Source organism: Rattus norvegicus, chromosome 2, assembly GCF_036323735.1.
Source record: "Rattus norvegicus strain BN/NHsdMcwi chromosome 2, GRCr8, whole genome shotgun sequence".
NCBI classification, from domain to species: Eukaryota; Metazoa; Chordata; class Mammalia; order Rodentia; family Muridae; genus Rattus; species Rattus norvegicus.
In genome coordinates this window covers 148,882,524-149,004,419 of record NC_086020.1, presented here as the reverse complement: position 1 = coordinate 149,004,419, position 121,896 = coordinate 148,882,524, and the positions used below count along the sequence as shown (strand labels likewise).

General features: G+C 42.5%; 1 protein-coding gene and 1 long non-coding RNA gene across 3 annotated transcripts; both read right to left on the bottom strand.

Moving 5' to 3' along the window:
* Positions 1-3,881: 3,881 nt before the first annotated feature.
* On the bottom strand, positions 3,882-115,015 carry Arhgef26 (Rho guanine nucleotide exchange factor 26). Of its 2 annotated transcripts, NM_001427682.1 has the most exons (14): positions 113,385-114,997; positions 112,546-112,585; positions 108,539-108,684; positions 86,706-86,762; positions 83,512-83,672; positions 48,200-48,352; positions 45,875-46,004; positions 42,882-42,956; positions 40,598-40,687; positions 36,987-37,141; positions 18,859-19,068; positions 7,722-7,789; positions 6,457-6,561; positions 3,882-5,817 (listed from the first exon to the last, which is right to left on the bottom strand). In NM_001427682.1, the coding sequence occupies exons 1-14, from the start codon at positions 114,459-114,461 to the stop codon at positions 5,675-5,677; spliced, it is 2,610 nt and encodes an 869-aa protein (NP_001414611.1). In that variant the 5' UTR covers positions 114,462-114,997; the 3' UTR covers positions 3,882-5,674. The 2 variants fall into 2 exon arrangements, with proteins under 2 accessions (NP_001414611.1, XP_063137858.1); XM_063281788.1 differs by lacking the exons at positions 3,882-5,817; positions 6,457-6,561; positions 7,722-7,789; ... (4 more) ...; positions 45,875-46,004; positions 48,200-48,352 and adding an exon at positions 67,573-67,612 and having other exon boundaries at positions 113,385-115,015.
* Positions 26,210-36,980, bottom strand: LOC134485922 (uncharacterized). Its single transcript, XR_010064300.1, has 2 exons — positions 35,031-36,980; positions 26,210-26,637 (listed from the first exon to the last, which is right to left on the bottom strand). It is a non-coding gene; the product is annotated as an uncharacterized LOC134485922 (long non-coding RNA).
* Positions 115,016-121,896: the final 6,881 nt, after the last annotated feature.

Here is a 121,896-nt window from a genome sequence, read left to right as displayed (position 1 = left end):
CATACACTTTTCTCTTGTTTTATTTTCAGTTCATAGAAGCCAACTGTTTTCCTTGGATTTTAAGATAAAAATGGATGGATGCATACATAGCTTATTCATTCATTTACTGAAGGCCATCCTGGTTGCATCCGAGTTTAGATGACTGTGAAAACAGCTGCTGTAAACCTTTATGCACATTTTTATGTGTATGGACATGTTTTTGACTCACTTGGATAAACCCAAGGCCTGTGATTGTGGTAGGGATTATGTGGCAGTAACTGCCAGACTGCCTTCCCAAGGCTTTATTGCATTTCACCTAGCAGTAAAAGTTCCTGTTTCAGTTTCCTCATGAGTGTCTTGGGTTATTAGTGTCTTCTCTTACAGTATTTTGTTTAGTTCTTTTGTTAACGGGGTCTCATTATGTAGACCTGCTGGCTTGGGACTCAGAGGTCTGCCTCCTGCCTCCAATATTGAGATTGGGATCATAGATTTATACAGCTATGTAACCATGCAGGCCCCTTTTAGCTGTTTGAGTTGCCTGAGGATATTTGGTCTATAGCTCAACATCTAAGAGACATGTGTGCTCTGATGAGGTATCCAGATCTTTGCTCTTGTTTAAAATTGAAAGCATTCCTGCACTTGGAGTTAAAATTTAAGAGTTCCTGGTATATTTTGAGTGAATAACACACATTTTATTTAGTAGAACAATTTTTAAACTTTTAATATACTTTGATCATATTCTTTCCCTCCCTCAAAACCTTCCAGATCCTCTCCCCCTTCCTACCCACCTAACTTTAAATTCTTTCTCCAAAAAGGAAACAAAAACCCAGTACAACAACAAAGAACCCCCAAACCTAAGAAACCCTCAAAATAATTAAACACACACATACAAACTGTGGAGTGTGTTATATTATGTCAAGTATTCCTGAACATTAGGCCTGTCCTGGAGTGGTTGATATATCTGGTGTCATTCCATTGAAGAAAACTGATTTTTCCCCTTTCCCAGCAGGTATAAGAGACAGTTCAGTTTTAAAACTTTACCCTGGTGACTGGGTTTTCAGTCATTCATTCATTTAAAAAATATAACAAAGATAAAAACTATCACATGGAGGTTAGACAAGCAAACCAACAGAAGAAAAAGTGTAAGAATCTGAGACCCACTCATTCACACTCTCAGGAATTCCATCAAAACACTGAACACTTTATGCAAAGGACGTACCTAGTAAAGACCTGGAACTTGCTTCAGTCTTGCTTCAGTTTATGTGAGCTTTATGTTCATTCTGAGGGCCTTGTTTCTGTTATGCCAAAGTTGCAGGTACCCTGACCACCAAGGAGCCAATTCCGGTGTAAAGCACCAGCTAGGGCTCAGAGCTCACAAGCTCTAGAGCAAGGTCTCCCTGTTGCAGTGGGTCAGAGTGTACCCCGAATCTAGGGGTTCAAACTTTTTGTGCTTACAACGAACTTGGGGAATTTTGATACAGGTAAGTAAGTTCCTATTTTAAAAACTGCCATTTCTGGTGTAATCTACAGAAACCAAACTTGAGGGCAGAACTACCTGACAAACAGGATGTTCGGGTTTTCTGTTCTCTGCGGGATGTCTTAGGTTATCTCTGTGTACCTGGGTCCTGCTGTTGTAGCCTTGACTGGCTGTTGCTAAGGGGGAGTGTTAAGGGGGAGTGCCGTAGGATGCTCAGGTGAAGTTTGTGGTTATCTTCCTGGAATTGGAGTTTAGCCCTTGGCCTCTCATAAAATGGGGTTTCTTCCAAAACAAGAGTTGGTTGGGCTTCCTTGGTGTCCTCCCTCCCTCCTGGCTCTCCCACACTTTCTGCCTCTTCCATGGGGTTCGATGAGCTCAGAAGGGAAGGATTTAGGATTTAATGGAGACTTCTCATTTAGGACTGAGCATTCCAAAGTCTCTCAGTTTGCAGAATGTCTGGCTATGGGTTGCTCTCCTTGTTCCCATGTGCTGCAGGAGGAAGCCTCTCTGATGGATGGCCAAGGCACTGATCCATGACTACAGTAGAATAAATGCCTTGATAAAGGAGGCATTTCCTTTATCAGTGATGATAAACTTGCAAAACTTTCTCACTGAGGCTTTTTAGGGAAATTCTAAGTTTCCCAATTTTGTTCTGTTGAATATACCTTTGATGTTGTCTTCTATCACCAAAACCAAGGTCACCTAAAGTTTCTTTGATTTCTGAAGAAGTAAAAAGCTTTGCATTTTACATTTGGGTCTAAGTTAATGCAGATGTCTACCTGAATTTAACCTCCATTAGCATTCAGGTATTATTATCTTTAGTCAGACCTTTTATCTTAAGGGTCGTTTATCTAATGCTGATATACATGTAGATGCTGTGCATTTATCCCTTTCTATGTCTACAGGAAGTGGACTCAGTTGGAGGTCACCCTTTTGCCCAGGATCACTCTCCCTTCCTAGTACAGCTTACTTCTAGACTGGTTAGATCACCTTGTTCATCTCCTCTGGTAATACTCTCTGCCTGTCCTCTAGGACTCCATTTAAATCCTTATAATCTCCAGTTACTTCCTCTGGGATTTTTTTTTTTTTTTAGTATCCTCTAGTCTTTCTTCCAATTCCCTTGGGATATTGTTTAACTGTTTAAGCTCATAGTTAACTATGTAATTTCTAGGTGTTTTAGATTTGTTTAAATTTCTGTAGTTACCAGATCTCTATTCTATTTTTGTTGTTATCTCTACAAATAACATTTGCAAATATTCCTGATTATTTTAGGATCCAGTGTCTCTTGGCTAGTTATTTGTATCAGTCTTTGCTGGACCTATGGCCACTTGCTTATAGAAATAACTTGATTTCAGGGGATGTTTTGCTTGTACCAGTGAGGTTTTGGTTTCCTTTTGATAATATTGAGAGTCCATTGAGCAAAACGCTTGCAAAACGCTTGTCTGTCAGGCCTATATTCCCATTCCAGAGTAAGGTTCTGAGGGACCCAGATCACTATAGCATATACTATACTCTGAAGCATTCTTAAATTGCAAATCAAAGGGGCTCAGCTTTTCTGTGGCTTCCCAGTGCTTTGGACAAAGGGAGCACAGGATAATGCATTCTGCTTCTTACTAGAAGTGGTATACCCATCGCTCTTGATCCCGGGCAAGCTTGAGTAGGAGTATAACAAGGATGCGTTAGACTCCTGAGTTATGTGTGGTACAGAAGGGTATGAGGGGCATTTGCTGTCACATGGTGTTCTTTAGCTGTAATAAAGTTGGAAGTACCCAGCATCTTAAGGTTCTATGGTGGCTGATGGAAGCTGAGTTCTAAGACAGCTCTGCTAACTTCTACCTCCCTGTTGTTTTATTTTATGTTGCACAGCCAAGGAAATGTACAGATCTAACCAAGAACTAAACTTATTTCTGAAACATTCATTAGCCTGCTTAAAAAAATAAGTTAATCATCAAGCCTAATTTAATCATGAATCCTTTAAAGGATTGAAAACAGGGAGTTAAGTTCTAAGTACCAGTAATAAGCATTCTATTGCTGCCTTGATGACTGAAGGATAATATAACACTTGCAGCCATGTACCTGGGACTTCTGACTTTTCAAATGTAAGATATTCTACACAGACACGGAGTGAGTATTGCTTCAAGTCACTCATTTTGTGGCAGTCTTACATACAGTAATGGGAAACTGATACAGATGGGTTTGGGTTTTTTCTTCTATGATTTACTAGAAAAGCACAAAAACAGTAGGACCCAACTCCCAAAAGCATCCATTTCCCAGGGTAGCTGACGCCAACACATGCCCAAGAGATTACACTGCTAGAGGTTACTAGAGATTTACACCGCCAGAGGTTACACCGCCAGAGGTTACACCGCTAGAGGTTACACTGCTAGAGGTTAACACCGCTAGAGAGTACACCGCTAGCTGTAGGTAACTTCAGTATAGCTTTTATTTAACCACAGATCCCCAGGCCATAAACTTCACACCACAAGTAAATCAATCACACTGGCACAGAAAGACACGTATATATAAAGTCTTTATAAATTCACAGGCTTTGTTGAAAGTATACAAGCAGTTTCAATTTATTGGAACAAAAGTAACATTTCTGTTTTTGCAGGAGTGAAATCATTGTACATTTCAAAGAAGACATAAAAATGTTCAAAACAATCACAGTTGAAATGAAACGCTGTGACTGTTAAATACCTGCTCTACAGGAACACTTTTATAACAGTGTTCAGCTGCTTGACTGAAAGGATGCATATATTTCCACACTGTTTAACACTTATAAATTAATTCACAGGATTCATAGTATTACTTTATAGCTCCAAATGGGTATTAGCAAAAAATAATACAAAATGACTCCTCTTTCAAGCAACACCATCTGCCTCAAGTAAAACATATTAAACTACAACTTGTTAGTACACAAGATTTCCTGTTTTATTATCCTGGGACATCTCGTGCTGTGGGCTACTGCTGTTGCTTCATTCATGTACTTAACTCTTACCTCCAAGGACTGGAATGTCTTTTGCAAGGAATACATACACAGGCAAAAGGAAGGCAACCCAAAGGTAAGAAGTGCCTGGGAGCCCCACTCCTGTTTACTGCTGAGGTGGATGGGTTGCAGGATATGAGCCACGCACACCTACACACTGGGCTTCTGGAAACTTACTGTGTAGGTGCTGTTTAGACAGGAGTAGGGACGTGGGACAAAGATTTGAGCCTGCTAATGTCTGTATAGATTTTACTTGGTGAACAGAATAAAGGGATCATAGTTACCAATGAAAACATTTCCCATGTCTTCGAAACCTTCATTACCTTTTAATAAACTGCATTATACCACATTTTCTCTCTTTGTCCTAGTGGAAAAACAAACTCCAAACCCATCTACCAGGTATTGAATGCAATGAATTTCTGCTAGCTTCAACGTATTTCAAGCAAGTACCTTGTTGGCATCTTGATACTGCCTAGGCTTAATTTTCTCTTTCTGAAGATTGTTAATATATGTTCCAGCCATTTTCAATTGAAAACAAGCAGAATTGTCAGGAACCATGTGTCACTGGAGGCAGAGCAATCTTAGTCAGCTCTTTAGCAGTGGACCCGTAATATCCTGTCTTCAGGATGCTCTCACATCCATGAGCTGTAAATCCCATGTCACTTTAGTAGTTTAGGGTTGCGATGCTATAGTTACCTAAGACCAACATTGAATGAGATGGATTTTTAAAAATCCTCACCGGGTGGCTCCTCACCTTCCTTCTAATAAGGAAAATGGTGGCAGAGTTCAAGTGTCAATTTCCCTTTCGCAGAAAGAGGTTTACAAAACATGACAGCTCACCTACCTATTATTAGTTCCTTTTGGAATTAACAACATTAGGCTAAGACACAAAAAGTATTTACAAAATGGACACTCAAAGACAAACTTGCTGATGCTGTGGGACCATACCAAAGAGAAACTCATGGGGAAGAGCAACTTTCTGCGTGAACTGGGGGCAGAGAGGCCAAGATACAGCATCTTAGAAAACACACCAACACTTGTCATCGCTGAAGTAGTAGCCTGTTGAGTGGATGTTCATTATGCAAAAGCTGAGCTTTGAGGGCTAACTGCATCTGGGAGCCGTTCTTCCAAAGTGCAGGGTGGCTTGGCAAGCTTATAGGCAAGTGTTTCCACTTTTTAATTAAGCAGATTGTAATGTAAAAGTAGCCCTGTTCTATTGGCCGTCTGAGAGGTTACACGTTGGTTTCCAGTCCTAGCAAGCGTCCCATCCTTTCCACATTCTTATCAATAGTAGCTTGACATGTTATCTCCTTTGCACATTCCATTGGAAACCAGCCCCGCTCTCCATCTCGGAGTCGTTCCCCTTCATACCAGCCTGCAAGGCAAAACAGGCTGCATTAGACAGGGGACGCCTGGAGGTATCATTCTGTGCCAGCTTACTCTGAAAAGAGCTTTCTTCTGTAGGTTGGATACCGTGGAGAACAGTCAAGAAGAGACTTGAGTGCAGTAGATGCCTGTTAAGGTTAAAATGAAGTGAAGTCGGGCAAGGTTTCGATGAGCGATGATGCACCAGAGGCTGACCATGAGCAAAGCTCTGAGGGAGGAGGCTAAGAAAGACAGCTGGCTGAGCTCAGAGTGGGAATCCTTTGGGCAGGCACTGCAGGAACAGCTTCCTTTTTTAAATAAGGGGGCATGGCACAAAAGCTTCTGGAGGAAAGAATTAGGTGACTGCAGGGCTGGGAAAGAAAGGAACCATGATAGTGACTGCATGTGTGTAAACATAGGGAAGGAGCGGGGGCAGGGTAAGGCTTTTCAAATGCATCACCTCTCAATCAGTAGGGCTCTGAGAAGCTTCTGAGTTGGGACATGAATTGTCAGGAACCAGGTGAGAAACGAGAGGGGAAGTTGAGGCTGCCTCGGCTAGAGGAGCTGAAGCATCAGTGTCAGGATATGGAATATAGGTGTTGTAACGAAAGCACTAGTCCACCAGTGCCTATGAGGACATTCTACTCACCATCGCCAACACGCTGATAAATGAGGACCACATCTGCCACCTGCAGGGACAGTTCATCTGGCTGTTTGGCAGTAAAAGACCTAGTGATTTCCACCTGGGTCAGTGCTGTGGAGGAAGAGAGACATGCTGAGAAACAACGTGTACAAAGCAGCAGTATGCATTCACTCACTGGGCTCTGACTGCAGGGTTGGCGCTGGTGGTCTGAGTCGGACTCCCAAGGCAGGTTAAAGAAGCCTCGTGGTTTTAAGTGTTGGGTTTGGGAGGACTCTTACAATGCATGGAGATGCTCAACAGTAGCCTTGACCAGGAGTCATGCATTGTATTACATGGGGAAATGGAGTTGAAAGAGGAAGTGGAAGGCCATGATTGTATAACTCATACCATCTGCAATGCTGGGGCTCAATCCACAATGACCCTATCCTATCAGCAACCAGGCATAATGGCTGTGGCAAAGCTTAGAGAAAGTGAGGGCCCAAACCAAACAATGGTCAGACTCCTCAGTGCCCCAGATGCTGATTTGCAATAATACAACCTCAACAGAACCGAGTGACATGGCTTCAGTATTTGTTTTTAATATAAAATTGATATCAAGACAACCACTTGCTTTGACTCTAAAGGCTGTAATTATTAGGGAGTTCCAGAAAACCTCATTTGCAAGCCTCTTCCTTCAGTCCTCCAACAAGTCATCCAGAAATATAGCATGACAAAGAATGGGCATGCTACGACACCAGAAGAATAAAGTAATTTTCTTGACATTACCACCTACACAAAACGGATTATGAAAAATTAATTTTCTTTAGGCCAAAAACTTGTAACCAGATATGGCAGTCTATATCCTGTAACCCCACCCTTTGGGAAGCGGAGTTCGAAGTCAGTCTGGACTAGTGTGAAACTCAGGCCAAGCAGCTACATAGAAAGTCTTTTTCTCAAAGCAATAAAAATCAAACACATGCCGATACTTTTATATTCAAACCCATTAGTAACCGCTAGCTATAAGCACTTTATAGTCCAAGCAGGACTTTCACCCTGCATAATTAACAGTCCAACTGATAACCTACAGTGGACCCAGTGCCTCTGACTCACAGATGGAGAGAGAAACCAGAAAAGCTAAGCAGCCATTTCTCTTGTTTAGCAACTAACACAGGAGGACTAACAGTGGTCCTGGAAGAACCTTTTAAAGTAGGGAGAGATGAAGATACTGTAACCAGTCAGGAGCCATGATGGCCAGCAGAGGGCAGAGCGCCCTCGTGTTCCAGGAAACTTACTGGTTCTGTCTGGTGGCTGCTTCCCACTGCTGTGTCCCAGGGCTGTGATCCAACGGGCTCGCTCACTCCTAAACACAGACAGCAGGTGCAAATTAGGTTAGTCCCCTAGACACTGAAAGTAGTTTATTCTAGACAGCCAGTGCAAACCCATTCCTAACACAAGGAAACTAAAGGGCAGGGGACTGGTCTTGGAAACAGGCAGGAGTGATTTTTATAAAGGAAAAGCAGTCATCATTGTCAAACATATAAATGTGGCTAGTTATTGAGTAGAGGGGACTTCTCATTTAACTGCTGGACATTTAATGAAGAACTGAGTAGCAACTGAATCAGATACTTAGCACACTCCTCTGATGTTTAACAGTTCAGAGGACCAATTTCACTTGTAAGGCAAGCCCATGAAGCAGGAGCCTTTCCCTCCCACATACTCAACCATTTTGGTAAAGAAGGCAAGAAATCCTTTTTCTACGTGTTAGCTTTATTCAAATAAAAATTCTGACATAGTTAGACTATCCTCAAATGCTTTAAAATATTTTCATGAGCAAGAAAAGATAGCCAAATTATTTAAGTTAGCAATAATGCTAACTTACTACTGTGTGAAACAAAAACTTAACTGTTACTTCCACAAGTCCTGGGTAGGCACAGCACTGTTCTACCACATAATCATCCTTGTGTATTTTTGAAAGCAGTTAATTAAATTACACGGATATACTATTTTAGTTCTCTATAAAATCTTCCAAAATGCCATGTGTGGGATGAGTAGTATTTTGGAGGTAAACAATTTAAGCCATTTTACTATGCAATACACCTTCTGGGCAGGCATCTTTATCCCCAGATACTTGAAGAACATTCTCCTTACTCTCCTAATACCTTGCAATGTATTTTCGCTTCCGGGCGTGTGCTCCTCTTCCTTACGGAGCAGAGCAGCCCATGTAAGGACCTACAACAGGGCACACCAGCCCATGCTCTTCCTCTGTAATCTTCCTGCTTCCCTTTCTTTCCTGCAGGCTTTGTCTATTCCCTACTGCCTGTGAGAAACCTAGCCCTCTGGGGCTGCTGAGATGGCAGAGACGCACTTGATATTGTGGAGGACTCAAGTTCAGTTCCTAGCACCCGCATAGTGACTTACAGTTGCCTATTACTCCAGCTCCCAGGGATCCGATGTCTCTGGCCTCTTCTAACATCACCCACACTCACATCACACACACACACACACACACACACACACACACACGTAATTGAAAATAAATCTAAAAAAAATGCATCACAACATAAAGAAAAAACAAAACAAACCCAAGTGTTTTAAGAATGCTCAAGTCTGCAAGTGCTTGCTCATGCAAACCATGTCTATATGGCACCAGACCAAGAACCCATGTCTTCTGTCCAATGCAAGTGCCTGATTTGCACCCTATATTTTAAGCCAATCTGTTTTATATATTAGAGAATGAAGTGCTACAGAACATTTTTGCCTAGTGCTTCTTTGGCTTATAAACTGTCAGTATTGGCAACACAAACCTCACCTCTTCCAAGTAACTCCCCCCATATGCACACCTATTGCCTTCCCTATTCTTAACTGACAGTCTGTCCCCAGGGCACCCTCTGCTCAGCCTCACTATGTTGCTGGTCCAGAGTGGACTCCTGAAACCAGGCAGTGGGGCTGCCTGGCTAATTAGATTATCTCTAGGACACTGCTTAGTGTAACTGGGGCTCAGTTACCATCGTACGAGAGAATGCTATTACCAATCACATGCTGAGCCTTGATCGTTTATACGTTGTTTGCTGCTATTATCAGATCATATACTGACAGGCAGGAGACTGCCACAAGGGAAAGGCCACTCTGCAATATAATGAGATTGACTCAAAAAGCCAAAAATAAGTAAACTGATAAATGTTTTAAAAGTAAAATGAATAGGTACCACAATTCAAATGAAACGTGTGTACTCAAATAATTAAAAATTAGAAGAATGCAAAGAGGGGGCTGAGTCTGTTCAGAGGCTAAGCTCTTGCTAGGCATGAGCTTGGATCTCCAGAACCTATGTAGAAGCTAGATGCTATGGCATTTGAGTGCCTGCAATTCCACCTCTCCTACAGGGCCATGGGAGACATGGAGAATCTCAGGAATCTTTGGGGCCACCGAGCCTACTACAGAATGGCAATGAAGCTCAGTCACCTGGAAGAGTCCTCTGACCCACACACTCTGACATGTGCATGCCTACATCCACATACAGATACTGACAGAAAGGAAGCATCAGGTCATTAACACATACAACTACTAGAAGCTGACGTTACCATCCTGCTTCTAAAACTTGAATATAGAGCAAAGTGCTCTGTCTTGGTTTTGTAAGGAATAAGGAACATTTAACTTCCTTTTAATCAGTCCCCAAGTAAACACTTTAAATTCTGTTGTTTGATGGGGAAAGATCCTTATTATGCCACAGGCTGAACTGGAATTTCCAAAGTACAATGCCAACTGAAAACTAATATCTAGCAGGTGAGTGGTTCGCCAAGGGCAGTCTCCACAGTTCAGTATCTGTGTCTCTCTGTGCCAAACCAAAGCAGGGCAGGTCTTTACCCCATGCTTATCCTGCCCAAGCTGCTGCCTTCCCGTTGCACTTCGGAACGGAATCTTTTACACAGGACTTTGCAGACCAGGCCAATCTCAAGATCCTGCAGCTGCCCCCTGCCACTGAAGTTGAACAGTCCAGATGAAATCATTCACTCCTATGCCATGCTGTCTGGGTACTAATGGCATCCTGTAGACAGTGTGGCCCCTTGCTGGGACTCTAGAGGACAGAACAAGACACTTGTTGTTGCCCTTGCTGAATGGAGCTGTTTCTTGAAAACATTTCAATTGAGTCAGTACCACCCCCTCTTAGAAGCTGTCAAACCACACCAGTTCCCCTGGGGCTTCTACACGCCTTGCCAAGGAGCTGGCCCCACCAGGAAACTGGAAGGAGTGTGTCTCAAAGCAGGAGCTGAGGACTTGCTAAAGACAGGAAAGCCATTATCAGAGTCCATGGCTCGCTCCCCTCCACTCTCTCTTGTTACCATATGAAACAAGAGGAAGAAACAAGAGGAATTCGCAACCTAACCACACAAGCAGTTCAGACTTTTCCCTCTGCCCTGATACCTGTCGGGTATCAAATTCCAAGACAACTAACTAATCCTTCCTTCAACCAACCTTCACTGAATGCACGAGCTCTGCCCTAGGCTGTGGTTCTTTGTTGTTCATAGCCCTTAATATGATGGGGCAAACAAGCAGAATTAAACATGTTCAAGCCCCAAGCAGTGTGCAGAGTCCTGGGAAAGATGCTCCTTAAACTACACTTAACCACAGAGGAGAGAAGACCAAGTGGAAAAGAGCCTAACAGCCTTCCCAGAACCACCCAGCATCGTATGCATGGCACTAGAAGATGCTGTGGCAGTCTCCTCATGGGGAGTGAGCAGCTGAGCCCCTTGGTCTTATCCTTTGACTGAGTAGTAGGTGTGCCGGTTTTAAACTTGATGGCAAAAAGGTTGCAGTCACAGAAATTGAATTTTTCACTGCATCTGCTAAAGGCTAGATAAGTATTAAAAAGGAAAGCTTTAAAATGAGAGCACACACTACAGCCTCAGCACTGCTGGTGATCCCAGCACTTAGGAGACTGAGGATCACCTCAGCTAGCATGAGCGACACAGCAAACCACATCTCAAAAAATAAACTGTATTAAGGGCACTTTATTTTCCCAACATTTTTAGAATAGAAGTGGTTATTAAGAAAACAAGAGAGATTAATTCAGGCTTGTAAATCTGTCCTCTCCCACCCCTAGAAAGTCAGGACTGGTCCGGCTAATATGTAACACTGTTAAAAATAACTGGTGAAGTTAATATGCTTCCTGGGAAATATTAGTACTCACTGCCATATCACCTGTTCAGAGTATCAAATGAACACTTCTTTATTTTGGTCCCTTACCCAAGGAGGGCACGTGGCACTGTTGTGTGCTGTTTAAAATGCTGCCTACGGGGCCAAAGAGGGGGAGGGCTCAGTGGTTAAGAGCACTGGCTGCTCTTCCAGGATGCAGGTTCAATTCCCAGCACCCATATACCAGCTCACAACTGTAACTCCAGTACCAAGGGATCTGGCACCTCACGCAGACATACGTGTAGGCAAAACACCGATGCACATAAAATGAGAATGAATAAATCTTTAAAACAATGTACTGCCCATTTCTACTTAAAATATTGTTTGTTTATGAAAGGTGCCATTACGAAAGGTGGCTAGAATTTGACTCAGAAGAAAGGGAACAGCACCCCTCAAACGTGAAAGTCATGTTCGGACCTAGAAACTAGACTCAAAAAGGAAAGGAAAGAAACACTGCCACCTGAACTACCTGCCCCCATACAGACGGTTTACTTTATGTTGTGATGCTCCTAATGGAAAGCAGACTACCATGGACTCTGAGGTCCCATTTATAATTCCATCTCATGCTTGTACTTCCTGTTGTAATTAAATCATTAACTGAAGCAGGAAGAGGGCAAAGCTCCCTGCCAACAATGCCTCTTTGTCAGAGCCCAGCAACCAGTCTGGGTGGCTGACAGCACAGCCACATTCATTAGGCTCTCACTTCTGCAAAAGAAATGCAAGAATGGACCTCTGACTCTCGTTTATGATGGCTCTATCCTACAGCACATATATGAGTGAAGAGAGCTTGTCCCCTCACTGATCACATAGCAGATATCTCATCCCCGCATACTGTGGACCCAAAAGGGCATCCAAATTCTACTGCAAATGCAGGAAGCCAAGGATGTCACTTGCTATAGCCTGCTGCCTGTGGGAACTGCAGCTGTCTGTGCCTCATTTTAATGAAGGCGGACAAAGGGGACTCTCCATCTCTCACATTCTTCTTGAAAAGCCTAGAGGGAAAACAGACAACAGTAAAACAGTCTTCCCCTGTCTTCTTAAGGAGAGTAAGACTTGGTCTTTTTCAGACTATTGTCTGGTTAGCAGTACAGTGACTTAAGGTCCGTGACAGGCGAACATATAACACCATGTACACAACTAGATGTCCATCCTACAAAATGGTCAGCAGGGTTCTTAAGAATAAAAGTTGAAAACCAGGAGAAATTGGGGGAAGGGGTGTTCTAGCAACTTACTGATGCCAGAAAACTAGGAAGGGGCCAATGGGAAGTAGGACGTCCTAAGAGGTAGGGGAGGCGGGGATTTAGTTAGTAGGGCATGATATGAAAGTGGTGGGAAAAACAGGGTAGAGAGCTTAAGCACTGGTGGGATGGAAGATTGGGAACATGAGGGTGCAAGGGAGCCAACATGACTCCATATAGAAACCAATATTTTTATAAGTAAATTAGAACAAATAAGAGTTAGAAGGAAGCTATCCTTCCTAGCTAGAGACTGCTGCTCCTACAGTCACGGTTCTTAAACAGGAACCCCAGTATCACATGGAGGTCCCTACCCCTATCTACACAGGCTCTTGCCATTCTTCCTGGTTCCCTACCAGAAGTAGATGATAAGACACTTACTGAGGACACTACATATTCTGGGGCAAGTGGAGCCGTGCCACCAGAGAGAACGGGTAAGGTCGAAGCACATTCGACACCCACCTCCCCAGTAAATCTAATAATTGAGAAAGTACGAATGCTAGGCAATAGAATCAGCTCCCAGCCAGACTACCTGTCCTGGAATACATGAGCGCGACACCCCACTAAGAGGACCCTGACAGTCAGTCACTTAGCATAAAAATCTAGAGTTCTCCATTTAGTCAATGAGCTTCCTTTCCTGGGCATCCCATCCTGCAGAAGGTATTTAATCTCTGGTTCTCCCTGAGTTAAGACATTTGCATCCCCATCCACCACAAATAAAACAGTTGCAGCAGGGTGTGGGGATCCTTTGTCCTAAAGAGCAGAGCCTAGATCCTGGAGAAACCTCTCTTCTAGTCCCTCCATACTTTTGACACTCAGTTGGAACTAAGTCAAATTCCTCCCCAACCCAGGCTCGGCATAGGTAGTGGACCCATTCCCAACTCCTCGAGTTTCACAACAGCATCTGGGTACACAGGAGTTTAAGAACCACAGCATCCATCCCATATCTCTTGCCAGGAAGAAAATACTGGGACCCTTATCTTAGACTGCGTTCTACCTTCCCAAAGCTGCATATCTGACATCCCAGCATCAAGGCAAACACACACACACACACACACACACACACACACACACACACACACACACACACACAACAATGTACCATGACTGGAAAATATAGTGAAATACTGGCAGAACAAAGCTGAAAGCTTCTTCCCTGCCATCTAGCTCTCATAATGCTAAACAGTGCTCTATAGGCTGCTGGGAGAGAATGGGCACCAACTGTGAATCCTATGAACTAATAATACCAACTACCAGGCAAGAAGTGCTCACTGCTGTAATAATAGCAAAACCATCACAGGGGCAACCAATGTCGTTTGATTAGATTCGGGGCTTGTTCCAACAGAGAAAAATTCATATCTTATACTAATCAAAAACCCATAATTGGGGAAAACATAGGCCATAGAGACAACCTACTACTGTTGTTTAGCTAAATTGACATGGGGCAAACTGTTGTCTAGACATGTTTATGCCCATAGAAAATGCTACTTTCAGCCTTAATCAGAGAAGCTTCTCTTCACAGTACGTATATGTGAATTGAGAGATGGTTGGCTGCTATAGTAAGGGACAGTTGAGTAGACAGCCCTAAATGGGACATTTATACCACCCCGTTAGGGCTCAGGAAATACTGAAGGAGAAGTGATGGAAAGACAGAAGAGACAGATGACAGGGAAGTAGACAGCTACAGAATGCATCTTCTAGGCATGGCACGGCCATTGCAATCATGCACTCACAGTGGCTGAGCTGCCTTCGCTGGGCTGGCACAAGGCTAAATCTGTCAACAGTCATGGATGGAAAGGGGCTAACAGGGCACTGCCCATCTCAGCTGAACTATTGGCCCCTGAAAGGATCCACTGGATGTTCCCTGCCCATGGTCACTCATGATGCCCTAATACAGTGGGTTAGAAAACTGAACAAAAGCGCATGAATGTGGGAAAGCCATGTGCAGGGAGGAGAGGGTTATACAAGTTCAAGAGAGAGAAAGGGGCCTGAGAGGGCGAGAGTACTCAGAATGCAGTATGTACAAGTATGGACTGTCAAACAAATTTTACTAATTAAAAAGTACATATTTAAAAGGGTAACAGAGACTAGTAAAGAGCAGCCTTTCCCTCAGTGTGGCTACTACTCTACCTTGCCTTGGATATAGAAAAACTAATTATTCTCTCTTTGTATCAGTCTAAAAATATGTTTTGGGAATCTGCTATATACAAAGAGGGGAAAAGACATGAACGGATCCAAGACTAGAGATAAGCAGTCAACAGTGCAGGGTGAGAAAAATGTTTAGAATTCTGTCCAGGAGGTTCAAAAGATAAACTCGGGAAGGAGATAGTGAGAAGGAAAAATAAGGAAAGATGAAACATACAGTTGTACATTCACATCCAGGAATGTAGAGCAAACTTCATTTTCCTAACTCAATTGTTAATGGAGCACATTAATCAAATAACCCAAAAGAATCGGGTAACTGCCAGGCAGTGATGGCTCATGCCTTTAATCCCAGTGGGAGTCAAGTAAGGAAGAGCTCTGAGTTCAAGGCCTACAGAGTGAGTTCCAGGATAGTCAGAGGTGCACAGAGAAAACCAGTCTTGAAACAAATGAGAAAGGTAAGGAGCTGACACTTGGAACACTGTACTAGCCCTTGGAGCAGGTTGAGGTTTGGCATCTGTCCAGGGGCTAGGACCAGGCGCTGGGGATGTGGCACTTGGCTGGCATGTACGAGGACCTCAAAAAAAGTACAGGGAAGGTGACCCTCATCCTTTGGATGAGAAAAGAGTAGAGGAGTAGAAGAGAGGAGGAGAGGAGAGGAGGAGAGGACAAGAAGGAGAGGAGGGGAGAGGAGAGGAGAGGAGAGGACAGGAGAGGACAGGAGAGGACAGGAGAGGACAGGAGAGGAGGGGAGAGGAGAGGAGAAGGGAAGGAGAGGACAGGAGAGGGGAGGAGAGGACAAGAAAGGGGAGGAGAGGGGAGGAGAGGAGAGGAGAGGAGAGAACAGAGGAGAGGGGAAGAGAGGGGAGAGGGGAGGAGAGGAGAGGGGAGAGGGGAGGAGAGGGGAGGAGAGGGGAGAGGAGAGAAGAACCGAATCATAAATGCAGGGGCTTAGAAAGATGACTTGGTGGTCAGAGTGACTGCTGTGCAAACAAGGGATCCTAGCTGGATCACTGGTGTCTTTGTAACAAGTTAGACATTCTGGCAAATACAATTACTCCAGCTCCAGTAGGGTGCAGAGGCAGGGGCCTAAGACATAAGCCTGAGTTCAAGAAGAACCCAAGTCAGAGAGACAGAAAGTGATGGACACTGAAGCTCTCTTCTGGCTTTTGTGTGCTTGCACAGGCATGTATCCCTACATGTGTACATACATGAACAAACCTGTACACAAAAACACATATTAAAAACCAAAACTGCATACTTCACAAATCTAAGATGCAAAGAACACGCCTTACACTGACTAGAACTGATTGTTCAAAACCAGATAGCCCATCCTGTAAAGAAATAATAAACGGTTGTGAGGTGAGCATATCTTAGGGTGATTTAAACAGGTCATACCGTGTTACTAGTTTGTTCAGCTTTTACGTCTCCAGGCTTAAGTTTAAAACAAAACAAAGAAAAACAGGAACTCAGAACTAAACTACAGATGTGTATTCAAAGCATGTGATAATTTGCTAGACATTTAAACAACCAATTGTCTGTGAAAGTGAGTGTATTTGTTTTAAGGAAAGTGCATTTTGGTGTCCTTTTTTTCTCTACCAATACTGTTTTGTATCTTGTCAGCATCTACCCATTTATTTAAGAATTATTATTTTTACATTAAGTATATAAATGTTTTGCCTGTGTGTATGAATGCACTGCAAAAATGCCTGTTATCCACAGACACCAACAGAGGCACTGTGGAGTCCCTGGAATCAGAGTTACAGATAGTTGTAAACCACCATGTAGGTGCTGGAGAGTGAACCCAGGTCCTCTGCCACAGTGGCTGTGCTCTGACCACTGAATGGTCACTCAGCCCAGTCTATGTATTAACTTCTCAGCTGTAATTGAGGGCAGAGGAGGGAAGAGAAGAATGACAGTTCCCCCTTCTGTTCCCAGAGACTTCTGCCCTGCCCCCATCTCTTCTGGAATGTTCTCTTGCTATTAATGAAAGAACTACAATATGAGTCATGCTCATGGGTTTATGGGTGACATAACTAAAGATTCTGAGAACATGTCTGGTTTAGAAAATATACAACCACTCAGTTTAAGTCAAATCAAAGAAAAGAGGGTAGGACAGATTCTACAGTCCTGGGAAAAGATCTAGCCTTTGTATAAAAGAGCAGGACACTGACTTAGAATATCTAAGAAATAAGTAATGGAGATTTCATGAATGATGTTTGGGGCAGTCAGGAAGAGCTCTGTCAATACATCAGTGAGGCCAGAATGAAGAACAAACTTGACAGAGGAGGAAATCACAAGCAAAAGTAGCACTCTCTCCTTTCCTAAGTACAAAGAGGGTGTTTCCAACTTCTATGAGTTTTCTGGAATGTCCAGACAATTACTAATCCTCAGAGTTCAAGCTTTTCTTAAAGTTACGCAAAATCCAGCATATGAATTCCATTTTTTAAAAAAAGGCTGCCACATACACACACAAAATCTAGTTCTGTCTCTGACACCCAAGGACTTACTGAAGAGAATGCTTTCCCCAAGCCTGGCCCTGGTTGTGTCCCATGCTGGTTTCTAGACTGACAACCACAGGACACCTTCCTCTTCAAAGCAGCAGACACGAGGGGTGGTGGGGTGGTGGGGTGGTGGGATGGTGGGGTGGTGGGATGGTGGGGTGGTGGGGTGGTGGGGTGGTGGGGTGGTGGGGTGGTGGGGTGGTGGGGTGGTGGGGTGGTGGGGTGGTGGTGGGGGTGTATATGCTGGGAACACTAGAGGGCCTTTTCTATTGCTCCAGGGAAAGAACTGTGGCCCATTAAAAAACCTCTCCTGTAAGGATATACATTTACATACGACTTCACTATAGTTGGGACAGTTATTCCCTCCAATCTGCTCATCTATTTTAATGATTCTACAAGAGAATGCTGGCAGACAAGGGGAGGAGGGGAGGGGAGGAAACATGTAGGAAACTGAGAGGACACAGACGTAGGGAGCTCCTTTTTCTCCACTGCTTTATTTCCTAACCCAACATAGCTCCTGACCCATAATGACATCCAAGAGACTTCTTGTTTCCCAAAAATTTGGCCGCCAGCCATGTCAAAATGAACCAAATCATCAAAGTGGACTTGCAAACCAAGCCCTAATCCCCTCATCCAGTGTGAGCACACTTAGTGCTGGTGAGCCCATAGGCACAAGCAGAATCCCTGTCTTGTCTTGAGGAACAGTCTGGGAAGAAGTATCATGATATGCTTTCCTAAGCCGAGTGTGTTTCTGAGAGTCCCTGTGCTCTGTCTGACTAAAGGCCAGTGATTCAGAAGTTGCTTCTAACTCAGTACTGAACAAAGCAAAGTTTGCTTGGACTCTAACTACTATTTAATCATTTTGCCTAAATGGATGAGCCATCTTTCAAGGCTGCAAACTGTAGCAACTGCAACGTGTCCACGTGAAATGTTAAGTGGCCGTGTCCTAGCCTTTGGCAGTAGAAACAGCTTCTCAAGGGCTACAAAAAGCCAAGGCCAGATTGCTGTCCAGTTACAGCACATTCCAAATGAACTTGAAGGAATGTATAACCAAGGCTTCATCCCAATGTTTCTGTCTATGAAAATGTCAGCATTTAAATAAAGTGCATTTGTCAATGGAACGGTTCAATCAAAATCCATTCACCCATCAAGGGTTACAGGGTTCAAAGAGCATGACACTTCCCTGGAGATACTGTGGAGATCATATCTGCTAAAAACACCTGAATGCTATGATTAGCACACAGTAGGGAGACAACAACAAAACCAAATAGGACCCACCGTTTGAAGAGAGCAAGAGCAGGTAGGTAACGCAAAGGGAGGTCAGGTACCCTGAACCTTCTCCCCCTCTGGGTACTTACTGGGTCTCTGCCCCAAGCAGCATGTCCACCTTCTCATTGGCATGATTGCTGAGGACGGTCAGGGTAAAGAGGTGAGTGGCAGAGCTCTGTCTGGAGTAAAGCATCGTGGACGTGTTCTTCCCTGGAGAAGAATTGAGCTCCTCATTGTCACAGGATTCCACCAGCAACTGGTCCCGTAAGGAGTAATCATTGACGTTGTAGCTTTCTTCGCTAAAAGAAAGGGAAAGAACAGGCTAATTACTCAGTAGCTACGACTTCGACACTGTCAGATTTCAAGTCACATTTCTGGAGAAGTGGCCAGGATATCCAGAGGGAAGGAAGAATGGCCTGTTTGATAACACTGAGTTTTACCTATGGATTAGCAATTAATAGAAGCACGGATATTATGCAGGTAGCACACTAGCCTACGTCTCAGATAAAAGAGCAATATATTTTTGAAAACGCAGATCATTTCTTACTCAGAAATCAACACCAATGAAAGGTGGGCACTTCTTGAGTAGAAAACTATGAGAAATGTCTACCAAAGATCCCAAGTGTCTGACCGGCAACACAATGAGACTCTGTCATTTTAGGAACAATAAGCAAAGGTTAGATAGTTGAAAGATGAAACATGGAGTAAGTAACTTAATGAAGATATTCATAGACTTTATTTCCACTGTTCTATGACAGTTATACTCAGTTCAGTGAGAATTACACACATCCTGGTAACTGGTACACCTCCCTGCTTTACACACACCTCTACCACAAAATGAAGAGGACACTGTAAAAGCCTGCCCATGCTCTGGGTAGCCCAGGTTTCATCCCCTATCCATCAATGACCACAGCAGGGGACACAAGTAGAACCCAGGAGATTTAACTGTAGAAATCGAACTTCAGCAGACCCCTAAGGAAGCCTGCTTGCTCTGGCAAAGTGTCCAGTTCATTCTCTCCCACATTATGGCCTTGTATTTCAGAAGCCACCAGGCTGTATCCTGCTATGTCCCTGTCCTTGCTTATCTCACTCTCCCAGGACTCTTTATTCCTCAGTGTGAAGATGGCTAATTCCCTCAGGACAACTGGCTCTTGAATATTTCCCACTCTGCCCTTCTGGGTGTGCCCTTTCTTAGGGAATTCAGGAAAGACTTAAGCTTTAGACTCTTATTTGAATCTTCCCCCTACCTTGTAGTCAAGTAAGTTTCCCCTAACAGATGCCGTACCCCTGTCGGCTCTGCTCACTTCTACAAAATGATCGCTTTCTGTTCCAAGAAGGCCTAGACTCTGGAGTTCACACTCCCTATTTCTGTCCCAATCACAACCTTCTACAGGCTTCAGTCTCCCAGTCCTCCTTAGGACTCCCAAGCTTACTGCAGCAATTATCAGGAAACGAGCAAGTCTCACTGACCATAACCGACACAGAACAGGGGCAAACAACGCCTTTGAAGCCCTCCACTGGGTTAATCATTACTTTCTTCTTTACATTCCAAGAACAGCTCCCTGCTCTTGCTGTGGTCTCAGTGCTTTGACTTCTCCAATGGCTTCAGGTACGCTACCTCAGCCTCCTCCCCAGTCGTGTTACCAGCAAATGCAGCCTCTCCCTCATTCCAGCGGCAGCCTAGACACACTGTGCTCTACCAGGCACCCATCTTTCTAGCTCACCATTCCAAATCCTCATCCTGCAAACTTAATTAACCCACCAGTTCCTACTCATTGACTCTGTGACCTCTTCCCTGTTGATAGATTCCACATGCCCTGTCACCTGTACATATCAAATGAGCCATCTCGGGTTCCTCGTAGCTAGTTAAAATCATGCCCTGCACACAAGCGTACCTCCATTAGCAGGGCTTGCCTGAAAAATTCCAAATCAAGCTAAATCTATCTCTTTCTGCTCTCTTCTGACGTCACAGATAAACTTCAACAGAACTGAGGTAAACAGATGCCCCTACAATAAATTCTAGTATACTCTAGGAACAATGACATTGTCTCAGTTAATAGCAAATAAAAGTATTTAAGCTTCGAAGAGCTGGAAGAGAACTCCCTGTGTCCAAATATAGTAGGGGTTTTTAGAACAAAACATTTTGTTCAAACGTTCTGGTGCTTTCTTTATTCAGCAGTAAACACTCTGCCTTGTAACTGTCCTTGGGAAACTTTATAGCTTTTTTTTTTGTTGTTTCCTTGAAGTTTAGTTTGATAAATTGTCCATCCAGAAACAACACACACAGGTTCCCTCTCTAAAAAACTAAATATCTCTCTGACTAAATCTGTTGTTAGGATCATGTCTGTATTCACTGTAACTTCCCATGGTAAGAAGATTTCCAAATCTGCCCGGAGGCTGCCACACCCAGGCATATAAATTGCTTTCACATCTAAATGAGACTATCATTTAGACTATCAAGGCATACATTATACTCAAATGAAGAAAGCAGGACAGTGAGGCTTTCAATCAAACATAATTGTATCTTTTTTTTTTTTTTCAGAGCTGGGGACCGAACCCAGGGCCTGGCGCTTCCTAGGGAAGCGTTCTACCACTGAGCTAAATCCCCAACCCCATGATTGTATCTTTAAAAGATCTTGTTGGCTAGAAACGAAGAAGTCAATTGTTAGCGGGGCAGAAAATGTTTACAATGCCGGGACATCTTAGACATAAATTTAACAGCCCAGGAGTCAGGATGTGCCTGTGAACACACCCTACCACTAACACACACACACACACACACACACACACACACGGGGGGGGGGGGGGGGCAGGATCAAGGCAAAACCATGAAAGCAAAAGCAGTATCTCAATATCAGTAGCAAAATCTATGTAGGAAACAGAGGTTCCCTACTATTCTCTTTTCTTCCTATGTCCCTCTTTGGCTCCAATCAAAAGCTATAAATGATCACTACTCAGTGACATGGCACTGTTCCATTCAAAAATCATTTACCAAACAGGGAAATTGAAGAAATTAATATTTTATGAGGCGGATAGTTAGGTAGTCCCTGAAGAATAATAATAGTTGCTTTGGGATCAAGGTTACTTCTGGAGAAACAAAAGTCGGGAGAATATGTGCAGGACAGTGCCCTCATTTACGGCCGGCCAAGCTTCTGCATCTCCAGCGTCACACAGCTTTGCTTGTTAGTTTGCCCTGGTAGGCCCTAAGGACTGAGTTCCCAGGAGACAAATATAATCCACGATAGTTAGTCTTCCCTCTGCTTCATTTTTAGGATTTGTATCTTCCAGGAATTACCCTAAATTAAAAAAAAAAAAAAACTAGTAACAGTGAGGAAATCTTATTTCACCAATGCCTTGAATTTGTTTTAGGAATTGCTAAAGCCAATAGCAGATACATTTTTAAATTGCATGCTAATTGCTCCTTTTTTCTTTTATACACTTTTTTTTTTACTCGTATAGATTTCTGAGACAATATGTAATCTTGAAAGGAGGTTCACGCTATTCCATCAACAGTGAATTTCTGACAGGGCCAAATTGAGCACCATAATGTACAAATAGAAAAACCATGCTGAGGACAACAGAAGTAACAAGTGCAAAGCCACTGACTACAAGCTGTAGTAGTTGCTTGAGCCAGTTTAGACCAGTCAGCCCTTTCTATGTCCACTTTGAATGGTAAAACCGTGATCCTCCTATTCACATCCACAAAACCTCACCTCTGGTATTTTTCCAAATTGTCTGAATGGAGATCTTAGCTTAGTTTAGACATCTAGATCCAAAGCCATTTCCAAGACAAAGTGTTTCCTGTCTGTCTTTTGAGTGATTGCTCTCATTCATCCAAAATAAATAAATAAATCAGTTATCTATGTAGCGATTTTTTTGCATTATATATTTATATAGAACCTAACAGTTTACTACTTTTTAAAGGTGGGTTTCATGTAAAAATACCTTTATGGTTTAACAGTAGTAAAGTTAAATGGTATTTATCCTGGTTGGCTACCTTAAAACTCATTGAAACAAAACCTGACAAGTGACTGACTGGCTTAGTCTTATGAGAATCCTTCTGGTATAGTCTCTTACACACTCACATATAGACATTTAGTCCACCAAGGGTCCAGAATGATGACCATTATTCTCCTGACTCTGAATCTACTGACTACTGCATAAAACTCATTCCGTCAGTCAGCCCCTGAAACCCTTCACCCCGCAGTTAAGATGGACAACTGGCTATAGTGTGTGCTGGAGAAGAAGGGAGCCCACCCCCAGGCACTTCTGTCAGCTTTCCCCCTTCTGCTCACTGAGGTCCCAGAAGGCAGAATGGAGTAACGACTCTTTTCCTCAGGGAAGCTGACTCTCATCAGACTTCCCCCGTTTGTCTTCATCATTTAACAAACATATGGTTGACACAATTTCTGAAACAATTTGGATCGTATAATTAGGAAGTTGAATTGCTCAGAAAAAAAAAGCAAGTGGAAAAACCACCTTTCTTTGCATAGACGAGTTCACATGGAGACTTCCGCCCATTGTGCCACATGCTCTCCCCACACTTGCAGCTGCCCAGGCTCCCCGCTGTGTGCAAGGTGCTTCCGATCAGTACAGGGACCCAGTCAAGTCCACAGAGGTCTGCTGCTCGATGCCTTAAACGATGATGAGTCTCTCCATTGAAACCCACTTGAAGTCCTAGTAACCTCTGTCCAGACTCTCCCCCTTCAAGTATTATCTTAAACAAAATATGTAGCTATCTGATGAGAACAGGAAACAATGCTAAACACATATACACTTATTTTCTCTGTGAAGAAGCTCACACAATGTCTGAATGTATGCTACACACCGCTGAGGTGATGTGACATAAGCCTGACTGCAAAGAGTTCCTTTTTGGTGTGTGTGTGTGTGTGTGTATGTGTGTGTGTGTGTGTGTGTGTGTGTGTGTGTGTGTGTGTGGTCTGGGAACTGTATCCCAGGGTAGGTCTAGCACACGCTGAGTCAGCACTGGAGCAATGAGCTCCATCCTTGCCCCGCCCCCCTTAATTAGGCAAATAATAATTATGGAGCCCTTTACTTCCTGTCCCATAATGTCTACATAGGTTAGGACACTTCTTATAGAGAACATTTATTTATGAATATTATTTATTACTTTTAGATCCGAAGGATATTTCAAGACCACATATAAGAAATTCATGTTTAAATATCAAAGTGACCTAGAGACATGGAAATTTGCAGCACTGAGCACAGAAATCTGAGGATTAAGCATCCATTTTGACACACTCGGTTTGGGGAAGGGGAAGGACAGACTGAGGACAAAAAGATATTAATCTGCAATTTTGCTCAACTTGGGTTGTCTTGTCGTTTTAAGAGGAAAGTCTCTAACATTAACTCCCATGGCAAGTTCGGGCAACAAGTATGTTAATGTGTGATGATTTTCTGTACACTTGACCTGTTAAATTTCAAGAGAAAATGTGTTTTAAACCCTAAGTGCATAGATGTGAAGACTATTAGTACTCCAGGTATCTGTGGATGCCTAAGTGTGTAGCTGAATCAAGTAGATGGGAATGGGATGTCTTATCTGTCCTACTAACTAGCCAACCTTGTGTAGAATACATCACTAACCACAAAGTGACCATGAATTCACTACAATGACTGAGAAAAAGAACTCCAAATAATGCCTCTTCTATTTATTAATGACATCCAATTAAGTAACATGATCTATGAGGATCAGTGAGATGGACTCAGGAATAACAGTTGCTCTGAGGACCTAAGGCTAATACCCAAATCTATGGTAGTAGGGGGGAACTGAATCCCACATGTTCTCCTCTGACCTTCACATACATATTATGGCACTTCTACACACACACACACACACACACACACACACACACACACACACGCATGCATACAAAAATGAAATAAAAAGTTTAATACAAATATATAATTGATGGACCTATCTCATTTATAGCATTAGAAAATCTCTTAAGATATTTGTGTGAGGACTCACAAAGACTGGGCCACCAACCAGGTAGCATACAGGGCTGGACCTATGGCCCCTACATTTGTAGAAAATGTGCAGCTTGGTCTTCATGTGGCACCTCTAACAAGTGGAGCAGGGGCTGTCTTGGTCTCTGTTTCCAGCCACTGGGTCACTCTCATCCTCTCTGGACTGGCTGGCAGGGTCTCAGTGGGAGAGGATGTGCCTAGACCTGCTGGGACTAGATACCCAAGGGGGGCTTTCCCTTCTCTGAGGAGAAGGGGAGGGCAATGTGGGGAGGAAAATGTAAGGATGAGACTGACTGGAAGAAGCGGAGGGAGGCAGGCTGTGATCAGGATGTAAAGTGAATAAAAAAAATAAGTTATTGGTAAAAATAGTAAAATAAAAAAATAATAATTAAAAGATATTTGTGATAAAGCTTCTCTGGATTTTCTATATTAAGACAACCTTGGCAAGTATCTGTTTTTTCTAATGTAACTTATTTTAATCCAGTCAATATAAATTCAAAAATAATTTTGTGGAGAGACTTGAGTAGAGGTGCTAGTTGAGTTATTTTAAATCGTGTGGGAAAGTAAACATGCAGAAACAACAAGGTGAAAATGAATTGGCCCTTGGATATGAGAAGACACTTATAAATGTAGACTAGTTCAAGAGTCAGGCCTGGCCATGAGTTGACAGAGGAAATAGTGAAGTAGACTGATGAGTTGACAAAGGAATTGATACATACTTAGGGACTTAATGTATGATACAAGTGGTTTTCCAGATATGAGGCATTGATAACCAATAAATAACTTGGGGAGATTTGGAGAAACAACTGACATCGCCTAAATATGTGCATTCCAATCTCATTCCTTAAAGCACGTTGAATCCTTCGATTGGGTATGTCCACGTCCTTAAGAGTTGTAACAAGGGGCTGGGGATTTAGCTCAGTGGTAGAGCGCTTACGTAGGAAGCGCAAGGCCCTGGGTTCGGTCCCCAGCTCCGAAAAAAAGAACCAAAAAAAAAAAAAAAAGAGTTGTAACAAGGTGGATGGCGAGTAACAAGTCAAGTCAGACCTGCCTTGTGGTGAGTCAGAGACTTTTAAATATGTACTGCCCTGTGGAGAAGGAGTCTCACCTTGACCCTTACTAGTGATCATCCTAGATACCCACTCTTGTTGGTGTAGAGATGGGGAAAGGCTGCTTGACCAAAATAGATCCATGGGATAAAGGAAAGATAAGTTGGCAGAGAAAGCCAAAGGTTATACTGCAAAGGACAGCTTCCCCACTGTTTCCCGCCACAGGAGAACACGTGTACACATTTCACACTGTTCTAAAAACTCTCTTACATGGACTGAGTACAAGTAACAGCAACCTAAGCAAGATTTCCAATTCTTCCTTTTATGAAAAGTTAAATTAAGAGAAATTATGTTATATATTTTTTCAAAACAGCCCAATGACTCCCAGAATGCATCCTCCAGGTAGTGGCATGGGTTTTTTAATCTATTCAGTATGCCTTTTCCATAGGTTTTGTTTATAACATTCACACAGCCTCTGTCCTTAAAAAACAGACAAAAAACAGGCCAGCACGAAAACAAATGTCTCCCAAGTCAGCAGTTGCCTGTGAATCCTCAGACCAGCACTCAGAGGCCAGGGAAATGAAATACTTCCCCAAGGTCACATGGCCCAGCATCCCAGGAAATCCAATGCCGGGGGCTCTGCCGTTATTCTTCTGGACGTCGGCACAGAAGTTAACTGTGTTGTGCACCTGTGGCATTCTGAAATGCTATCCCCTTTTAATGCCTTTCATGACATTTCCCAGGCATCCTTCGTCAGAGCCATTCCTGTATAGCCACTTGTTTTTCTCACCGGGATGTCACGGGTCTGCGAATCTCCCAGGAGTGTTGAGGCTGGGGAGCATAGAGAATTGTAAGAAATAAAAGTTCACTGTGTTTTCCTCCAGAGCGTGCACAAGAGACCTTCCTCTGCAGATTTCAACTTGTCTCCCTTGCTCATTCAACAGCATGATTTCAAAATCCCTACCCTTGCCTTTATGCTTCACTGACATCAAAATACTCCAGTGAAACATGGCTGAGACAGAGGACATTGAACTATGCTGGAATTTATGTAAAGTTAAGGAATTAAAAGAAAAAAATTATTTACCTGATTGAGATCGATTTCATCTGGAAAGTTTGCTTAGGATAATGCTAACAAGTAAGTGTCATGGAATTTTCAGAAGTTGAGGATTTCAGCATAGTAGATACGGTTACAGACCTGACCCAAAGGCCTGCTTTGAGTCAGCCAGCCTGTCACACACCTGCTTTGTAGACCTGAGCAGGGTTCCAATTCTCTCCATGCTTCATGGCTCTCATCTGTACAATGACAGTAACCAAGGCGCCAACTTGTCGTGGGGATTAGGTGACATAATATGTATATTATCTTGTTGTTGTGTATAGCCCGTATAATCATGCCTGGATTATGCCAAATGCTAGCTTTTTCTTTTGTCTGTTTTCCTAATAGAGTACTATCCATTTAAATTGCCTGAGAATTTTGTAAAGGCCTGATAATTACAAATGGACAAGTGGACTAGGCAGGCTTCAAACTAAATGCTAATATCAAGAGTTCACGATTTGCCAAAAGCTCTGACTAGCGCAACAGCTCTGAGGAGCAATATTTACACTGAAACTAAATTCAAATATCCTTACTTCTTCAGTTTCTCAAAATAGCTCTCAAGAATAACAAACATGCCACACACTTCCTATCCATTGTCCAGAGAAAGACAAAGGGTAGAAGTGAGGATCACATTCACTGGTAGGAGAAGCATCTGTTGTGATTAACCAACATCAAAAAAGAGAGCCAGAGAGTACAGGGAAGTCAGAGAGTGCAGGACACTCAGAGAGTGCAGGGCAGTCAGAGAGTGCAGGGCAGTCAGAGAGAGCAGGGCAGTCAGAGTGTACAGGACAGTCAGAGAGAGCAGGACAGTCAGAGAGAGCAGGACAGTCAGAGAGTACAGGGCAGTCAGAGAGTACAGGACAGTCAGAGAGTACAGGGCAGTCAGAGAGTACAGGGCAGTCAGAGAGTACAGGACAGTCAGAGAGTGCAGGACAGTCAGAGAGTGCAGGACAGTCAGAGACTGCAGGACAGTCAGAGAGTGCAGGACAGTCAGAGACTGCAGGACAGTCAGAGAGAGCAGGACAGTCAGAGACTGCAGGACAGTCAGAGACTGCAGGTCAGTCAGAGACTGCAGGACAGTCAGAGACTGCAGGACAGTCAGAGACTGCAGGACAGTCAGAGAGTGCAGGACAGTCAGAGACTGCAGGACAGTCAGAGAGAGCAGGACAGTCAGAGTACAGGACAGTCAGAGAGTACAGGACAGTCAGAGTACAGGACAGTCAGAGAGTACAGGACAGTCAGAGAGAGCAGGACAGTCAGAGTGTACAGGAAAGTCAGAGACTGCAGGACAGTCAGAGTGTACAGGACAGTCAGAGAGTACAGGACAGTCAGAGAGAGCAGGACAGTCAGAGTACAGGACAGTCAGAGACTGCAGGACAGTCAGAGAGTACAGGACAGTCAGAGAGAGCAGGACAGTCAGAGAGTACAGGACAGTCAGAGAGTACAGGACAGTCAGAGAGTACAGGACAGTCAGAGAGTACAGGACAGTCAGAGAGAGCAGGACAGTCAGAGAGTACAGGACAGTCAGAGAGTACAGGACAGTCAGAGAGTACAGGACAGTCAGAGAGTGCAGGACAGTCAGAGAGAGCAGGGCAGTCAGAGAATGCAGGGCAGTCAGAGTGCAGGACAGTCAGAGAGAGCAGGACAGTCAGAGTACAGGACAGTCAGAGAGAGCAGGACAGTCAGAGTACAGGACAGTCAGAGAGAGCAGGACAGTCTGAGAGTGCAGGACAGTCAGAGAGAGCAGGACAGTCAGAGAGTGCAGGGCAGTCAGAGTGTACAGGGCAGTCAGAGTGTACAGGGCAGTCAGAGTGTACAGGGCAGTCAGAGAGTACAGGGCAGTCAGAGAGAGCAGGACAGTCAGAGAGAGCAGGACAGTCAGAGAGTGCAGGACAGTCAGAGAGAGCAGGACAGTCAGAGAGTGCAGGACAGTCAGAGAGTGCAGGACAGTCAGAGAGAGCAGGGCAGTCAGAGAGTGCAGGGCAATCAGAGTACAGGACAGTCAGAGAGTGCAGGACAGTCAGAGAGAGCAGGACAGTCAGAGTCCACAGTCAATACCAGCAACAGCTATCATACCTGAGCAAGAGGAGACAAGCAGTTGTAAGAGGCTATAAGCACCTTGCTAGAGCTTCCTCCCTGTAGTGTCCAGGGCAGAGCACGTTCATAGAACAGTCTCCTGCATGGGTAACATGGCTATTACATGTGCTTTGAATATGCTCAACCCAGAAAGTGTCACTATTAGGAGGTGTGGTTTTGTTGGTAGAAGAGTGTCACTTTGGGGGTAGGCTTTGAGACCCTTCTCCTAGCTGCCTGGAAGAAAGTCTTCTGTTTGCCTTTGGAACAAGAAGTGGAACTCTCCTGGCTGGACGCTGCCATGCTTCCCACTATGAAGATAATGGACTGAACTTCTGAACCTGTAAGCCAGACCCAACTAAATGTTTGCTTTCATTTTTTTTAAAGATTTATTTATTTATTATATATAAGTACACTGTCGCTGTCTTCAGACACTCTAGAAAAGGACATCAGGTCTCATTATAGATGGTTGTGAGCCACCATGTGGTTGCTGGGATTTGAACTCAGGACCTCGGGAAGAGCAGTCAGTGCTATTAACCACTGAGCCATCTCTCCAGCCCAGTGTTTGCCTTTATGAGTTGCCTTAGTCATGGTGTCTCTTCATAGCAATGAAAACCCTAAGTTAAGACACTACAGAAAACAGGAATCACCTCCACACTCAAGTTTAGGATAAGCCCCATTGATTCACAGCAACGAAAAATGAAAACTGCAGGCGTGTTGTATTTTACTATCATGAGGGGACTGGTTCCAGGAACCTGCAAAAATGCCAAGGTCTGAGGATAAGTTATTTCTGTCATACAAAAGTGTACGTTTGCCTACAAACTTCAAATATCATATTTTTAAAATATGCTCTGCATGACCTATAATAACTGGCACGCTATGAAGATAATTGCTATGCCATACCATCTAAAGATAACTATGAAAACATGTATACAAGCACAGCACTGTGGCCTCGCCCCTTATTTTCCATCTACCAAGGGCTGAATTCATGGAAATGGAGGCTGACTACAATGTAGAGTCCTCCTGGGTCCACAGGAAAGGATGCGGCTAGAAAAATACCCCCTCCCCCACGCCACTTCCGAAAAGCAGTCACCATCCCCATTTCTTTGTGAAGTATGAGCTCATGTCACTAGCTATTCCTCCCTTGATGGCTGTGATGCACGATGGGGAGAGAGAGACAGGCACTTATTCCCAAATCATCCCAATGTCAAAGGCCATAAAATCAGACCTGGTCCTGTAGTATGTCACAGCCTTCCAATGGGAAATATGCCATGAAGACTTGAGAGTACATTTTAATTAGTGAATCAGAACAGGGGTAACAGTTTGATTTGTGGCAAGACTTGTTAGAGAGATATACTCACCACTGAAATTCATATTGATAGTACCAGTTACTCTGTAGGGATTACTGCCAACGCTAAGCCTCCTGTGCACTACCTTACTGCACTGGCACATACTCCACTGGTAAAGATGACATCACTACGCCCACTACAGATAGGGTCACTGAGATCCTGGGGCTGAAAATGCCTCGCACAAAGTCATGTGGCCAGGAACTGAATCCACCTCATTCCCCAGGCGTTGACACTGTGCTCCTTGGCAATGGTGCTTTGAACAGGGAGTGGCGATGCCATTTCTTCTTAAGGACACAGAAGGAAACACTTTGTGTTATCAATGTAATAAAGAATGGGGGAGGAGACAGTGAGGAAAAATGAAAACCAGTCTCGCATCTGTCTCCCATCTCATTGCTCTCCATTTAGAAGCAAATGCTACAATGTTCAACACACTTAGTGTACCCTGGAGCAAAACCGACTTGAGTCAGAATTCTTTAAGGTTGATTTCCCAAGACATGTACTCTGCAGAGAAGGACAACTTACGTCAGGTAGCTTCAGTCTTCTGTAATAGGAAAGAACATTACCATGGAAAAACTTATGACAGGATGGATCCAGGCCAGGGCACTTCCAAGGAGCCTACATCGCCTGAAGTCACTGGGCATTCAAACCTGGTAAGAAGAGGGTTCTAGCCTGACCTCGGGATGGTGACCCGGTGGTTCCACTATAGAGACTCCATCTTCTAAACGTTAGGGGCTTGTCACAGAACTGAGCTGTGTGTCTCAGACCCAGGCACCAGTGAAGAAAAAAGCACTCAGGATTTTCCAAATCCAATTTGTTTCTCTGATTTTGTTTTGGGAATGCAAGTGTGAGAGCAGTTGACAATCCAGTATTTTTACTGCTTAAACCATTTTCTATGAAGACACATTGACTGATAGTCAAAGACATTAGTCAGTACTATTATAAATATAAAAATCAGGTAAAAATGCCTCTGTAGAGTAGTTTCACAAACAGTCTCAAGTTTGTAAACTAAAGTTATGTGGCATTTACAGAAGTATGTGGGTGATATTCCAGGAAATGCCAGAAGCTGCATTACTAACAAGGTTCAGATTTGATTTTATCAAGAGTAAGTAATCACAGTGGCTCTTTAGGAAATGAAGCTGTAGCTGAGTTGGTAGAGTGCCTGCCTACCATGCACAGTCCTGAGCTCCATCCCCAGAGCCATATAAAACAGTGTTGGCCCACACAAATGACCCTAACACTCTGAAGGCGAAGGCAGGAGGAACAGGAGCATCATAGCTACCGAAGCACTCGGCTATAGGAGCACCATGTCCACAGGAGCACCATGGCTTCCGAAGCACCATGGTTACAGGAGCACCATGACTACAGGAACACCATGTGAACAAGAGCACCATGGCCACCGGAGCACCATGGCTACAGGAGCACCATGGAAACAGGAGCACCATGACTACAGGAGCACCATGATTACAGGAGCACCATGGCAACAGGAAGATCATGGAGCACTATTTGAAAGTATTTGGTGTGGCCTTGCTATCTATCTGTCTCTATATCTCTGTCTGTCTCCCTCTCCCTGCTGCCTGTGGAGCTCTCAGCTCCTTCTCCTGCACCATGTCCGCCTGCCCGTTGCCATGCTTCTTGTCATGACAGCAATATACTAAACATCCAAAACAGTAAGCAAGTCCCAACTACCAATTACGTGCTTTCTTTTAATAAGAGTTTCTGAGTGGAATACTGCAGGAGCTATCAAAGTAGCAGCACCTCTTCCCAACCAGCCATGGTAATATACCACCACAGGAGCGATCAAAGACACCTGTCAAAAGTGTGGTTTTACCGCCATTCCCACCTCAGCTTGCGTCCATCAGAGGTACCACCACAGGAGCTGTCCATGGTCATGGCACCACCTCCTCAGCCTCCCCTAGTTACTCCACACCTATGGAGCTTCAGCCAAAGTCCACTTGCAACTGGGAAGGTCTTCCTGTCCTAACCCTTGAACTGATGCAAGGGAAAGGGGTGAAGGGTTAAAAAGCCACCAATCTTTGAGCTTCCCACAAAATCCCTCCTATCCCTGAGCATGAAAACCCACCAGTCCCTGAACAGGAAAATCAACCAAACCCTGAGCTCCACAAGCTCAGGACATTAAAGCTTCTGTAATCCTCACTCTGTAAATCTGTCTCGAAAAGCTCTGCTCCCTAAGAAATCCTATATAAGCCCTACCCTTTGTTAAATTTGCTGCTGTTCTCTCTCAAGAGCAGAGACAGCCACCCATGAGTTTGTCCCACCACACCCTAGACTTTCCCAATAAAGCTCTTTTATGAGACTTGTTGCCTGGTGTGACTCTCTCATCAGAAGAAGCCAAGAAGCAAAGAAGTGAAGAAGTGGAGGAAGCAGGTCTGAGGCCCTGCGCTCCTCAGTTAAGCTGGGGGTTTTCTTCCCTAGGAGCTGCAATGCCTGGGCTGAGGAGGGTTGCTCACACAGACGTGTGGTTCCTGAGCACTTCTGTCCCAGGATACATTTCCATCTGAGCAGGAACAGTTAACAGTCATGGTGTCTCTTCACAGCAACAGAACACTGACTAAGACATCATCAGTCTGACTGGTACATCCTCAAAATACTTGCTATATAAAAGTAACTTTTATTTCCCCGAAGTGATTGTCATCTCTGAGGGTTGTTGCTGAATAACCTCACCGTTTTTAGATCTTAGTGATCTCTGGGTGGTTCAACTCAGCTGTTCCGGCTCAAACTCCTCTCCACACTGACTGATTCAAACCGATTCTCTCGCCTTCTGACTTTTTGCTCTGCTTCGCCTCAAACGAACTTAAGAAATCTATTCTGATCTTCTGGTTCTTTCTTATTTTTGGCTTCAATTGCTTCTGCTGACCTGCACTGAACTGCATGAACTCCTGACCTCCTGAATGAACTCACCTCCACTGCACCGGAACTCACTCGCTGAACTCAACTGACTGAATTGAACTGAACTGATGTACTGATTTCCAACTCAACTCTCATAAACTCACCTCCCCTGTACTCTATCAATTCACCTATGAGTGCTGGGATTAAAGACATATACCACATCTGGACATAAGCTTTTCTGCACCTGGAACTTGCTCTGAACCAGGCTGGCCTTGAACCCAGAGATCTGCTTGCCTCTGTCTCCTGGGATTAAAGGCGTGTCTGTATTCCAGCCAGAATAGCCAGGTTGCTGGCTAAAATTCCTCTACATTGTTATATGAGCATTTTTACAGCTAAGTGCCTGCCTGTATTGACAGAAAGGTCAATATGAGACATAGGCTAGGAGTTGACATTAAATGTTGTAGCAATGTAAGTACTCAGTTTTATCAGATCACAGGGAGACAGAAAATAGACTATCCTGGAGAATTGAATAAAATTCCAAGTGGGTGTGGGGACTGTTATATACTTCAAAGATTAGAATGTTGCCTAGAGAAGGTCTGAGGTGAGGGGAAGCCAGAGCTGAGAGACCCAGGGACTGGATTCTAGTATCCAGTAAAGAGGTACAGATGGAGGAGGATGAATGGAAGGAGTAGGAAAGATTTGATGGGGAAGATTTAGATAAAAAGTAATCTGTGAAACCACCAGAGGAGCTCGAATCATATGATCATGACAACATTCTGTAAACTATTAAAAAAATGGAGTGGATTCATGTAAAAGAAGCATGTGGCCCAGAACAACCTTAGGACATCACAACCCATTCATCTGTGTTCACGTATGGTGATGCTAAGGGCTCAGGGAGTGTGATTGATGGATTGGACTGTATGCTGCAAAGAAGCATGATAGAATGACTCCTGACACTGTGAAAGTTGCCTTTTTAGAAAAAAAAAAAAAGCCTTTGCAGATGTAGTCAAGTCATACTTGACTGAAGCAGACTCTGCATCCAATAATTCAGAGAGTCGGGGTGAGAACTGGGCTAACAGAGGCACAGCAGAGAAGCCGGCCATATGGAAACACAGGCCGATTGGAAAGAGTCTCCGGGAGGTAAAGGTGGGCCAGCCTACTGGACTCCTAAGCCGCTCACTCTGTAGTGCTGTGAAACAGCAGCTACTGGAGATGCTCGGGGATAGAGCTTCTGCTCTCAGAGTCAGATAGAATTAAGGGGAAAGGTTGGGCCTCCTTTGCAAGGCATTAAATAAATATAAGACATTAAACTGCCTCAGTAACTTTGGGGGTTTTAACCAATTAAGGTCTTAGATTCAGTTTATGCATTTCAAAAATAGGACCAACTGTACCTAACTCCATGAGGCTGTGCGTGTGGGTATAGTCAGGAACACACCGATTGTGTTATTATGGGAACATAACAGTTAATCTATGTCAGGACATATTAATCTACTACTATCTGGTAACTTATTGTCTTAGGGTTTCATTGCTGTGAAGAGACACCATGACTCCAGTCAACTCTTATAAAGGGGAACATTTACTTGGGGCTGGCTTACAATTTCACGGGTTCAGTCCATTATCAACACGATGGGAAGCATGGCATCCTACAGGCAGACTTGGTGCTGAAGGAGTCAAGAGGCTTCTAGGAGGAGGCTCTGATTCCACACTGGGTGGAGCTTGAGCATAGAGATCTCAAAGCCCACCCCCACAGTGACACACTTCCTCTAGCAAGATCACACCTCCTAATAGTGCCACTCCCCGTGAGCCCAGCAGTCAAACACATGAATCTACGGGGACAAACCTATTCAAACCACCATACTTACCACTTCTGTAATACAATATTACTGCTGTGTCGAGCCAGGAAGCAGCTGGTTTAAGGTCTGCTGCTGTTCTGAAGAGGCTCTTACCTGGGGAAGCACTAGGCCACACCTAGAGATGGCTTTGTTATCACACTGGGAGGAAGTGCTATTAGCAAACAATGGTTAGACAGCCAAGGTACTACTTAACACTCCACTGCGGAACCACCTCACAACAAAGGCGCACAGGCCCCATGTCAACACTGCTGAGGTTGGGGATCTAGTGAGAACCAGGTAGTTAGAGCTTCCAAGGAATTCACCTTCTCATCAAAAGCAGTCCAATCAGACATGTCTCTTTGAAATTTGGTAAGATAAACTATTAATAAAAGTGCTACCGAGCAACCCAGAGCAGATTTAAAAAGAACTTTGCATTGTCTTCTAAGTTAAAGAAGTAGAATAACAACAACAACAAAACAAAACACCAACGCTGCCTGCCCCATACAGGGGCTAAACACCAAGTCCTGCTCTGCAAGCACCAGCTCAGGGCCGGAAGAGCTGCATGCTGAACTCTACTAAAGAATAAGCCGCTAAACTCCCTGCCTAAGCCTTGTAGCTTCAGTCAGTCAGTGGGAGGCTGCACAGTCCTAGAGGGCTGGCACAGATAATGATCCCTTATCTCTCCCCTGTAGCCACGTCTGAATTACTGCCTGACTCCAGGCGGTTTTATCTCCGGTGCTGCCGCCTCAGGCATGCGAAGCATCTGCAGTTGCCTCCTTGGAGCTACTGTGTAAATACAGCAGTGCATACTGTACATTTCAAACCCAGCCTGTTTACCAAGCCTCTTTCCCACAGACTGACATCACAGATGAGCAGAGCCTCTAATCAGTTGAGAGGACTTTGGACAGATGGTGACCCTACGGACGGGGCAAGAAAACATCACAGTTTTGATGACAGTTCATTAGGTTCTCAGGTTGTCCTCTCTACTGGGAATACATGTCTGGCTCTTTTGGTCATTTCACAATTCCGGAAACATGCAAGCCCATAAATTTGGCATAGGGAGGTCAGCATGAGATGTGATGATGGCGAAGCCACCTGTGAAGAACAAAACCAGCTGCTAAGTAAGATAACGCATGCCTTAATTCTGTAGTCCTGGACTAGTGCTGTGCAAGTTCACCAATAAAGACCGCACTGCCCTGGGTTTAGAACTATCTCTAAAGATGATAGCTTTCGTCACGTTATCAGTCAACATGTCTCAGTGGGCCCAAAGTTTTAGCTCATCCTTTGAGTTGAATGACCAAATAGAAATGGATAACATCATGACAATTTTAAAACACAGTGGGCAGTGCCATCCCTGGGTAGGTAGTCCTGGGTAATATAAGTAAGTCACAGGCTAGCATGTGTGTGCTTGTGTCTGTCCTTTGAATTGTCTAATAAAAATGGTGAAGATAAGGCTTGTATGGACTGGTCATCTCAAGAAGAAGATGAACGCACAGCACAAAGGCAGAAGGAGAAAAACACTTTCCAACCAACTAAGGTATTTCATTCCCCCAGGAGGGAGCACACTCAGCTCGTATCCATTCACGGGCACACTAGCTGTATAACCATTACAGGCATTTTTTTTTTTAAATTAAATCAAAAGGCATATTGGAGTTCTCCTAGTGTGCCTTTAACCATTTATTTTGATTTACACAAAAGCTCTATGACAGAAAAAGTTTGAAAAATGCTACTGCAGTAGAGCGCTGCCTCCTCGGGCATGGGGGAGAATGTGGTGTGGACACGTCCAACGCTCAGAGTACTAGCTTAGACTGCAAACGTTCATTCAAGGCTACCCGGGATCAAGAGGTTCATAGTCAAGATTTAACAATCCTTGCATTTAGAGACAGTGAAGGCCAAATGTGACTTGATTCAATACTTAGGAATTATACATCTATCCATGCTTTAGAAGAATGGCACCCGAATAGGCAACATGTAGCTGGTGCTCACCTCTTCTTCTTAGTGATGATAAGCACATCATTGAACAGGAAGAAGTAGACCTGCTGCTTGGACATCCTCTTTGAGAACAGCACTGTGTCTTCCACGTAGGCTGTCAACTCCCCTCTTTTCACCAACCACCGGGAAGAGGAGACCAGGGGGAAAGGCTGTAAAGAGAGAGAAACCCAGGACCCACATCCAAGTCATTAACATCTCATGAGCTCATCATTACTTGACAGGCAAACAGTGGCCAAATGCAATTGGAGATGGCATATTCTCCACAAGAAAATAACATTTATTTTTGAACACTAAAAACATAATTAGCTTGCCCATACAAAACTGAAACCGCCAGAAAATGTTACTGGGTCACAAAATTACGACTTTAACTATTAGCTCTGAACTAGAAAAGAATCCTGGAGTAACTTAAGATCAAAAAGCTTGGTGATGGAACCTCTATCAGTTATTGTAAGCATCTCAAGGTACAAAACAAACATGGGAACTCATGGACCCGTAGCTGTCAGGAAAAAGTCAGTATTCACTTCATGAAGTACAAGAGGGTTTTTTCAAGAAACAAAACCAAAATGAAGAAAAAAAATAGGAAAACAAACAAACAAAAAGAAATCTAGTGAGCCATTCTCTCAAGAACACCGGTTTTTAAGTTTAAGTAGTTTGTACTGTGTAAATGCATACTGGAAAGCCTCATGCCTCTGTCTGGCTATGAAAATGGAAGCCTTCTCAGGATCTCTCATAATATCCCAGAAAAGGCTGCGTCCAAGGAATTACATATTGCTTTTCTTTATTCAGCTTAGTATAAGCCAAATGGAAAACTATCAAAACCACAGACTAATTTGTACTCTTCCGAGTCCTTTCCTTTTAAAAAGAAAATGAAGTTACTAGATATGCATACTGCCAAAAAACTGATTTAAAAACATTTATCAACAAAATAAACAAAAGCTCCTAGATATACAGAATGCAGGCACAGTAATAAGGCACGGCAGATGTCATTCTGCTATGTGCCGAACGATTAAAAATAGCTAAAGGAAATTGAGGATATTACGGAGGAAATGAAGAAGTCAAGGAAGGATTTCATAATTTTCCAACTTTATAAAGGGGTTTTTATAGGAAGGTTGTTCATCAGCTATACACAGATTCAGCAAGGAAGATGAAAGATTAAGTCTACACCCAAGCTTTGCAAACTGGTTTTTAAGGAAGGCCGTGGAGTTTCCAGCCCCTTTAAAAATCACACAATTATCTTCCAGGAGCAGCAGGGCCCTCCCTGTAAGTTCAACAGAGAAAGGATTGCTTACAATAACTCTGACCAGTGCACTTAGGAATCCCTACAGAAACACGTGAGCCAGGACGGGTTCCCAGGAGCTGCAGATGCTGGGAGCTCAAGGCCATCTTGCCTTTGTGCAGCAGCCCTGAATCTGAACCAAGGACAGTTATGACGGACTTCCAGAATGTATGCCATCCTGAGACAATTCTTCATTTAGGTAAAGAGTTCTCCATTGCTTTGTTGTTTTAAAGTAGATTGATTTTTATAGCCCTTGAATTCCACTAGGAAATACTACATTTTCATTTATTCACTCAAAGCTGAGAGTAGTTTTCAGAATGTCTTTGCTTTTGATAACAAAAAACGTATTGTATGAAAAACTTCTCCTCCCCACTCTTTCTCCCCCACCCAGTTCCCACACACAGACTCCTGCCTCTACAGGTAATGGCAAATGCTAGATCTTTCTGTGCCATTCCAGAAATTTCTTTGGCAAAAGCTTTTTTTAACATCATTTTTTCCATTTAATGATACATAATTTGCATTGCTACCTAAAACCCCAATCATCCTTTTTTTTTTTGTCCCCAAAAGTCACACAGTTTTATTCGGTTTCATGTACTGATTCACGTAGTGATACAACTAGCCCTCCAATGATAGATATCAGGATTGTTTTTCATCCACTGCTAAAACAAATAGGACACAGATAACTGTGTGATCTTTCTATTCACCAGTCTACAATAAACCATCGGAAGCAGGATTGCTGGGTTACAATAACTTGCTTTATAAACCTGACAGTAAGTTCCAGGACTCAGATGGTCCTTTCTACCTGTGGCCTGCAAAGGACCATGTCTACAATGTCACCAACAGACTGTCTTTTCACCCTTCTGGATTGTTTCCTGCCCAATTGTCCATTAGCAATTCCTGAATGAAATAGTCATCTTTCAAAAACATAATAGTCACGTGCCCTTCGCCATCTGGCAGCAGCTTTCTAACTTGTCATTTCCCGTGTCTGTTCCCTCGGTTTTCCCTGTCACTCTGATTTTACGTATGCAGTGTGGTGTGGATGCTGTATGAACAAGGCTGCCACTACTTCATTGTGCAAGCTGCCTCTGCTTTTTGTCTCTATTGTTTCTGTATAGCGAAAAGTGAGTAAATCGTCACATAATGAAGTAAGCATCCCTTTCATTTTATGGCTTCTGTATTTTTTGTACAGAGGCCTCTCTTACCCTGTGGATATTATCTCTACCAAGCACACTTGATTGTTTGCATAATTCTTGGACAACTCACTCAAACTTTTTTGAACTTTTATTTTTTTCATCTTTAAAATGAACTGAATACATTTTTTTCTTTACTATCCACCAAGAGTTATAAGGCCATAAGTTGTGTTAAATAGCATTTCTAAGTGGTCTAAATTAGTCAGTAATCTATTTTATGAATATAAATCTGCACTTAGGTTATTAGAGTCAGGGGTATTATAATAGAAGAATTTACACCACCGTTCAGTCAGGATACTTAGAGCCCTCAGCCTGGTTTCACACTTATCCAGATCTATACCATCATTAGTTGAGTGACTCTGTACAGTTATTCTCTTGGTCTTGTTTTCTTCCTTTATATAATGAAAGAGGGTGGCTGTCCCTTCAGTGTTTCCCAAAATCTGTACCATGGCAGAGAACATGCATTACATGTTAATCACTAGGAAACTACAGCGTAAAGTTAGAAAGTTTTGCTGCGAAAAATATACGACCATTTTAATTGACTAATAATTTATGTTATAGAACAAAATAGAATCACGATCGTGAGTTTATTCATCAAGAACTCCAACAAAGAGTGGGCATGGACTGAAGTTTGTCACTGACTGTCACTTTCTGGTTGTCCATCCTGACATCTGCTCATGAGCAGTATCTGACAAGCAGTAACAGGTGGCATGGACCCAAAAAGAGTTATGGGGGGAAAAAAAAGCACGCTTGGAAGAAAAGGACCACTAGTTATCGTTTCTGCAAAAATAAAGTAGCACTCTTCCTTGCTTTCTAACACCCTGTTCCACCCAGGGGATACCATTATTCAGCAGGACCTACTGACAGAGCTTGAGGACTGTCACCTTCAAGTACTCTGTCAACTATCACTGTCGAGTAATTCAAGTCCTCGATGGTTTCCCAGTGAAGGTCACACCTTCACAGCCTGGAGAGAAGCCTGGAGACTCCCTTAGGCATTTGTGGAGTCCTCTGTCAGCGTTCCTTCCCAATTCATAGTGCTTCTTGGGAGAGCTAGTTCCTATTCTCTTCGTTAGCCTCTACTCCCTCTGCTTGGATAAGAGTCGAGCAGCAGTACTGTAAGGGACACAGGCAGAGGGTACCTTAATTTTAAATTCCAGCTGGGAATTAATCGTGTACATCATTTCCGTCCTCTCCATCTTCCGCGCTCCTTCATTGCACAGTCGCACCAACTGGAACACAGCACGAGGGGGGTCAGAACTCTGAAGAGCAGCCTCACTGTTTTATTTTACTATTTTATTTTATTTCATTTTACTTGGCCTCTTCTCCCACAAGAAACCACATTTTCAATGTCATGTCTCTCCCAGAGAATAATCTACTTTCCAGAAGTTCCAGGGACCCACGTCTGATAGTTAGAGAACTCACAGTTCTATCCAGGAGGGACGCCGTGCCCAGACATGAAGCATGTGACCAGGGGAGAAAAATGTGGTTGGGGATGGGGTAAAGGACTCAGAAGATTTTCAGAGATGTGTTTCCTGTTGCTTGGCACTCTCCACATGAGGCTTCATCACACACATTAGGTCTCTACCTTCTCTGCTTTTGTCTTCTGTCTAGCTTCTTCTTTACCTATGAGAACCGAGCTCTACCTCAGGGCAGGCTACAGCTCCTCCTCCCTTCCAGACCACAGCAGCAGGAGGCAGACTACCAACTTCATAGGCAAAATCTAAGCTGTGTTACATGTAACTCATGGGACCACAAACAGAATCTGGAAGGGGGAAGTCTGGCAATTCTTCAACGATACCCAGCTAAGGGAAGCTCTGTTCAATTAAAAATACTTGATCTGCAAACAAACGGTTCATGGACCTTACATGAATACTAGTAAATATTTGGGTCACAGAAATAATCCTAAATTTTGCACCCTGGCTTTTAAAGAAGAGTAAAATAATGAATCTATTTAAAGTTGATACAAAGAAATAAGAATTCATAGTAAAGTAGAAGGAATGTCTTTTTCCACTCATGCAGGAAACAAGCAACAGGAGATAGCCAGGCAGTTTCTGGAATGTGCAGTCCCCACTCATACATACCTTGTTCATATCCCACCCACAGGGATGACCATACTTTTTTCTGCTCTCTCAGATGTGTGTACCTAACAGTAACTAAACATATAGTTTTCTATCTTTAAATAAATATTACTTCCCTTTCAGCCACAACTCTTTCTCTATGTACTGTAGGCCTGGTTTCTGAAGGAGCCAGCCACTGGGCAGCCGGCTATATGGTTTGTACACCCTGCTCATCTATCTCTCAATGTGGCTTCTGTGTCATTTATCCGAGGATGAACACATGGCTAAATCATACACCTCTTGTTTTCTCTCAGGAGCATCCATGGGCTAACTGCTTAGCCATTTTCTAGGATACCCAGTTTTCCCTTCCCCTGACAAGCCTGATTTGCTCTCATGTCTCCTATACTGGTTAGTTTCCTCCAAAGAAGACTAAATATTAGTATTCCCTGGGATTTCACCGGGGGCTTCTATGCTCCCTATTCTGCATCTTCATCCCAGGTAAAATCCCTTTACACTCCAAGCTCAAATAGCGTCTGTGCTGATGATTCCCAAATCCAGAACTCCAACGTATGTCTCTCCTCTAAATTCTCATTTAAAATCTCTAAATTCTCATGAAAAATTCATGTTTTATAGGATCTGCATTATTATATATCCAGATGCATACATACATACACACACACACACACACACACACACACACACACACACACACACGTATGCATGCAGTTTCGTCTCATCTTCTTATTTGAATGTATAGTTTCATCATCTCATCCTCATCTTAGACCATAGCCTCCAACTCCCTAACATATGTAACAGGCTCCTTACTCCCCCTTCTCTCCCTCTCTCCCTCCCTGTCCCAGTGAATTTTCAAATCCTCCAACACTTTTATTTTTTAGGGTATGCAGACACCCTAAAAACACTTTCCCTGCCCTGGTTGACAGCTTTTCTTGCTGTAGATCTCAGTTAAAACATTACTCTGTACTCTAATCCCCGTCCCCATCAGTCATCACCCTTTACTGTAATTCCACTTAGTGTGTGTCCTCCTCTTAGTGTGTGTATTCTGTACATAGCATGAATGCAATAACCCCATCTGCTTATCAGCAAACATTCCGAGGGCACCATGATTCCTGGTACAGTAGTTGATACTCAATAAATATTTGTTGGAAAGAGAGAACGAACAAATGGCTATTAACACAGCAGACAAAACGAGATATGAATGGGTAAATAAAACAAATCCTGTCTGAAACAGTCAACATACTAATTTACTTGAATATGGCTGCATGAATCTCAGTCTTATACAGCTAGCAGAGACCTGCAAGACTCTTCCAAGCTTTCTACATGGTTTACTGTTATGGTAAACACTTACCTTGCTCACTTCCTTCAAGGCCCTTTTGCAGACCTCATACTTTGGAGAGTCCTTGGGTGTTTTCTGACAGATAGTCTAAGATGAAGTAAAAAGAAGCAAAGCCAACTAATTTAACATAGGTAGCAAAATAAACTACTACTTAGCCATTTCCTCATACTCATACTAAGCGCCGTTTCTGGACACAATATCAGGGATGAGGATACTAAAACGCAACTAACAACACTAGAAAATATTTTTTTAAATACCTAAAGCCTTAGTGAATGCAGCTGAACAACAAGGAAGACTTCAGAGGTCAGTCGTTTGGCTGACAAATCTCAGATCTGACTTATGCTAGACATTTAACCGTGGGCAAGTGGCTGGTTGTAGATAAACATCACTTTCCTCCTCTGCAAAACTGCAGCAAAGCCAGGTATGAAACAGGCTATTGCAAGAGGCTGATGCTTGTCTTGCTCTGTTTCCTATGCAGGGATCCAACCTGGCCTTGCCCCTGCTCAACAGGTGCTCTTCAGAGCCACCTCCCCAATCCTGTTCCAAGAGCTAAGTGGTAAGTGATCTACACATCTTATCTAAAGGCCGAGCATACTGTCAGCTCCCAACAGAAGTTACTCTGATAGTCCATTAAAGGCAAGTTGAAATTTGAATGTCTCAAGTGTGAAAATGTAAAATTCTACATCTTTATAAAAATACAAAACTTTTTGACTGGCAGACCATACCACAATGGAAAACTGCACACCATGAAACTTGTGTGCACAAAATTATTAGATGTAACTATCTTTAGAATATGTACACAAGATATGCTTGAAGCACAAATGAATTTCATATTTAGGCTTTGGGACCCATTCCCACTACACATTGATAGATAGATAGATAGATAGATAGATAGATAGATAGATAGATAGATAGATAGATAGATAATATGAAAATATTCTAAAAATTTTCAAAATGTAAAACATATCTCACTTCAGGCATTCTTAATAAGGAACTGAGCTAGTCCATAGAACTTTGAAAGCTCAGAGAACCAAGGTAGTTTTAAAATGTCCATCCTCTTAACAAATTTAGGTATACTTCTGAGTGAAGTAAAATTTAAAAATGAGTGCTTTAAAGTCATTTGATTTAGCCTGGGTTCTCACATATGGTAAACAGATGATTGGCAAAAGTCATCAGGAAGGGGCAGAATGTGGCCGGTAACTGACGGGCCACTGTGCATAAACTGCAAATGAGTGCAGTCTATAAACCTGCAAGTCTGGCAGGGACGGCTACATTTGTGGGTTTATATTAATGATTCTCCCCTCAAAATTTTGACTGAGTATAAGAAATGCTATACCCAGTTCATATGCACACATAAATTGAGCAAGCATTTTAGAAAGAATATTTAACCATGTTATGAGCCATATATACATCTAATACTTCATTTTCTGTTCTAGTGCACTTTTAAAACTCTGCTCATGATTCCAAAATCAATTTTTGTCCCCACCAATGACATAAAACTACTATGAGAAATATTGGGTTATTTCCATGAGGGCAGACGTCACTCACTGGGAATGATATAATAAAATTTTAGATAAAATTGTGTTGTATGCATTAATTATCTGAGGAGACAGGTTACAGCTTCACTCAGAACCTCCAATGGGATTGTGACACAAAAGCTTAGAGAGCCCTCTATGCAACCACACTGTAAACACCCAGCACTGTGCCCGTCTAGGGTGTCAGAAATGGGAGTACCATTCTGTTTAACCAATTGTATCCAAATTTGATTTTAGGTAATTAATTGTTAATACATTCTATCTTTAGATAGCCTAAATACTGATCTAAAATATTTTCAGATTTTTCAAAACTTTGAGTTACTCACTGGGCCAGTGATGAACCACATACAAGATTTGCACGATTATTTCTCGTAGCCATGCTGAGGTTGTACTCGTAGAAATCCGCTCAGTGATGCTACCTGGCACTGCTAGCTATACATTTCTCATAATGTGCTCCCACTGGTAACCAACTCTGACTGTTTACTCGGGAAATCCTTTCCTAAATTACAAGCGATGGCCCACAAGGAGGACGTACACACAGTACTGCGGTGTGTGAGAGCAGAAAGAAAGGCGTATGAATTAGAAACCGGAGACAACTGAAAAAGCTGTCACACAACTAACTGTGACAGCGCAGGAAAGTGACAACCATCACACACTTTGCTGCACTTCAAAATCCCCCTGTCGTTTGAGAGTATCTCAGCATTTACTGTGGAATATGGAAGAGGAGATATATTTTTACAACTTTACCCAATTGTGTAACTGATAAGATTTTCCTGCTAGGTTTTGATCTATAAAAGCAAACACATGAAAGCTGATATCATGCCAACATAATGACCCAATTTAAAAGTACATCTGTGACAATCTGTCCTAATTAGATCAGAAGACACTTTGCCTACTGGCGAAGCAAGTCCTATCACAGGACAGATGGTATCTTCTCCCTTCCCTCAGCACGTCTTGTCACTATTCAAACTCTGGCTTCCATTATGAAGATCACCTAATACCAAGAGGATGCTGGGATTTTTAGCTCGCTTTACACAATGCACTGTAGTGACTACAGGAAGCACATATCCATGTGAAATGGAGCCCAAAGCATCTTGGAACATTCAAGAGGGAAAGGATCTAAACCGAAGTGACTGTCCGAGGTCTGATACTTAGTGACTCAGACAAAAATGTAATCGAGGCCTCTTGACTTCAAAGAGGCCAATATCATTCCCATTCAAAAAAAAAAAAAAAAAAAAAACCAGTGAGTAATGTAAGCAAGTTGCACCAGAATGACCACAGAAGTCTAAATTAAAGATAAACTCCAGCGATCTCCAGCTCAGACAGACTTTGCAACTGAATTACATCTTCCCCACTAGGGGATTTTATAAGAGAGGTATTCATCAATATAAGCAAAACAACGGTAATTTAACTAATCACATTTATGGCAGCTCACATCTCAAAGGACAAAGCCATGAAATCATGCCTTACATCCATCAGCAGGGGAAGGCGTGTCACCCTCTGCATAGGGAGAATGAGAAAAGAGATCATAGGTAAGTTCCTGCAGTCCTCATGGGACTCAATCCTCGACAACACTTCCTTAAAGGAGGGGTTGGTTGTTCTGCAGGGAGACAAAGCAGAAAGAATCTTCAAAATATTTCCTTTGCAAGCCTAAAAGCAAATGAAAACACATTAGTGAATACTAAAGTCAGTTTCCACATTACCAATGATCCAGAAGCACATAAACCAACATGCATCATAACACTGGGGAAAACACAGGGGGCCTTTCTGCCTTTCATATTTAATGCTAAACATAAGCTGCAGCACCCTACAGAATATTAATGAAATAAAACATATAAATTAGGCAATAGTAAAAGTAGGATGTAAACAAGAGATCATAGTATCGTAATGGAGAACATGATAATTATGACTTGGCATAAACAAATGAGATCTAAACTTGATCAAATACAAACACACTTCACCAATAACCATGCTTCATACTACTGCTCTGGCCCTGGGCAGACCCAAGAAAGAAAGGTCACTTAAGGTCATTTTGACCTTCCAAATTTCTTCTTCCTAATAAGAAAACTGTTTTTTGGTTGGTTGGTCAATTTTTGGGTATTTTTTTGTTGTTTTTGGTGTTTGGTTGGTTTTTGGGGGTTTTTTTGTTGGGTTTTGTGTGTGTGTGTGTGTGTGTGTGTGTGTGTGTGTGTGTGTGTGTGTGTGTTTGGTTTTGTTTATTTGTTTTTGCTTTAGTGGGAGGAGGTGTGGTTTTTCTGGAGAGGGTTGCTCTCCAGGCTCGCTCTGGCTTGTAAGACCCCTGAGTCCTAAGATTACAGGTTTGTCTGGCCAGGAAATTTTTCAGTCACATACACCAGAGTATTTATTTCTCCTCATCTCCTACTGAGGTGAAAATGGCTGTGATACTGGTCTACAGGCATGTACCATTACCAGATACTCCATATAGAATCTCCATGGAGCTGTTTGTAGAACCTTAAGGGGGGATGAGTTGGAGATTCCCCAAGAATGGAGTTTACAAAGACTCTTAACTTGCCACACACTGAAAAACAAAATAAAGTTAAATTGAAGTTTTCTGACCCTCAGCCCCATCTCTCTTCCCTCATTGGCTCCTGTGGGCGGTCGGCCACATCTACAGCCCTCATGCCCCCTGGGAGGGTTGCCGAGCCACTGGCCTGTTCAGAATCAAGAAGTAAGACAGTGGCAGTGATGATCGCTTTATTTAAAAAAAAAACATGAAAATTAGATGATGTGGTTCACGGCTACGAAAAATAAAGTGTGAAACGTCAGAATATCCAGTTACACAGGAATGTCTTATTATTTTTTTTTAAGTCATGTTTTACTGTCAGCACTTTCAAATCTCAGATGGCGGCCACATTTCAGAACTGAAGGAAGGTACAGAATGTAGGTCTGCAGTGTCTAACAGGACCTGGCACCTTTACATATTTGGATGACTGCCCTGAGATAAGTTATTTACTTATCATTTATTTTATATGTATAGATGTTTTTCCTGTGCCGTATGTACAGCTTGAGCGTGCAGCACCTGCAAATGACAGAAGTGGCATAAGATCTGCTAGAACTTGAGTTATAGACCTTCGCTAGCTGCTAAGGAGATACTAATAGTTGAATCCCAATTCTCTGAAGAGCAGCTATTGCATTTAAACGATGAACCATTTCTCAAGTGCCTATTTATTGCGTTTGCATTTTTCCACTTCAGTAATTTTTGAGAAGTCATTTAAATAAACTGATTAATTTCATAAAATATTGAACTCAACCTAAGCCCAGGAAAAAAAGTGTTTATATGAGTTCTTGTCATACAGACCTTTCACTTGCTTGGTTAAAATCACACCAAGATATTTTATATTATTTGGGACTATTATGAAGGGTGTCATTTCCCTAATTTCTTTCTTGGCCTGCTTATCCTTTGAGTAGAGGAAGGCTACTGATTTGTTTGAGTTAATTTTATACCCCGACACTTTGCTGAAGTGGTTTATCAGGTTAAGCAGTTCTTTGGTGGAAATTCTGGGTCACTTAAGTACACTAGCATATCATCTGCAAATAGTGATATTTTGATTTCTTCCCTTCCAGTTTGTATCCCTTTGACCTCCTTTCCCTCTCTGATTGCTCTGGGTAGGACTTCCAGTACTTACGCCCTTACTCCAAAAGTGACCCTTTTACACTTCTACCAAGGAAGAAACTGTCAACTAAGAGACATGTCTATGATCGATTGATCCTTATCAAGGAGTTCTAATCAAAAGAAGTTAGATGATCAAAACCGGAGCACTCAACACTGCTTACAACAACTTCTGCAGCGTTCGCTGTTGGTAGACTTCATTGGTGCAGTATTTCACATAGGGATCAAACGTGGAGGCTGTGTGCTTTTCTACAATGTCACTTATATCCTCTATGAAGATGTTATTCTGGTGTCTTGCTTCCAACTCCGTGAAGAATCTAGAAAATAAAAAGGGAAAACATTTCGACGTCTTCTATAAATTTTAATAGATAACAACTATTCCCCACGCATGGCTTAAAAATAAACACTAGAGAGTGTGTAAAAATAATTAGAATTTTTTAGAAAGCAAATACAAAATGATCAACCCCCACAAAGAAAAAACATTGAATATTTTGTCCAAATTTAAATGTGTTATACCATTACTGCTTTAACTGTTGATCTTAAACCATTGATAATCATGGATATTTCTCTGTCTTTGGGCTTTTTAAAAACAAACAGATTTTCTACTTCTTAAGACGTCTCCCTGATGGAGTAGGAAAGGTCATGCTTACAGACTGGCTGGCCGTGTATAGGAGAAATCAGACCAGGCATGTTTGTAATCCCAGGACTGGGCAGGCAGAGGCAGGAAAATCAAGAGTGTGCATGTAACCTGGGTTGCACAGAAGGTTCTAGGCCAGCCTCTGAAACATAGTGAGGCCCCGTCTCCACACAGAAGGGAAGAAATGTGAGCACACAAAGCATCTGTGACTGCTGACACAAGGGGCCTGTGAAGAACCCAATCTCACATGCCCTCCCAAAATATAAACATTATTTCAAACATATTAATATGCACAGTATTTAGTACGCTCACAATTTCTTTAGATTGCAATTCAGAGTAGTCAGACCTTGTTAATGAGACAGATGAACAGTAATTTAACATTGCCTTACACAGGAACACAACCACTGGTTATACAACCATTTCTGATGGCTCTTTCGGCTCCCATGACCGAACACTCTCATACAACCATGTGTCTGAATCTCCACTTTCGACTCTTTGTGTGTATGAACAGGGAGACTGGAGTTCAGTAATAAGAGTGTGTCTACCAAGACATGATCATGTACTACCAAGAATGGGTACAAAAGATGCCGGGGAACATTAACTCCCTAAAGGAAAGTTGAGTAAAAAGAACCATCTTTCCCCTCTGGTAGTAACTGATGGGAATTATGGGACAATTACAATGAAGCAGAGTTGTGGCAGAATAAAAAATAATAATAGTAATATAGACTTGGTTTTCATTCCCAGTTTGTCTGTTTTTTTTTTAACACAGATTTTTAAATCCTTGGGATCTCCATACCAATACTATGTCTTCCACAGTGAGTAGGCACTTGGAGGCTAGGGAGCCTACGTAGGTGAAGAATGCAGGCTGGTAGACAGAAAAGCCAAGCTTTTGTCCTTCAAGGAGAAATGACAGCAGATTTCAGGTTGATTTAGCAAGGGTCTATAGTCTGGTATATCTCTACAATGACACCTTTACAAAGACCTTTAAACAATGAGCTTCAGAGCGGGTTGAACATGCTGAAATGCTGGGAAGCAAGCCTGGAGAGGGCACAGAGGCCCTGTGTCACATGCCCCACCCCTTGTACTATGGAGCTCTTCATTTGTCCTTCCCTGAAATGTCTTCCTTCTTAAGGATAATACTAAAGATGTTTTCCAGCACTCTGTGGGCTGCTCTAGCAAACCAGCCAATAAGAAAAACGACTAGGCTGGAAGGAACCCCAACATTGTAGTAGGACAGAGGTAATGATAACTGAGAACCAGTAAACAACTCCAAAGGTAAGGTGACTAACTAAATGGTATGTGTGGTGAGGAGACCATGAGTTGGGTCAGTTGTCCATGAATATAAGATGGTAAATGAGAGGAGAGGACAGAGAGCCATGTGCTAGAGTTTCTTGTTCAGGAGTTTATGAGGCTAAGTGCAAACCACAGAATAAGTAGTCAGACAGAGAAAGCTGCAGAGCAGATGAGGGCTGGACTACAAAGGTTTGGCTGTGTGACCCCAAGAATCAGTACACCACAGAAGCCAGTAAGTCATCAACTTTGGACAGAAGTGGGACAGAGAGAAGCGGAAAGACAGACAGCCAGCAGGCAGGAAAGTGAACTCGAGACCATGCAGAGAGGAACAATTTGGGCAACAAATTGGAGGTAAAATGACTAGAATTGGGAAACTCAAGGAAGATGCTAGGGTTTCTGAGAAATAGTCCCACGAGCAGAGCAGGTGGGTCATTAAATCCTGACTGGAGACAGGGGCTTTAGGAGGGAGGAGGAGCCGCAGTGAGGAAGCCATCCATCCTGCCTGGGTGATGTCTAAGGGACAACTGAAAACACACATCTGTGAGAATTCAGAGGCCCTGGAATGCTAGGCACAGCAGGGTTAGGACTGGTTCATTTTCAGCTGGATTTCACATGACTGCAAGCATTTATAACTGATTCAAATCCAACTGTTTTAATGGAAGTTTTAATAAAATATTCCAAGAAGCTACTGTAAGTAATCACGCCATGTATATCCAAAGTATAAATATCTAACAGGTTACTATCCTTTATAGCCTTTTGCCTTTAGCAATTGTTAACAGACTAAATAATGCAATTACACAAGCAAAACAATAACTTTGCTTTTCCTAATGAAAAAAACACATTTATTACTTCACAAAGTTTGCCAAAATACAGGATCGAAAACAAGGTACTAGTGAGATATCTGTCCATGAAACTTACTTTAATACAACACAAACCTGTAGACCCTTTATTAGCATGATAAGGGTGTAATTTAATGCTTTATCTGTTGGCTATTTGGAAATTTTGCATTCTTTGTTAACCAAGCTGAGCTGCAAGACCAATATATTTCTGAAGATGACATCTCAGTATCAAGAAGACTGGTGATTTATAGCAAATGTGCAGCCAAAGGGAAGCTCTGACGTTCTGAACGAAACTGGACCACGTTTAAGAAGCAATCTGGCAGATAACACTGAAATGGAAATTTGGACTTCGGTTCTGAGAAGTCTCTTCCCTCTGTAACAATACCAAATTCTTCCCTCTGTATAAGCACCAACAGTCAGACTGTTCACAACAACCGAGGTGTACAACTGCCACCCCCACCACCAACACTAACTGCTCTGTCTGTGTACATCAGGAAAGGCCTCAAGGTGCTACAGAGGTCTCCTTGGATCACCTCCCTAACCAAACCCTTGCACACTCGCCCATGTGGCCGTTAGCACACTATCACCAGAGCACTTCATTCTACCAGACTCCTCCAGTGCGTTCTGTGACTGCTACTGCCTTTTCAAGCAAGTTCCTTTGCCAGTCAGATCACCAGAGACCCAAGCTCGGGTAGGAATTCCGAAGAACTCAACTGAAGCATTTGTTCGAAGAAGAACATACTCGTGATGCGAGATGCATAAACTGTCCTTCGACATTTCCCAGAAGCACAGGGGTTCCATCTTTTCTGTCTGGGAATGAACTTCATGAATCTAAAAATGGCTGTAGTCTTAGGTGTGGAACTATATGTCCAAGGAGAATACAAATTCAGGAGTAAGGTATCTGTTTCCTGGATGCCTGATGCCTGCACTTAGGTTAGCCCCCTTTGTCCATGTAGAATAGGTAGAATAGAACTATGAAGGTGATGCAGCAGTGGAGTGCAGCCCGTTACTGACCATTAGGCTTCTTATGGACCTCATGAACCTGGCAGGCAAATGGATGAAACTGAAAATTATTATACTGAGTGAGATAAGCCAAACCCAGAAAGACAGACACCACAGACCCTGTCTTATTTGTGGATCCTAACTGTAAATCTTTATATTTGAGCATATAACCTGAAATATTCAAAGAACTCAGGAAATAACAAAGGGACTGTGGTGGGGGCTGAGGGATAGGGAGAGAAGCAGCTCTAGAAAGGGCAGGCCCTATGAGCATGAATGGGGTGATAGGAAAATAGAGGGCTTTGATTTGGGAGGGAGGGAGAAAGGTACCACAGGGAAAAGGAGGTAACACTAAGGATGTTTGAAAAAGCTACAGGGCTACATATTGTCCTATGTGCTTAATTTAAAAAGTATGTGAATAGGGGTTGGGGATTTAGCTCAGTGGTAGAACGCTTGCCTAGCAAGCGCAAGGCCCTGGGTTCGGTCCCCAGCTCCGGAAAAAAAAAAAAAGTATGTGAATAGTGTGTGTATAAGCGTGCATGCGTGTGTGTGTGTGTGTGTGTGTGTGTGTGTGTGTGTGTGTAGTTGTATAACATAGGGTGATAGAGTCATGCACTATCAAATAAAAGCCCTAGTGCCAGGTGTGAAGAAACTCCACATCGTTCTTGTTATTGGTTAAGAATACATGACTCTGCCCCAAACAACATGGGCTAGCGCCACTGCTTCTGGTTGCCTTCCACATCTTGTAGTAAGACCCTACTGCTGAAGAGACCACACGCACCGGACACAGAACTTGGAGGAATCAAGCTATAACTGACATTAATAGGGACTAGCTTTTTGAAAGTCCTCTACAAGCTGCCACGGGAAGGAGCAGTGGGTAGGCCCCCATGGTGTAATAGCGCCACTTGTATCTTGAACTTGTTCAAGTCCAAGGCCTGTTCAATAGGAGGTGATTCATGCCTGGTACTGTAAACCTTGGCAGCTCCCTGTGGCTGGAGAGGTCATAGAGCTGAGAGGAAAACGTAACTACCAGTTTCCTAATCCAATATTATTTCTTACTGTATTCTAAATACTTATACCTCCAGACAAGTGTAGCTTTCACCCCTCATCAAAGAAGCTTCTTCTTACAATAGAGACTATTGCAGAAATCTAGAACTGGTCAAAATGCAGAGAAATGATGATTTTTTTGACACCTAACCCCAAATAATACATCCAGCAATGCAACTACTACACCCAAGGCTTGGGGACAATCGAGGAAGAGGAGCCAGAAAGACCACAATAAGATCTAAGTCCCAGGGTGCCTGTTGTTAAGTAGTATCCCTAGGGAGGATAGGGAAAATACACTCATAAAATCTCAGCAATGTGGCTTCCTGAACAATGCCAGAATCCTAACAACGCCAGATAACACACCAATGTCAACAGGAAAAGCTCATGGTCCCATCCCTATATGAGCTAAAGATGGCCAATGGCTGCCAAGTTTCCTCCAGTGATATACAGCCACATAGGAAGATGCCCAATCCCAAATAGTTAATCCTAGACACATGTAGTTGTGAGCAACTCTAAATATAGATGTGTATACTTATGTGCATACGTATAATTAAAGAAGAGACCATAAATGGTTCAGAGCAGAGGCAACATGAGGAGTTTGGGATGGGGAGTGGGGTTGGGGAGTGGTATACATACAGTGCTCATATCCAATGTTCTAAAACAGAAAACTGTTAATTAAGATGTCACAGAAGACAACAGCCCTTGGAAAGACTGCACAGTGAGGCCAGCCATCTACAGAGGAGATTAACACACAGCACAGACCTAAGATTTGCTTTTCAGAATATCCTCTAGTGTCAAGCACGGGGCAGCAGGTTTCGGTGGGTACAAAGGAACAAACCCTTTGTGAGTCCTGAGCAAGGCCAGTGTTTCATGCCTCCCAAGTGGTCTCAGTGTCATTCAGCCCTCGTGTCTGTTTTATAACAGTTACCCATTCTAGAGATGAGAAAACCGAGACGGTAGAGCACAAGTAAGAATTCTAAGCACCTGAGCTTTAGTTTGAACCCAGACACAAAGGCCTTCTGCTTCCACACAGCCTGTGGTGAAATCAGTAAATCTGCTGCCTCTGCCCTCCTGTGAAAGCTCATCTTGCCTACCTGACAGTCCCGGCCAGGCCTCAACACACACATCCAGGAAGCAACAACAGCTGGGACTAAAAAGCATTGTCAGTGTCCAAGGACAGCTGTGGACTAGGAGTGTTATGCAATCATCAGACTGCAAAGGCCTTTCCAGAAGACGTAAGTCATGGTATAGTAGTATGAGAAGACAGCACCATGCTAGGCTCAGCCTCCAGGAAAGGTCATGAGAGGAGTGTAGCCAACAGTGGCAGCTAGTCCTGTGTGGGATGATGTCACAGGTGAGGCAGGGACAAGATAGAAGGAGGCCTGTCATTGGATGAGAAGGAAGGATGAGCGGGAGAAAAGTTTGAAGGAAGAGGAGGAGACATGAACGAAGAGAAAGGAGGGGAGGGAGAGAGAGATAGAGAGAGAAGCCGTGGTAGGACGATGGAGGCTGACGTTAAGATTCTGCACTGTGTATTTACAGGTTGTTATTAATGTTCCTAAGGGATGGATGGTACCAGGCGTTGTATGTTTAGATGCACAATTATATCTTACCAATTGGGTCAAAGATTATTGTGTTGTGTGTTCTTTTATGTGACGGTTTAAATGTAGCAAAGTGTGCGGTGGCAGGAGACACTGGGCCGCCGAGGTGTTGGGATGTGTTTCCACCAAGATATCTAGCAGATATCCTGGGGCACTGAAGTGCCGGACCTAGCGAGGTAAAAGACAACAATACTTTTTTTTTATTTTTTTATATTTTTACAACAACCATCCTGGACTAGAAAGCAGGAGCACTGGTCCACAGTGTCAGGTTTCCCTGCCCCTCCCCCACTTTGTCCCCTGAAGTTCTCCCCTTTGCCCAGTGAACCCCTACTTATGGTTCAGATTACATTACATGCTACACGAATTCTTTCCCAACTCTGATGGGTTAAGTTATGCTCCTTGCTTTATGAGTTTACTAGACAGTCTTCACAATTCTTCACGCTTCCTATTATAACCACAACTAAACATTTTATAATTTGTATTTGCTTCTGTATTACTTAACTCAGGGAGGAGACATTCACTGTTATATACACAGGACCTGCCTATAGGCACTTGAACTTTGGAGACACTCAGTGTTTGATAAGTAAATAGGGAATAAATATAATTTGTTGCTTCAAATTGAACATTAGTATAAAGGTGATATTTTCTTTTTTGCTTTATTGTTAGTTTATCAAGAATGTGCTAAGCAAATATAGAAAGTCGTCTTTCTTGTTTTCCTCACTAGTAGATGAAGTTAGCACAGATTTATTGGCTGTGGACAAGTCGGGCTTTCAGAACTACCCAGATGTAGTTATGGCCACAACTATATTTGCAAATTAGATGTAGGTCTCTCCATCCTTGAAGAATCAGACTCCCAGCACAAGCTGCTATGGTCATGTCAAAGACACAGTGAAACCCAGGGCAGCCTGGGTTTCTTCAGTGACAGCTGTACTTTCTGAAAAACCTGCCTGACCAGCCCTTCTTCACCCAGTCCAGGAAGGGTGCCAGCAAGGCAGACCAGCCCAGCATTCTGCACTCCAGCTCTGGAAGAGCTGCAAATGGAGCTCTGGCAATCATCAGTGCTGTCTTGGGTCCTTGGAGTGCCATCCTTTAAAGGACTTTTCCTTCATTAACATCCATCTGCCCAAAGCAAACCCAGGCCACTCCTGGACTTCTTCATAGCACTGAGCTGTCAGTCTAAGCTGCCTGTCCCTTTCATCTGGTCACAATGCCTCACCAAACAGGATCATAGTCAGGCCGCAAACATGGAAGAAATAGATTCCACATGCCCAAGGTGCTGTTATATAATAAAATATCTTCTCTGAACAGAAGTATGTCAATACCTATGTGCTGCTCAGAACTAATAGCACCCCCAAAACACTCTGTACCCTATCCAAATAAAGTTATATTCTGCTGTGGATACATGAGACATTTATGTTTTAAATATTCTTGTGTATATATGGTTATTTTGGCTCTAATGATCAGTAGTCGTGTGATTTAACACACTGGATTGAGGAGAGCAAACACGTGGCGAGAACTACCAGCACTAACCCACCACAGCCATCATTAAGGGATTGAGGCACTCTCTCTAGGTTTGTAACCTGTACTCTGGGCAGCCACTGTCAATCCAAATCAGAGACAAGATGAAGTTCATCATATCCATCACCAGATGTCAGCTGAGAAAATAGGAGCTGGTTCTACAGAAACACAGACGACCACACCTCAATCAGAAGACCTGACATTCTGATCTGGAAAAGGTCCAGAGGTTTTCCCTCAGTAGACAGACAGGCAGGCAGGAGTACACACCACAAACACACACACACACACACACACACACACACACACACACACACACTCCCTCTTCCCATGTCTCATGCTGAATGTGTATTTCTACATTCTCACATTTTATTTCTACTTTTTATTTTGAATCTGGACTAATAATAAAAAAAAAACAATAAGGCTGAAACTTGAAGTGCTTTAGAATAAGAAATAATTCTGAAAGATAATGTTCCTGTTCTACCAGCTTGAATTCCCATTCACTTCATTTATTCTGTGTGTATAGACAGGCATGTGTTGTGTGTATATAGTATATATGTGTGACTGCATCCACAGAGGTCTACACTGGGTGTCTTTATCACTCGCCACTATAGTTTTCAGACAGCGCCTCCCGTTGAACCCGGAGCTCACCCACTGCCTAGACTGGCTAGTCAGAAAGTCCTAAGGACCTTCGATCTCCACCTCTCCACTCTGAGATTACAAGTGCATACTTCCACTCCCAGCGTTATGTAAATAAGTGCTTATGTAAATAAGTGCTAGGTATCTCAGCTCAGGCCATCATGTTTAAGAGCAGTGTCATTTCCACCTCAGCTTTCCCATTCTAGTAGCTACAGCTCACCCCTTTAAAATCTCCAGGGTAATTTCTTGCTAGAAATTCTTTTTTAAGGGTATTTTTATTTACGAGTATGTGTGCAGGTGCCCATGGAGGGCAAAAGAAAATAAATGTTGGATTCCCTGGAGCTGCAGTCACAGTGGTTGTGAGCGACCTGATGTGGGTACTGGGAATACAAGTAGGGTCCCCTGAAAAAAAAAAAAAAAGCATGTGATGTTGACTACCAAGCCATCTGTCCAGCCTCCTAAGAGTTCTTAAATTTTTGGTAAAACTTTTAAGATGTTCCTGAACGTGATTAGCCATAGAGATCTATGTTAGGTATCTGTATCATGTCCCATCGTAGCAGGAAAACGAGCCTAGAGAGGCACACCAAGAGCATTTCCTAGACACAGATCAAATATCAAACAGCTCTTAGCTCAGTCTGAACTCCCCCTGCAAATCCCACAGAAAGGTGTGATTCACCCTTGGAGAAGGAAGAATAAAGAAAGACTCGAAGACGCAGGTGTCCCAGGGAACTCCCACAGAAGTTAAAGCTTATTCTTAGTCCATATATTCAGGGATGACTTACCTTTGAGAAGGAATATACCCAGGACCAGACCAATACAATGATATTTTAAAAGTCCTTGACACTTCATGACATTAAGTTTTACTTAAAAGTAAGAATTCAAAGTACTTATCAGAAACCTCTTTATGAGAAAGTGCACACAAAAAGGCTGGTTCCCGTGGTAACTTTTGTACGTACTTGCACCTACTGTTCTGTGCTACTCAATCCATGCATTCATATTCTAATGTCTTCTGGAAACCAGGATAAACTGTGAGAAGGACACAAAGCACATGGTAACACCCTTGATAAAACATCCTCCAGGAGACGGAAGCCTGGGCGGCCCTGGGTTGTTAGGGAAGTTCTCAGTTTCTGGTTTGGCTCATTCATATCCCATCTAACAGAAAGACTTGCCTCCTGCAGATACGTATGGCAATGAAGACTTAGACCAACCTTGCCTGGCTCAGGCATGGTCTAGGACCTAATAGGAAGGAATGCCCAGAGAACATGCGGTGTAGTGTAGTAGGCATTTTATTCCTCTTTGTCCTCCTGCCACTTCCCGAGCAGAGCAGCAACCACCACCAATACAAAGCAATCAGCATTCAGGCATAGCAGAAGTGCTATAATAAAATCTGTGGGTCCTGAAGCTGGGCTGTGCAGGAGCAAGGCAGTGCCCAACGGCTCTGTCTCTGTGTCCAGGCCAGCCTTCAAATCCTCATGGTTCTCTCCCAACACAGCATCTGCCACAAAGGGTGAGGCTCTTCCCAGAGTCCTCATTCCTTGCCTAGCAAAATTCCTCGAAAACCCCAAACCTAGAAAAGCTTTATGACTTCAGAAAGGCTGTTTCCTCTTAGTGGATGATGGCTTCATAAAGAGTTCTGTGCCCTTTTTGCTTTGGCCCCCTAGAAGGACATTGCTGTGTTTAATCCTCACTCCTGGCAACTCCCTGGGGAGAGATAGCGTGTCCTGTTGGCTGTCTAGGTCCCCGCTGTGTTCTCCATTCCCCACATTAACAGGCGTATTGTATACATGTCACGGACTATAAGTTGCCTGAAGCTTTTCACGAGCACAATTGGGGTATAAGTTAAAAGCAAACTAGGCAAGTGAAGATTCTTGTTTGCTGCCTGGAAACACTGCTAACAGACTGGAACAAAGTTAAATATAACAAAAGGGGCTCCTCATACCGATGGGCCATTGCTATTGTGGGTTGGTCATTCTGGGATAATAGTCAGCAGAGGAAAGAACACACTTTCCTTAAGCACTACATTCAGGTTCTTTGCAGGGTGTGTAGCCGGTATTTAAAACAGTAATTGAAACAACAGGTAAAAGAATAACATGAAAAACCGACTCCAAGTCTTCGCTCACTTAGGTTTTCATGCCTCACACTCCAAACCTAGCTTCCTAAAGAACCAAGACTTTAAACACTGGTGCCCAGACACCTGGGATACAAACACGAAGGCTAAATAATATGCTGTCTGCAAAAGGAAAACAGAATTCCCGGTCTTCCCTGCATTTCAGACCCACTCCAGTCTAAGGAGCAATCAGCTCCTCTTTGTCCATTTCGTGAAACCAACTCTCTCCTTCGACTTTCATCAAGGACTTAAAAAAATCCTCCTTTTTAGATGCCTCCTACAGTGGGCTGGCAAACCACCAGAAAAGTTGGAATTGTGGTTAAAAGCAGATTTTTGCTTTAATTTACGAAAAACAACAAATTTCCATTTCTTTTCTTTATGGATGGGTGTATAGTGGCCCCTGACACAATTCTGTATCTGTAGAGTGGGTTATTTTCACAAAGTGAAAGTAGTTTTGCAGAATTAGTTCTGAATATTGAGATAAAAAAATTATCATAACCCAGTTGGTCCCATGGAATCACGGAAGCCTTCAAAAAAAGCCAGGCAGGAAGATCAGCAAGGAGAAGAAGGGCTGAGGGAGGAGAGGAGAAGAGTGCGCTATAGAGCTAGTTCTGAGGAAAAAGAAGGCCCCTAGAAGATGGCAAAGAGAAGGCCATATGTTCTCCCGAGAGCCTACTGAAGAAGTCACCCTATGACCCTATGGTTTAATCCCCGTGAAACTGATTTTTACACATCTAACCTTCAGAACTATGAGAGAGTAAATATCAAATCCATGTGATTTCATATTACTAAGCTTGTGATAGCAGGTTAATATATCCATTTAATCCACTTATAGTCTTTCTTATACCACAACCCCATCCTTTCACTAGTGCCCAATACCTATTGTCTGCATTAGAGTCCTTTGGTCAATGAGAGCTTGGTTATTGTACCTCTTGGTTACCTTGGGCTTGGTTACTGGGACCCTTGATTGCCATGGGCTTGGTTACTGGGCCCCTCCACTACTGTGGGCTTTCTTACTAAGGGTCTGCCATAACTTCACTGATCACAGAGAGGAAGAAGTTCCAGACCCAGCTCTATCCCTGATGTGGTCATGCAAGCTTCTGTGATGAACACTTTGTCCACCACTGATGCCACTATTTATGGGGACTTTAGGAGGTGGGGCAGTTAGAGGAATTATCCTACTTGGGTTGCAGCTTTAAAGATTATCCAAGTCCTGGATTTCCTTCCTCCCTTCCTCCCTTCCTCCCTTCCTCCCTTCCTTCCTTCCTTCCTTCCTTCCTTCCTTCTTCTTTCTTTCTTTCTTTCATTTTTTCCTTCCTTTCTTCCTTCCTTCCTTCCTTCCTTCCTTTCTTTCTTTTCCTTTTTTTTTCTACTCACCATGATTGTGTAGCCTGTGCTCCTGTAGCCATATAATTCAGCCTTACAACTGTCCAGAACCAACAAAGCCAAGGGCTGTGGACCAAGGCTTCTCAAACTCTGAGCCAAAAGAATCCTCTGCCCTGAAGGTTTCTGTGTCAGAACAAAGAAAGTCTTCCCTACTCATGAGAGTCTCGTCACTGAATACTTGCTATGCACCAGGCATCCTTCTATGTCCTCAAAAGACACAGTCTAGAACATTCCAAAATACTCCCTGCCTATGTAAGAGGTAGCTCCTTTCTCTTGTGCTTCCTTAGAGTCCTGCTACAGGTCCCAAGGCAGTGGTGGAGCCAAACACATTCTCCTCCATGTTCTGTGACAGACACTAAAGGGATGATATCACATTAGGTCACCACTAAGATGGGTTTAAGCAGGAGATGGGAGAAGTGAGGGAGTGGTATAAGAAAAGACCAGGACAGACATGTTGTGCCCAGGAATGTGACGGTGAATGTCAAAGCTTGCTAGTGTTCTCCAGTATAAACTTTTGACTTTGCACGCTACGTTTGTCACATCAGCACATATATACAATTTTTGTAGGAGGCATTAAATATATGCTTTTAGATTTGAAAAAAATTTAAAATTCATAACATAGAGAAATGGATGGACCCTAGTTTGAATAATGAAGCATCTAATGTTGAAGGATATGCAAACCTGGTAAATAACTACAGGAGAAATCACAAATGCCACCCGGGCATAGACTGTACTCAGGGGTAGGTGTCGCATTAAACAACTTGAGCTCCTTTCTTACGTAACAGAACCAACAAGATTTCTGATGTTTTACTATGGCAACTATTATCTGTAGGTTGAAGTGCAGGATGCTAGGCTGGGCAAGGCCGAAATCAAGGAGACCAGTTACCAGTATCCATATGGTACAAACTGAAAAGAGTGAGCTACATTGTTCAATGTTTTCCATGATCCCAAGGAATTCCACTCTGAGGAACAGACCCAAGAGACATAAAAACCCAAAATACAAAAACTCACACACAAGTGTCCACAGCAACCAATTTACAGTAGCAGAAGGAGAAACAGCCCAACATCCAGGTACTTGTGAACAGATGGATAAAATACGGCATGTTTATCAGCAGTAGAAATGAAGTTCTGGTACACGTACATCATGGCTGACTTTGAAATGATTCTGTTAGTAGACAAAGCAAGATGTAGAGGTTCACAAGTGTGTGACTTCACTAACATGAAATACCCAAAAGGGACGGACATATAGAAAAGAAGCCAGAAGCTGCCTAGCAGGAAGAGTTTGGGGGAAGTGGAGAATGCACGTTAGTGAGCATAACACTTCTTTCTGTGGTTGTGATGGTTGCATAATCTGTGAATACAACAGAAAACTAGTATGTTACGTAAGTGAAATGGTGTGTTTGTATATTACACCAATTACCCTCTCAATAGAGTGAGTGCTTTAGTAAAAGGGGCCAGAAAATACAAAGAGGGAAAACCCTGAAATCAGCTAATTCTGTTCGTATTCTGCTCTTCTCTGTTCTTTTCTGCTGCCCAGTGGCATGTGTGGTGTGTTTCATCTCCTTGTAACTGACGCCTATGAAGCCACACAACAAGCAATAATGGAGAGCTGTTCTGTTTGAAGCAGGGTCAGGAGGCCCAAGCCCAGTTGTTTGTCTCCCCGGACACCCAAACTAGCTGACATGAAAGTGCCTTTAGGCTCATGGGATGCAATCTGAAGCCATTTCACATATCCACAATGCCGAGTTATGTGGGAATGTCAAGCATGTTTCTAGGGAAGTCAGCCAAAATCCCTGTCATGCCTGAGAACTGGAGACTGTATGTCCTCACAGAAGCTAGCCTCATTCTACAGGGCACAGCCCTTCAACCCAAGACGCAGCATCAGTCAACCTTCAGCTCAACCACCCCACTAGATACCAGTGTTAGGAGAACCAGCTTCATTTAGAGCAAGTTAGGAAGAGTTTGTTTCTATACCTTCTCCCAGGCTTTCTGAGAGCTTCAATGGTTGTGTAGTATTTGACCACAACCAAGGAAGGCCCTGGCTACCTTGAACTTTTTTTAACTACGGGAAATTTCTGAATTGCAAAGTATGTTATCTCCTCCACTAGAGATATGCCTATAGTATGTATACTCCTAAATATGTATTTTCGGCTTCTTGACCTCATCTTATAAGCCAAAAACCCACATGTCATCTTTGTTTGAATGATGATTTTTAAGATTTGTTATTTATTTATTTATTTACTTATTTACTTATTTATTTATTTATTTATTTATTTATTTATTTATTTATTTATTTTATGAGTACACTATAGTTGTCCACCCGAAGAAGGTATTGGATCCCATTACAGATAGTTGTGAGCCACCGTGTGATTGGTGGGAATTGAACTAGAGACCTCTGGAAGAGCAGTCAGTGTTCTTAACCATAGAACCATCTTTCCAGCTCCTGTCAATAAGGTTCTTATATAACCCTGTTCTTCTTTATTTCTCTCCTTAAATCCTGATTCCCAAAGCACTCAGATTCTCTAATGGGCCTTCACACTAAGCCTGCCCTTCCTTTCCTGCTCTGACCTGTTTCAATCCCAACTGATCTTCTCTGTAGCCATCCTTTTACCTCCTCTGGACTACTCCGGTTTCCAAATCAAATTTCTAACTACCAGTTTCTAACCACAAACTACCCAGTGAGCCCTGTGCACACAAACCCTGCCCTGCTTCCTTCCTATTCAGTTCTCTTAGCTACTTTATTTAGGCCAGTCTTAATGCCCAGTCCTTCCTAAATCATTATGGAATCTTATAAGGATGCTAAAAAAAGGCCATACCAGATCACAATGGCTATGTATTCACAAAGACACAAAGTGCTTGGCCCATGGTGAGGAGATCATTTGCAGCAATTCTCCAATTTCACTGATGTTTCTACAACTCTTGATATTAATAAGCAAAAGGCTTGTCTGGAAGGACATGGTGGCACAAGCCTTTAATTCCAGAACTTGGGAGGCAGAGGCAGGAATATCTCTATGAGTTCAAGGTCAGCCTGGTCTACAAAGCAAGTCCAGGACAGCCAGGGCTGTTACACAGAGAACCTTATCTCAAAAAACTGAAGAGAAAAATACATATATACACTACATACATACTTGCATACATACATACATACATACATACATACATACATACATACATACATACATGCATACAAGCTTATCTGGATGTCAATCCCTCCCCACAACAAGCACACACACTTTGTTCTTGGTCTCTTTTCTGCATGACATAACTCCCAGTGCACCCCTCCGTCCCCACTCTCTGCAGAGCTGGTCACAGCTTTCATTAAGACCTGGAGAAGGATGAAAGGAGCTATCTACCAGCATTGCCAGGAGGGCTGCCCTGAAGCCTTTCAGGAGAGATAGAGGTAGGTGCATCTGGGTGAGGGAGGAACAGGGAGCACTGAGTTCCCGCTAACGTGTGTTTAGGCTGCAGGCACTGGCAGCTCTTCCGTCTCTCAAGCAGAAGAGTCTGAACATTCTGGGAACCTGTGCTAGCAGAGCCGGCATGCATGTAGCTAACACTATTACACCTGATAACTGTTTCTCCTATGGTGTTTTACTTTCCATGAGGATGTCTGCATCTCCTGCTGCTAACAGTATCATTTCAAAGGGCTTTCCTTAGAACCCACTAGAACCAAGAAAAAGGAACAGTCAAACTAAACAGGCTAAGACAAAACATTTTTCTGCTAGAAGTACAGGATTAAAGGCTTGTTCAACTACAGAGAGAAGTCTCCTCATCCAAGCTATGAAAATTTCATAAAAGTTGCTTTTTTTTTTTTAACAATTCTCCGGTTTCTGTAAATTAATTCCTTGAGGGACTTTTTATTAAAGCTAATTTAAAGATTCATATGAGAAAAATAAAAGAAGATAATTTAATTTCTGTAGAAAATCAATTAAACTATTTTTAATTTATATATTTGTATTTTACATGCATGGGTATTTTGCCTGCAGGTATGTTTGTACACTGTGTACATGCAGTGCCCATAGGGGCCAGAAGAGGACATCAGATTACCACGGGAACTGGAACTACAGAGGATTGTAGGACACAAGATGGTGCTGGAAATCAAACTCCAGTCAAGTGCTTGTAAACACTGAGCCATCGCTCTGGCCCATAAAACAACCATGTTTCAGGTAAAAGGGAGCAGAATGCCTGCTTCTCTCTAGCAGCAGCTACTGCCTACCCCACTCGTCATTCTACACATCACCCAGACTGCCAGTCAGACAGTACAGCTATCTCCCCAGCGCTAGTTAGACACAGCTGCAGGGATGGGGCAGAGGTCTGTCCTGAAGCCATCAGTGTCTCCAGAAACCTTAAAAAAAGAAGAAAGGGATGACTGAATGTGCCACTTTCAAAACCCAAACTTGACTTCTATTCTATAATGCAGACTGGTGGGCATGGTGCTCTAAGGCATCAGAGGGCAAAAGCATTATAGTTAGGATGTGCCCACTGATAAAATATAACACTCAGGTGAAGCAGCTTCACTGCACACAGGAGCTGGCTGAAAATGGAGTCTCTGCAGTCAGAGTTTTCTTCCTTCCATTCCCCTCCCTCCCTTCCTCCCTCCCTCTCTCCCTCCCTCTCTCCCTCCCTCCCTTCCTTTTCTCTTTCTTTCTTTATATAAACAAAATTTCTTTTGTCTTATTCTTCAACCTGGAATTAAAGCTCCTCTTGCTTTAGCCTCTTATGTGCTGAGACTACGTTTACACTCCTCTATACCGAGGGCTTTCTCTATTTTTTTTCAATTCATTAATTTTCTGTATTTTGTAATTATTTTATATTCTTAACAGACCAACTCGTTTTAATCAGAAAAAGTATGGGTATACATACATATAATACATATATATACACATACATATAGATACATATCTGTACACCTGATATGCTAGCTGCTCTACCATATACATAAATAAAATTTTCCTGAGAAGTATTCCTCAAAGACATCTATCCTACACGATCCAAGAGGGGGAAGGAAGATAAAAATGTTTTATCATTGAAAGTCACACAGTCATATTTTTCTAATGTCTCAAATTATATAATATTAAAGGTAAATGTGCTTGAAAGTATTTGTGCTTGATTTCTCTAAATCCCAATAGCAGCATTCACCCTACTACTTTCAAACATATTTTCCCTTTTCCTTCCACCTCTAACAGGTTGTACTGTGGCTCTCTAAAGACCTTGAAGAATGTGGCTGAACACAGGCACGGGTTCTACCCACTTATCAGGCCAACTGAAACCAACATAATTTTTGGCAGGGCTAGTAACCCCTGGCAGAAGGACTCGAGCTGTAGGCACACACGCTACTTGTTTATCTCCCAACACTAAAAATGAAGAATATACCTACACACCCAGATTCCCCCATTTCCCTGAAATGTATTTGGCAATACTGAGGTCGCCATGGCAAAGATGGTGAAGGCTCTTACAAGCCAGGCTCTGGTGTTCCCTTGCCACTCAGCACCGTCTGACATCCATCATGACTTCCTCAGCAACAAGCCCAGCTAGCTGCCTCTCTGCCTGCCCGCAGAAGGTGAACTTGCCTCAGACATGGGTCTGAATGCTGATCTTAATACTTGGGTACTATTAATAACCTCTGATTCTTGTCTGCTAAAATAGATATAATCTCATCTGCAGGCGGTAATGTGGTTTGGAAACCTATAGAAACAAGAACTTAACCCGGAATGCCCCACACTGACCTACATAAATGGCGGTTGACATTATTATCATCAAACGACTAGGCATAAAAGACCCAGTAGTGAAGAACTTCCATTGAAGCCAAAGCAATTATGGAAATCTATTTCAATCCTCCAATTTAGAAACAAGCTTAGTTATTAGGAACTCATTAGGCTTTTACTCCTGCCTGGCAGGAACCTGTCAGTGCCAGTTCTGTTGGAGGGCAAAAAGCAGACGCTTATTTGCCAACTTCCGGTTTCTACTTAGTTATGAAGAAGAGCAGCACCTTGTTCACGGGAAGGAGCTCCACACATGTCTATCAGTCTGCCCCACACATAAAGGTATTAACATAAATGAGTGAGTCCTTTACTAATATCTAAAGTGTTATTTTTACAGCGAGCAAGAATTAGTTACTGCAATTACCATCACATTTTGACAGATGTATATGTGTAAGTTATTTGTCTTTCATTAGAAAGGCTTTGAAGGTTGTAATGTTCAGTAATTGATTGCACTGTATGTAGTCTAAATAATTGGGGGGCATTTACAGATCAATTACAGATGCAAGCTGAATGAAAGAGCCTGGCCATTTCTTCATGATCTTAATGTGGTCTTAATGAACTGTTATCAGCAGAAAAATCTTGTCGATGTATATGCATAATCTGAGCCGGAATAAACTATATCAGAAGCTTAGTCCAATTATTTATATCATTCTGGAAAAACTCTGAGGCAAAAGCATAATCAGTCTTCAAGGGACTGAAGCAAAGCATCCATAGAAATCCTGCTGATAAATTTTCTTCAAATATGAAAGACATCAATAGCACCTGACCGAACATACTATATTCTATACATAAGCTATGCTATAATAATAATTTCTCAACGGTTAGTTTGGGCTTCAGGATGTATGTGAAAATTAGTATGAACAAAGGCCTTGTTTAGCTGACTGCTTCCCGAGTGACTAAGAAATTATTACAAAACCTGAAAAACTGAGTTCTGTTTTCATTTTCCTTAGTTAACGTACATGAATACCACGGATGCCAGGCACCTTGCCCACAGCTAGCCATACAGGCACGAGGTGCAACACAGATTGGAACTGGGCAGCCCCAGAGCATGTTTAGCCACCACACTAAGCTGTCACCACAGGCAATATCCCAACTGTCAACCTATATAGTGTCTAAAACAAGCAACTAAAAAGTAATTAAGAGCTTTTAGTAGTCCTAGAGTTACTTCACTACGAGCGTTCCTTTTCGTCGCATCTAAACCAAGGTGTTCTTATTTTGCTCTAAGATATAAAGAAACAATAAAAAGCCAAGTAGTACCAGCAAGCAGCAGGACAATTCTGTTTTGCAATTGTTGTCAGTTCTCAGCATCCACAGTGTTTATGTTCTGCAAAGTTGCTACAAAAACTTGGTGAGTGAATCCTTACCAAGTTAGCTGCTAGTAAAACCCTGAGTTAAGCTTCTAGAAGCCTCTAGTCACAGTATTTTCATCAATAATTACATATATATATATATATATACTTAATAACACCTTATTATAAATGTATGTATAGAGACATATACAAATATCTGATTCTTCAACATAAATTTACACTAATATGACTGTAACTTTACTTATAATTATATAAATATGCTGATTTGCTGGCATTCAACTCATGCCAAAAGCATTAAAACTGCAACTTAAAACAAGTAAATTTATCTAAAGCATACCTTTTCTCCCAAGGTGTTCAACAATCTTGTTGCTATGGAATACCACACACTTGACAGCACTCCAGTCTGCTGCTCTGAGACTATTTTAAGTAGCAGAAATCACAACTGATAAACATAAAGATGGAAAAAAAAAGTTATGTAACCAACTCACCGGAAGGACCCTAGTTAAGGACAAGAAAGCAGATAAGGTTGGCTTTGACTGTTAGCATCATAGCTCATTTGTGAGGATCACCCTAAGTGAAAGTGTTTTTAGAGAGAATGAAGTAGAAGATCCACCCTAAATGAGCTGGGGTCTTCTACTGAATTTTAAAAACTGGAGAAAGTCGGCAAAGAGCTAAGGGCCAGCATTCATCTCTTTCTGCTCCCTGGTCCACCCAGACGTCAGGAGTCTCAGCCACATACTCCTGTGTGCTACCATGGATGCTACCATGCCTTCCTGGCCACGGCCATGGATTCTCAGACCACACACAGTAAACTTGTCCTCTCAAGTTGCCATTTGCCACAGCAATGAGAAATTGTTAATCTGGCAGAGTGCTATCTTGCTCAACTTCAAAAAGCTGCAAACGTGTGCATGGAAAAAGTTAATCACAAAGCACAGTAAAAACAAAATGAACTCGTGTGTGCCAGGTGGTTTACTCTGCGAACCAAACTAACAACGCTGCTTTTGTGAGGTTGGAGATCTACTGTATATACAGCTGGCTCACTATTTACCTTTCCAATTTCAAATAAGTTAACAGTATTTTAAAAATAAGGTGAAATCTTGACTTATACAAATTTTAACAAAGCTAAGCATTCCCTACGGGCATGATGTAAAGGGATATTTTAGTGAGCTTGCATGAGCCAGATGGCTTTTCCTTAAGATGTATCGACCGCCCATTACCAAACCCTCAAAATGTATAAACCCTCCAGAGGCAGGAAAATATGTGAAAAACTATGTATTCAAACTAGATGTAGGGTCTCATATTTTGAACTGAAGCATGACTCAGGTTTGGAATTTCTTTGAACAATATATCTTCATATTGCTACTAGACGATTTATTTATTTGAAGTATAAAAATGTTTTATTAAGTACACTATGTTTCACATGTTAGTTGCCCGATTTTCATAGTTACTTTTAAATATAAACAATTAACAACTTATAATAACTACCGTATTTCTAGATAGGTGAAGGCCATTACCTTATGAGGTCAAGCTCATGAGTAACAATGGCAGGAACAATAATTATGAGGTAAGGAAGGTCACTTCCTGGTTCCCTGCACCAGGTGAAACTCCCACTTTGAGAATTTCCTATCTCTCTGACATCTCTTCCACACATGTGTATCTCACCAAGTCAGAGTCACACACACACACACACACACACACACACACACACACACACACACACACACACACACACTGTTCCTAAGGAGAAGAAAACAGAGAAAGTGCCAGCATATTTGGAGAGTAGGGCAAGGGAGGAAACGATACTGAGTGGTTTTTTTCATTTAAAACTCTGGCTATTTGACAGACCAAAAGAAAAGTCACCAGCATCTGTGCATAAACTCTCTGTCTGTGTTCCTCTGGAAACTACAACCAAAGCTGCTTTATTGGAGACTCGTTCTCACAGCATAGTCTTTGATAGCCTTTGAATTTTTCATGTATACAATTATTATTTGGAGTGGTGGAAGGCAGACCCTCCAAACCACCATTTCCTGGAGTTGTAAATCAAGAGTAACTTCCTCCAGCCTCCAAGGAGGGGCACACAACTACCAAGGGAAACGCAGACACCAGAACTGGGTCAAGAGCAATTCTGGATCATGCATACTTTCATACTTTCTGCCTACACATCAGGCTCTTTCAAGAAATCCATTAACTTTGTCCAAATATTGTGCTGTATTTTCCTTGAAAAAGGTGCAAAGCTCTGTGATTTGCTTACAAAGCCTTCTTTCCGCCTGTTTTTATTTTATATATAACTTTAATTTTCATTCTCAAAGAAATAATTTTAGACTCATCTCCTATTAGGACATTGGCTTTCAACCTGTGGGTTATGACCTCTTGATCTCATATCAGATATCCTGTATATCAGATCTTTGCATTACGATTCATAGCAGTAGGAAAATTACAGTTAGGAAGTAGCGATGGAATAATTTTACGGTTGGGGGTCACCACAGCAAGGGGAACTGTAAAGAGTTGCAGCGTTAGAAAGGTTGACAACCGCTGCTTTATGATCATTTACTTTCTCAAACTAATCCCAAATTTCAAAAATATTATTGTGACACACATAGCTATACTTTTCAAGACATCCCCAAGGTTTTCACCACTTTCAGGGCCTAATATGAAGACACACAAGCGAGCCTTCGTAAAGTTAGCCAGTCCCATCTCTGTGAGGCTCACTGTTCTGACCCACATACCACTGGAAGAATGTACAGCCGAGAAAGGCACCATAGTATGGAATTACTCTTCCCTTCCAACTGGTGATAACACTGCTTCAGTAAAGACTGAATGCCACTGCTTTGGATCCTTGGGTTATTCTGATAAGCATCAGCCCTTCACTGAGGAGAAGCTCACTAAGTAGCTGATAGGAAGAAGGCGGGGAAGTAACCAACCCAAGAATGAGATTGAGATTCCACGCTCTGTTATCTGGCAAAGAAATATGGTCAACAAAAGCCAGTCTTCAAAGTTGTGAATTAGTTCAAGCTTAGAAAGCCAAAATAAAATAGGCAAAGTCAAGTGTTTCTCAACTGAACATCCCTAAAGAATACAGAAGAAAAAAAAGTGATTTTTTTTCATACGCTTTTATCAGCAGCTTATAAGGGGAGAGTTTTAAATCAAAATAATATTCTTCAAGAATAGAAATCGCGTGGTCCAAAGATAGTGCTAAGACAGCTCTCGAACTGTCACTCTAGGAATAAGGTAGCAAGCGCACCAAATGCGACGAGCTAACTCCATGCTCATCATACGTGTATAGTACACCAGGAATCCAGATGTTGGCCAGGAAAGAGGAGAGAGCAAAGGTCCAAAGCCAAGGGTAGAGCGAGCACAGCCGAGGCAAACCAACCCTTCCTCAGAACGAGTACTTCTTAAAACCTGCCCCAAGGATCAGCTGCTCCCAAGTGTAAAGACAAGATGACTGCTAAACCTGTAACACAGAGGTTAAAAATCATCCCTCCTAAAATATCTGACCGTCAGAGAAATCTAAGAAAGGAATTCACTGCCTTAATAAGTTGGGCGGGGTCAGGGAGGGGGGGTGTTTAGTTGTGTGTGTGTGTGTGTGTGTGTGTGTAGAATTTCAGCTTGCGAGATGGGGAATTGAAGACACCTGGAAGGCGACTTCCAGCACACTCTTCAAGGGATCCACATACACAAGTGCAGGCTTCTATCTGTATGAGTAAATGGGCCTCGAGTCACACACCATGCAGAGAAGTAGGACCCTTCTGCAGGCTGCAGGCGAGCACAAACCCTGCCATTGTGCCCCGTTCTGCTTCTCCAGATGGGTCTCCTCTCAGAAAAGACATTCCAATGAACTCCCAATACAAAAGCAGTTTGCTAGTTACAAGGAGACCTTTGTCTAAATCCCCAACAAGTGACAGGGTCAATCTGAGCCAATCTTGACATTTCCATGGAGCTTTTCCACAATCTTTTTTTAAAAAGCCCAAGTCATTTCCCGAAACCTTTTTGAAATCCAAAGAAAACACTGTGTAGATAAAGTCTCTGTTAAGACCTATACCTAACACCATTCACTAGATGAGTTCCTCAGAATATTCTTCTAGACATACAATGACTTAATCCATAGTCTGAAAAAAATGTAGAGAATGGTAATAATATACCAACTTGACATTTAAGATATTATTCATCTCTCTTTAGAATACAGAAAATGAATTTTTAAATTTTTAAAGGAAATGCATTTTCAGAGCTTTTTACACAAAGCTGAGGTCTTGAGAAATTGAAAATTTGATGACAGATTGCTCAATATTTACATTACCACTTAAGAGTTGATGAATCCTTTCACTTAAATCTTGGGAGGCTCTCAATTTTTTTTTTTACTAAAGTTTATTTTGGAGATATACTTTTCATACTGAGTACCAAAAAATTATAAATCTGAAAATGAGTCCCCACTTTCCAAACATTCATGTTCCTTTTCTTCCTCAACTTACTCTGGAGGTGATTGAAAGAATTTAACGTAAGCTAAGCTGCCTTCTTAACAATGAACTGTGAACTGTCAGACGCTCCTATGACCTATTAGCTTACTTGTAGATTATACTGTGGCAATGCAACGAGGGGGGCAGAGGGTGGGGTCCATGCAGGGTCCGTTCAGAGGCAGCTTATAGTAAAGTAGACAATCGTCCTTGCTTACACTGGCAACGAGGACATAACAGGGACATAAAAAGAGTGTGTCTCGGAACATGTGATACCTTTGTTTGTAAGTCCTCCATGTTTGAGGAAGTCAAAGCTATTCAGATATAAGAAGTATTTACAGTTTTGACTCCAGTAGAGGATGCACACCAAAAGGAGTAAATCATAGTGATTTTGTGTGTGTGTGTGTGTGTGTGTGTGTGTGTGTGCATGTGTGTCTGTGTGTGTGTGCATGTGTGTGGGTGTATGTGTGTGTCTATGTGTATGTGTCTGTGTGTGTCTATGTGTATGTGTCTATGTGTGTGTGTGCATGTGTGTCTGTGTGTGTATGTGTGTGTGTGTGTATGGGTATGTATATGTGTGTCTGTGTGTGTGTGTCTGTGTGTGTGTGAGCATGTGTGTATGTGTGTGTATGTGTGTGTCTCTGTGTGTGTGCATGTGTGTGTGTGCATGCGTGTCTGTGTGTGTGTGTGTGCTTGCTAGAACCCTAAGTTGAAATTTAGTTCCTCAGCCTAAACTCTTCTTACCTGCATTACACGTGTATCTTTGATAGGTTGTCCAATGTAAATACATCTGAGAAATCAAAAACCTCGTTTATTTTAATCTCATTTAAGCAGTGAGTTTAAGAAGATTCACATAGTTACTTTGGCTCAGATGTCTACTCAGAAAGGTATCTGAAAAAGATGAAGTCAGATAACATGACAAGTGCGGGAAATACGGGAGATTCATGTTTCAGTGCTAAAAGTGAACGCACCAAGTTAGCAGCAGACAGAATACTCACAACAGCGTTGCCTCTGTAACTTCATTTATCAGCCACCCTTCTCCTACTTAAACCAAGTGCTAGATTTAACTTGGCTAGATTGTCAAGTTTACATTAAGATCTTTTCTACTGCCAAAAATAAACTGGGTGGTCTTGCTTGTTTTACTCACATTGGCAGAGTCAAAAAAAAAAAAAAAAAAACCCTCCATGAAATGGTTTAAAATCCACAGCTGCAAATGCAAGGCAGATGAAATATGGCAACTCAGCCCCAGCCATTGTTTCTTTTTCCATAGATTTCAACTCTAGTTTAAGGTTGATCCCACTGACTAAGTTCTCACAGTGTAGTGGGCTCCAGTTGGGCTCTTTATCGAAACTTAAATCTCTGTGCGACAACTCAGAACGCACAGGCTCTTGGAACTTGTGCAGGGCAATGCATAAAGGTGGGGCAGGGGGATTGTGGTGACCCCAAAGGGCTGCAAAAAAGTTAATCAGAACAGTCCAGCTGGCAGCTCGAGCATGCTAGGCGACGGCCTTTGCCAAACACTGATGGGAAGACCTTAACACTTACATGGGAAACATCAACCTGAAGGAGAAATAAATCACTAGGGTTTCGTTACCAACTGAGTCTTAACTAATACATTCCCTATGACTGCGGGGGCCTTCATTTGCTTTGACTCCGACTTCATTCAATGTCAAAATAAAGAAAACTGCTAAAATCGTATAATAATGTGCTGTGGCCCACCTAATGTTCTAGTTGGCATCACTGTTGCTGTAATAAAACACTGACCAAACCAACCTGGGGGAAGAAAGTGTTCTTTGGCTTACGCATCCATATCACAATCCATCATTGAAGAAGTCAGGGCAGGAATCTTCGGACGGGAGCTGAAGCAGAGGCCACAGAGGAGTACTCCTCTCTTGCTTGCTCAGTCCACTTTCTTACAGAACCCTGCCTCAGGACCACAGTGGGCTAGGCCCTCCCATATCAATTATTAGTCAAGAAAAGATCCCACAGATATGGAGGCAGTTCCTCAACTGAGGTTCTCTCCTTCAGATGACTCTAGTTTAAGGCTACTCTTTAGCGTTACTCTTTCTTGACCAATGCTGGCAGAGGCAATTAGAGGATTAAAAGCAAAAGTTAGAAAAACAAAACCCAGACATATTTCAGATATCTCCATGAGGAAAGATGCTTGTGTCTGTGACTGAAGACCAGAGCTCGATCCCTTGAACCCACATAGTGGAAGGATAGAACCGACTCCTACAAGTTGCCCTCTGACTTCCGAGCACAGGCTGTGGCATGCATGCCCCCACACAGACATACACATGCCTCCCACCCTTACAAATCAATGTTTTAAAGTATTTCCAAACATTTGAAAGAGAATGCTTAGATGACAGCTTGCGTCATGTTGTGCTAAAGACTTTGCCTAAGTTTCTTAGTTATCAAAACAATTTATAGGATAGAGTTTTTCTCATAAAAGAAGGGGAAAAAAATAAGCCCTACGCTTTAGAATCAGTAAAGTCTTTCCGAACATGTCCCTAAGACGGCTGCATGAAGGAACTATAAATTTCAGTTTGTTGCTTCCTGCTCATGTTGGCAACAGAAATGGTGTATTTGAAGATAAATACTATTGATGACATGTGTAAAATGCTATGATAATAACTATTTGACAAAAAAATAAATAAAAAGGGCAAAGGGTACAGGTGTCCAGCTAGAAGTGCCTGAAAAGAAGAGTGAGAGAGTAAAATGTTCCAAGTGTCCATTGTCACTGATCCTAGGTCCATACCTGGGCCTGTGTCACACATCCCAGAGTATACTTGTTTTGTTCCTTCCTTGTTTGGCCATCATCCAGATATGTCAAATTAAAGATAGGGTCCCAAGTCTGACTACTTCTTGGTCTCTCATAAAGTCCTCATGGGTAATTCCTACCTTCACCTCAATTTCACCAATTGCTGTCCTTTTCAGAAAAAAAGTATTAAGTGAACCTCCGAATACGATTCTGGCTTTAGGTCTGGCTAGTTCTTGGCTTCCTTTACTGCCGATGTCAATGTAAAGTTTTAGAGTTGCCTAAAGTAGTTACTGAGCTCCCAGCTTGGGTTTTTTAGGTTCCCCAATACTACTGCTGGTGCCCATCCCCATGAGCTTACAATGTGACAGCTCACATCATTTCCCCGGGATTTCAGAATAAGGATGTGTTTCCAGCTACACACAGCTAACACACAGCATCCCCACTCAGTTTTATCAGCCCCCAGAGCTCATCCACTGTACTTCTGCATTAACTAAAAGAACTGCATCTGTGGAGACATCGGTAGCTCTTGTTTTTCTGCTTGAGATTGCTACTTGTTTCTTCTGCTGTCACTTCCACACATTTAGATAACAGGCTTTAAGATAAACTCATTGGACATCCATCCCCAGGTAGAGAAAAAAGCCAATAAATGTCACAAGTGGCTTCTATATTTCTGTCTGAGAAGTGTCAGCTGAAAAGACAATTGGCTTTAGAAAAAAAAAAAAAACGAAAAAAGGAAAAGAAAAAAGTTTCTCTGCCTAAGAAAGGCAAGTAAGGCAATGGACTTACTTTCCAAAGAGTCTGGGGTAAATTATATTACTTGCTGCATAAAGAAAGAACATTTGCTAACAAGAAACACCAGAAGAGTCATTACTTCAGGGCAAAACCTAAATAGGGCTCTGGACCTAAATAGTTCTGTATTCTCTGGCCTGCTTATATTTAATATGCATTTCTTTTAGAAGTTAGCTGTACGAATCAGTTAAAAGGGTAAAATGTTAATATTAATGCCATTAAAGACTTTGGGAGGTTTACTGTTATTTGGTTAATGTGCTAAAGTTTAGAATTTTAAAATCAAATAGAAAACATATTTGACATCGCACATAGGCTTTGCCAGTATTTGAACAAAATGTCATTTATGGTCCTATTAAGCAATTTCATAAGGCATATGTGCTTACAATAGAATTTAATGTCCCTTGATTTTAATATGACGTGATTAAAATGAGCACGCAAGTGAGGTAAGTATTGTTTATTGTTACCACAATTTACTCCCTAAGCAAAGCGGGAACTGGAAGAGTCTGGATTGGCTGCTCATTATATGCCAGGAACAAAATCGCCTCCTCAGGATACCAAAGCACGCTGAAGGCCATTCTGATGGACTCTGCAGGACACAGGCATGGTTTTGCTTCATATGGCTTTTCAGAGAAATCTGAAGCCCTTTGCTAAGCTCTCCTACTAGCTATTTCATTGGGCACAAATAACAGCAACAATATTGCTAGCATGATATACTACTGAGATAAAAGGACAGGGCTGGAGGTAAAAATACACTACATATAGAACACCAAAGAATCGTCTAATTTTCATTTAGCAGAAAACATTCTAGCTCTGCTAGCCTTGCTTAGACCATACCTAAAGCTTCTGACCACACAGCGTGGCTGATACATAATTTCCCTTGCTGAGAGTATCACCCTTTAATAGGGAAGTATTTTAAGTTTATAATAATTAGAATTGGATATATCTTCCTGCAAATTGATGTAAGGCCAAAACACAGATCTCTTTCTATTGACACAGCACTATAACATGCACACTGCATGGACACCCAAACTTCATAAACAGGCAAAGCACATGTCCTATGTGTTATCTATTTATGAAACACAGATACTTGTTTGAAAATGGGAGATATATAGCAAATATTATTTTCACTTTTCATGGCTAGGCTTTTGGGGCCTCAAGAAAAGAGAAAGACCATGACTCAGGTTCTTCACAAGTTTAAGACAGAGACAAGATTTCACTCAGTTGAGGTTCAAGGGAGGAGGCCCAGGGTTGGGAGTCAGAGACTGTCCACAGACTGGCCCAGAGCCATCCTGGCACCACTTAACATCACAGACTTCTCTCTAGTTGCTTATAAAAACAAGAGAGTAGCACTGCTTTCTAGGAGGGAATACATACAGTCAGCAGGAGACTAGTTTTCCCTCCATATAGACTTTTAACAAAGAGGTAGAGAAGGACAGTTGCCAGGCCTGAGTACCAAGAGAGACGCTATCTAGATGCAAATTCTCTAGAACCAAAGGATTAAAGGTCGGTACCCCCTGCGGAGTTCTACCTCATTCACTTGCCTGAACCGCAGGCTCCCCAAATGTTTCTGTTGGTGCTGATGCTCTTCTTCTCTGTAGGCCATCCCTGTGTTTTAAGGCAGGCACACACATGTGGACACTTGTACCAAGACCTCATCTGCTAGTAATGCCAGACAAATTCCCAAGTCACAGGATTACCCAAAAATACATTTCCTATTAGTCTTGATGGTTTCATCATTGCCACTTTGACAAACCCTGCTATAAGACAGATAAGTTATTTAAACCCATAGTGACAGGAACCACCTTTGTGACTCAATTCTATGTCAGTGTTCAAGGTCCTTCAGAGTTCTGGTTTCTCCCACCCTCCCTCCCACCCACCCACCCTCCCTCCATCCCTCCTTCCTCCCTTCCTTCCCTTTTATCTTTCTTTTTGATTTTGTTTGTTTGTTTTGTTTTGTTTTGTTTCTCTGGGACAGGATCTCACTATGTAAGTTGGCTGTCTCAGAACTCACTATGTAGACCAGGCTGGAACACACAAATATTTTCCTGTCTCTGCCTACCAAGTGCTGGGATTAAGGTATGGGTCACTACTCCCAGTCTGTTTCCTCCTTTCAACCAGACACCTTCTCATCAAGTTCCATATTCACATGTCCCATAATGGAGTCTATGTCCCTCACTAAATTACATTATAGAGACTCCATCCACAGTCAGCTAGGCAGAAACCTGGGAAGCAAGTGAGAATTTCCCCTTTCCACCAAATGCTCAGGATTCCATATTCTAAACATCTTTTGAGTTCTTACTTTTTGTTTTATCATGTTCCCATCGTGGTTGACTCTGTGATGGAAACTGCCTCAACTCTCTCCCCACTGCCCTCACCATTGTATTTTTTTCTCTCTACACAGACTCTACACTGTTCTCAGCAACACCAACACTTAGCCCCCTTTGCAAATGCTAAGTGTGAAATTCCTCAGCACACTGTAGAAACCAGCCACAGGAGCCTTGGCCAGCCACCTACTCTCTTCCTCTCCTTCATACTCACCAGGGTCCACAAGCCCATGACCCCTACTGTGACCCAAACATTCCTATTTCCAGAGCTGTGCTAGGCTTTGGGATGCCTCAGCACATTGAGGGGTTGTTCTACCAGCCACCACCAGCCTCATAATACCAGCTTCCACAGGGCAGACATCAGCTAAAACGTGGTGTAACCCAGAGCCTGCTAAAACTGGAGGCCCTATAAGGTTAACTGAAGTGATTCGTCACCTAGAAGAGAATCTGAAAGGGACATACCACTGACAGCAGCCTATGTTGACACTCAAAATCAGAATGGTCATTGTCCTTGCTGCCTGTGTGCAAATGCTATCTCACATGGAAGGGCCTCCTGGTGTTTAATTAGAAAACAGAGAAGCCCAAGGAGCAAAGGGCACCAGATGCCACCCTCTCGATCTGGATGTCAGCTGTGTTCTGTCCTTGATCTACACTAACTGTGCTATCACCCGCAGCTATCAGTTCTTCATTACATAAAGGAAGAAACATGCAGACAGGCATCCGAGGGGTTCTGCTCCACCAGCACTGACCATTTCAGTAACGCACATTCATCGAGGTTTTACATTTTCTTACACCGAGACTCTCACGGGTGGTGTGTTTAGCATCACTTGCGAGCCACTCCTGGGGTCCGGCAGGCAACGCTTCATCGAAAAAGCTCTGCAAGTCTCCTAAGAACTTTCAGCTTGTTAAGAGTCTACCTGTGAAATGACGGTTCAGTCCAATGACATAAATGTTTGCGGTGGCAGTTATTGGAATAATAACACAGAGTTTATCAGACAGGAGCAGCTGAGTTAAAATACAGATCACACAACCTGAGCAGCTGTCCGAACCAGAGAGCACGGCACTGCAGTGTTGCATGGAAACAAAGTAGAAATGTGACCCATAAAGGTCCCTCTGGTTTTATTTCTTTAATGAAAACTAAGAAATTCCACAGTAAGGGTTTTTTCTTTGTTTGTTGTTTATGTATTGTTTTAGATTTATTTACTTTGTGTATATGAGGATTCTTCCTGAGTGTGCACACAGAAGTCAGAAGAGGGTGCTGGGTCTTCATGGCTGTTCTGAAGCACCATGTGGATGCTGGGAATTGAATCTGGATCCTCTATAAGAACAAGTGTTCTTATCTGCTGAGCCATCTCTGCAGACCCCAGAGTTTTAATTTGTAAAAGAAATTCATATATTAATGTTCAGAGTAGCTATTCGCTATATGTTATTACAGAAAGAAAAGTCTTTTAATAAATTCTTGAACTATTTAAACTGTGCATATGGCTAAAATTACAATAGAATTTCACAAACTGACTTGTTTCAGGGTTAATTCAATATGGCCACTAACTTGCTCAGTGTCTCTATTTTATTTCTGGTACACATTTCATATCACATGTTTTGGTTTTTCCTTTTAGGTGCTTCTTTGTCTGAATACAGTAAATGTGGAACAAACTGTACAAGGTAAACTATAAAAGTTGAAACAATAATTCTATTAAAGGTAATTACTCTTAATGGTTTTGTTGTTGTTGCTGTTGTTGTTATTGTTGTTGTTTTGTTTGTTTTTTGTTTCTGAGACAGGTCTCATGTAGACCAAGGTAGCCTCCAGTTCACTATGTAATCAATGATGAACTTAACTCTTGCTTCACCTCATAAGAGCTGGAGTATCAGGAGTAGCCCCCTTACCCACTTTATGAGTTACTGCAGATGGACTCATACACTCTAGACAGCATTACCAAATGAGCTGGATCCCCACCCCATCCTTTATATTTGGATAAAAATGATACCTTTCAAGCAATTGTAATACAATCTGTAATCCTCCTCTTTGGATCTACTTTATATTCAGAATATATTATGAAAATTTTAATATTTTAAAACACTCTTCTAAAGTTTTTAATTGATCGCATAACTATTACTGAAATAGATCTATAGCCAACACTACTGATTTTAGAAATCTTTCAAAAAATTTTGACTCCCATTATTTTATTTATTTATTTATTTATTTATTTATTGATTGATTGGTTGATGTGCTGCGTGCTATGAGTTAGCCACAAGACTGCATCGTTCAGCACTGTGTGAACTTTTGGTCAGCAGTGAACCACTAAGAACTTCTAGTACCTAGCCACTTCATAGTGGCCATGCAATCATAGAACAATGCTGTGCTCGTGTTCCTGGTGACGCTGGCCTCAGCAAATCTACGGTGCTGCCAGCTGTGCAAGAGCAGAGAAGTACAAACCTGTGACGTGGTGACGACATGGCAGTGGTTCATGAGTTTCCATCTTAGCCTTTTATATTAATTAATACTCCTTTCACTTAAAGAAGAAAAGTGTATGCAGCCATGTTTACTCCCTGTTCCACTGGTAGGAGCTTCTTGTAGCATATATTTCCTGTGTCTTATTTTCTCTTATGCTTCCTTAACTGTTTTGTTCATCTTGGCTCTAAGAGAAATAGCCAGCATCTTCTACATGTACATATCACGTAGGTGCATAGTGGGCTAACTGTCTAGGTTTGCACAAGTACGCTCAATCTCGGGAGTTTTCACAATGACAAAACCCCCTCCCAGTGACGAATTTCTGAGATCTTATCCTGGTTGTTAAGTAACACACGAGTCTACACTAATGCTGTTGCTAGCACCCTACGGCTTCAATGTTCCATGTTCATTATTGAGAAGAGTCGCTTTACTATGCTAAATAAACTGCCATTAATTTAGTATCAGCTGAACTATAGCATGTTCTAGAATGCTTTAATTTAAAAAAAAAAAAAACTTTGGAAGAAAAACTGAAACTGTATTGAGATAAGACATCTTGCTTATTAGACAGACCTCTGGAAATGCTGTAGAGATGCCGGGGCTTGTCTACTCTTAATGATAATACAAGGTGCTTCGAATACTTTGTGGGTGATTTGGTAACACATTACGAAAGTGCATAAATGTTTACCCTTTGATATTGCAATTCTTCTACAAATATTATCCAGAGAAGAAATAACTAAGACACAACGAGTCACATACACAAAGCACAGCTCTACAATAGGGAGGCTGAGCAAATGTCTGTGTCCATAAGTGAAAGGTTGCATCAAAGAGCCAAGACAGCCTCTCAATGGTGAGTCAGGCAGCCAGAAGTAAGAGCCAATTTCTTTCTTTTTTTTTTTTTTATTTTTATTTTTTTTTATTAACTTGAGTATTTCTTATATACATTTCGAGTGTTATTCCCTTTCCCGGTTTCCGGGCAAACATCCCCCTCCCCCCTCCCCTTCCTTATGGGTGTTCCCCTCCCAACCCTCCCACCATTGCCGCCCTCCCCCCATAGACTAGTTCACTGGGGGTTCAGTCTTAGCAGGACCCAGGGCTTCCCCTTCCACTGGTGCTCTTACTAGGATATTCATTGCTACCTATGGGGTCAGAGTCCAGGGTCAGTCCATGTATAGTCTTTAGGTAGTGGCTTATTCCCTGGAAGCTCTGGTTGCTTGGCATTGTTGTACTTTTGGGGTCTCGAGCCCCTTCAAGCTCTTCCAGTTCTTTCTCTGATTCCTTCAATAGGGGACCTATTCTTTATAAGTGACTGGGGCACAATCTCTAAACCGTCTCCATATATCAGAAAAGAAAGGTTGAGAAGACTGTAAGGAATATGCTTATGGTATCTAAGGAAAGCAATATAATATATGTGTGTATACATTTGTACCCACACACTTATATTAAAGACAAAGATAAACAGCAACTTTTGAGAGTAGGGTAATGAGATGGGGCATCAGCTAAGCCACCAATCTTGACAACCTGGGTTCAATTCCCAGAATTCACACAGTGAAAGAAAACTTACTCCTGCAGGTTATCATCTGACCCACTCCGTACCCCTACCTCAAAATAAATGAAATAATACCCAGTAATTTTAAAATATTTGAGGATAGGAGGGAGCAGGGTGATTGGGACAGTGATAGAAGATGGGCTTCTAGGTTTGGTAAAACTGTGTAAGCTTTACGGAGTTTAAACATATAAAAAATTGCACAACTAATGCATGTATTTAGACAAGCTTAGAATAACTGGACACTTTTTTTTTTTTAGTATATCTTGTTCTGCAGGTGGGAATTTGGACTTTTTGGGTTTGGGTTATTTATTGACAAAGAACCATCCAGCAATAAGCACCTCCTGAATTTTTTAAAAATATCAAATGATACTGAGGCTCTTCAGCAAACAGCTGACTCCAGATCTAGAGCAAGACTAATAAAACCGATCTTCAAACACTACAGAGCAAGATAGCCAGATTTTATTAAGACTAAAAATAGAAAAACTTGGACATCAACGACAGAGCCAGGGCATCACTGTGTACAGTGATAGGCACATGTGCATTCACTTAGAGAACTATACGTTACTCGATGACTAAAGTGCACTGGATTAGAGAAACAGCATTCTGCAGTCCTCACTGAACCACTGAACCGGCAGATCTCAGAGGGACCAGCACCCCCATGCTCTGCACCCTGAAAACTGCTGCAGAACTCATGCTCTCGGGACTTGTATAAATAATTTGCAATGAAAAAGTAGAGTTTTTAAAAGGGAGAGACTTTCAAGTATAGACATGTAATGGCTCGTAAAACTTAGGTGAAAGAGGATGGGGAAGATTCATTTTCCACAGTGTTACCATTTAAATCAAAAGTGAGAAAAAGTTTACGTTCTTATATAAATCATAATCTACTTTGTAAGATACAGACATAAGGGGGAAGAATGTTTGTTCTAGATGCTTTTCAGGTGGTCAGTAAGCAGTACATAAAGGGAATCCTTACCATATAAGTTTTTGTGGCATCTTCATTTTCAAACAAACAAACCTATTACACATACATACCTATACACACATAAAAAAATCAGATAGAATAAAATCATAAAGAAAGGTGTATTTATATAGGGAAATGCTTTTTCCTGATTAAACAGTGAGGCAATCATCAGTATCATTTCATCTGTGTACACCAGAAAATATTTAACTGAAAAAAAAGCAAATCTGTGGGGGGAGGGGAGGTTGTTTTTAATGTATGCAAATGGATTGCAAAAGGTATCAACTTCCAATGAGAAAACACAAAAGCAAAGCAATTAAAAACAATTAAAAATGTTAGAGTCACTGGCTTGGCTATTACTGAGTAGGGTAGTTGAGCTGGTCAACTACTCCAGTAATCTACCCATCACTGTATCCTAGCGCTGAGCTTACAGATGTGCAAGCTTTTTCCTATGTGTGCGCCCTCATGTTTCAAGACAAGTACTTTATTGACTGTGCTACTTCCCTATCTCCACTGGTTTAATTTTTATTAAGCAAAAATGATTATCTAATACATTGAAAATGTGTACTGTCATGGAAAAATGGTGGAATGCACCTCATTATTCTTAAATGCTCCATTAACACCAAGTACCTTTTTAAAAAGTTTCATTAAAATTAAACAATTTTGATTGTAAAAAAAATAAAGTTAGAGTCTACCCAAATATTTCATATATAGATCAAGCCTGCCTCTCTGTCTGTCTCTCTCTCTCTCTCTCTCTCTCTCACTAAAATAGACAAGCATCACAGCCTAACCCAGAACAGGCTCCTGCCTCCCTCCCCCTATAAACAGAAGAGAAGGGAGAAGCAGATGCAGAGAAACAGCCCTGAGGTAGCTCCCTGCTGAGACAAGTAGCCAGTGCAGATGCTCAACATCTAAATAAGCAACTCAAAACACATCTTAAAATTGACTTCAGGGTCTAAGGACACCAGCCAGTTGGATGGTCCAGAGACTTCCTAACCCCACTGGCAGAAGACAAAGGTGTGGCCTGGTAAGTGCTGCCCCAGGGACACGGAGGAGCACTTACTTTTTGCTGGCCTCCCAGACATCGGTAATGTTGGAGAAAAGGTGATGCCTCTCTGTCTTAGTCATTGTATCAGTCAGTTCTTTAGAGTCTTTAAACATCCGTATCAAGATCTCCAAGCTGAGTAAGTAGGAGTGCTCTGACGATATGACTTCAAAGATTGCCTGGGAAAGCAAAAACATGAGTGCGCTGTTAATCACTTCAACTGAAGAATTAAACACAGGCTGCACTGTCGTCTATAGGAACAGCGTGGGAACTGCATCACCACACTACCGTCCTCAGAGAAGACATGTGTACCCAAACTGAGGACTGTATCTGCCTGCACACAAGGAGCAGTGAAAGAGACAGGATGACTTTCTACCAGGACCTGAGGTCATGCCTTTGCCACAGGGAACAATCTATGGAAGGAAATAGGGCATGTCATAAAATCTCACTGTGACACTAATTAACCTTTGGGGTCATCTCCTCCAGCCCTGCTTTCAAAGCACACTGCTGCAGGGAGCATGAGAATTTACGATTATCTTCTCAACAACTGTCCCCTGCTTCCCTCTCCTGCTTGTTCTCTCTGTCTTAATATGAGTAATTTACAGTCAACAGCAGCGTATACTGTGTGGCATGCCGGCACCTACCCTTAGAAGGTTCTTAGCAGCCACAGGAATTCTTTTATGTAACTCATTCGGCTGAAAGTAATTCCATCGGTTCAACAAGCCACCCCCTCTACACTCATTAGTCTCTCGAGGAGGAACGAAGCACCCTTGGCAGAGACCCTTGGTGACAGACACCAGGTTTCTGATAACTATGAATGATGAAATGGCAGGCCACGTCTACAGAGACACCAACGCCCTGTGTAAAGAATTCATCTACCACTTCAACGAAGTCAGACTTAATGGGAATGCTTGAGGAATTTCTCCATGTGAGGGTGGAGTGTATGTGTAAGCATTCTTACAAGCCTGGGTACCTTGACCTCTAGGTCTTGATTCCTTCAAGCCCCTGCCCCAAGAGAACAGAGGACAGCAGCTGGGTGGGAGGAGGACAGAGACGGGCAGGGCAGGTGGATTCCCTGCTGCAGGAGACTGGAATAATCTCATACATCAAGTTAGCAGAGCTGACCTAAGCATTCGCTGCCCTTTTTAATACCTGTAAAGTTTTGGAGGTCTTGACATTAAAATGCTGGTCTAGCCTCGGCTAAGGCCCAAGGAAATAACTGACATAGCTACTTAAAGTTTTTATTTTTTACTTATTTTTTAGAAAATTATTTTTAAAAAACTGTTTAAAAATTTCATTTTAAAGAGTAAGAACACGAAGAGTTTGCCTACTGTCCCAAATAAATAAATAAATAAATAAATAAATAAATAATAAAGAAACAGGGAAGAAAAAGAAAAAAAACTAAAGAAAATTCTCCATTCCTGAACAAAAATAATGGTAATAGATGCTTGATATATTTTGGGCCTTGGAATGACTTCAAATATTTTCAATACTCACACCCAAAATACAAAGACAGACAAAAGACGTATTGAACTCCACAGCAGAGATCACACGCAAAGGCAAGCGCTATCTCCGCCGTGGAAGAGTTTATGGTGATAATGGCTGACTCTGTAACCAAGGAGACACTGACTAACTAGTGCAGAGCAAGCAAGGGTAAGCCTGGGGAAGAGACAGGAGGTATGAGTGTGAGACGGAGGCGGACAAATTCCAATGCATAACATTAAAAAGTGGGATGTTTTTCATTAGACTTCAACCTTTAGAGAGATTCTTGAATATATAAATAAGGAAAGAGAAGTATTATTTATTCCATAATATTAACAGAAAAATAAAAAGCCCTAACGTCTGCCAACGCTTAGTGAATCTGACATAGACAATCAGAAGATGGAATGCCACAGACTTAAAAAATGACCGCCATAGCCAGGCAATAGTGGGGCATGCTTTTAATCCCAGCATTTGGGAAGCAAAGGCAGCTGGATCTCTGTGAGGTTGAGCCCCCCTGGTATACAGAGTAAATTCTAGAACAGCCAGAGCTACACAGAGAAAACCCGTGTCAAAAAAAAAAAAAAAAACAAAAACAAAAACAAAAAACAAAAACAAAACAAAACTGGCCATCACAGACAAACCCCAAATATACTGCCTGTGAAAAATAAGCAGTGTAACATTTAATGTGTATGTACGCACATGGGATACAGGATTTAAAAACACAGAGTGAAGAACACACAGAAACACGCAATTTAACTTCTTTCTGCAGAAGAAAGGAATTGAATTACGAAAAACCCAAGATTTCTATCATGTTTTACTGTCTTTGAAAACTGTGGGGAAAATGAGCTGTGCTGCATCTGTTAACTTCACCTCTGGGTCCCACCTCAAATGCTATGCTATATTCCTCAACCTTTTCAAACTTAAAAATGTTATTATCGTGTACTCATATTTCTCCTTTATTCCATGCCATGTGAGTGAGACGAGAACACTGATGTATCTGTGCTGAGTTAATTTACCCATATGTAAACGCACATGTATGTACACGTCCTAAAATCTATAACATGAGGGAAAGTAACACCTTCAGAGTGTTAGAAGAATGAGCAAAGCCGGGCAGTAGCAGTGCATTCCTGTGATCTAAGCTCTTAGGAGGCAGAAACAAGGGATGTTTGTGAGTTTGGAGGTGGCCGCGTCTACACAGTGATTTTACAAAAGCCAGAGCTCCATGGAAAGACCCTGTACAAAAAAACAAAACAAAGAACGAAATTTAAGTTGTACTGAATTAAATGTCAAGTTATAAAGTCCTATCACTGCACTGCCTTTTTAAAAAAGTAAACTTCATTGTGAGGGCACTTCTTAATTTACAGAAAGTTTGCAAAGATATTCCATAAGTCCATATATACTCTTCTGTTTCCCCAAAGCAGTGTTCACGATGACGTGATCCGGGTGTGTTGTATAGAGACAATACAGTTTCTGATTTTGGCTTTTTTGGCCAAAATCTAATGTTGGTATTTCAACATATTTCTTCCACGCACTTTGTTGTTTCAATACAAATGCTGTTAAGACATTTATATTTTTTTTTTTCTGTTCTGGGGGCTAAGATATGTGAAGCTTTTATTCAAAGATAAAACTTGCTATGTTCATAGAAAGAGAACAATATGTTTCCAAACACTGGACAAGCACATACAGTAGGTGAAGACAAAGTACATGCAGTCCTATGTCGTCGACCGTACCTCCTGTCTCTTTCTCTCCTCCTGGCTCACTGTCTGAGATAGCCCATTTCTTTTCACCTAGAAGAAAAGGCAAAGCAGAGTTTATCTCACTGAATTTAACATGCTTCTACATAAAGCATGCTTTTTAAAAATGAATTAAAAGAAACCATACAAGATGCGGAATTAGCATAGTTCAAACACACACACACACACACACACACACACACACACACACAAACAAACAAACAAAAAAAAAAAACAAAAAAACCACAATGGCATTAGTTATTTCTGGCCATTTCTAGAATATCAAGTTACACGCAAGTCATAAAGAAGAAATCAGAAATCAAAGAAAACGATTGGTGGCTCTGAGAGCTAACTGTCCAAGTTTACACAAAGACGTTGTTTTATTACTTAACCATTGGGATGTCAGGGTTCTTCAGAGAGCTCTTCCCACCACCTGGCCAAGCAACTGTGGTCTCAGCAGATTTAACTGACAAGCGAGGACATCAATCTGCCGTGCTTTGAAAGCAGCAGTGTCTCCAGGATTCAAAAGTATCAGCCATGTGTTTGATAGATGGCTGTGGTGTCATCGTGGGGTGGCTGAAATGATCATCTCCACTATACACCTAGATGACTGCCGGAGCTCCCATCAATATCCAGTTTCTAAACCCCAAAATCAAGGTGGTCCACCAACTCCAAGAAGCAGGGGCCTGCTTTTCTTCTGGCATACCTAACAATTCCTCAATTTTCAGCCAAAGGTTCACCTAGCAGAAGGTTGTCCAGAAGAGAGACAGTCACACCCTGAGCATGACAGCTGCTCCTTTTGGGCGAGAAATCTATAGCAATGAAATTGGACCATCTTTAAACCCTTTGCAGTCTTCCTTCCCCCAAACATTAAGAACTGTTTCTTGGGCCTCTTTATTAAACCTTTTCCATCTTAAGCTTAAAGACCTAAAAGAACGTGTCTGATAACTATTACAACCTTGAAAATTCAAAATTCACCCAAAATAAAATAAAATTGTAATTATTTGATATCCACTATCATCTGTGTAGAAAACAAACCAATTTCCTTAGCAGTTGGACAGCTCATATTGTTCTCTTCTCTTCTTGAAATCATATTTTTATGACAACTTCCCACCAAAATTTCATAGTGTAATATTAAAAGTTTGGGTTCGGATATCCTATTAATCACCATTGGAGTACTTTGAAACCAGAGATACTTTTCAAGTTTATTTTTCTGAAATTCCCTATAATCGCTGAGCTCCAAATATAAGGGAATCCTCCTGAAATAGATGATCACCACAGATGTCATTAGCAACCTAGGATTAAGGCAGCACAATTACTAACATTTTGTGAGGTTGTTTGGTTGTTTGGTTGGTTTTTGTTGTTGTGTGTTGTTCAAGATAGGCACAGTCTGAGTGTCCTGGAACTTAGTATAAAAGCCTCAAACTCACAAATATCCACCTGCCTTTGCCTCCCAAGTGCTGGGATTAAAAGGCATGGGCCACTGTGTTTGACAATTACTAATTTAATTCATTAAGATAATTAAATATTTATGAAGACAGCTGCCACTAAGAGTCAGATTCATGATGCCTTTAACCAAGAAGATCCCATTAAAGCCAATATTTCAAACTTACTCTTGCCATCTTGTCATCGGGATCCTCTTGGGGTCCTAGATCTTCAACTCAGGACAAAATGCCATGGAGAGATTTGAAACATGTAAGAGAAATCTCTCTGTGTATCAAACAGGCAAGCAGGCAAACGTGAAAGGGCAGATGAGAAAGGAGCCCTGTCTACTTTTAGAAGAATACTCAGACATTGGAGGTCTAGATGATGAAACCTTAAAAATAGCCCTGGTCATCATTGCAAGATCTTCACCAGGTCCTAGGGGACTGACACATGCCCTATCGTGAAGGTCATTGGATCATAATTCTCTCTCGTAGTACTGTTGGAGAAACTGCAATCTCGCCATTGCTTTAATTTGCTTTGATAATGATTTAGAGAGCAGTAGAACAGAGTGAGTCCCAAATCAATAGTAAAATCAATAATCATTTAACACATATTTGATGCTAGGAACTGTGTTCAGCACTTCATATATTTTCCCATTGGATTCTCATAAAAAATTCTGGAAACTTAATAGTGTTCACAGATGGTGTCAACTGAGGCTTGGGATCCAAAAAAACACAGCTACAAGGATGCAGCCTATGCCTGCCCAACGGCAAAGCTTCACTTTTAATGATTTATACTGGCCCTTGCTCTCTATGACAGGCACCCCTATCTGGGGCTAGGCTATCATCACTAAGACTCCTTCTCATGCCAGGCCTGTACCCAAAGTTCCCATGTGTTTTTTGGACCGTGCCTATCATGGAACGTTCTTATCTTACTCCACCATCCTGACCTGAGGTCAAGCTGTCAGCAAGAACTCATGGGTAAAAAAGGCTTCCATACACGTTTTAATAAGGCAGGAGACGGGCCAGAGGATGAAATCCTTCAGAGCTCTATTTGGTAAGCCTGGGCAGGAATTTGACAGGATTTCCTGTCTGACAAAGTCCTGGTGGATGGATGTGCAGGCAGGCACGGCGCCACAATCCCTGCAGGTGAGGTCATCAGCAGGCCTTGCCACACTACTGGCTTCTCTGCCTAACTGGAGTTTACATCTGAAATTTTTTGGTGGAGGAACATTAAATACTGTGCTTAGAAACCCACAGAATGGCAGCTGGTATTTCTGAGGGTGGAAGAGTACTTCTTCATCCAATCAAGGGGAGCAAAGATCGGCTAAAGCAATCCCCCTAGGGAGGGGGAAGACGAAATATTTCGAAGAAGTTGAACTATCAGTGCAAAGAAGTATCACTTTTCTGTAACACTAACGCAATGAATGACAAAATATTCCTTTCACCGAGTCATGCATGAAAGCCAGTGGTGTCCCCAGACAAATGCAGTGTTAAGGAAAAAAGAAAAAAAAAAAAACATTCCAGGAAGTGCTCTTGAATTATGATTAAGGAACTGAATTGGAGCAGATTCAGGGGAGCCAAAAGTTCACTCTAGTGAGTTATGACCAAGCAGTCCCTTGTGGCTGGCAGCCAAGGTCACGGGGCCTGTCCTCCCTCTGCCCATCCTCCTGTATCTGCTAATAACACCAGGGACAGGATGCCAGAGGAATCATTTAGTCTACCTGAGGGCACATCCACATTAAGTAGCACCCGAGGTGCAGGGCAGCTGTCTGGAAGCACAAGGTCATGAGCAGTGGATCAGATGGCTTGTGAGGGGTATGGAGAGATGAACAAGGTCAGAGTGATCCACAATGCCACTCGGAATGAGTGGTGGAAGCCAGAGAGAGTCAGAGGAGAAGAGAACAGGAGCATAATGCAGGAGAGAGAGAGGAAAAAAGAGGAGGGCACAGTGCAAAGTGGGATAGAGAAAAAAGAACAGATAGAAAATACTTTGAGAAAGTCCTTTTCAAATAGATATTCAAAATTCAAAACAGTAATCTGGTCAGCAAACTTAAGCCAAAATGACTAGACAACCCAAGGTTTTTTTTTAATCATAAAAAACCTACACAGATTTAAATGTCATATGCTTTCTGAAGTTTGCAAGCTTTTGCTAAGAGAATCTCAGGAATAGTCATGTTTAATCCATGTCTCTAAGCGCATCCCTTGCTTCCCTGTATGGAAAAGAAAAATAACATACTAGCTACTGCCACATATGAATTCTAATTTTTCCATCTGAAATCAAAGAAACTAAAATTGTTCAGCTTCCTAGTATTTCTAATTTGTTTAATCTTATGTTTAGCATGAGAATCACAGTACCCACTTTATCGGCTTTATTGCCGGTACTATTTGCTTGCAGAATAGAGTTCAGCCCTGTGGACGGCTTCTTCCTTCTTTTCCTAAGCTGGACTTTCACACTCACTCGATGCTGAACAAAGAGCTTCCCGGTCTGTTTAGAGCCTCCTGGCAAGGTGCAAGAGTGGGAGCCTCCTTTGTCATTCCTTAAATACACACTTCCTACCAAAGCCCCAGCTGGGTACAAATGGAAACAGGCAGATGGCCAGAGGAACCGCATGTGAACCTCCTGCTTAATTAAACTTACTTGTCATCAATAAGTAGAATTCTGAAAGGACATCCATGAAACTTTAAGAACTGAATCCCGTCCTTGAAAAACCTCCGTGAGGTTCCTGACTTTGGACAACCTAACCAGTTCACAAAACTGTTCAGATCTGGCCATGTAGGCTCCACACGGTCAAACATGTCAATAGCTTTACTATTTTAAGCGAATAAAAATTAATTCAAATAAGGTGTCACAATGTGAAAGACTGCACTTCTGACCTGTTACAGACCAGAAATTGTTGTATGTGGCTTAAGACAGAGAATGTAGAGAACTCAGCTATGTTACAACATGCATAACTCCACAGTTGTAGATTATATATTCCCTGTTGTAATCCGTACTTAATTTCTTTTCCTTTGATCTTTGTGACCTTTGCATTTTACATATCTGAATGACAAATTTACAACTCGCTAAATTTAACAGAGAGCACTTCCTTGGATAGTCCTCTCCTCAAACAGAGCTTACCAAATCTATAAAAGGGTAAATCAGCCAAAGCAAGAATTCAGATAACCGTGCCAATGTCCTTCCTGAAGTCTGAAAGCATGGGCCTTCCTCCCAAAATCACATACTGAAACCCTATCCTCCAAGCTGATGGTGTCAGCTCACAGAGTCTATAAGATCATATAGGTGGGGCTCTCGGGACTTGGATTATTACTGTCTTTAAAAACAAGCCAAAGGGAGACAGATCCCTGCCCCTGGCACCATGTAAGAGAGCAGCAAGAAGGAATTATGAGTCCAAAAGCAGTCCTTCAGCAAATGCCAACTCTGCCTTTGAAATTTATGAGGAATAAACTTCTATCTTTACAATCCACCCAGTTTGCTAGTTTCTTTTTTTTTCTTTTTTTTTTTTTTTTTTTTTTGGTTCTTTTTTTTTTCCGGAGCTGGGGACCGAACCCAGGGCCTTGCACTTCCTAGGTAAGCGCTCTACCACTGAGCTAAATCCCCAGCCCCCCCCCCTTTTTTTTTAGTTTGCTAGTTTCTAATAGCAACCTGGACATTGGCACTATGCAAAGGCTAAGCTTCAAAGTCGAATGTCACGGGAAAAAGCAGGTAAGTTCCCCCATGGATTTCACTTCTGCAGTCAGTACGATTACACTAAGCATCTCCACATTGCAGAGAGCTGATAGGCCATCCCGACCTTATTCGGTATTTTATGCTCCATAACAGGATTATCAGCCAAGCTCTCTACGGAAGCCCCTTAACATTGAACTTGCCCATGGCCCTCTCTGTGCAGAGCTGAGATCAAGAGCACCGGTACTTGGCTCATTAGACTCAACTCTTTCTGTGGTGCACAGCCATGGCATTGCCCCTCTGTCATATATAAGGCTCTTTCTAGAGAAGATGGGAGTTTGTGATCCTTCCATGTCTTTGACACTCAGGGGAAATAGAATAGGGGGACCCATGTAAACGGACTATTCAGGAAGACTCAGAACTGTTGTCAGTTAAAAACTAACTATACTACATATTTATAATCTAAAATCCCTGTCATTTCACAAAGCACTTTATACTAGATACCTGTTTGAGCTAAGCCCTTTAAACTTGCTAGAGTTTACTCAATCACAGAAAGTAAGCTGGTTGCTCATCTCCAGTAGCACAAATTACACTAAGGCCACAGTCTTTCCTCAATCCTTTCAGTCTTCCACGACCAATATCACCCCTCAAGTGTAAATGAGCCAGAGTTCTTTCCATGCAAAGAGAGCACAGCGTGAGCCGTAATCTGAGACAATGACACAGCGGATGGGGTCCAGAAATAGTGCTGTCAACTTAAAGACTCCAGGGGTCCTCTCCAGTTCTATTTCCTCGACTGGGACATCCAATTAGATAAGGTACAAGACACAGGACACGTCTCTCTTTCAACGTATCAGAGACCTGCATACTTAAGACCAGATATAGAAGGTCAAGATGGCGGCAGTACCACTGTCCTGGTGAACAGTGAGGCAATAGAGAGGATGCTATTTGGAGGGAAGGAAAGAAGCAAGACAAACATGGAGGGAAGAAGGGAGAGAAAGAGCCAGTAAGGCACAAACCTTACACATTTGTAGTTTAAAGTGTATTAAGTAATGTGCCAGTGTCCTCCTGATTCCTTTGTTTAGAAACCCCTCCCTGATTTGTTGTTAAGCTCAATTCCATCATCCTCCCCAAAGTCCTTGGCCCTCAATAGCAAGCAAGCACTGTCAAGCATGCAGGTATCAGATCCATTCCAATGATGGAATGTCAGATAACACAGGTCGGGGATTGAGGCTTTTACAGTCATACACAGGGTCAAGATTCCCAAATGAATGTAAGTTATTCCAATACAAATAGATCTGAGGCTGGAAATGCAAACAGACTGATAATTAAATGAGCAAGAATCAACTGCAGTTCTCCATGGGATGTAGCAGATGAGCCTGCATTCCTCCTTTGCAGCCAGCTCTCTCCTCTCCTCTCACTAGCTATGATTAGCCAACTCCTGATTCAGAGTTCTCACCAATATGTCAAGTGTTTATTAGGCACCAGGTACCGCTGTATTCGTGCATCTTAAACCTACAACCCTTTAAAGGTAAATATTATTATCCCTAGTTTACAAGTTAAAAGTAAGACATACAAAAGCTTGCCTTTCAGATCTAAGATTCCCTCCTACCCATGCCACATGCTGACCTCTCAGCCACTGCAGCACACTGACCTCTGAAACTGAGTATGTGTAGAGCCAGAGGGCAAACTTAGCTACTGTTCCTCTGGAGGTGGCCACCTTGTTTTTGAGACAAAGTCTCAAGCATGGCTTGAAGCTTATGGTTTAGGCTCGGCTCACTGGCCAACAAGATGCAGAGATCCTATCTCAGCCTCCCCAATGCTGGGATTAGAGTGCGCGCCATCATCCCAGCTTTCTAACGTAGCCTCTAACTCAGGTCCTCATGCTCGTTACCAACTGACTTGTCTCCTTGGTCCCTCAAATGTCTTTATTGAGGTTGGAGTCATGATGGGCAGCTACTCCTGTTCAGGTCCTCCTCCTCAATGCCCCAGAAACCACAAGTCATTGGATTCCCAGAGTCAGCTGCATCAGGGGCTGAGCTGTCAGCACTGCCTCCCGAAGGAACTCCTTTATTAACCCCAACATTCTCCCACTGAACAAATCCCTCTCCTTTTACTGTTCTCACCTACATGCTCCTGTGTGCTTCTGAGTGTGAGTCCAAATTTATTCATTTCCCTCCCCCAAGTAAGTGTAAGATGTGCTCCTTGTGTACACATCAGTAATTAGAACAGAATATGAGGTTTGCTCACATGTGGAAGCTAGAGACGCAAAGAAAGGATGACACATATAAAAGGGAAAATCAACGTCATTTAACCGAAGAGTGTAGTTTCCAAAAGTAGATTATTTAATAAAATAATGAGGACCAGAACAGGAATATCAATTAGCAGTTGAACACTTGGAAATGGAACTGAAGAAGAAGCAGCTGCCAGTCTGAACTGTATGTCAACTTTGCAGAAAAGAAAATCTTTTTGTATTGGCTCTGCAATAAAACAGCTAAGGGGCTGAAGAGAGGGCTCAACAGTGAGAAGGGCATACGCTTTACAGACCTCTGCTCCCAGCATCCATGCAGTCGGTCACCACCACCAGACACTCATAGGGAGACCCATAGCCCTCTTCTGACGCCACAGACACCAGACATGCACATGGTGCACATGCATACATGTAGGTAAAAGACTCATACCCATAAAAATTTAAGAATAAATATTTTTGAATTATTTAAAAAAATTAATACTAAAATTTTAAATGAATAATCAGAAACTAATGGCAAATAATAGAAAATTAGTTAAAGAACTAAATTTCCATTTACTTCATGAAATAGTATATGTGCTTTAAAAAATATAGAAGAAGGTATGGTAATAGCCAAAGCTATTAGATCAAACAGAAACATAGATTAGACAATGTCAAGTTCACAGACATTGTTAAAGGAACAATGACAAAGGACAAAGCTACTTCTACATCATTGAATTTATCCTTAACAGAAAGTATGTGCATAATTTTTAAAAATCTTCTAATGATTTCGATGTTTAAGCATGTGCATTTGTAAAGGCCTATGTATGTGCATGACTACAGGTGTTCATGGAGGACAAAAGAGCGTTCCAGATCTCCAGGAGCTAGAACACAGGTAGCTGTTGCTGCAGCACTCAGTGTGGGTACTAGTTCAGAACATCAGTCATCTACAAGAACGGTGCATGCTCTTACCACTGAGCAACCTCTCCAACCCCTCTAAACACACAGTTTTGTTTGTTTGTTTGTTTGTTTGTTCTTTATTAACTTGAGTATTTCTTATTTACATTTCGAATGTTATTCCCTTTCCCGGTTTCAGGGCCAACATTCCCCTAACCCCTCCACCTCTCCTTCTATATGGGTGTTCCCCTCCCCATCTTCCCCCCATTACCGCCCTTCCCCCAACAATCACATTCACTGGGGGTTCGGTCTTAGCAGGACCAAGAGCTTCCCCTCCACTGGTGCTCTTACTAGGCTATTCATTGCTACCTATGAGGTTGGAGCCCAGGGTCAGTCCATGTATATAGTCTTTGGGTAGTGGCTTAGTCCCTGGAAGCTCTGGTTGATTGGCATTGTTGTTCATATGGGGTCTCAAGCCCCTTCAAGCTCTTCCAGCCCTTTCTCTGATTCCCTCAATGGAGGTCCCATTCTCAGTTCAGTGGTTTCTGCTGGCATTCGCCTCTGTATTTGCTGTATTCTGGCTGTGTCTCTCAGGAGAGATCTACATCCAGTTCCTGTCGGCCTGCGCTTCTTTGCTTCATCCATCTTATCTAGTTTGTATATGGTGGCTGTATATGTATGGGCCACATGTGGGGCAGGCTCTGAATGGGTGTTCTTTCTGCTTCTGTTCTAAACTTTGCCTCTCTATTCCCTGCCAAGGGTATTCTTGTTCCCCTTTTAAAGAAGGAGTGAAGCATTCACATTTTGGTCATCCTTCTTGAGTTTCATATGTTCTGTGCATCTAGGGTATTTCGAGCATTTGGGGTAATAGCCACTTATCAATGAGTGCATACCCTGTGTGTTTTTTCTGTGATTGGGTTACCTTACTCAGGATGATATTTTCCAGTTCCATCCATTTGCCTATGAATTTCATAAAGTCATTGTTTTTGATAGCTGAGTAATATTCCATTGTACCACATTTTCTGTATCCATTTCTCTGTTGAAGGGCATCTGAGTTCTTTCCAGCTTCTGGCTATTATAAATAAGGCTGCTATGAACATAGTGGAGCATGTGTCTTTTTTATGTGTTGGGGCATCTTTTGGGTATATGTCCAAGAGAGGTATAGCTGGATCCTCAGGCAGTTCAATGTCCAATTTTCTGAGGAACCTCCAGACTGATTTCCAGAATGGTTGTACCAGTCTGCAACCCCACCAACAATGGAGGAGTGTTCCTCTTTCTCCGCATCCTCGCCAGCATCTGCTGTCACCTGAGTTTTTGATCTTAGCCATTCTCACTGGTAGGAGGTGAAATCTCAGGGTTGTTTTGATTTGCATTTCCCTTATTACTAAAGATGTTGAACATTTCTTTAGGTGTTTCTCAGCCATTCGGCATTCCTCAGCTGTGAACCCATTTTTTAATAGGGTTATTTGTCTCCCTGCGGTCTAACTTTTTGAGTTCTTTGTATATTTTGGATATAAGCCCTCTATCTGTTGTAGGATTGGTAAAGATCTTTTCCCAATCTGTTGGTTGCCGCTAAACACCCATTTTTTAAAGACCAGAGAACTTATGAACCAAACTGTCAACAGTGATTGGACGAGGGAAGATTTGAATTAATTCCAATTTTCTTTTTTATCTACTAGAATTATTGATTTCCTTATAATAAATATGTCTTAGCTTTTAAATGAAAGGATCACTTTCATTCTGAGAAGATAAACAAAAAAGCAATTCGTCCAAATACAATTGTTTAAAGAAGCCAATAGTAACAGTATTGCCTTGTACGCCAGGGGAAGGAGAAGTGGTGGTTCGCAAGGAGAAGAAATGACAGTAAGATAAAAGGAGGCAACCAGAAAGATTTGGGTCGGGTCCAAACCAAGCAAGGCTTATGAGGCTGTGTTGAGAATGAGTGGTGACAGACAGGACTGCGAGGACCAGAGATAAGGAGGATGATCAGGCTGGATTCCACATACCTGACAATGATGTCTTGACACATAGCAAAGGCCTGAGTCAGGAGAGAATGAGGGAGGTGGTGTGAGATGCCTCTCTTAGAGAAGAAAGACACCTGCTTGTAAAGGTGGCAGCAGCGCCTTAGCTGCCCTTTTATTTGTGTTTGCCCTTCTTATAAGGCAGCAGGTGGATCGGGATGGCAGAATGCAGAACAATGAGTTATTCAGAACACTGGCACTGAGGTCACTCTCTTGGGCCTGCCATAAATTTAACTTGGGCAAAATGTCTGTCAGAAAACAATGTGTGATAAAAGCTGATGCTTTCTAGTAGGCGTGCACAAAGCATACAGTGGTGTCCTCAGGAGTGAAGCATCTCACTGCATAGATACCTGGGGAACAGACACCAAATGTTGTCTCCCTTCTTCCTCTTCCTCTTGCCTATGTACGAACTTTCCTGACCCACTTTATACACGTATTGGCTTAATTGCTACTTCTGTGCCTCTCTGTCCTGTTTGATCTGTTGGCAGCCTATGAACAGAAGTCTCCTAATCTTTCCCATTGTGTATGATTCAAATTCAGTTTTTTTTCCATATCCTTCTGAAAGCATTGCTTAGGCCTTTCCTATTCTAAACTATCCTCTAAATGCCTAGAGCATAAACTGGTTTCAGGATTGTTTTATCTGTCCCATCCACTATACTGCAGTAGCAAACAGATGTACCCTGTCATGAGATACTAGCACTTTTCCCAGACATTACAACTTTGTAGTGAATTTCTTACTCACACACACACACACACACACACACACACACACACACACACACACATACAGAGAAGAGAGAGAGAGAGAGACAGAGACAGAGACAGATTTGTACATGCTACAGTGATACAGACCATAGTTGCAGTGATACTACTATGGACCTCTATAAGAACAGTTAGGGGGGTCAGGGGAGGAAAGAGGTGGGAGAGAATAGAGAGGGGAGTGTCTTAGTTACGATTTCTATTGCTGAGATAAAATACCATAACCAAAGCAACTCTGGGAGGAAAATGTTTTCCACATTGTAGTTCATCATTGAAGAAAGTAAGGTCAAGAACTAAAAAAGGGCAGGAACTAAAGAAAAAGGGGCAGGATCCTGGAGGCAGGAGCTGATGCAGATTCCATAGAGAGGTGCTGCTTACTGGTTTTTACTGGCTTGCTCCCATGGCTCACTCAGCCTGCTTTCCTATGAAACCCAGGACCACGAGCCCAGGGTTGGCACCATCTACAGTGAGCAGGGCCTTGTCAGTATCAGTCACTAAGAAAATGTCTTATAGCTGGATCTTACGGAGGGATTTTCTCAGCTGAGGTTCCTTCCTTTCAGATAACTCTAGCCTGTATAAAGCTATCCAGCATAAGGAGAGAGAAAGAGAGAGATAAAGAGAAAAGCGCTACTTGAAGTGATTAGTGGTCACACTTCATATCATAGCACATCACAGTGGAGGCTGAAGTTGGCAAGAACTGAGCTAGTCAGGCACCTGGCAAGAACACCATGCTTAAGTGACATGTAAAGTAGGAGAAAGTAACATAGCCTATATAACCCTCTTCCTCAAGAAACCAACCTGGTAACTTACTTCTGGAAGGAACACGAGAGTAGGCCATGTTAGGCAACTCCAAGTCAGAGTTATAGGACCACAGAAATTCTGAGACTGTAGGAGCTCTGCAGGGAAGGGAGGCATACTAAAAATGGGAAAGTAACCAAGTTATGAGAACAGAAGGGAGCCATCAGACAGACTCTAAGTCATGTCATTGGCAGAGCACTAGTGGAAAATGCTGGACTTCTTTTTCAGTGACTGGGCACATGCGTCCATTATTGGAAGCTGTGTTCCAGGCCATCTCAAGAGTCTAAAGCAGCAATGAGGCCGACAAACATATTTAACAGAGTCAAGGCTGCCTCAATTTTTATGATGTTCTCCCAAGGGCTACATATACTGTGAAATGATCAAGTATGATTCCTGGTACCTCAGTGTTCTGGTCAGTAGTTCCACTATATATAAATTAATCATCATTTTGAGGATCTATGGAGGGCTCCAAGCTCTCTTGACAGCCAGCTATTGAGTCACTGCTCATGCGCAGACAAGCTGCATATGTCTCTGTCTCTCCAGGCCTCCCTACTGCTCTGTGAGCAGACAACCACACGCCTTATAACAGCTCTTCCAAAAGGAGGCTCTCTTGCCATCTAAAGTAGAAACTGCTCTGTTTCAAAGTCCTGCAGTTTGACCAGGTGGCAGAGTTCACTTCTCACATCAAAGGGAGAATCAATCTACGATTCTCTTTTGCTGCCATTTCCCTCTTGCAGCTGTTTGCCGACTTCCTACTCCGTATCTTTTCAAACAACAGGCATGCAGATAAGGAATGCCCTAATATTCCGAAGGCCGAGTGCAGACTGATCATCTGGAGATCATCAGACTCTTAATATAGTGGGTAAATCCAGAAAACTCCGAGTTACTCAATTCTTAAGACTAGCTCCCCATGCAAAGATTAGCAGTCAATTCTGGTGGCCATGGTACCCTGCAAACATCATGGAGACCAACTATCAGTTTCATGTTTCATCAGCTCTAAGAAACAGTGCATCACCTGAGTGCAAGAGAAGACACAGAGGACACTTTAAGGTCAGGAGGGAAAAGAAAACACTGTAATAACTAAAATCCACATCGCAGGACTCTGCCACTGTTTCTTTGCTGAGATTCAGGACTCCTCAGAGGAATCAGGCATTTTTTTAACTCAAGTCTGTATTTTCCAAAGATGCTGCTACTGCTCTTGCATGTGTCCCCCACCTCCCTAAAAGCCACACCTGCCTGGTACGCTTTAATTTGATTTCATAGGAAGAACTCAACAGTAACTAGTACATACTCAAAGTCACAAAGGTGACAAGATTACCAAGCAAGTGCAGGTGAGTGAAGACTGTCAAGGACTGAGCCTAGCAAGTCCTCTAGTAGATCAAAGGGTGGGAGGGGCTAACAAGGCGGATCCTGAAGCCTGGCTGTGCTAACCATGCCTCTACCCAGCTCATCTGGGGCCCCTCAGACACTCATGCGTAATGTGTTCTGTCTGCCTCAGGTTGCTCCATCTTTCTTCCTGCCTTGTCCACTTTGCTCAGTCAATCCGGATGCTATCTGGATCTCTTCCGTGGAGGGGATACCTTCTCTCCGCTGAGCATCTTTTTCAGAAAGTCCCCTCCAGATGGGATCTCATGGCACAATGACATCTCCCTCACAGCTTGACCAGAGTGGAAATTTCATATTACTTTATGAGAGCGCTTGGTTGGCATTTGGTGTCTGCTCCATGATACTGGCAAAGACACAAAAGCGAGGTATTCTTGCTCTATCTCACTGCTCAGCACAGGGACTTGTAGAGCAGGCCATGATTCCATCAGTGTCTCGCACTGGTTTTTTTCCCCAGTGAAATAATACCCTCTTTCTCAGGATTCCAGGAGCTGGTTTTAGATAGAGTATTCTCCTTTTGTACTTACAGTGTCTAAATTAAATAACCTATGTTCATCTCTCCCCACTTTCCTGGAACACCCCACTGTGGCCTAGTTTCTACTTCCCTAAGGGACACCCATGTGTACACACACTCACCACCCTACCTTTCCATACCCTACTTTTCCTTCAGAAGAATCCATAATGTGAATATTGGCATATCTACCACTCAGACCATAACAAGTTCACTCCATGGACTATGAACTTCAATGTGACTACAGTCTAGATAAACAAACAAACAAACACCCATTTTTCTTGGTCATAGAAATTGAGCCCAGAGCCTCATTCATGTTTTTCAAGTACTACATCTCCTGACCCAAAGTAAAACTTAAATGTGTTATTACACTCATGTATGCGAGTCAGGGTGGGGGAGGGGGTACACACGGGCAGACTACCAAAAGCAATATACAGAGAGTCAATATGATTCTCATCAAAATCCCAATGGCATTTTTCACAGAAATAAATTTTTCCTAAAATTCACATGGATGCACAAAAGATCTCAATAGGCAAGCAATCTTAAGTAAAAAAGAATAATGCTGTCAATATCACAAGAGCTGATTTCAAGTTATATTAGAAAGTTATAGTAACAAAACGGTATGGCACTGGCATAAAAAAGACACAAGGCATGCGATGCAATGCAGGTGCAGTGTGGTGTGGTGCACTGCGGTGTGGTGCAGTGCAATATAGCAGAATGGGAGGACCCAGGAATGAAACTGTGTAGCTACAGCCACCTGACTTCTGATAAAGGCTCTGAGCACATGATGCTGGGGAAACACACAGAAGAATGAACCTAGACCTCAGTCTCTCATCCTGCACAGCTCAAATGAACCAACTCAAAATGGATCAAAGACATTAATCTAAGGCCTAAAAATTGTTAGAGGAAAACACCTCAGAGTTCAGGCATAGGCACAGACTTTCTGGAAAGAACTCTGATAATTTCAAAATAATGATAAAAATTGACAGGTGGAGTTCCATAAAGTCAAAAGGCTTCCATACATCAAAGGAAACAGGTGGGGCTGGGGATTTAGCTCAGTGGTAGAGCGCTTACCTAGGAAGCGCAAGGCCCTGGGTTCGGTCCCCAGCTCAAAAAAAAAAAAAAAAAAAAAAAGGAAACAGGTGAGTGATTGACAGATTATAAAATGGAAGAAAATCTTTGTCAGCATATATCTAATAGACTACTACTTAAGAGTATATAAAGAATTAAAAAAACTAATTATCAAAATAAAATACAAAAACCTAATCAATAAGTGAGCTAATGTAATGACAGTTCTCAAAAGATGCAGAGCAAAAGGTCAATAGCCATAGGAAAACACATTCCACATCCTTAGCCACCAAGGAATACAACAAGAAAACAACTGCTGGTCAGAGTTCAGAGGAAAAGGAACACAGTTAACAGGAATGTTAGTTAAACTGCTGCTATGGAAACCAGTATGGAGTCCTATATAAACCTCAAAATAGGACCCAACTAAACCCCAGGTCAATTAACCAGAGAAACTGTTGCATTTATGTTTATTGTGGCACTATTCAGGGTAGGTAAGTACTGAAATCAGCCTATGTGTTCATTAGTAGATGGATAAAAACATTGTATACACATATAAATGTTAAAAGGTTACACATATATGACATATACAATGGAGTTTTATTCAGTCATAAAGACTAATGAGATTATATCATTTACTAGAAAATGGATGCAGCTTGAGATTATTGTATCAAAGTAAGTTAAACTCAGAAAGACAAATATTGTGCCTATTCATTTTTGACTCCTAAGAGTTTATATAGACACATAAAACCATTTATATATACACAGTATATACATATATAATAGAAGGAAGACTGGAAGAAGGAAGGAGCTAACACAAGCAAGATAAAAGGGAAGTTATGGGGGAAATAAAGCCAAGTACATGAAATACTGCAAAGAAAACATCTTTATGAAATCCAGCTCTATATACAATGAGTACATGCCAGTAAGAAGAATAGGTCAAAGTAATTTGTATGAACCCTATAGAATAATGTAATAATCATAGCACTATCAATCATGTATAGATCTTAAACATTTGTAAGCACATAACTCTGAAAGGGCAATGATTACATTATATACTATGTGAGTATATATCACCTATTTTTCTTAATTATGTGCTATCAAACTTGGAAAAACATCTGTGTGAAAGGAAACTGAGGTTAGATAAGATTGAAGAAGACCAGTTCTATTTGAACATTTGGATTCTTTTTAGCATGGGAGCCATGTTACATATTACTTATGCAAATTAAAGTTAATTTTCAAAAATGCTAAGAGAATCCTTCAATACAATTACAGCAAAATGTTAAGACAAGGCCTACAAGTCCCACTGTCCAACATGAACATGTGCACTAACACCCAAGATAACTATATAATTACAAGAGATAAGATATACCAAAAGTGAAGGATGACTATATTTTACACATAAGAGAGGATAGGCAGGAGTTCAGGAGGTTATGGGTCTTGCTGACCTAAGTTTGTTTGATCCCTGTGACCTGAGAGTACCAACTTCCAAAAGTTGTACTCTGACCCTTCACTGTGCACCATGGTATGCATGGGGATGGGCCCATGAATGTGGGCACTAGACAAATGAGTGTAATGGAAAATCAAGCTCAAGACTGGGCAGTAGTGTTACACACATTTAATCCCAGCATTCAAGGCAGAGGCCAGCAATACTCTGTGTATTGAAGGTCAGCCTGATCTAGAGTGAGTTCCAGGACAGCCAGGACTACACAGAGAAAGGAGGAAGACAAGGAAGAGGAGGAGGAGAAGGAGGAGGAGGAGAAGGAGGAAAAGGAAGAGGAGGAGGAAAAGGAGGAAGAGGAGGAAAAGGAGGAGGAGGAGAAGGAGGAGGAGGAGGAAGAGGAAGAGGAAGAGGAGGAGGAGGAGGAGGAAGAGGAGGAGGAGGAAAAGGAGGAGGAAGAGGAGGAGGAGGAGGAGGAGGAAAAGGAGGAGGAAGAGGAGGAGGAGGAAAAGGAGGAGGAGGAAAAGGAGGAGGAGGAAGAAGAGGAGGAAGAGGAGGAGGAGGAAAAGGAGGAGGAGGAAAAGGAGGAGGAGGAAGAAGAGGAGGAAGAGGAGGAAGAGGAAGAAGAGGAGGAGGAGGAGGAGGAGAAGGAGGAGGAGGAGAAGGAGGAGGAGGAGTTGTTCAAAAGATTCAACAGACAGCATTAATTACCATCTAAGGTTAAAAAATAACTTTATCAGATTGCTGTCTTACAAAACTATTAATGAAAAGTTACTGGACTTCAGATGTTACTATTTTAAGCAACAAGTGTGGGCAAGTAATATTTAAAGACAAAAATGGAAGTTTTATTTGACTTTTAAATGTACTAAGTATTTCAAGGCAAAAAGGAATGATATTCAATTTTTTTTACATTTATTGACCTCTGGTTTTAAACAAAAACAGTATCTTCTAAATCACAAAAGCATACATCCCATCAGATTATACTGCTAAAACTCAAAAGGTATGCCTTATCTTTAGATCAACAAAATTTTTCTCGTGAAAGTCTCGGCCTCCCTTTCTCATTTCTGCACGTTCCAAAAGGCCTCCCACGCCCAGAAGCAGAGAGTATGAGGTCTTGCATCACACCATTGGCCACTAAAAACACAGCTGAAGAACTTTAATGAAAATATAAAAATCAGTCCCTGACTGGAGAGTCTGAACTCTGTAACCACACAGGAGAAACGTCTGACAGAGCTGCAGGCCAGAAAGTGCAGGAGAGTAGTGAGAGGATGACTGTATTAGGTGTGGAAAGTAAGCCAGCATTATCCAGCTCCTGTCTCTGGAGGCTGCACACCCTTCTTAAAGGGATCCGGCATCCAAGGTAACAAAAATTATACAAACACACCCCTCTGCCACAGGGTCAGGGTGCAGCTGGCAGGTGCGAAAGCGTTGTCACTGAATGTCGCTGAATAAATACTAGTTTCGCAGTCACTTTTTAAGTGTCCCCAGAATGTGCTTGGGGAGAGAGCTAATGCTCAAAAGCAAAACTCCTTACAGAACAGCAGCAATATTCCTGTGATCTTAATCTCAGTAGTGACAAAACTTTGGAAGAAGGCAGAGTTCACTTTCCAGCCAGGACTCAACTGGCAGTGCACCTGGCACCGAGGGTAACAAGTACCCAGTGTTCCACCCCTGACTAACACAATCAATATTTTCCTTTAAACCCACAGCCTTTCCCAGAGACCCAAGAACTGCTGGCTCGGGTTCCTGCTGTCGATTTTGGCGACTCACTGAGCCATTCACCTGTGTGCAGCGGTTTCCCCATTCTGGGCACCCTTCCAGATAATCACCTCTTGAGGTTAAAACAACTTCGCAAGCTCAAAACCCAAAGTCCCCTCCACATTTAAGCAACTAAATCCTGGGTACTAAAATTCCTGAACAGAAATGACAATAATCAAGTGAACAAGGATGGAGCCTGTCCCATCCTAGGAGATCAGAGAATGTAGCTGCTTTCTGGATTGCAAGAGAACATCCCACTTCTACAGAGTGAACTTCTGGGCTGAGACTTCAATGATCAATGCAGATACCACCAGTTCATCTGAAGTCTGTGCAGTCTAAATGCTCATTCCACTGAGCAACCAATCAACGCCTCCCTTACACAGGTCTGCTTCTCCTTTATCCCTAAATGATTTTAAGGCCACAGGTAAATCTGTCCCATCCCTGTAAATGAGGACCGCCTGCCACCTGTGCAGCTGAGCACTTTCCTACCTGGCATCACCCAATGAAATCAAAGGCGTCACAAGAGTAAGAACACTCAGATAAATTACACTACAGAATGAAGGCTTAAAGAGCTTATATAACAGCCATAAATTACTGTAAATTGCTGCACTTCAAAAGAGACTTTGGCATACTACATGCTCCTTACGGTCAACAGATAAGAAAATTGCATCATACATGAAGGCAGGCAGGTGTCTGCAACAGAGATAAGAGATTTTTAGAAAATAAACGTTCAACCGTGGCCAAGGCACAGAGTGCACCCACCACAGAATCCTTTTAAGTAAAATGTTAAATAAATGTATGCCAAACTGAGACCTAATGACTGCTTGTCTTACGTTCTTACAGGGATCAAAGCCACACTCGAGGAAGAGTTTGCCTACACACGGCCCGTGCAAGGACGCTAGGTGAGAGCTACCCCACTAATTTAACCCATTAAAAGTTAAGCATGGCAAGAGGATACCCAAACCAGTCTCGGTAACAGAAGTCTTCTGAGAACCACGTCCAATGCTGCTTGCTTCTGCTCTCTAAGAGAGCACCAGGGCGTGAGGGCAGACAGACAAGGGGTGACCAGGACCACTGACCCTAGTAGTGCTAGCTTGTCATGAAGCCTCCTCTACTTATGGTGCTGACTGCAACCTGTGCATTGATTAACAGACAGCGTCCAGTAGCTGCCTTTTGGTTTTAGGGTATTACCTCTGCTGAGCTCCAGAGCCAGTATCATCTTTATTCAACATAGAACTCCCATCTTGGGTCAGCATGGCAGTAGGCACTTACAATCACAGCACGCAGAAGACTAAGACCAGATGAACCGAGGACAGTTTGGGCTTAACCGTAAGACTCCGTAAGGAGTAAGTACTTCTACCAAGTATTTCTGAAGAAAGAAAAGCATGTGGATAAGGCAAACTCAGAATAGCGATTCCCTGGGGAGACAGGAAGAGAACGCAGGGGAACAGGGGTTGTTGAACCGAACTACCTCAAAATAAGCAAAAACAAAACGGAAGCTGAAGAATGTAGGTTAATATGTTAACCTCGATTCCCTGGTTTCTTATAGCTGGTGGGAACATGGAGGTGTATTACTTTCACAAACATCTGCTTGTGTGTGTATGTGTGTGAATGCGCGTGTGCACATTTTAACTTTTCTACATGGTAGTAGCACTTTATAATATGTTAAAGTTAATTGTGAGCGAAAAGAAAATATAAAGGATGTAGACTCATACCTAAGCAGCTACACAGGTGGCAAAAGTCTGATCAGGGATCAGCCAAGCAACACAATTAGCACACGGGAGCCCTCCAGGAACACTAATCTAAGATAATGCATGCAACATAAGTTAAAGGCACACCGGCATTTTCTCCTGGCCAAGGAACAAGGAGAACTCATGTAAAACTGTACTGCAGACCATACAGTAGCATTTAACTGCATCTGTGTTTGTTCATCTCAATGAAAGCCAGACACCAGGAGGTCATGAAGCACCATGGCAGCCTCATGAAACAAAGCTGGATCAAACTGTAAGTGACACAGAAGTTCACATTTCTGCTAAGAGTTTGAAACCAACCCCAGGACTTAGGCCTATAACAAGTGCAGCTGATGTCACCAAGGGAAAATTAAAAAACAGGTCTTTTCTCCCAGGTCCTCTATGAAACGAACTGAATTTACTTCCACAGCCAGGTATCTACTTTGATATATAGATAGCATCAGACTGTTATATAAGAGCTTAAGACTATGAACACATCAACTTTCTGGAGACATTTTAGCATCTAGCCCCATTCAAAGAAAAAGAAGGAATCCAAAGAATGCCAGAGAAGCTGCACACTGTTAGTGGAGAGGCCAAGACTGACAACATACAGATATTTTGGTGGCTTCTCATAACATTTCCCTAAAACTCCAATTCAAATAATGCTCATCAAAGTCTGGACTCTGTATTGGACGATCTGGCAAGAATGACCTAAGGAATAGTTGTTCCATTTACAAAAGGCCTGCCAATCACAGCCCTCACTTCTCCCTATCATCCACACCCATCACTATCACTGATTGACACTGACTGCCCTGCTTCTATTAGCAATGTAATGCGGGGGCATAATTTCATAGGCAACACAGCTTGGAAACACCAGAAAGAAAGAGATTGGTTACAGAACAAGATTGGGAGACGCAGCCAGCCAGGTGTGGTGGCATACACCTTTAATTCCAGCAATAGAAAGGCAGAGGCAGGTGGATGGAGGACAGACTGGTTTACATAGCAAATTCCATAGTTACAAAGACTACGTATGCACATATACATAGACACACACACATATACATACATACATACATACATACATACATACATACATACATACACACACACAGACACACACACAGACACACACACACATATGGATGTAGGTTACATATAGGTTAGAAAAGGAGAAACTGAGTCAGAACCAGAAGTTATCCTCCTGCCTTTAGCATAGCATTTCCAAGACTCTGGGTGCTTAGCACCAACATATGCAATTGTTTCCTATGCTGGTGGCTTTCCAACGCCCATGAGAATCATGACTGAACAAAGCTTAGCACAGCTTAGGAGGGAGCTGCCTCTGGTCCAGTAGTGCCTGAGACTCTCAGGGCTGCACTACCTTATTTTGATGCGGGCTTTTTTCCCCCACCCATGCCTAGCCACCTGAACTCCTTTCAACTTGCTAACACATCAGGCAGTCAGACATGCAATGCCTAAATTCCATCTAGACAATGAAGCAACATGTGGCATTCATTCTGTAAGCCTGGGAAGGAAGCTGACTACAGCTAAAAACCCAAATGTTTGATCCAGAAAGATAAAATTACATATTATTACAAAAGCATTAGAACCACATATACAGGAGATACACAGAGAAGGGATGTTTATTAACTAACTTAAGGAAATATCAATATGGCTATATGAAATAAAATGCCTAAGAAATTACTGCAACTGACTCCCCCATTGTACATAAACACATAAATATACATATATACCCATGCAACACATGTATATGCATATATACATCTATATATATGTACATCCATATAAATGTGTGTGTATATATCTATGTATATGTATGTATATATATGTACATATATATATGGATATTATAAATATATATAAAGGAAGACACTGAGAACTTACTGAGTCCACAATACAACAGTCTCAAAGCACATCATTTCATCAAGCCTGCTTTTCCTGATCAGAACTGTCAAGCTCCACGTTCTTGCTAGTGTTTGCAGTTTCCAGAAACATTTTAAAACCCGAAGAGCCTTTTTGTCTTAGAATTACAGGATCATTGATAGAAAAAAAAAATGAAGTCCGCATTCATGCATGGTTTCCACAAATTGGCCTTTTCCTCCCACAGACAGAAGAAAAGAACACAAACACTCACCGCGGAGAGCTGGCTCCATGTAGATCTCAGTGGCTTATGGTGAATCACAATTTTCTCCTCTGGCTTCTGTTCCTTGGGCTCTGGTTCTTCATCAGAGTCGATGTCAAGGGCCTTTTCTTTGTAGTTCTGATACAGGACTGCATTTTCTTCAAGAAAGCAAGTCAGATAGGTCACTAGTTGCCCTTAAGAGCTATGCTACTTGCTCTAAAAACAACCTTTATGTTTATACAATGTTTAGTGCTGGTTTAATTAATATCTGAAAACGAGAGACAAATATATTTTGTCATCAAAGAATGTATGACATTCCAACTAAAGCAAACTTTCAATGTCTCTGTCTAGTACTCATGGAAGATGGACAGCCTTAGCCCATTGTAATTTAGGCTACAGGAAATCCATATGTTAGGTTTTCTTCAGTCTGTCAGTGTTCACCTACCTATTTAGCAAACATTTCCTGTACAGCATAACATCTTATTTTCTAACACTAAAAGGGAAAAGATACTTCGTATCCTCTTATGAACCAATAAGTCAGTGAGAAAATGAATCTCATAATCATGCATTTATTCACTCAACTGACATTTAGAAAATGTCTGCTAGACGCCAGCAACTGCCAAGCAACTGGGAATACAATGGACAAAAATGATGAGAAATCTCAATGTTCGTGAAGCTGACGTAACATCAAAGAGAACTGAAATAAACAGTTAACTTTCATACCATTTCAAATATGGCTATGTTGTCATGGAGAAAAACAAATGATGAGAAGGGGTAGGGTGAGGCTCACAGAGGCTTCACATTTAAGGCAAGACATAAGAGGTAAGAAGGGAAGCCATCTGTACAGCTAGGGAAAGAGCTCTCTCTCTCTCTCTCTCTCTCTCTGTGTGTGTGTGTGTGTGTGTGTGTGTGTGTGTGTGTGTGTGTGTGTGTGTGTGTGTGATACCAGTATGTAACAGAATGTCTGAGAAGTCAGAAGACACCTTCTGGTGTCAGTCTTTGCTTTCCTCCTTGTTTGAGACAGGCTCTCTTGTTCACAGCCACATACGCCAGCACACCACAAGAACACTTGGGTTACACATGAGTCCATTCACACCTGGCTCTATTTGGGTTTAGGTAATACAAACTCAGGTCCCCACGTTTGTGTTCCAAGCACTTTATCTGCTGAGCCATCTCCCGGCCCAGGAAAGAATACTTCATGAGAGTGAACCAGAAGTCCAAATGCCTTGAGGCAGGAGTCTTCCTCATGTATATGGACAAGAAGAGGCAAAGCCAATGTGGTAAGAGTTCCAGGAGAGGGCTGAACTCATAGATGATGAGGAGGGAGGGTGAGTACAGGGTAGATCATGCTGGGCCACTGAAAGGACCCTGTTTTTTATTCCAAGTGGAATTACAAGTTATTGAAGGACTGAGGGCACATGATCTCACATGAATACATGCTGACAAAAGAGAAGTTGTGTATGTATAAGCACTCTGAGGGAACTGCCAGAGTTTGATACAGCCTAGAGGAAGGAGAGATACCAATGAGGACAATCTAGAACGTAGAGAAGCAGCAGAGCTCAAGGAAAAGGCAGACGGACAAACTCCAAAGCAAGAGGAAATAAAAGTCCTAGAAGCGCTAATGAAAGTCTTGGTGATTGTACAGCAGGTGTGTGCAGTGATTAAACAATGCAAAATGTACTTACAGAAACGAGCCCCACCATCCGAGTCTAAATAACCCGAGTTAAACAACTGGATTTTATCCTGAGTTCAAAAGGATTTGGTTTTTTTACATTTTTGTTAGTTGTATTTTATCCTCAATGCAAGGGAATCCACCAGAAAGAGTTACTTCAATGGGCTAGTCAAGCACTAGCTACCCAGGGGACTAACTAGGATGCCAATGGAGTAGTCAAGGTAAGGGAAGAGGGACCTGAGCTTCCCCGGAAGCATGGACTGTCACAGACTGGATGTGGGAGTAGAGAGAAGTAGATAAACTTTCAAAAACTTCCCAATTGTACAGACAGAGAGCAGGAGATAAGAACATCAGAAGCAATTCGGGCACAGATGAGGAAGATTCTGAGTTTGGTGTAGGACTTGGCTTAAGAATGCTTTCCTGCCTCAGCTTTTTCCCTTGGCAACCACACATAGCTCCATGTGTCCTGTGTCTACAGCAGCATTTGAATGTACATGAGGCTTTACTATTCTGTGATTATTCTATACATGTAAATAAGTCAAACTCAGTCTCTGGAAAGTTTTGAAGTATTTTCTGGGGGAGGCACACGGCATATGTATAACATCATTGATGCTATTTCCCAGTCATTCCCAGGAAGAATGGGCTCTCATTTGACACATGGGACAGGGCTCAAGGACGCACAGGTCTTGCATCCCTGGATTAGAATCATCCAGAACCTGGCACCACGAGTTCTCACAACACTGCTTTTAAAGGTGCACTCCTGTAGGCCATTAACAGTTAAGAATCCTGCATTCTTCACTTACATAGGTGCAAAAATGGATGTCTTCACCATCATACATAAGAATAGAAAAGATACTCAGAAACAGATCTTGATACAAGGAAATAACACACCACTATTCTGACTTTAAAACACTCAAAATGTTCAAGCCTTTAAGGCATAAACAAAATCAAGATGAAATTCCAAGAAGCAAAAATCTTGTAATCCTCTGAAACAATGGTTCTCAACCTGTGGGTCACACCCTCTTTGGGAGTGAAGGATCCTTCACAGAGGTTACATATTAGATATCTCATATGTCAGATATTTACATTACGATTCATAGCAGTAGCAGAATCACAGTTACAAAGTAGCAATGGAATAATTTGATGGTTGGGGTATAACCACAGCATGGGGAACTGTGTTAAAGGGCAGCATTAGACAGCTTGAGAGCCACTGCTCTAAGGGAAATGTAAGTCTGATTGTTGTTGACTCCACACTCATACAATGTTCAGTAAACAGCAAGGGACAAAAAAGCAGCAGTTCTATGTCCCTAAGCTTGTGTTGTCACAGGTGTCCAGGGGACAAGTTACTACAACTCTCAGAGCTTTTGATTTCCCCAGTTATAGAATCGAGGAGATGGATTTATCCCAACTAGTCAAAGTACCACATTTGGGTTTCTTCCCCAAATAACAATTACTTTCTACAATCAGTACACCGACTTGATAAATTACTCATTTGTTGTTCTGCAGGAACTATTTCACAGTCATCCAAAGTGTATGTTTTACATCTGCAAGGTTTTCTATTAGCTTTTTTTATGGAAGAGCTTCCTTCCCTTCATTCTTCATTAAAGGATGGAAACCCTCAGCATTTCAAAGCAGTGAAGAAAGTCGGTCTACTCAAGTCCCCAGGAGCTTCCGGGCTGCAGCTGGGACTGTTCCCTCTGCTCCGCCCAGTTGGCCCCTTGACCCATCTATTTACAGAGTCCACTAATCTGATTAGCATGTGAACACCTGGCTGAAGCTGCTTTTGTTTTTGAAATTCTCAACAACAAATAATACACAGGTTAGCAATCCCCAAGATTAAGGGTTGGTTTTTTTCTTTCTACCAGAAAACCTACATTTCCCCAAAGGTGAAGCTTAGGAGGAAAACAGGAAGTCAGAAATAAAACTCAAATGTGGAAATACTGCAAAAAGAATATTAAGAAAGAAAAAAAGTGGCCTGAGGAAATACCACAGAGGATCCAAGCTTCAGGCTCAAAGAGCCTGAGTGAGGAGCTAGGGCTCCACCCCCACGTAGTGAGGCAGGTGGGGATGGAGCCAAGCTAAAAAAAAAAAAAAAAAAAAAAAAAGGAAAAAAGAAAGCTTTCAAGATGTCAACTGAAAAAGTTACCAGCTTATAAACAACACCCCCCCCCCATGGATAAACAAAGTTGGCATGGTGAACACAGCTTCGTACTGGATAATCCAAGACTAAGTTAGGCATTCTTGTTTTTGTCATCTCAAGTGTCTTTGTTACTGCAGTCAGGTTTCAAATTTTAATTGATGTACCATATTGAAGCTGCAATAAAAGTCTGGAAAATTCAATGCTTACCTTCTCCATCAAATGTTCCTTGTCCTTTCAGCATTTTTTTCTAAGAGACAAAAAAAAAAAAAGGAGAGAAAAGCAAACTGTGTATGAATAAGCCAAGTACAGCTATTTTAAGTTAAAAGTTCCTTTTTGTTATTTCCTTCAGATTTCCAAAAGCACATGGCAGAGAATCCCCATGGCAATAAACCGCAACAATAAAATAAAGTGTAGAGCGTCCCCACATCCCGTTAAACTAGAGAAAGAATCCTCGAACGACCAGCGGTCCTGCTCACGTCTCTGTGATTCACTCTCACTGTTAAACTGAACTTTGCTCCCCCTGACAGCTGGGGGAGGGGCACATAAAATGTTATGTAATGTCTTCCCTTTAAGACTGTATGTCTAAACTAAAACAGGCTTGCTTGTGTATTACATGTGTGACATTTCTATAGACTGGTGCCGGTTGTCTGATTAATCAAAAAAAAAAAATGTGACTGCCCTCTTGCTTAGATCTCTCGTGTTTCTAAGAAGGTGGCACATACTCCAAACATCCCTCTCTGGCTGGCCCTTTTCCTTTAGGTCACATTGTAAAAAAAATATTTAGTAAGGCCAACTGCTAGGCCCATATTAGGTTACAATATCTCTCACTTTCATACAGATTCTAAGCTATTAGTTTGTAAATAATAATAATGATAATGATAATTATAATGATAGTTAATAATAAAGCACAAATATGGGGCATGGTTACTGAAAAAAACAAGGCAATGCACTGTTCCATGATTTCATGTGCTATGGGCATTCAAAAAATTTCCCCAACACGTTCACATTGGATTTAATGAATGGCACGTGAGCCAGCCCAGTCTTACCTTTATCCTTCCCAAGCTAGAGAACTTCTCCTTGTCTTCCATTACCGCCTTCAGGACAGGCTGGGACATTCTGTTCTTCTTCTTTGAGCTGGTGGGACTGTCAAAATCAAAACCGCTGACCACTGCCCTTCGGTAAGATGTGGACCGCAAGCCTCGCCGAAGGGAGCCCGGGCTGTCTATGTCGTTGTCGGCTTCGCTTTCCTCCCCTTCGGGGCCCAGGGGTGCTCCCAGTCCCTCCACCATGCTGCGCACCTTGAGAAGCCTCCTGTGGGGCTCTACATTCTGACTGTTGGATTTACTCAGTTTAATTTCGGAGGCAAGGCTTTTGGGGATAATCTGCTGCTTTCCCATCTTGAGGGCCGCCGGGCTGTTGGTACTCAAAATCACGGAAGGGTTCGGTAGCTCATTCCCTTGGGAGGGCAGCCTTTGGAGGGGCAGTTTTTGTTCTGAAGACCTGTGCTGGGGGGCAGGAGAGAGTCTCGAGGGGGACGGCTCCAAGTCCCCAGCAGACTGACCAGTTTGTGATACTGGGCCAGATGAGTCGGTTTTCGGGGCAAGGCCATTCGCAGTGGGTGAAGATACCTTACTGGCAGTCACCCTGGTGCGGTCCTCACCCGGGGCGCTAGAGGCTGGGATGTCCGGAGTCCGCGAGGCGCGCGACAACAGCGCCGCGGGCGAGGACACCGTGCCATTAACAGCGGACTTCGGGGAGCCTCCAGACGCCGCGTAGGAAACCAGGGGTGACTTGGGTCGTCGAAGTCGAGGAGAAGCAGCTCTGTAGTCCGGGGACACCGTGCGACCATTGGTCACCGGCCTCCGATGTGCGCACAGAAGCTGGGGGCTCCTGGACACTGTCCTGCCCTCTGGGCCGGCGGGTACAGGGACCGGAGTCTGTGGCGCGGGCAGAGCAGCTAGCTCCTCCACCGGGAAGTCAGTGATCAGCAGCCCGCTGGGGCTCTGGTACGACTGTGGCCGCGGCTTGCTCCGGCCGAGCAACTGGAGCGGAGGGGTAGACCGTCTCCGCCACAAAGGGGTGACGCCGTTGCTGGAAAAATCCACCTCGCTTTCGCCGTCCATAGCGGGGCCTTTGGGCCGGCCCCAAGAGGAGGAAAGCTTCTCAGGTTGTCTAAGAGGAAGGAACTTTGCCTCCGGACAACTAGTATTGTCTGGGAGCCTAGCCGGGGTCCAGTCCGGCGGTCACACGGGTGTCGCGCCGGACTCGGCAGCGCCTCACTTACCCGCCCTTTCTCGGGCACAGCGCCTCCCGCCACGCTGCGCGACCGAGGATTGAGATCCGAGCCGCAACCGATTAGATGAATCTGGTCTCTTCTGAGTCCTTCCCGCGCCCCAAGCCGGTTGGCACCTAGAGAGCTCGCCGCCACTGCAGGACACTTGGAAAGAGTTCAGCTGGCTGGGACAGCTTGCCGCGGGACACTCCCCCGCGTCTCCATCTAGCCGCCCGCCCCGCGCTAGTACAGCCTGCCCCCGGTGCGCGGTCTCCAGCGCGCTCACCCTTCCTGGCGTCCAGAGCACGGACCAAAGAGTGCTCCCAGTCCCCGTGGGTGGCCTGAGTCCTCACCAAAACTCGGAGGCAAGCGCACAACCCAACTTCGCAGAGGCCCGCGGCGCCAGCCCCGCCCCCGCGCTACGCCCCGCCCCTCTTGGCCCCGCCTCAGCACGCCGGGGAAGCTCGCACTGAGGCGCCCTGCAGTTCCCGCCTACGCCTGCCCTGAGAGCGCTCCAAGTGTTTGCAAACTGGACGCGCACACCTGAGCTGGGTGTCCAGACCGGAGTACTGGAATGTAGGAGCGCGGGCGACCGCCCTAGGGGCCAGCTACAGGGCGCGGTCGCAGCTCAGAACACAGCATGGGAATGATCTTGAGAGCAGGGAAAGGGGTTCTTAATGATCCCCGAACTATGGAGATTGGAAGGGTGAACCAAGTCGGAACCTGGTGCTGCTGTGCCATTTCACTGGGCCACTTGCGGGTCTTCAAACTGCACCTCACTCCGGCGTCTCACTTCGGGGTCTCATTCCTGCCTGTGCTTGCAATGTGGACTCAAGAGGAAAACTGGCTAAAAGGCCAGGCGAAACGTAACTCTGCATTTCATAATCTTTGGGCCTTGTATGTTTGCAAGTCACACAGTAAAAGTAAACAAAATACAAAATATTTATTTAGTGTGTATAATATAAATTGAAAATGTGTGTAGAATAAAATACCTTACAAGGAATACATAATAAAGCCTTATTCGAGATTAGTAGTCTGGATAGAGGTGGGCCTACCCCTACAGCCTAGTCTTTTCTCACTACCTTTATTTAGCCAAGCCAAGTGCACAGCCTTAGAGTCTTCACACTTATTTCTTGGCCTTCTGGCTTGTTACTCCATTGGAATGGGAGTTGGAATACTCCCTACTGTTTATTTCCCCAACCACCTGATCTCTTTCTTTTCTACACTACTCAAAATCCGTACACCTGTATGCTTATATGTTTATGTATTAATACTTAATCTATTCTGCCTTCCCATTGTAATTTTGAAGAGGGCAGGGGCCATGTTGATAGTTCACGCACACAGTAGATGATAAATATCTGTGGAGTGAGAAAATGAATGAGAGAAACGAACCTGGGCCAATGATCATTCGTCTTTTGGATGTTGGTTGCCAAGTTGGCTCTGTCTTAGTGAAATTCCAGGTATGTAAGAATAATGAGGCGACCTGAGAAGACATGATTTTAGTCGGTTAGATCTGTAGAATTGGTTCTGTTAGCAAGACATATGGCAGTCTCCATGCTTTCAAAGTTCACGTGAGCAGCCACTGTTTAAAGCCTGTGCTTCTTTCTGCTTTGGTGGTGAAAGGAAGGGTGATGTTTATCGTGTTTCTTCATATTTTTGTGTACTTACCAAAGCTGCACGATAAAGATCTTTGAACTGAGAAACGTCCTTGAACTCGAAGAAATGGAATCAAAATGTTTATCAAAATAAATTTTAAGAAAATTTAACAATAATTTCATATGGAATGCAATAGATTCTGTGTTCATCTATGGAACCTTAGTATAGGGAATTTTCATATCAATAATAAGTTTAACTCCAGAAAGTGTGGAGTTGATAAATGGCAAGTTTAATAGGGGTCGAAATACAATCTGTGATCAAAGTTAAAAAGCTGCAAGTAATGGCGAGAGAGGTTAGTGTCTCTGTAAAGCATGTTGGTTCTTGAGTTGTGACTTGTGATGAAGAAGTCATGGTCTGCTCACCTCCTTCCTAAGCAACAGCCTACTCCCAAAACAACAGCAAAAACACCAAACCCTGTTCTTTCACTAAGGAAAATTTGCAAGCACACAGACCAGTGTTTTAGCTTCTACTTAATTTATTGCATATTTTCAAATCTAAGGCATAGTCAATTGGTTGCTGTGATGCTTAGTCTTATGTCACCTTGATATATAGTCTGCAGTCCGAATGGAGGGAACCTTAAAGGAGAAAATACCTCTGTAAGATCCAGCAGAATGGCACTTTCTTAGTGATTGCTGGGGAAAGGCCCAGCCCCTTTGTGGGCAATACCACTCTTGAACCGGTGGTCCTGGGTTCTCTCAGAAAGAAGACTGAGCAGGCCTTGGAAGCAGCCTGTCTACAGACTCTGCATCAGCTCCTGACTCCAGGATTCTGCCCTGTTTGAGTTGCTGTCCTGGCTTCCCTTGATGATGAACAGTGATATGAAAGTATAAGCTAGCAAACGTTTTCCTCCCTAACCGACCGGCTTTTTTAGCGTAGTAATGTGTCACAGTCATAGAAGCCCTAACTAGGACAAATGAATTGCAGTGTCTTATGGAATTCCTTATACTTACTGAAAAGATACTTTTTAGGTTAGCTTAGACAATTTTTTTTCTATTGTGCACATATACGAAGTGTAAAATATAAGCAGAGTAAATTGGTTGAAGTTTTATACTATTTCTCTAGAACACTTTTGTTTTCACACAGCTATTAGTATGTGTGGCTTTTCCCCTACAAAAAGGCACCAATAGAACAATATTTCATTTTTACATTTTCCAGTTCAGGGGATTTATTTATCGCAAACCTAAAATTTTACTATATTTCCACTATACAGAACAGCCCACTTAATTCTGCTTTGTAGAATTTATCGAGGTTAGTTATTTATTTATTTATTTATTTATTCATTCATTTATTCATTTATTTACTTACTTACTTATTTTTTATTCTGTTTATTTACATTCCGGTCATTGCCCACCCTCCCACAATTCCTCATCCCATTTCTCCTCCCCCTTGCCTCCACAAGAGGGTGCTCCCCCAACCCTGGCCTCCTGCTTCCCTTGGGCACCTCTCAGGAGAATAAAGCTCATCTTTTCTCACTGAGGCCAGATCAGGCAGACCTCTGCTAAGGGGTCAGATCAGTCCATGTATGCTCTACGTTGTTGGCTCAGTCTCTGGGGAATCCAGGCTAGTTGAGACTGCTGGTCTTCCTATGGGGTCACCCTCCCCTTCAGCTTCTTCAGTCCTTCCCCCAAGTCAACCATAGGGGTCCCCAACTTCAGTCCAATTGTTGGGTGTAAATATCTGCATCTGTCTCAGTCAGCTGCTGGTAGGACCTCACAGAGGTCATCTATCCAGGCTCCCGTCTGTAGGCACAGCATAGCATCAATAACAGTGTCAGACCTTGGTGAGTGCCAGGTGTAGGTGTGGTGGCACACACCTTTAATCCCATCACTGGGGAGATAGAGGCTTGTGGATTTCTGAGAGTTCAATGTCAGCCTAGAGCACAGAGCAAGCTCCAGGACAACCAGAGTTACACAGAGAAACCCTGTCTGCAAAAAAATGAAGCCAAAATAATATTTCTTAAGAGCATGTTTCAGTTTAGAGTCTGGGATTTCCTTTCTAGCTACTAATAACCATATTGCATTTTTTATTCAATATAATTACATGGATCTCTCTCTCTCTTTCTCTGTGTGTGTGTATGTGTGTGCGTGTATGTGTGTGTGTCATCATCACAATAACTTGGCTAATTGCTGCTTTCTTGATAGCAAAAACTATTCCAGTTTCAGAGAAGTTAAAAAGCAGGACTAAATACTCTTTAAACCTGGAATGAAAGGATACATTGAGCAATGTAGTTCACTCCTATATTCAAAAGCCATATTGAATTACTAGAATCGTCAATAGTACACTGTAGGATATATTTCTGCATTTACTTTTATTGTGTTTGGCACAATAATTTAGCTAATATAAAGGGAATATGTTGATTAGACTTATTACCTTTGCTACTCTGCCCATTTACCTTTTATTAATTTAGATATTCTTTCCACAAATATTTATTTAATGCAGTTAATAGTGAAGCAATGAGCCAGGCCTACTTGAGTATTACAACCTGTCTCAAGTGTCAAATTGAAATTGAAATGAGAATAAAAGACGCTCAAGTTGAGTGGGATCTGAGAAGCCCCTAGTCTATGGACACCTCTGTTAAGGAGACATAACAGGGCCAAAATATTTCAAGGTAGAAAAGAATTAATGGGCTTCTGAAAGAAATGTTCTAATGTGAATAAACTGTGCAACAAGTACTAGACTACCCACGTTTCTTACGTGCCAACTACATTAACCTAGTATACAGATCTGGTAGGTGATTTCTGTTTAGAATTCAGCTAGGACGATGTATAGGGAAGCCACATGTGGCTACTTTACAGAGCCTGAAAGGGAAGGACTTGGGCATTTGACCCAGGGAAGACAAAGGAGCATACTGTCCCTCTTTGCTCCGTTACTGGGGAGCCGAAGGATGGCCCCTAGACAGCTGCAGCACACACCTATAGGACTGCAGAGGCAGCCAAATGACAGTCTGCCGGTCTGTCCTAGTGGACAATAGCATTCACAGGTGCTGTGGATTGGAGAGTAAGCTAAGTGGGTGTTGGGGGGAGGTAGGGGGAATAGGCTAAAGCCTCAGTTCCATTGACAATCCTAGCATTAAAAATACTACCTTAAGAACTTAGGGATTCTAGTTCTTTTTGAAGTGGGCCATCTCTGGAACGCTGAGCATGGCAGTAGGAAGTGCATAGCCTGGGCATTTTGTAATCTGTGTTGATTCCTAAGCACACCTGAATATACACAAAATCCCTGTGCCATCCTCCCTCTATGCCCAATATGTAAAACCCTTCTGTTCCATAAGCTTTCCGTCATCCACGCTGTCAGGGCTTCCTGCAGTTTAGATGCTGACAGTCACAAGGAGAGGCAGGCTTGCCCTTCTGATTTCTAAGTCTCTGATTTGGACTTTTCTGATACAGATAAAAATCAGACATGATATCTGGATAGTAACAATATCAGTTTAGGTTAGCCAAGGTAAAGAATTCACAGTTGCAATTGATGGGGAGGCTCTACAGCATGGCCTATCGGGAGAAGGAAAGTGCAAAACTGTTTTCCAAGGGTTCAGCTGTCTAGTGATTCCAGTGCATGAGGAGACCAAGCCTTTGGCTTGGCAAGGCCATTTTTCTTTCTCTTCTACTCAGTGACACAGGCTGGGCAAAGGACAACTTGATTGTTCAAGGTGCTTAGGGTTTAGTTATTATCCTTAGGAAGGTAATAGAGACCTCTGCAGTATTTATTTATTTATTCTCTTTCTCCTCTCCCTCTTTCCCTCCCCCTTTTCCCTCCCCCTCTCGTCCGCCCCCTCCTTCCCTCCCACTCCCACTGCCCCTCCCCTCTTTCTGAAGCATGCTGGATATAATATGCAGCAGATATGAGTTCCGTGGACTGGTCCTGTCCTGTTCTTGACTCCATGGATCTGATTTAGTCATTGTGCCAGGTCACTGCCTACCTTCAGAGATACAACCAAACTAAAAAAAAGCAGCATGGTGGAGGAGGAGGCTGTGTGAAAGTTGAGTCAGAAGGGGAGCTCTTCCTGCTGTCTTCACTACTGTGAAGGAATTAGTGCTAAGAGGCAAGGAGCAGGCCTAGGTCATCTCTCATCAACTGTATGCAGAATCCTTTAGCTGAGCAGTCAGAGGTCAGCTATTGTGAACAGTCTCGTACACCCTTCCTAAGGGACAGAAATTTTCGTGTAGGCCTCTATGGACCTTCTTTTGACAAGAGTTTCCCCAGTTTTTGGAAAAAGTCTGCCCACAGAGAGCATTATAGGGCATAGGAAGCAACAGCCATGCATAGCTTCTGCCCTATGGCATATTCCCTGAGTAAGTGTTTATAAAGGGAAGGAAAATGGTAAAGTTTAACAGAAATTAAAGTTATTTAGAGTTATCTTTCTTTGCCCTGGATTTTTATTAAACATTCTTCTAAGAGACTTTTACAGACAGTAGGCTCTAACTGGGAGTCTGGCCTATTTCCTAACAATATTTTAGAAATGGAATGAAAGTAAGGAAAAATGCAGTGGTTCGCGGTTCATTCAGTCTTCAAAGAGGGAACTAAGACACAACTTCTGGTTTTGGGTGGTTATTTTGCTTGTTTGTTTGTTTGTTTGTTTTGTTTTGTTTGTGTTTGTTTATATTTTCTTCTCCTTCACAGGAGGAAGAGGTGGGAAGGACTTTTGGGTAGTAGTTGGTTCCTGTTATTTCCCTCTTTGGTCTATTTTGCTTTAGGATTTGGTTCTGGATTTGGCCTACCACCACCAATAGGGCAGTAGCCTGCAATCTATATAGTTGGGCTCAGTCTAGCAGGTGCCTTAGGGGCAAACTGCTTTTTAAGAAGATGATGGTCCCTACTATAGTTGATAATGGTTAGACACTCTCCGTTTTCCTACTATCCTACTTAGTATTAATTACCTACACAGTTTAGAATCACCTGAGGTACACTAAAAAAACTAAAAGGAATCTTAACTACAGGGGTCCCTGGCTTCTGCCCATTGGTTGGGTATAAGTATCTGCATCTGACTCTTTCAGCTGCTTGTTGGGCCTCTCGGACGGCAGCCATGCTAGACTCCTGTCTGTAAGCACACCATAGCACCAATAATAGTGTCAGGCCTTGGGGCCTCCCCTTGAGCTGAATCCCACTTTGGGCCTGTCACTGGACCTTCTTTCCCTCAGGCTCTTCTCCATTTTTGTCCTTGCAGTTCTTTTAGACAGGGTCAATTCTGGGTCAGAGTTTTTGACTGTGGGATGGCAACCCCATCTTTTCACTTATGCCTTGTCTTTCTGCTGGAGGTAGACTGAGGAGGAGGGTGGCTCCAGAGGAAGACCAGTAGTCTCAACTAACCTGGACACCTGAGATCTACCAGACACTGTATCACCAGCAAAGACGCTTACACCAGCTGATATGAGGCCCCTGACACATATACAACAGAGGGCTACTGGTCTGTCCTCAGTGAGAGAAGATGCACCTAACACTCGAGAGAATTGAGGCCCCAGGGAGTGGGAAGGACCTGTGTGGTGGGGAGGATGGCGAAATTCTCTTGGAGACAGAGGAGGAGGCAAAGGATGAGGAACAGTCAGAGGACAGACCAGGAGGAGAATAATGACTGGACTGTAGAAAAGATGTAATAATAATAATAATAATAATAATAATAATAATAATAATAGGGG

Excerpts from the sequence above, each read along its gene's own strand:
- Arhgef26 (NM_001427682.1), bottom strand. The coding sequence starts at position 114,461 with ATGGACGGCGAAAGCGAGGTGGATTTTTCCAGCAACGGCGTCACCCCT. Across the intron at positions 42,957-45,874 it reads GCCTTCCCCTGCTGATGGAT|ACTATCTGTCAGAAAACACC; the intron begins GTAAGGCATGAT and ends ACTTCATCTTAG. Across the intron at positions 40,688-42,881 it reads CCTTGAAGGAAGTGAGCAAG|TTGGTGCGACTGTGCAATGA; the intron begins GTAAGTGTTTAC and ends GCTGTGTTCCAG.